Consider the following 142347-nt stretch of genomic DNA (forward strand, 5'->3'; position numbering starts at 1 on the left):
TGTTACAAATTTAACAACTGTGACATATTAAAAAGCACATTTAAGGAAGAAATTAAGCATTGAGAGGATGTGACCAAATGTTTCCATGGTGTTTTGCCAAAATGTCACTTAAATGCCAGGGCAATTTTCATCAGTTGCTCTTTCCAAACTCATCTTGCCCACCAAAAAAGTAAAATAAATCTTGTCCACATCAGTAGCAGGCAGGCCTTCAATACACTTGCCAGAAAATCATTTCAAGCTCCTTTTCAGCTCCTGGATGATGCACGAGTCTGCTCTGTGCTTTGCACAGCTGATGGGCGAGGAGGAAGTTGATGGCTCAGAGTGTGTAAGCAAAAATGTTCAAATGAGTTGCCTCATGCAGGCACCTGCATCTCTAATTAACAACTGGCCCATAATGTCAGGAACTGATTTTCAGGAAGTTCTTTGTTCTTTGAAAGTCAGGCCCCAAAGTGGGCAATGAAAAATGGAAACCTGAAACATCGATGATTACTTCAGGGAAACTCAAGCCTGATGTCAAAGCAAACTGTGAATGTGCATGTGCAAGTCTGGGGAATGCTGTCTGTGTTGGTTTTTTCTATAATTCTTATTGCTTTTGTGAAGTTACTGAAGTCAGATTGGTGTAAGGAGTTGTTTCTCATGGATTATTTTCTATGATGTTTTTTGGGAAAAGTTGAAGTAGTGATAGAATTCATTCCTGGGATATATATCCCCCAAATTTAATCTGTATTTTAAGTTTTAACCCAGAATAAGTTTTCTAGCTCTATTTTTCTACCTGTGTGGAAAACGCCACAGTATAAAAGCTCCATATGTGATTTTCTTCTCCCTGAGGTCTGGTGCTCCATGGAGGGGGGTGAGCTGGATTGCCACCTGAGCACCTTCCTCTCATCACCTTCCTCCAGCTGCCTGCTCCAGGGGTGCCACTTGCTGTGATGCTCAGGCCGCTGGCATGAGGAACAAGGCAGGCTGCTCCTGGTTAGGATGCCTTGAACCTGCAGGCTCAGCTCGGCCTGGGACTGATGGCCTGAGGCTGAGCTCCTGGGCAGGGGTGTGGAAAGAAACCCAATGGGGCCATGAGAGCCTTCAGGGCCCTGACACAGAGGCACAATGCTGATACAGATCTAGAGAGCAATTTAGGGAACAAAGTGATGCTGTGGACCTCACACAGGTGACTCACTTGGAGATGGTTCAGATACTCAAGTGCAAACCAGGGAGCAGAGCTCGCTGACTTTTTCCTCTCTCACAAGCAGGACTGAGTGCTCTCCTTTCTACAGGAGATTTTGTTCATTTAGTGATCCCACAAGGCTGTGATTCTATATGTTCAAGAAAATCTAATTTCTTTCCTTTTTATCATAATTGTTTCAGTTGTAATTAAAAACCGTAAATGTAGGAAGCACATTCCTGAGAATTACTACTGCCAGAGCCTCTCTGTTTTTTTTAGTTTTCCCAAGAAGAGCCTAGTCCTGCCACTTGCTGGAATGTGTTTATCAAAATATGGATCAGTTGTGGGGATACGTGAAGAGGCCTGGGATGCCTGAGGCAGGCACAGTGAGGCAGCAGCTCCTTGGGACAGCTCAAGGGCACTCTGGTAATTTGGATGCACTTATTTAGCTGTAACTCATTATGGAGACATTACCTCCCTTGCCTTGGCAGCAGCTGTGACATTAAAATGTATAAGGTGTTACCAAAGGAAGTACTTGGCAAAGCGTTTCTTCAGCTTCCCCTGACAAACAACAAATTCTCTCAACAATGGTTGGTTCCGGCTGTGAGTCACTGATGTCTTTAGAGGGATGTGCTCTGCCTGCACGGGGCAGACCACAACCAGCTAAATTAAACCAAGACAGGGCAACTTTTGTGGTTGAGGGGCACAGTGGAGAATTCCCAGATGGTTTCCTGAAATCTGGATATTCTACACCACTGCAGGTCTGCGTGAGAGCTCTGCAGGAGCTCCTTGAATCTGGCAGGACAGATTCTCCAGTGCTACAAATTTCTGTTGCTCTTTGGTATCTGTACAGATAATCTGATTTATGCCAGCTGAAAGCTTCTCTTTAGAAGTTGGCCCTGGTTTCAAATGTTAATGAAAAGGTAATTTGGATGGGATTCTGATCAACCTGATCTAGTGAGTGGCATCCCTGCCCATGGCAGGGGTTTGGAACTAGATGATCTTTAATGTTCCTTCCAACACAAACCAGTCTATGGCAATTCTATGATTTAGTAATTTCTAATAATTCTAGTAGTTTAAGTGAGGTATCTGCCATGGAATTCAAAGGGGACTGTGAGCATCCTGTGGTTATCTGGAGATAAAATTTTATCTTTGTATCTGATAAGCCATTTATGAAACTTTGATTTCCACTTTTGAGCTAAGCTAGTTCTCAGGATCTTTTATATATGGCCCAAGCTGTAGAATAAGTTCTTATGCTACTTCCAAAGAGAAAGTATGGTGAGGATCATGATGGGTTCAGAACAATCCACAGAAAAGATCTGCATCTTGGAGAAGTGAACCTTCATTCCTGGGTGATGCAGTAAGAGCTTAGCTTGTACAGCCGGTTTTACAAAAATATTTATTTCAGTGAAATTAATTCCAGCTCACTTTTAGTTCCTTCTTTTAGTATTTTTCCTCGTTCCTTCATTTGGCTGGTGATGAGGTGAGAGCTGCAGCGATGGCATGTAGAAACTCCTTTTTGCAATAACATTACTCCAACAGTGCTGTAATGAGGAGCTCCGTGAGGCTCCGTGCAGCCATAGGCACTGACCCACCAGCACTGGGATGTCAAAATCCAACTGGGAACGGCTTCACATCTGCCTGGTAAGGTAACAAAGCAATATTAACATTTTCATAAAATGTTCTGAAGTCAGTTTGGCTTGGCTGGCTGTGCAGATACTCAAGCCAAGGAGACTGTCCTGAGCGTGGTGTCAGCAGAGAAGCAACTCAGAGTAGAAAGTGAAGTTGCAGCATCTTCAGTCACATTTTAATAAGGGAGTTAAAGTGACAAAGCTTTGAAAAATCCCTTGTTTTTCTGCCTGTGCCTACATGATAAAGGTGTGAGAAAACCCTGCACACACCACTGTATAGTGCAGGGACATTCTGATGTCTTTGTCCTGATGCCCAATAGAAATTCATAGGAAGTTCAACCTTTATTTGATATTTTTCCTGAAGTTCTCTAACTCTCCAGTGTTTAGAGAAAGGTGCTGGTTGAGTACTTTGAGACAGACTGTGAGTGTTAAAAGAGGTGAAGAGTGTACTTGACTGCAAAGTGTGCATCACAGAAAGGTATCAGTGGTGATCTGTAATCTAGCAGTGAAAGAAATAACATTAACTGATAGGTGGGAACATGACTAGGATCGTTTCTGAACAGAAAAACGTAAGCAAATAGCAACACCGAGTAATTAAGCATTGCTGCATTTTACTAGGGGATGCCTTGAATGCTTCATCTCTGAAAGCCTAAATAGCTGTGCAGGGAGGATACTGTAATTCAGCCACAGTTTAGCACTGTCAGTGCAGGAATTAGAAGTTTGAAATCCTGTTGCCATCGGGTCAGAAGTTTAATTAGAGTGGCTATAACCATCCCTTCCACGATGATTCTTTTTACTCCACCAGGGCTTGCCAGACTGAGGCTGACCGTGTCCTTGATAACTCCCTGTTTATGCCTGGACAGATTTTTATTTCCATGCTAGTTTGGGAATTGGTTGTTCTTTGTATCTGTACTTGCATTTACATGTGAATAAGTATATTTGTTCTTCATCAGCCTTTGTTCTCCTATTTTTAAAAGGCTTACTCATCCCCTCAAAGATTAGCATCAGTACCATCTGATTTAGGTGACAGTTCTCACCCCATGAGCAGCAAGAAATTGAAATGAACTGTTTCTGGAATGAGCCATTGTTGATCCAAGCTGTCCAACAAGTACTTGAATAACAAATATCTCTTACCAAACCAATGTTGGTTCATGAACACAGAAACAGAAACAGAATGAAGTTCATTGCGTTGCTTGTTTGCAAAACACAGTTCAGCTCTTTCTTTGCCAAAGCTGAGCTGTCAGGAACTGGATCCTGAACTGCTATAAACCAGCTCAAGTCAATGACTTGGGTGCCGATGACAATTTACATTAAGTGATCATCCAGCCTCAAAGTGCAGCGGGACAGCAGTGTGAAAAAAACAAATGATGGGGAACGACATCAAAACATTTCAGAATAGCCAGAGACATTTCTGGGATAAATTGCAAGTTTGGTCTGGGTTTTTTTTTTTGCAAAGATAAAGTTTGGGGGGGTGTGTGGGGGGGTGTGATGTGTATAGGGTGTTCTTGTCTCTTAACACTTGTTTCACTTAGTGCTTGCAGACATCAAATCTGAAGCCAAATTTATAAGGAGGAGTAATATTAGCACAAGTGATGCAGATGTGCAGGAGGGAGGATGGACAAGCTTAGGAACAGAAGCTCTTCCTCTTGACAAGGTTCTTCTCCCAGAGGTGGTGGGGCACTGAACAGTTCCCCAGGGAATGGTCACAGCACCAAACCTGCCGGAGCTCAAGGAGCATTTGGACAATGCCTCAGACACAGCGTGGGATTCTTGGGGATGGTCCTGTGCAGGGCCAGGGGTTGGGCTGGATGATCCTTGTGTGTCCTTTCCAGCTCAGGATATTCTGTGATTAATTTTTACTCTTTTTACCAATTGGTTCAATAAGGATTTGCACTTGTAGCTAGAAAAATTGCTGTGCTCATGTTGCTGCCTCATCACTGTTACAGCAACACCGTCTGACCAAGCACATCATATTTTCCACTGCAGTTGTGTTTATGGGCTCAGCTGGGCAACTGGCTCGAGTAAAAAAACCCAGAGATTTCAAACGTTAGAAATTGAATCATTTGCCTGATCTTGTCTTCCGTGGTTTGGTCATGAGACAGTTTTACAAGGAGGCGTCATGCCCAGGATGCAGGAACGCTGAAATGTTAATTTTTATCACACCAGGGGAGCAGTGTGTGGTATTCTGCACCTGTAATGTTTGTCATGTTTTTCTTTGGATTAATTTTATGGGGAAATTTTGCCACCTTGAACTCAAAACAGATCTGAAATGAACCACTCTGGGGTTGGCTGCTGCATGTACTGATGGGTGTTGAGTTAGTGCAAAATCAAACAACTGTCTAACATAGAATCACAGAATCATTTAGGTTGGAAAAGACCTTTAAGATCATCTAGTCCAACCATAAATAAAACATTCCTACGAGTAAAACAATTAAAATGTTCTGGATTTAAAGTGAAAAATGGTCTCTGGGTGTGTAGAGGTGTGAGGGTCTAAAAACTGAATGGGTGATGTGTGGATTCAATTGGGCTGGAGAGGAATCTTAATGGAGGAGTTCCCCTCCTGCCAGAAGGGCAAAAAACAGCCTTCAGCACTAAGCAACTTTCCATTAACATTTTTAAAGCTAATTTGCTATCATTTAGCACATTCATTTAGCTACATTCATGGCACTTGGAAACAGGAATTAAATAAGGCCCGTAATTAAGGGTTATTAGCATTATTTACTGCCGGTGTTGGTTTAGAGGCTCTTCTCAGGCTGCTTTTTGGTCTAGCTTGTACAAATACATCAGAAGAGGCAGTTTTCCAAAATATTTCCACTTAGGAACTGGTAACATTAACAGAAATACCCCCAAAAGTAAAGCAAGATCTCTTTTTTAATGCACAGATGATACCAGCTATGCCAGCAGCTTCACTTTTTGCTCACTTGCTCACTCTTGTTTTATGGATGAAAAAAAGTAAGTATGAGATTTTTAAATTACTTGTGCAGCAGGTGATGCCTGTGGAAATGTTTTGAAATAATTAATCTGCAAAATCGTGTAAACGCCTGGGCAGGTGATGCCTACTTTAATCTTTAGTGCCTTGGTGAATTCTGTAGCTGTTATCTTGTCCCACATGCAGGAGGCATTTCTAATAAATTTCTGTGGAAAACAGGAAAAACCTGGAAACTGGCCATTGAGTTTTGAGCCATCTGAAAACCAGAATATTAGTGAATAGCTTCTCTGGCATCCTGTTAAATTTCAGGAGTCCTTCAACGTCTGTAATTGCGAATAACCTGCCTCACTCTAACCAAGCCACAGAAGTTGAAGATTTGGCCCACGAGATGTATCCAAAATACTGCAAATTCCTCCAAAAAGGAATTCTTTGTCTCCATTAGCATTTCAACACACACTCACTACAGAGATCTCACTGGGGGTAAAGCATTAAAACCCTTTCAGAAGTGGTTTAGTTGGCTAATTAGACAATAAGCATAAACCTGATGCATCCAGCTGTATAAATAAAACGTGACTTTAAAGTTTAATGTCCTGAGCACAGAGTAGTCGTGAACTTGGAGCCAAGAGGGGCTGAGAGGAAGGTGGCTGGCTTACAGCTCGGTAGTGGTGTGTCTGAAGGCTGAAACCTTTGGAGAACTCAAAGAGAGTTTATTTTAAGTGTAACTAAAAGGAACTAAGTACCAGTTACCACAAATAGGGTGATCTTTATCTTCCTTTGTTGGCTTATGCAGAGGGAAAAAGAATCTTAAAAGACTTCTGGCAGCCGCAGGCTTCCCAAAGAGGAGATCTCGCTCACATTGCTGACATGTCTCTCATTTTTTGGGTGCTACCTTAGCGCTGAAGGAAATTAAGAGGTCATTTTAATGCCCCCTTACGCCCTTGGCTCCTGGGTAGGTGTGATCAAGTAGCTAAACACATAACTAACATTTCTCCCCTCCTCCTAATGCATCCATCCTGGAATTGTGGAAGGAAAATTAGGCTGCTCTTGTGCAGCTTTCCACTTTGGCTATCGGGGAGCGGCACCTGTAAGCGCTCACTTTGAGGGATGGTTAATGTGCTAATTACCCAGGACCCAAAAATGCAAGCTGTAAACAAATGAGGACTGTATTTATAATCAATCAATTTTATGACCTTCTGATGGTGATGATATCAGTGGAGTTTACATTGAGAGCCCTTTTACTCCTCCAGGGCAGCTGTGCCCTTATGTTTTAGTTACTGCTCGAAGAAGATTTTGCTAATTTACTTTATGGTAGGCGTACTTAAGAAAAATATTACCTTCCCTAAACAGCTGAGCCCGTTACCAAGTCTCATTTTTAAATAATGAAAACACATGGACTGTCAGTACCTTCAGGGTGTATTGTCAGGTGACGAGCTGTTTTCCAAACATCCACGGCAGAAAGTAATGACTTCAGAGCAAAATATTGTTCTCATTGGTATAAGTTGCTGTGAGACAAATCCCACACCCTCTGATGTCAATGGAAAGACTCCATTTGACTTCAAAGAAGGCTGGATCAGGCCCTAAAAGAAATGTTGCCATCATAAAACACCAAAAATGCTTTATGGTTTTTATACATTTTCAAAATGCTCTGCTCGCTGGTGATCTTCCGTGCAGTTTACCTGGCTACGCGTAACATGTAATTTCTGTGTTTGCTTTGCAGTGGATTTATGAGAGAAGAATGTCCATAAAGCCTGATTTGTGAAGTGTTAAAATGATGTCCTGGAAAGCCACACAATGCCAAGGTATACAAGATGCCCTGTAATACCTCAGCCCCAAGAAGGCTCTCCAACTTTTCTGATGTTACTAAGTTCTCACAAAGAAAAACAATGTTGTTTAACTGTAGACAGATGTGTTAAAAATAGTTTGATTTTGTGTCCCTGTTCTTTTATTGGAATTGCTGGCTTTTTAGTAAAAATTCAGGTCAGATTTCAAGGACAGAACTGCTTCCTGCATTTCTCAGAGCTTCGCTGTGGTGATTGCTGGTTTGAGAAACTTATAAAAATGGGGCAGGATGGGGGTACATTGTGTCCCCCTAAGCTGGAAGTGCAGAGATAAGCTCCAAACCAGTACCAGATGCAAGTTATTCAGTGTAACTCCTTTCTCTCAACATTGTACGCTTATTTAAGCACGGGGTTATAAAAGATTTGTTCCTTAGGGTTGTGAGGAATGTGTCTCTGCAGAAAGGGTGAGAGTCCCATTTTTTTCCTGGATCACAGCTGCTGTGATCAGATGCCTGAGAGGACTATGCTGGACCATGGATGAAATCAGTCATCCAACAGTTTATAGAACCACAGAATCACTGAGGTTGGAAAAGCCCTCTAAGATCATTGAGCCCAACTGCTAAGCCAGCACTGCCAAGCCCACCACTAACCCATGTCCCCAAGTGCCACATCCACACACCTTTTGGACATTTCCAGGGACTGTGACTACCTCTTCCCTGAGCAGCCTGTTCCACATCAGCTTTTGCTGCAGAGCTGGTGAACGGCTCTGCCTCCCTGAGATTTCTGCTGAGGGGGCTGAGCTGCTCCTGCCCATGGGCTGCCCCTGACAAGGACAGGACACAGCAGCCCCTGGGGACATCCCACTGGGCTGCAGGGAAGCAGAGGGCAAGTGGCAGTGCCAGGCAGAGGGTACAGGAGCCCCTGGGAGAGGGCTGCCCTCACCTGCCAAAGCTGAGCTCTTGTGGTCCTGCCTGCAGGGCAGGCAGCTGGCCAGACAGCTGGATTGCTGTGGCAGAGACAGTGTCTGGCCTTTTTAAAAGAGAAACTTGCTGGATTTATGTGCGGGAATGGACATGGTCCTCCTGGAGCTGACACGCTGTAATGAATGAGATGGGGAGTAAAATACTTTATACTTGCTATCAGGGGTTAACAACTCCTGCCCTCTTGGTTTTCCCCTGCTCATGTTTTCCCTCTCTCCCCCTCCTCCATGCCCAGGCCCCCGCTGTGTCTGTATTTTCCAAGCAGTGGCACCACCTGGTTTGTTTTCTGTGTCAGGTATATTACAGACTGTCTGTCAGAGGTTAACTGCCCCAGCCAGCTCGGCCTTTTCTCTTCTTGGACCTGGTCTAAACTCCCTCCCTGCCTGCGTGCCTTTGGTTAGGTTTCTCAGAATGTAATGACACCTGGGGAAAGAAGATGTTTTGATCATTTTAGTTTCTCAGTGGTTAAACAGTCTGGTGAGGATGGTGGCTCTGCCTGCCCATGGTTTTGGGAACCCACTAGGGGTGCCTCCATAGCTCTCTCCCTGTGTGCTAGAGGCCTGAAGTTACACATCACAGATTATTTTGCCTGTTCTGCTTTCTAAAAACCTCTGATGTGAATTTTCCTCTGTTCATGCCGACTCTGGCTGTGTCCCCAGTCCATATCAAAAAGGTCAATAACCTTCCCCAGCTGTCTACATGGAAGAGAAACTTCAGCCTGTGCCTCAGATGGAGCCCTGGGGTGGTTGTACAGGTGCTTGGCCTTAACCCTGAAAGAAGCAGGGCCCCCTGTTCTGGGCCAAGAGTGTATCTGGGCCCCAGACAAAGGACAGAAATCCTGGCTTCTTTCAGGACTGAGGCCAAGCAAAGAGGAAATTTAATACAACTGTTCGAAGTTCAGCTGCAAAGATGATGGGATCAAACTTTTCTTGGTAGTGGCAGGTGACACCGTAAGGGGGCAAAGGCCATGGATTGCAGTGTGGGAGCTTCATGTTGGACATCAGGGAAACCTTTTTTCCTGGCAAGTGCAAGACTGAAACAAGCTGCTAGTGGAGGAGGGAAGGAGGGAAATCTTTATCCCTGGAAGTTTTTAAGACAGCTAGAAACAGATCAGCTCATACATGGCTCTTCCTCAATGGGCATTGGCACAAGCCCAGGCACAGAGTTGCTCAGCAGCCTCAGGACTGTGCCTGTCTTAACAGTCTCAAACTACACACAAATTCATCCCCTTGGAAAACTGAACGTTTTGCTACAAATCTGAAGAACCCAAAACTTTCATTGTACCAGCTCTCCAGACTGTGAAGGAAATACCAGCATAAAGCTGCCCTCGATGCAGCTCCCCTGTGACAGAGACCTTTCATTGTATCTCCACAAACTATTCTGCTCTGGGACCACCATCTTTTTTGTGGGACAAATGTCTGGATGAACAATTTTCATTCTCCTACTAATGTGGTTATTGTCTGCAAGATTCCTTTCTCTGCTGGTGCAGCAACAGGAAATGATGAATGAGCAGCTGGATAGTCCCAAAATCAAGGTGTTGTCATACTGGCCTGGGAAAACAGGGTTTGTGTGTCCCTAGGTGGGACCATCCATCCTTAACTGGGATGGATTTCCTGGGGATCACTGTTTGGTGCTCACCTTCTACTGCTCACCTTCTGACTTAAAATCCTACAAATTTGGTATGAAGTGCACGGTACCACCAGCAGCCAGGTTACTCAACAAGAGCAGGGTGTTGGATGCATAAAGCAGTATTTAATGCTAAGCATCATGAATAATCATGCCCAAGGCATAGCAAATCGGCCTCTGGAAATTAATGAGCACTTATGACCTCCTTTCTGTGCCTCAGCTCCTTACCTATAAAATGGGAAATGTACCACTTCTCCATTTTGCAGGATGAATGGGAATTGATTACTATTGGGCAAGCTCTCATATATTCCATTGAAATGCTCTTTAGGAAAACCTATGGAGAAATTATTAATCCTGCCTTCAGATCAGGGTTGAGGTTGCCAAAGAAGTTATAGAGAGATAGTGTAATGAAGGTGGAGCAAAATACTGAGTAGCTGCTCATTGATTCAGGACTGTTCACTCTGTGAATTAAGTTATGTAAAAATGGTCTGAAATGATGCTGTAATTGAAGACCCCATCATGAAATATAAGCACAAGAGAGTTGTAGTGAGATACCTGCTTTCCTTAATTGGCATTGCTTGATTTTGAGGCCTAAATGCAGATTTTTTGAAAATTTCATTTTAAATATGGTTCCTTAGGACAGAAAGCTTATGTTCGAACAAATGTTTTTAACTTGATTAGCCAGGAATTAAATTCCTTTTCTCTTTTCAGTGTTTTAAGTGAATGAATTCATGGAATCATAGAATGCCCTGAGTTGGAAGGGAACTCTAGCATGAGTTTTAGAAGACAGTGCCCAAGAATGAGGTGCTTAACTACACATATCCTAATGTGACTTCAGAAAAAGAATCAAACTGTAATTTTGGAAAGAGCCTTCTATTTATATAGCTTCAGTCACTGAATTAACACCACATCAGGTGTTTCAGAGTTCAGAGTAAATACAAATATTTGGATTAACAGACACAGGAATCAGCTCAAATCAAATCTATAATTCAATGTATTTATGCAGTACTCTATGAAATGTCATTAAACACCAAAATCTGAGTGCAAGTTATTAAGACTGATTGAAGGTGAGTGGAGAATCCCACATACTGTGGGTTGAATGTGAAATACTAGAGTTAAGTTTCCTCACTGGAGCAGGAGACAGAAGGATGCAGGTTTGTGATGCAGAACAGATGAAATGTGAATCAGAACCAGTTCTCAGCTCAAAAGGACCAGCAGGACTATAGCTGGCAGTAATAAACAATGCTGTTGTTGACAGGAATTTTACAAAGGTTAGGACTGATCATCATGGCCAAAAATATCTTATCTTGGCCTTGCATTTGCTGCATTTTTCCAAGTATTTCAAGTGGAACACCAGAGCATCTCCAGCATCTCTGAGTGTCCCTTTGCCAAGTTCCAGGAATAGAAGAACAGCCACCAAGAAAGGTCTTTGCTGGTATTCCAGCTTGCACATTGAAATGCAAGGCATTTGAGAAATAGGTCTGGGAACTTGGCTGGTGCTCCTTGGGGATTACCCACCCATTCCCTGTTTCACAGACCAAATGGCAGGACTGAAATGAGAAGGTTTCCTGAGAAGAATAGGTTCCCTGGCTGGTTTCATACTTCTCTGTGGAAGAGTAAGACCTCCCTGAAATGTTCATTGTACCAGATCATCTTCTGCCATCTCTGTCCCAGCATCTGGCTGACAGATCCTCCCTTCCACACATGGACAGGGAGCCGTTTCCCATCTCGTGGGGTTGTGGTGATGTCAGTCCCCAAAGCACAAAGCAAGACACTGCTGAGCAAGGCTCCTGAGCTGCTGCTGCCTCAGCCATGCTGGGCTGCTGAAGGGCAGAACGTGAGACCATCTTTCAGGTCTAACTGCTACCCAGAGATCAAGAACTGCAGTCTTATATTTGCTGGAATTTGGTAGGAATTACAGCAGTTTTTGGGGTGGAATATTTCTGCCCTGCATTTTACTGTAACTTATAAGGGGAAGAGTTGTACATACCTCTTATAGTAGGTTCAGATCTCTTCTGTCTTTCTTTTGAGGACTTGGCAGGCTGGGAGCTTCAAATTTGTCTTGACAACTGAGTGTATAAATTTTACTTCCAACCAAGTTTATCACCGTGAGCTAAACCTGATGCCAGTCTGAGCAAAGATGTGAACCTGGGGGATGGGTGAGCTCTGCCTGTTTTTCTCTGCCCTGCTTAGACTCCTGTGGATGGATCATGGTAATTCCTTGGGTCACAGGTAATGCAGAAGTGCCTCCAGCCTGGATGGGAAGACAGCATATGCCATAAAGGGGGAAAACAAACTGATGAGCTGACTGCAGGCAGTCTGTTCAAATCACTGCTCTCTGTGTTCCTGGAGGAGTATCTCTGAGGCATTCAGTATGCACAGCATTGGCAGGAAAAATCTCTTTTCCAGACTTTTTCTTGCTAACTTGTTCCAGAGTCCTTGCAGGGAAAGACTCCTACTTATCTCAGTCGTCCTGCTGCCCTTTCAACTTGAATAACAACAGAGGCATTTCCAGGCACCCCTAAATAACAAAAAGGTGACCCATGGACTGAACTAATAAACATGCCCAGTCCTGTCTGAAGGATCAGACTTCAAGTCTCAGCTTCAGCATCACTTTTGGTTACTCCAGGCACTTAGAATCTGAATCCTAAATTTTTCTTCCTTACTGTTATTTCTCTGCTACATTTAACCAGCCTCTCATTAGTCTTCATTTAGATATTAATTTTTCATGGGAGCTGATTTTTTTGACCCACACAAGCAATTAATGGTTATTCTTGGAGCTTGAGTGTAATGTCTTGCATGCAGCTGCCTTTGATTACCAGGTTTCTGAGGCCCCCCTATTATTTTTCCTCCTCAGTAAAGCCTTAAAGGATGCTAAAGTCACTGATAGCACAGCAAAAGCTTTGAAAGTCTGGAAAAACAGAGTAGAAATAATTGTCAGGAGCTGGAGGTTTTGTTTCTGTGGCATGGTCAGTGCCTGCAGGAACTGGAGTTCAGTGACAATGAAGTGCTGAGGTTCTGCTGATAAATCTGACGTCCTGGTCCCCACCACCATTGCTCCTGAGCATAAATCATTCAGGTTTTCCTTTTTCCACATTTACCAGATGGTTGGGTAGGGTTGTGGGTCTAACACATCAAACCAAGTGGCTGGAGAAGGGCATAGCTCACCTGCATTTGTTTGATACCTGGGAGATCGGGGCATTATTTTGGAGCAATCATTTGGACTTCCTCATGCAGGAGTCTGGAGGAGCCTCGCTGTCTTGCAAAGCTGACATGAAATTAATTTGCTTGAATTTTTCTCTTTCGATTTGTTCATTAGTTTTTCCTTAAAGCTCCTCATCTTTAATAAACCCCTTTAGTCAACAAGGAGTAGCTGGGACTTTGCTCAGTCCTGAGGCGATGGTCTTAAATTGTCCTAAACTCCTTTTTCCTAAGTGAAGAAGCAGAAATAAATAGGAGAATGGCCCTGCATTATCTGGGGGTTGAATGAAGGAGGAGCAAACACTGCTGGGGGCGATGTCTGGCTCAGGTCAAGTGGTGCAGAGCCACAGATCCTGTGCAGTGGTACCAGTAATCCCACAGCTGCTTCTTTTGCTGTATAAAACAACTTTCTGAGAAGTTAAAATAAGTCTATTTCATTACTAAAGCAAGGTTTTTAAGTTTTCTTTGGATATGTTACATGTAGTTTTTCAACTATAACATGACTGAATTCTGCAGAGAAAGCTGCCTTGGTGGGTTACATCAAAATAAGCAAGTACTCCAGTTTTCACAGATGTGGTGCTCTGCAAAGAGCTGGGTGGATCATTTGCTCCTGAAACTATTCTCAAATTGTCCAATGGCTGCCAAAACCCAACAAAACCAGTTGAAGGAAAGATACTTTTTGATTTTAAAACAAAAAGTAGGAAAATGTTAAAGTAAAGAATTTTTTGTTTTTAATTTTCCTCTGAATTTTTCATGGGAAACAAATAATTTCCTGAGTAGTTCCAGCTTTAGAAGTGTCTTGTTTGGTGAGTCAAGAATACAGCAAGCAAAGGATTTTGGTTGGGTTGGGTTTTTTCCAAGCAGGCCCATGCTGAAAGAGGTGAACACTGGATAGAGATGACCAGAGATTCTGTAATCCATGCACAGATTTGGCAGATAAAACATCCCTGCCCATAGGAGGAGAGTTGGAACTAGGTGGTCTTTAAGGTCCCTCCCAACCCAAACCATTCTGTGATTCCATATGACTTTACCAAAGAGCTTAAAACACCCAAGGACTTTTGTCAGCTATAGAAAGCCAAATGTATTTTTTAAAACCCAGATATTTTAAGTGCCTATAAGCCAGCACACAGCTGTTGATTTTAACTTCAAGGGTGTATCCTAGTGTTTAAAATGGTCATGTTTCAGTCCCCAGTTGCACATAGGAGCAGCTTTGCCTGGTGCAGGCTCTTTGGTAGTACCCACTCAAAGTAGAATCAAAGGTTCCTGCTCTCCACTCACTGCACACGTGGGGCACATCCCAGGGGAAGCAGAAGGGCCACCTGCAGTGTGTCCCTCCCAGATGAGCTTTCTGCAAATACTTGCATGTTTTGAGTCATCCTGCCCAGGGGGTTGAATATTTTTATTCTGCCTATACCATATTTTCTGTGTTTCAGAACAGGGGCAGTTTCTTGCTCTGCAGCAGGCTCAGCATCACAGATCTTAGCAGGGCCTCTAGGTGCTACCAAACTGCAGATATTAAGAGCAGTTTGCAGGCCTGGGCAGCAAAAGTTTGTTACAACACTTATTTATTACCACTCTCATATAACTCATTCATGGTAAACAATGCAGGTTTTATTATGTGTAAGTAACAGGAGACCTTTGCTTTTTCCACTAACAAACATGCCATGGGTAATTATTCCTGTATTAAAACTACATGTGGACATATTTGTGACATGCAACAGTTCCCTGGCTTTGAAGAGAAGTATTATTCCAAACAAGGTTAGCCACCATTTATTTTGAGGGGCTCTTGCATTTCTGTGTTGGAAGCGCTTTGCGGCTTTCCTTGTCTATTTGATAATCATTAACATGTTCTGTTGTTAACCTTCAAGCAGCTTTGCTTGAAACTTTATATGCAGCTTCTCAAACATTTGCCTCACATTGCAGACTGTGGTTTGCTGGGGCTGTTTTTATGATCGCTCGTGGTAAAATCAGGAAGATGAAAAATGGGTGTGTATTTGAAGAGCAGCGTATCCAGCTTTCTAGGTCTTAAATTAGAGTGATGAGCATAAACACTGCAAACAGAGCTTTTTCAACTCGATTGCAATTATATTTGAAATTACCTACAATTACCAGTAACCATCTCAAAGCTAGAAATTAACTTTGTAGGCTTTGCTCCAGATGGATCAGCTGTTAAACGTGCTGTCCCGTGCAGCTGAATGGAGGTAAGAGGGTGAGGAGGCATCAGAATGGCAACCGTGCTGTCTTCCAGCTGAAGCAGAGCTTGTGCACACTTTTCCTTTGAAACAAGCCTATATGCCACTTCTTGAGACATGGTTTGGGAAGCTGTGGCTTTGCTGACCCTTTGCTTGGGTCTAGCAAAGAGTTCTCCCTTCCCACGTGGAGCGTGGTGGGCTGTGCTGGTGGAGAGCAGGCTCTCCATGTCTCCTTCCCTCAGTCAAGCCATGAGCAAAAGGTTACATTTACTGCCTGACCAGCTAGCAAATAGTACTTTCTAATTCTTTCTCTGCCTGATGGTTTCCTGCTGTTATTCCTTCAACTGATCTCTTCATAACTTATTTGGATAACTCTATTCCAGTTTGTTCTGCGGCCACTGTGACCAGAGAAGTTCAGACTCTTCTCCCTCTTTTTCCAGAATCATGGCACAAAGATGTTGCCATGGCTCAGTAGCCACAGCCAAACTCACTGATTTTCAGCTGGTGGAGCTGAGGGAGGTATTTTGCCCAAAGCATCTCAGAAATGCTTGTGATTTCAGTTTCCAACATGACTCTGAGCTGGGGAATGAGAACGTGCCAGGACTGTCAGTGACAGCTTTAGAAATGGATTGTTTGCATAAACTTGAAAACAGTACAAGCATAAATGTATTTCCTTTGTTTAACTTTTCACTCTTGTTTACTCATCTCTGCCTCTAAAAGGCTCTGCAAGTAAACTCTGCAAATCTTTAAGTTCTGCAGGCATTAATGGGGGCTGGGAGTTCTGGGATGGCTCGTTGGCCCTGGGAGCTGAGGTGCAGAGCAGGGACATAAAGCTCTCATCCATGAGCCATCAGAACTAGCAGGGTGATTTTCCAACATCTGAAAAGCTCAGGGACTCTCCATGTGCTTCAGGGTCGTGTGGGCAATGCAGAAAGTGACCTGGAAAATCAGGCAGGGTCAGGATTGCCTCAGTACAGCTGAGAAAAATAGAGGCTTCTATGGACTGGAATGTTCCTTGCTACAGAAAAACTCCTTAGGCTGGGAGTATTTGAGGGAGATAACTGGGTTTTAGTCCTGTGTTTTTCAGTATTACTGCAGTGGAGTCCTGGTCTACAAGCATTGGAGAGAGGGGAGAGGAGCCCCAACTATACAGTGATGAAAATCCAGGTCTCTTGTTGCCTTCCATAATAAAATTGCTCCCCCCTCTATTTATCTAGTTTATCTAGATTATTATTATCTATATTACTATTATGTAATCTTTTAAAAGCCATGCATGTAGCTTTGTACTCCCCTTGTTCTGCATGGATTTAAATTGGATGTCCAGAGAAGGGAATGGAGCTGGGGAAGTGTCTGGAGCCCCAGGAGAGGCTGAGGGAGCTGGGAAAGGGGCTCAGCCTGGAGAAAAGGAGGCTCAGGAGGACCTTGTGGCTCTGCACAACTCCTGACAGGAGGGGACAGCCAGGTGGTTATTAGGAAAAATTTCACCCCTAAAACAGTGACACGGCATTGGAACAGGCTGTGCAGGGCAGTGGTGGAGTCCCCATCCCTGGAGGAATTTAAAAGCTGTGTGGATGGGGCACTTGGGGACACAGATCAGTGGTGGCTTTGGGAGTGCTGAGGAATGACTGAACTCGGTGATCCTAGAGGGCTGTTCCAATCTTACTCATTCTATGGATGCAGGTGTTGGTGGATGACATTTTACAGCCCACTGGAAGCACCAGCTTTCTCCTTGACTCTTACAGCAGCTGTGGAAAAATATAAACTCTTTGTCTTTCCACAAGGAAAGGCAGGATCACGACAGCACACAAAACTCTCACTTTGGAGCTCCCAAGAAAGGGCTGACATCCCCTCCCACAGTTACACACATCACTGGTCCTGGGGAATTTCTCTCCTGTGGTTGGTGCTCACCTGTGGGAGGAAGGCTCAAAGCTCAGGCAGGGTGTGGGGTACCTTGAGCAGCCTCCACGTCTTGCAGGGCTTTCAGAGCCAGGGCAGACCCAAGGCAGCTGTAAATGAGCTCTGGAGCACAGAGAACAGTGCTTTATAGCTGGTGCCTCTTTTGGGGACCTGCAGATTGCTCCTGAGGGGTCTCTGAAAGTTAACAGGGAAAATTGTCAGAAGGCTGAGATGGGCTCCACGGGGGTCCAGGCTGGCTCTGGAATGTTCACAGGGTTTCTGCAGGTCTGGCATGCTGGCTGTGGCTCGCTCAGAAAAAGGGTCTGCTCCTGCAGTGCAGGCTCTGAACCAATGTGTGGACATAAAAAGCTGGTTTTTGGTGCAGGTGAATGAAGCCTGGCATGAACTTTGGCTTGACCAAGTCCTCCAACCACGTGTCTGATATGTCACAGAGTCTTGTGTTAAATGAGCAAGAAGCTGCACTGTGACAACGTGAGGTCGTTGTTTTCAGTCTTATTTCCTAAAGGGAGAGATTAATGCAGCCATGCTCTGTGTGAGTGTTTGGGTATGTGCTCTGTGTCCCTGATTTTTGCCCCCATCACTCTCTATCCATAGCCTAGTTTCAGTCACATCTGAGAGAATCTCAAAAATATTAAGTTTTAACAATTTTTATGCAAATAGATGCTCAGGCTTTAGAGAGAGTTTTAATTCCTCCTCCCAGCACAGGGAAAGCTAAGCTCAACTTTAACTAGACTAGAAGATGGCAGAGAGCAGGAAAGTGCTTAGAACATGCTGTAACCTAAATGGACACCAGGGAATCCACCCTTCAATTAGAGATAATTATCTGTGGCTTCTCTGGTTCAGCACTGTGGGTGATAATTTATGAAAATAATCCCCGCCCTCTTCTGACTGGCACATTTTGATACCACACTCCTTATAAAATAACAAATACAATTTTTACTTTTCCTTTCTCTTTTAAAGATGGCAGAGGTGCTAACAGTCCCTTTTCCAGACAGAAACCCAGGAGTAGGATATTAACCCAGTGCCTTCAACAAGGCAAGAAGGATTTAACACATCTGTTATGGCTATGGTCACCCTGGATCTTTTCCTTGTCTCCTGAGCTGTGGACCTGGGGTACATGGCACAGACTTTGGTGGGCCTCTAACCTTGTTAGATGTGTATTAGCACTCTCAGATACATAAAATTATTTAGTGTGGTTGTTGTAGCTTTGCCTAATCCTGCATCCTTTTCGTTCCTGTATGTCACTACCACCACCTGCTCCAGAAGCTGCACACTGGGTGTAGCCTCTCCAGAGCTCCATGCTGGATCACCCAGTGGTCATATGGGACATCCTAAGAAATCAGAAAAATTCTTCTTGCTCCCCAGGGTTGCTTTGTTCCCAATTATATTCCATCTGCAAAGGGAAGAGCTGCTTCTGAGCTTGGATTTTGCCTATCATGGCAAAAAGCTGGGTTGCTATTACTGCTCTTGCAGGATGACTGATGTGAAAGTGCTTTTCTTGAGCTGCCTGGTGGGTCCACATTTCAGCTTTGTTCAGTAAAGCACTTAAGCATGTGCTTAACATTAAGTGTGCTGCTGACTGGAGGGCTTGGACAATAAATATGCTACTGGAAAAGTCTCTGGACCATACATTTATTAGTCTGTCTAAAAGCCCTGTTATTTCTTCTTCACTTCTGAAGTAAATCACGTCTTTCAAAAGCCACAGTTGTGGGTAAATGTCTGATTTTGATAGGCGTTGCATATTGCAGCTATTGCTGATTTTAAATCAACTTATAGATGCTCAGTGCATCCGCAAATGAGACCCAGCTTGGCTCCTTTCAGTGGTTTGGTGTTTTTTGAGAAATCTGTCTTTGAACTACCCATCTGCAGGCTTTTTCTTTTTACTGTCTGTGTGGCCATCCTGCAATTACCTGTGGGTTTATGATCCTTCTCTAGAGAACAAGTTGGTGGAACGATAAAGATGGGGGTGATAAAGTGGGGCAGGGTATGATATCAGTTACAAGTGTCACGTGAGTGTCCCTCCAGATTTACACTGCTGCAGCTTTGCTCTGGATTGGGCTCCAAGATTTGCCATAAATGACCTTTTCAACAATTTTGGAGCTATGTCTGTTGAACAAAAATGTGCTATCGAGGCTTGAGGGCCTTTGTGACTGTGGTGAAGACAGACTGGAGTGAGCAACTCATTGGCAAAGTCAGTGTAAGGTAAATCTGTGGGAGTGGGAGGAAGAAACTAAACCATGTTTTTAAAGGGTTTATGGCTGGCAATTTATTTTCTTAACCCCTTGTTCAGAGCTGGGCAACAGTAAACAGTGAAATTTAGTCTCATAGTTGCCTCTGAAATGAATTGACCATGCAAAGAAAGGCTGTAACTCCCCAAGGCAGCAAGATTTTGGGAATGTGCTTGAAATGCTCTGAAATCGTTGGGGAAGTTGAGGTGTGTCCTTAAGCCTTTTTAGAAAACTGAATTTCTATGAGGTGGAGGAAGAGCAGATCTTGAAATCGTTGTTTGCTTGTTCATAAATCCCATCGCTGATTATTCCCGTGTGGGGTCACGTGTTCAGTTCTGTGAAACCCCTGGAAAATAAACAAGTAGAGATGAATTCAGGAGCTGAAGTGAGCACAGGCAAGTCAATGATGCTGCTCAAATCTAAAGTCAGTGCAGAGCTGGGCCTTACATCTGCTATTTTTAGCAGTCAGCAAGAGCACAATCAGTCTATATTTACATCAGATAATATTTGTGTTTACTATGTAATTACATCAACCCTTTTTACACATATAATTAACAGTTTGCAATCGTATCCCGCTGGGTTGACATCTGTAGGATTCAAAAAGGGTTCAGGATCTCCAAAGAGTGTTTTTGTTTCAGGTTAGACGTGGTCTGATTGTCTAAATTAAAGACATGTCAAACCACATGAAAAGTTCAGGACAGAAGGTAACCACACAGGACGTGGCATGTGGGCCAGGTAATCATAGTGGTGGAAAGAACGGCCACACTTGTGAGGAGCCTCTCCTCTACAGGCTTTGGAAAAAAGAAAGGAAAAAAAAAAAAAAAAAAGCAGCTCCTTTTTTGTTTTTAGTAGGAAATAAAAATTAGTAAATGCAACCCCTGGCTGCAAGGAAGCCCAAATAAAGCAAACCAGATGTTCATTAGCTAATCACTTGCAATTTTTCCCCCCTCTTGTTCTTCATGGAGGGAAAGAAAATTGAGCATGTGGGAACTCGCCTGTTGAGAAAACATTTGGATCTTCAGTCATTTATCTGTTTCACCTCTGACTCGGTTCAGGCCCCCGTTAAAAGGCAGGCAGGGTGCTATCAGAGGGAAAGGTCAGCGGGGATCACTGCAGATGCTTTTCAGCTGGGGCGACCCTCGAGGCGATCCCGGCTTTCGCGGGCGCGGAGAGCCGGCTCAAAACAAAACAGCAAACCAAACACGAGCCCAGCGAGCACGGCGGGGCTTTGAACTCCATCACTTATGTTTGTCTTATTCCTAAATTGCAGTGCCATTTCTGTACAGTGCTCGTTATAATCGCGGCCATCCATCAGGAAGTGTGTTTATTACACCGAATACCAACGAATCCTGAATGGCGAGCTGCTTATTTCCCAGTGTTATCAAGGGAAAGCAACATAACCTTTATTCCCTTTGGATTGATGTCATTTTGTTTTCCCAGCATAATATGAGACAGAAATAGGCACGAGTTTGTACTGCAGTTGGTGGATTTTATCAATAATAGATTACTAATACATAAAGCCATCCATGTGCATAGGAATCATAGAATCATTAAGGTTGGAAAAACCCTCTGAGATCACCAATCCCAACTCAACCCAGCACCACCACCATGTTCACCACTAAACCATGGCCCCCAGCCTCTCTGGAACAGTGTTATTCCATTAGGAAAGATTATAATAACTCAGTACTTGCTTCATGCTTTAAGAACATTAATTTAACAGAGTTAATTTTAATGCATAATGGCCTAACAGCTTTTAGAAACCTGACTCTGCCCAGTAAGTTGGGCAGGTGTAAGATCTCACCTGCCAGAAAGCAGAGCCATCCTCATTGTATCTTGGTTGTGAAATGACAACTTGCTCACTACAGAATCCTAGAATGGTTTGGCTTTCACCTTCCACTAGACCAGGTTGCTCAGCTTTGAGCTGTTTTACTTGGGAGAGTTGGTCTGGGAGAGTTCCAACAATCTTTCTCTGCAAAGGCGAGGCTTTATTCGGATAAAGAACTTTTTCCTAATGGTTTGATCTTGTACTGTTTACATGATTAACACATAAAATGGAGATTGAACAAGTATTGCTCAGATGAACTCACTGAGTGACAAGTAGCATTGGAAAGTGTCTGGCTGGGTATGAGTGGAGCTCTACAAGGATTTTTCTGGGGGATGGATCCTATTTAATATTTTCACGAATGACCTTGGCACAAAAGATAGCATGTTGCTGAATTCTGCTGATGACACGGACTTGGGAGACATACCATGCAAAGAGAACTGGATGACCTTGGAGCCTGGAATAATAGCAAAGAGATGAAATACAGTACTCAAAAATGCAAAGTCATGAGTTTAGGGAGTAATAAGAATTTCCACTGTAGAGACTCGCCATGTGTAGATGACAAAGGAGAAAAATGTGTGGATAATTCATGGGACAGGCTCTGAAAAATGTATGCACACCTTCATATATCCCAGGAGGAGTTTCTTTCAGGAGAAAAATATGCCAGGAACTGTGGCATCCTATGGATCATTCTGGTTCCCATGTTTCTGAGGTGTGAGTTTGACCTGAGCTGCTTGCAGAAAAAATGGTGGAGATGTACGAAGGGAAGAGCTTGTCTTTTGGGAGAGGAATGTAAGAGAGAAAATTTTAACCTAGATAGTGAAAGCTGAGGAGTGATGGCTGTACATCTAAACATCAGGATGGTAAACATCAGAGAGGAAAATAAGCCATGTAAGGTAAAGGACTTGAGGCTAAATGAGTTCAAATTTTAGACTGGATGTCAGGAAAGATTTCTTTATAGAGAGGGTAATCAGAAATCAGACACTGGCACAGGCTACCCAGGGCAGTGGTGGAGTCCCCATCTCTGGAGGGATTTAACAGCCATGTGGATGTGGCACATGGGCCATGGGTTAGTGTTGGCCTTTGCAGTGCTTTGCAGTGGTTGGATTTGATGGTCTTAGAAGGCTTTTCCAACCCAGCTGATTCTATTCTATGATTTTATGATTACATTGGTCTGACTACACTGGGTTCAGATCAGAGGAAGGTTTGTGACTTAAGGTAAGCTTATAAGAACAAGCTTTACATGTTTGTGGAAAGGATTATAACACTTAGGCTTCAAAAATATGGACTTTGGAGGTGGTTTCCTGAGGAGTGGTCATATCAGAAGTCTTCTTGTGGCTAATGATTTCCTTACCTGGACCTTGTTTCCAAGGGGGCTTAACAGCATATGTGGTAGGGGCAGGAGGCCAGTCATGCCTCTGGGTACTTTAGTATTTACTCGGGTTTGTATAGTTAGAGGTTGGTGGGAATCAGATGTTTTATGTTTGGCCTCCCTTAGTGTGTATGTGATTAATCTGGTTCTGTTAATGGACACTGCACTCCATCCTGTGGTTTCTGTGTGTTGATTCTGAGTGTGGTGTGTATCTTTTGGGTGTTTGAATTGGTTTATGTTCCTGGATGTCTACATGACCTGATTAATACTCCTAGGTTAATGCAAATGCAAACAGAGACCACAAAGGAAAGCCTGGCCAAAAACTGCATATTGAACAACATATGACTGGCTATCAGTTCATCAGATATATAGGATATGGAATATATTAACCCACTGTTGTTATCCTTGTCATTGGTGGTTAAAAATTAAGTATTTAGGGCTGGAGTAGCAGTAATGGATAAATAACAGCACTGTTATTCTCAGCTGCTAGGTAAAACCAGCTCCTTATCTTTGCTGTATCCCTCGTTGTACTCCCATAACAAACTTTCCACAGGGCTCACAGATGGATCTTCCTTCCTTTCTTTACATGTAGCCATTTCTAGTCCAGAGCTGAGAACTCCACCTTAAACAAACCCATCTATCCTCAAAACTGTTTCTCAAGACAGGTCAAAAAAACCCCATGTGCTGTTCCAAAAACAAACTGAAAGAGAAGCAGAGAGGGATGTCAGTGAAATCCAGACTCCGGAGGAGCCAGCAGGAATGTCTCCAACCACTCCTACAGAATTTCACAGGTGGTTTTGAAGAGTTGGCTGTTGACTTCAAAAGAGAGGAAAATAAATGAGAAGTTAGAAATGGTTTTGGAATAGGAGATTTCTGTCCCTGCAGGTAGCCTGATGCACTGACCCCACGCAGCCTGAGCAGGTGCTGGACACCGAAACCTCTGCCTGGCAAGGGGGGCTCGTTTCTGTGCTGTGACCACACAAATGGTGGTGAATGCCTGTGAGACACAGGGTGCTGATGTTTCCATTGATTCCAGTGGCTCCTTCACGGTTAAAGTTAAGCGCGTGCTTAAGGGCATGGCTGGATCAAAGCCAAATCTGCCTTGCTAGATGCTGGCCCAAAGCAATTCCCAAAACTCTTTTCTTCCCGTCAGCCAACCCCTTGATTTGCAAACTCTCGACTCCCCCAGAGGTGCTTAGGCTGGATGTTATTTTCTGGTACCCGCAACGCTGTGATTGGGAATTTGTGTAAATTCTGTTCCAATATTTCACTTTTGGAGTCTTCCCCTGTGAAGATTTCTTTAGCATAGCCCAGCACATCTGGCCACTTTTAATAACCCTTGGGAGAGCGTGTCAGTTTAACACTCCAGTCTCTCTTCCTTTGCTTTGCTCACTGAGTGTTCAACGCCACAAAAAAAAAAAAAAAAAAAAAAAAAAAAAAAAAAAAAAAAAGGATCTGAAGGGATAGTTGATATAAAAAGCAAAATTTGCATAATGGGAAGTAAGGAAGAAGCCAGAGAAAAGATAAAAAAGGCTTTTTAGCCTGCAGCTTTCCTCTAGCTGGATCTGACCTAAAAGACAATGACTACTTAGCATCGCTGGAGGGTGGCAAGCACTTTCTTCTGTCAATGACAATTGTCATGATTTAAGGGGCACTCTACACCGTGTAGCTGACAATTAACAACAAACCTGGATTTCCCAGTCATCTGGCATCACCGTCCCTGCAAGGAAGTGAATCTAATCTGCCTGTGAGTGGAGAGTAAGACTTTTTCAACCCTTCCTTTGCAATCTTGCATGAGTGAAGAAGCACCTATGTCATCCTCTAGATGCTCCAGAAGCTGCTATTTAAAAAATGGTGCTAATCAAGGAGATGACTGTGGGTCCCTGCTGAGGGAGAGCTCAGAAAGACCAGGTGACTCCACAGGATCAGCTCCTTATTAAGAAGTGGCAGATTTAGTCTGTAAAGACCCTCTCCATTGTTGAGAGGTCACCACTTACCTCCAAGAGATTCAGCAGAGGGAAAGCTGTGGTGCTGATTCCCTGGCTGAAAAAAGGATGTTTTCTACGCTTTCTGGGAGGCTTTTGCTGTGCTAAAGAGACCAGAATTTACTAGGCAGGAGAGAGGGGCAGTGTATCTCCTGCTCCGTTTGCCCAGGGCATATTGGCTTTTCGTACAGGTTTTGATTGCACCCTTCATTAAAAGAGCCATTCCTCCCTCCAAATTAGGTGGAATCCAGCACTGAAAGAATCCAGCCCAAGTCCCAGTTTATTTCTCCATAAAACATCTGTATTGTTCTTCCAGGATGGCTCTGCCAAATGAGTCCTCAATAAACCAAAAACCTGGCAATAGACAAAACGCTAAAAAGCGCCTTTTTAATATGGAAAAGTATCCTGCAGTGTTGCAATCTTCCAGTGGAGACCACCCCCTGCCCCTGAGAAATGCAGAATAGCACCAGGCCCACAATTTGCCTGGGGTAAAGCAACAGAGCTGGGTCTGTGCTGATTTACTCCAGCCAAAGGATCTACCCTATAGTTTCTTGGAGTTTTTTCCCTTTTGTTTTTTTCCTTAAAGTTCCTTAACTTCCTTTTCCTCTTTTTTTTTTTTCACTACTTTTTTTCTTGTGGATAGAAGCTTTTTAAGTTCCTTCTTTTATTGTTAACTCATTTGGCAGGAGCAGCCAAGCAACAAAAGTGTTTTATTTGGAAATAGTTGAGGGGGGAAGTCGACAATGTCCGAGCTCTATTCTGATTGCATGAGCTCTGGGAGGTTTTCACCTCTGCTTCCAGCCTGCACCAGGCTGGGATTATCTCATTTGATTTCATTGGATCTGTGTGCTGTTAAGAAGTGGGGAAAATTAAAGGTTAGTGAAGTTTGCCTTTGTGTCACACTAGAAGCTTTTAGTTATTTAAGTGCAAAGTGTTCGCTCTTTCCTCCTTCTCTGTAGACTGAAATATCACACAATGTTCTACTTTGCTGATTTGAAAGTGAAATGTGACTTCTACAGCTTATATATCCCGTTGCAGAAGAGATCCTGAGGAGGAAGCACAGGGGAGATGCCTTTATTGGCTAAAGTGGGAAAACTGTAGTGTGTGAAAGGCACTGAGAGCTGAATCCCCTCCATCTGAACATTGCACTCAGAAATGCTCTCTCTTTTATGGCCAGCTATAATACCTGCTATGATTTTGATCTGTGATGTTGTCCATTGATTTCTTTCCAAATCTTCCCCTCCACAAAAATTCCACTCTGCAGAGATTAAAGGCTGCACTCAGGAAAAACTCAAACCAAATGAGGAACAGTGCATGAATGTGGGCAGATCTTTCCTCTTTTCTTCCACGCTTGAGGCTGCTGTGGATCTTTGGGGATCTGCCCCCTCTTGTGCAGCACTAAATGCACAAGAGAGCTGAGGTGGGGCTGTCTCTGTGCTCTGCAGGGCCAATCCAAAATAGCTCAGGGCCAGATTTCTAAGAATTCACCACCCACAGTCAGGGCCAAGTTGAGAAGTCAAGAGTGATCTGAATGTCACAAGTAGGACACAGGACACGTCTTGTGGCATGGGGAGGAACTGTGTATGTTTGTGTGGGTGTGAAGTGATTCACCCAAGTCCAAAGAGTCCCTCAGTGTCAGCACCAAGGGCAGCCTTTTGTGGCCTGGATGCAGATTTTCAGCCCCTCATTTTCCACCAGGACAGTGGTGATGAGATTCTGGTGCACATGGGCACGCTGAGCTCTTCGGAAATGCTGGCTGCATTTTGTGGTGTGTCAGTGGGAATGGGGTTACTGGGGCAGCTCATCCACTGCTGAAGTGCTGAGCTGTTAAAAGGCCAGCCCTGACCCTGATAGCCTCCCTGGGCTGGGGTTGGGATATGGAGCCTCTCTGCACCTTCACACCTTCCCCAGCCTGAGAAAACATTTCCTACTTGGCTGGTGAGTTAAAGTTAATTAATTGATGCTTCTAAGACAGTGTGATGATAGACAAGGCTATTTGCCAGATCAATATTATTAGTGCCCTGTGGGTGTGTGCATTCCCTGCAGGGACTGACTCATGTCATCCCCACAGAGCTGATTAGGGAGCTGTCACATGCCTTCCACCACCATCAACCAATACCTGTTATCACAGTGCACTTGCCCAATCAATTGTTGGGTTCTCCAGAACCTGTGGCTCCCCAGATCACAGGTCAGGCCCTCAGAACTGCAAAAACGAGATGGTTTTATTCTGTGAATGCTGCTTTTAGCCTTTAGCATGTGTTCAGGCCACCTCCTGGAAAGTGTTTTCTCTTAGACCAGAAAGACCACAGATTTTTTTTTTCCCCTTAAAGTGGAAGTGCTGGATGGAGGGGGCACATCAAGAGCTCAGGTTTCACAAAACATCAGGGAAGATTTGCAGTAAAATCACAAGAGTTGGCAACAGAGGCTTTTTTTCTCTGAAAGGGCTGGCACAGTTTGGTGTTCCAGAGCGCAGCTTCTTGGCTGGTGCAGCTCCAGCTCCACAGATGCCAGGGGAAGGATGCAAATTGATGGTTGCTGAGGACCTGCCACCATTGGGCTTGGTGCTGGTCAGTGTTTTAAGGAAGAGAAGCACCAGTGGATGTGGTGCCTTGCTGGAGACAGTGCCAGCAAGGGAGAACAGCATCCCTGGAGGGCTGTGTGATGGAGAGTAGGGAAAGCTGAACCCCCCTTCCTTCTGCTCTTCGCTTTGGGGGTGGCTGGTGCACCAAGTCCCATGGCTTCTGTTCAACACCCCGCTCCAAAAAGGGAGGGAAAGATTTCAGCATGGAAAGCTGTGCCTTTGCACGAGGTTTTGCCTTCAAACAAGCACAGCCTGTTCCTGCTCTATGGAGTCAGGCTTTCAGGGCATCTGGAAAAGAAGGCTGGATTTGGAGAAAGAATATCAACGTTTACTTTTAGGAGGGGATCTTGAGAGCCTGGGCTTGAGGGATTGTCTCTGTATTTTGGGACAGGATGGCTGCTGTGCTGCAGAACTGCCTCCTGTCCTTTCCCTGCTGAAATCCCCCATCTCACCGGGGTCAGCCTTCCAGCGCCCATCCTGCCGGCACACACAAAGTGCAGCTCTTGGAAAAGCGAATATAATTTTAAAGTTGGCCTGAGAAGCCTCCATCTAGTTTTCAGGGTTCCAGAATGTTGTTTTATTAGGATTACAGTCTTGTTCTTCTTAGGTTTCAGCAGGCGTTTATGACTGTTACAACAGGAATGAAAAGCTGGGGCTGGAATCGGCATCGCGTTCTCCTGCCAGGCGCAGGGTTCACGGTGGAGGCCAGACATATGTCTTTCTCCCACAGATGCTACTTTTTTTTTTTTTTCTGGATGGGGAGGTGAGCTCTATCCTCTCCCTGGAAGAGAGGGCTGGCAGCAGCTCTGAGCACAGACACGGTGGGGGCTGCACGGGAGGGGCTCATCTGCTGAAGGTAATTGCCCTGCTGCTTCACATCGTTCCTCCCTGCCCTTTGTGATGAGGAGAGAGCAGGCCTGGCGGGTCTGCAGGGAAGGTCGTGTTTGTGTAGGATGCTGTGTTCTTCCCGTCCCCGTTCTCTCATGCCCTGTGGACACATTTCCTTGGAGGCTCTGAGGTAAGCAGAGGGGATTGGTGGGGGGAGAAGAGCGCTCCAGGGTCAAAACCATCTGTGGCTACAGATATTTCTCTCTCCTTTTTTTCCAGTCTGCTTTCTCCAGGCCCAATACCATTCATCTATCTCTGTTTCTCTCTGTTAGGGTCAAAATATCTCCTCAAGGACTCCTGAGCCAGAGAGGGGTTCCCTGTCTCTGCAGAGCCCACACTGTGTACAAGTAAGAGGCACAAGCACGAAGGTGAGGGTAAAGGCAGTCCTCAACATCCCTCACAAGTGCCCTGCTATCAGAGAATCCCAGAATGGTTTGGATTGAAGGGACTTTAAATCCCATCCATTTCCCACCCTCTGCCTTGGGCAGGGACACCTTCCACTATCCCAGACTGCTCCAAGCCCTGTCCAGCCTGGCCTTAGACACTTCCAGGGCTCCACAACTTCTCTGGGCAACCTGTGCCAGGGCCTCACCACCCTCACAGGGAAGAATTTCTGCCCAATATCTAATCTAAATGTAGCCTTTTAGGTCTTGTGGCTGGGTTGATTTGGGCAGCCAAATCCCACACATTATCCCCAGAAATGAGGGAGTTCAGTGTGTCCAAACAGCCCAGCCTGGGGGAAGAACTCAGGCCTCTTCTTGGGTAATTTCTGGCTACAGGATGGTCAGGCCCTCTGTACTGTAATAATTAGCAGGCAGATCCTGCTGACTTGGGAAACTCATCTGAGGTTTTGTTTGTGTGTTTGTTGTTTTTATGAGAAGGTCCATATGCCTTTCACATTTTGTTATTTTCAGAGAGTTGATGATCTGAGGAACAGAATGAAGAGTTGACATTGCCTGTTGTTTTCCTGGCCTGCTGTAAGTAGCAGATGTAGGTTGGTCGAAGGGCTACAGCTCATTACTTTATACTGGGGAAATTTGATGAGTTTTATTGCAAAGGCATTAGGGCAGCTCATGACAGCCCTCGACCCAGGGAGAAAAGAGAAGGCTTTGTACCTGGCAGGTACTGATCATCCTCCAGCACCCCTTCATGAGCTGGAGCCTATCCAAGAGGCAATATGGGAATTTCTGTATGTAGTTAAACTTTATGAGACTGCCTGCCTGAATATATGTGTGTGTGTGTGGACTGGAACGAGAATCTCCAGCACAATACTTAGTAAAAATCCAGTTTCACCAGTGGGATAAGGGAGATCAAGCACAAACTGAATATGATCCTCGGGTCTGCCCCTACAGCTCAGCCGTTGTGTTTATGGCAGGCACAGTAACTGCTCACACACCTGGTTTATGATTTACCCTGCAACCCTCAAGCTGACCTGGATTTTCCGAATCAGAACATTGTTTTAAATCTAAAGATAACAATGCCTAGTAATCCAAGTGTTTGCTGGTCTCTGAGGCACTTCTAGTGTGGTGCTGCCTTCTTTCTAGGGGATGGATATCCTTTCTAACAAGCAGTGCCTTTTGCATCTGATGGTTCCTCTGAAATGTGTGCTCACTTAGGATGTTTAGGAAATGGGGAATAGAGCTTGAGCCACCACTTTATCAGCAGAGAACACACTACTCAGCTCTAAGTGCTTGCTAAGTCCGTCCTGTCTTTCAGCACTTTCCTCCTCCTGCTGAATAATCCATATTTAGTGTTGTTTTTATCAGGTTTTTGAGATTACGTCTCCCTCCCCTTTGAGAGCTGAGCTTCCCATAAGTGAGAACAAGCACAAGCCTCATTTTATATCTGTTTTTAACCTAAAGAGGCTGCAGCTTCAGAGTTTTGGGAGTCCTCTTGGGATCCTATTTATGAACCCCACTGACATGATCCTTAGAAATCTTCCCTTTCTTATTTCTGGCCACACTTGCCAGTGTTGACCTTCCATTTACTCCATCCCTCTACTGTCATGATGTCTCCTGGATCTTGCTCAGCCTTTGCACCTGTTTTCCACACTTATCCCACTTTGAACTAATCTGCTTCAAACACAATTGAGCAGAGAATTCATCAGAAAGAACCACAAATACCCCACGCAGCATCAATGACTGTAATAGATGTTTGTATTGGTCCCTGAGTCATCTTGTGGTTTGTAGGTCATTTCCTCAGGTATGATATTCTGGTCTTCCTGGTACTGATGATGCCTTTTATCTCTGTGCCTCAGGCAGTTTGGACAGAAATGATTCCATGTTTAGCAGCAGCATGGTAGAGGCAGTGTTAACTGCAGCCATCCCACGGCTGATACTGAGAATTCCTCCAGTAACCTCCCTTCAGTTCGCTTGTTCCATCAGTACAACATGCTCTCATCTCCATTTTAGACAATTTATTATCCTCCTTACAGCACTTGTCTCATCCCTCTGTTCTCCAGTTTCACCAGAAATGTTGGATGGCAACATATCAAGGGTTTACCTAATATTTGGATAAAGCAGCCTGGTACAAGAGCCTGACACTTCTATCCAGACTGAAGTTTGTTCCCTGTGTCACACTTTGCCACAGCTGTCTCTACTTTACCCAGTGTTTCTGCAGAAATTTGTATAATATTGATAATGCTGTTATGAGCCTATGAGTGCTCAAGTTGTTTTTTTCTCATTAAATAAAGCCACTACATTTTGCTTTTCCCCAAAGTATCAGTTTCAGTGCAATAAATCTTATCAGCAGATTTGCAGTTCCATGTGCTACTTCTTTCAGCATTCAGCGCTGGACTGACATTGCTCCTTCTCTGCTCAAGCACATTCACTATTTCAGTTTTAATTGGGTTGGTGAAATGAATATTTCTCCTTGAGGGACCACTGCAAATTCTGTGTTCTGGGTGTTGGTCTCTTTGCCCAGGGAACAAGGGACAGGACAAGAGGAAATGGCCTCAAGTTGCACCAGGGGAGGTTCAGATTGGATATTGGGAAAAATTTCTTCATGGGAAGGTTTGTCCAGCCCTGGCACAGCTGCCCAGGGCAGTGGTGGAGTCCTGATCCCTGGAGGGATTGAAAAGCTTGGTGCATGTGGCACTTGGGGACATGGGGCAGTGGTGGCCTTGGCAATGCTGGGGGAATGGTTGGACTTGATGATCTCAGAGGACTTTTCCAGTCTTAATAATTCTGTGACTCTCTGTACTAAATGCATCTAAAAAGATGAAACTTTACCTTTTTACTCACTCTGTATTCAACTTCTATCTTGACCATACAGAGCTGCCTTCGATTTCTGCAGTCAGGAGCATCTCTGCAGCACGTCTGCTGTCACTGAACTTGTGTGGGGAGATTTTCCTGGAACAGGCTCAGGTATACACAGAATGGGCTTAGAATTCCAGACTGGTTTGAGTTGGACTGTACCTTAAATCCCATCCAGTTCCACCTCCTGCCATGGACAGGACACCTTCCACCATCCCAGGCTGCTCCAAGCCCTGTCCAGTCTGGACTTGGACACTTCCAGGGATCCAGGGGCAGCCACAGCTTCTCTGGGCACCCTGTGCCAGGGCATCCCCACCCTCACAGCCAGGAATTCCTTCCCTTTATCTACCCTGAATTTTACCTGGTGTTGGTTTATTTCTTCCCAGCAGAGGAAAGCTCAAGGAGCTGCTTCTGAACCTTCCCAGCTGAAGGAGGGAGGACTTTCTAGAAAGGATGAAAACCATTTAAACTTTTGCCAGGTTAGTAGCATTTTCCAAGCTAATTTCACATGGCAGTGTCAGGCTCAGAGCATGTCACAGGCATCAGGGCTGGAGTCTTAAAGATGCTTCAGGATGCTGGCACCACCCAGACCCTGCACCTCTGCCAACAAACCCAGTGTGTCCTCAGATTTTGGGGGTGCCTTCTGTGAGGATGGGATTTCCCCCACTGTCATTTCTTTCCCACACAATACTAAAAAAGGGGAATTCTCTAAGCATGGAAAACAGCTTCAAACTGGAAGTGAAATTCAAATTTCTTTCTCCATTTAATTTATGCCTGAGTGCAAACAGCATTTTACAAACACACAGAATTTGGTTGCATTTGGGGACAGTTTCACATGGCCAGTGAAAAATCTGTCCTTTATCCAGAGATTCCCTTGCTAGGAATTTTTAAGCCTTCCCTACAAAGAATTAGGACACCAGAACATTTCAAAGCACAGGGCTCAGGGATTGTTTGAGAAACCCCTGGAGCAGTGTTTGTTCCCCTCTGAAACAGGTGAGTCATTCTGCTTGATATTAAAAATATATTAAAAAATCCTCCCCACACACAAACCAACCCCGAGGCCCACGATTAACATGAGGTATTTCACCCATGTGGCTGGAGTAAGGCAATGTTTTAACCAAATAAAACCATATTCTTGCAATAGGAAGTATTTAATTATCTTTGTAAGGGACAGTAGTGTTACTTCTACCTTTAACAAAGGGTTTGTTCTGCAAAAACTTTTTCCCAGGCTTTGTTCTGAGAATATATATAAGTGTTGGCAGGACCAGTGACCCATGGAGCTGTAATGCAGTGGGTTGCTATAAAACAGGGGAGAGAAATCCAAAGTTTTATTCTGGCAGCCTTAGTGGAGGTGAAACCAGGGAGTCTGAGAGTGGGAGCTATGGGGATTTTGTAGGAAAAAAATCCCCACTTGTAATTTTCCCATTAGGAAATATGCTGTAAAAAGGTAATTTTTAAAAGATCTGGAGGAAACCCTTATTTTTGCCCAATTTATTAAGGTTTTCCCTGCTTCACTTCAAAAGAGGAAAATGAGTTATTTCGCATATTTCTTTTAAATGTTTTTTCCCTGGAAAACATTTAAAATATAGAGAATTACTTGTGTTCCTTTCTCAGGGAGAAGGTTAAAAAGTGAAAGGTTTGCATTTAAATATGAAAAGCAAAACTTTTAAAAGCAAGATTGAAGCAATTTAAAAAATACAAGGCCTTTAAAAAGCAAAGCACTCTCTCATATATGTAGTTTTTAAACATCACTCACTCTTGGGGAGAAGTCACTTCTTTAAAAAGAGAAAGAGAAATGTTTCTAGCAATCTTATATTTAGATGCTCAATTTTTTAAATAAAGCCTTTCATTTTGAATTAAAATATCCCTTTTAGCTGAAAAAAAATTACTTTCAGATAAAACTTGCCTTCGATAAACCTCAGATTTTCAATTAAGTAACTTCAAAGTTTGTTCAGTTTAACTATTCAGGGTATAAAATACAGAGTAGTGAAATTGAGGGTGGCAAATTTGACCTCAAAAATTTGCTAAAACCTCTGCACTTTTCCTTCCAGGCTATTTAAATAAATTTAAAAAGCAAAAACAAAAGAGTTTTTCTCAGAGAAATGTGAGTGAAATGTGAATGGTGACAGGGAGAGATGTTGTAGGAGGTGCTGAACCTGCTTAATCATCTTTGGTTCAGATTTTCACAGGTTTCACGAGGTTTTATTTAATGTTTTTGCCTGTTGTTTCAAAAGCAAACCAATGAGACTGAGATGGAGGGGGCCTAAATCAGGAGGCTTTATCAAAGAGATGATTTTGCAGTGCTGTGTTTCTCTCTCCCCTGATGTGTCTCTGACATCTCTCCATCACCAGAAGAGAGGGGGCTGCACCTCTGAGCCTCCAAGGAAAAGGTGAGTGCCCACTTTGCACATCCTATTTTGTGCTAAATGGTATCCTAAACACAACTACGGTGGCAATTAAAATAATGAGATACATAAAAGACACCTGCTTTAAATAAATACAGTAATCTGCCCAAAGCTCCCTGAGTGGGCTGGTATTCAGCAAGAACCTGCAACAAACCTACCCTTAACAACATAATCATTAAAGAGCAGAAACCTTCCCTTCTAATCCCCCTCATACAGGACAACATGTGGATGTTAGCATATTTGGACTGCTTTGCATTCCTTCTTGCCTGCTTTTGAGAACATACTACATTTTAAAACTTGTTGGGTTCTTTCATGTTTTATTTGACCCTATGTAATTGCATTCCTGAAGGAATAACAGGCTCCCACAGTGATTTATACCCTGTATTAAATGTCAGTTTTGAAGAGACACAGTTAGCAGTTTGGTTTAACCTCCTGCCTTCCTATGGAAGTTCAAAACTGAAGTGGAGCTCAGGATCCAAGGGGAAAAGAAAAAAAAAGATTAAAAAAAAGGCAAAAAAAGAGATGAAAATGGTCTCAGAGCTTAGAGGCAGCGTGGAAAGAGATGTATGTGTTCCTGGCCCCGCACCTTTGGAAGCCACCGGAATGAGATTCCACAAAGCCATCTCTATTTTTAACTGTAATTTGTGTACTTCATGGCTGCCCTTGACCACTGGGGAAGGCTGTAAATTAGCCCTGTGAAAGGCTCTGCTCTCTCCAGGCAGGAACTGCAGCCTCTCCAAAAACAGGCCAGGACATTTTCCCTGCAAAGTCAACCGGAGCAACCACCAAACCAACCCCCGGTGGGTTTGGCTTGTGTCCCAAAAAGAAGGTCAGCAAAATAAATTGTCCTTGTAATTAAGAGTTGCTCCTTTGTTTTTATGTGTTTAACTGTGCATAAATAGCAAAGCAGGATAGGTATGTTATTGCTGTTTTAAATATTTCATTCCCTTTGTAGACTTCCTTACGACACTGTTAGCAACTGCTTAATCATACCTTATGACCTAATTAGGGGAGATCCAGTTAAATAAATCTTGATGTAATCGTATATTCTTGATGTAATGGTGCTCTGATGGCTGCATTTTATGTGCATGTGGCCATTTAAATGTAAAAGTAAATGCAGCCTGTGTAGAATCTGACACAGGACTTTAATGATCATCATCTTTAAAATCACTGGTGAAACAAGTCACAAGGAGGCTTCTTCTAATTGAGAATACACTACATAAAAAACCTATTTCCTATTCCCAGGAACTGAATATCTTGGTGAGCACTGTCCTTGGCAAAGGTATTTAAATTTTGTAGGATCAGGCCAGGGTGGTTGTTCTGACACAGGCAGACAACTGTAGTTTTCAGCTGAAGTAATTCAGAGCATTTCCATTGCCTTTGGAGCTTCACTTGCCATCAGATGAATGTTGAGTCCAGCTCTGATCTGCTGTTTGCCAGGTAGGAAGGCTGACAGAGATCTTTTATTTTGAAGTGAAAAAAAAATATAGGTGACCATGTTTTCTTGGGATTGGATTTATCTTGCCAAAGACAGGTGTCTTAAAGTCATGGAATAAGTTGCCCTCTGGAAATGCATCTCTCTGCTGGGTATTCAGGGAGCTAAAATGACTGGCTCAGACCCGAGGCTGCCTCTCAGGCGGATAGAGTTAGGTAAGATGAATCCTGCCATGTGAAGTGCACAAGGTATTGTGTATCAGCTCCCTGACTCCTGGCTGTGCTGCCAGATCACTGTAAATGTTTGTGCCTGGCTGGGAGAGACCTGGGATAGGCTCTTCACCAGCTAAATCCAGCTGGAAGACAAGAATTTCATGTTAATGGGAGGGAACAAGCTCTTGGGATGCAGTTAACATCTGGAGTATAGGATGAGATATGGCTGTCATGGCTTTAGATGGCAGAATGAGAGATATGTGTTCCTGCACTTGGAATCCCAGACTGGTTTGGGTTGGAAAGGACCTCAGAGACCATCCCATTCCACCCCCTGCCATGGGCAGGCACCTTCCACTCTTCCAGGTTGCTCCAAGCCCCATCCAACCTGGCCTGGAACACTTCCAGGGATCCAGGGGCAGTGGTCACATTTTGGCATCAATAGAGGGAAGCAGCCCTATGTAATGGGATTATTCCTGATGATTTTGTCATTCCAAAGTCAAAGGATCAAGTCTCACAGGTGGACATCTGTGCTTCATGGTTGGTGACTTTTGTGGTGATGATGTAGGGTTTTACCCTGGGTGAAAATCTGCCACCCTCCCTGGTTGGTCGATTCAAGCAGGAGGTTACCCAATATCAGAAAAAAAAAGGGATTTTAAATCAGTGTGAGTAGAGAAAATAAAACCCTAATCAGCATCAATATATCAACATGACTTTACTTGAAGGCATCCAGCCCTACAGACAAGACTTGGTCTCAGTAGTAATAATTAGGAGTTAGAGAACCTACTGATGATTATCTCCTGAATTTCTCAAATCTTTTGAAAAATATTACTATTTTTCAGACATTTGAGACTCTAAAAGCTGAAACACCAGCAGATGGAGACAAACCCTGTTATCAGACCAGCCCAGTGGAGCAGGACCTGTAGGATTTGCAGCTTTTCCATGGGGAGCTGAGGTGGAAACCAAAAGGAAGAATATCTTTTATGAAATGCTGAGTGCTATTGTTGTATGCTCATGTTTAATCACATGAACTTAAGGAGAAAAGAAGTTCTCTTAAAAATATCTCTTTGTACTAAATGCATTTTTGGCCTGAAATAAAATGTTCCATTTGTTTTTGGTGGGTTACATATGCATGGGGATGTGTGTATGCATAAATCCCTTTAGAAATGTAATAATGCAAACAGTTTCAAAAATTCATTTCAGGTGAACAATGAGAACATCTTTAAAAAGGTTCATACAAATATTCTTGCCTTTTTCTGATTTTGTTTTTTTTTCTTCTATGGAAGGTAAATAGCAGCTGGGCTTGACACAATAAACCTTTAGGCCTGACCACCCTAAAACTGTGTTTTCTGATGACTGGGATAGCTACTTGAAACATTTTAATCAGATTGGATTACAATGGCTGTTCTCAAGTACAATGGTAACCCAGACCTTCACAGGCAAGGTAATTTATTGCCATTTGAAAATAAATTAAAATAATGAAGACATTGCATCATAAAACTTTATCAAATATAAATGGCAGAAGATATTGTGCCTCACGTTGACTAACTTTGCTTTGCAGATGAAGCACAAAAAAGTCGTAAGTTGGTCCAGAACCATTTTGCTTCCATGAAATGCCAAAAGAAGATGTTTCCTTGCTGTCTGTATCATCTTTTCTTCACTGGCCAGAGAGGTTGGTTTATTCCTCCATTGTCCTTTGCATTGGAGGTGAACTGGAGGGGTTGACACAACTGGTATGAGCAGAGCTGAGATTCAACATCCAAACCCACCGCGTGCTGTGGGGTTGTGGGGTTGTTGTCTTACCTGGAGAAAAGGTTTTGAACAGAGTGCAAACACATCATTTTTACAGCATAAACCACAACAGAAAGCATGTGCAGGGGCATAGGACTGTAAAAATCGTCCTTTCCTTAATTGTCTAAAAATGAATGAAAGTGGATGCCTTCAAATGCACTGCAGCCATAGATAAAACCAGCAGTAATAATCTCAAGGAGGGCTCAAGGAAAACTTTCTCTTTCCTTCCTTTGGAACAAACATATTTTTGATCATTTTGACCAGTATAAATATAGACCACCAGAAAAAGGAGCAAAGAGGACCTTGAGAGATGATCTATCCCTCTACCCCAAGGCAAGATTTGCCAGGTCTGAGCCATTCCTGGTGTCAGTTGAGGCTGTAGCTCCTTGACTAATTTACTCCAGTTCTCACCTGTCCTTCCTCTTAGGAAACGTGTCTAATGCTTGACCTATATCCTCCTTGCTGCAATTTAAACCCATTATTTCTTGTCTTATACCCAGTGGACACGGAGAACAATTTATTACCTTCCTATCTGCAACAACCTTTTACATAGTTGAAGGCTGTTATCATGTCTCCCCCTCAGTCTTTTCTTCTCTAGACTAAACAAACCCAATTCTTTCAATCTTTCCTCATAGGTCATGTTTTCTAGACCCCTGATCATTTTTGTTATGGAAATAAACATCCTTTAAATCAAGTTCTGTGAATCAATCTTGTGTGGAAAGGAAGGGAAACAGAGAGGTTAGAGTTAGCATTGGGAACAGGAATCTGGTGGTGAAAGAAGTGAATTTTCTGAGGTCTTCAGAGAGTACAGCCTTCCATTCTTCTTTGGGTTTAGGAAGTATATTGAACACAATTTTGTTTCCCCAACTTTCTTGGGAAACACTTTTACCTATTTGCCACCAGAAGGAAGACAGTATTTTATTCCCACAGGCTGTGGGGACAGTGGTTTCTGGAAAAGCAGAGAACAAATTACCAGAGAGTAATTTGAAATTGTATGGTATGTCCTTCATGCAGACTTTCTAAAATCAGCTTCCCTGCAGTGATATCAACCCTTGTTCTCCAATAAGTGACATAGATCATCCCCAAAAAGTGGTTTAAAAGTGCTTCATAACTCCAGGACATTTAACGCAATCAGAGATTCAGCACAGAAGATGCTGATGAGTTTTTGATTGTAAATTATCCTTTTTTACATGGGCTGCTCAGAGAACATTGGAAATAACCAGTTCAACTGTTTCAGCTGCAAAAACCATCCAAGGCATTATCATTGGATGGGCATCCTGGGCCTTTTTGCTTTGCATCTACTGTTTTGAGGTTGAGAGAAGGTGGATCTGATGCCTCCTACAAAAGTTTCATCTGTTCTGTACAGTCACTGTAAGCTGGATCCTGAGCACTCAAGAATTAGGGAGTTTAGGAGATAACCAACTTAAAAACTGGGGCTGCAGAGGGATCCAGAAGCTCCCTGTGTTTAACCTCCTTTCCATCCTTAAAACATCAAGGGCTAAGCTGAGGTTATTTTAGGTGTTTAACTAAGCCTGGGATTGGGGAGGACTGTGCTGCTGGTGCTTCTAGGCAAGCACAGCCTGCAGCAGCTTTTTGTTTGTGCTGGTTCTGATGGTTGATGCTTTGACTCACAACTTCCCTGTTCCTCAGAGGTAAGTGTGAAGCTGTGGTAAATCTAGTTTCAGATCAAAGACACTGCAGCCATGTGATGTAAAACATTCAAACAATCACTTTTCTTTAAAAAAAAAAAAAAGTTCTTCTGAAGGCTTTATGCTGGGTTCAGATATCACCTGTCTTCCCACAGGCTGTATAAATAGGAAAGCCAGCAGGAGCACCAGGCTGCGTGCTTTGGCAGTTGAGAGAAATGCTGTGTGCTCACATCTGATCCAGATTCCTCACGAATGGACATGCCCTTATTGTTCAGCTTGCAGAACAAGGAATCTATAAACAGGGGATATCATAAAATTTTAGAGAGAGCTGAAAGTCCAAGAGCATCTGAAGCTGGGTGCACTGATGCACCTTGAAAAGAGTTCAGGTAAAGAGACAGAGCGCAAGAGCCACAGAAAGACAAATTTCAGTCCTTGTGGAGGAGATGCTGACAAGGTGAGAAGCTTCCTGCTAGCTAGCATGTGTTTTGTGAAGAAACTTCCCAATGTTCTCTCACTGGGAACAACACTGATTTGACCTGTCAGACACGTTACATGTCTGATCAAGATAGCTGAGAGTTCTAACACTACAGCAGAGATCTAAAATAAACATAGTGCAGTGAGAAAAATGCTTTTTGCTCTGCACAGTTTACTGGGAATGTTCTTCCATTTGCTGCCCAAAAGTAAAGGCTCTCTTGTCTTCCAGAGCCAGACTCATCCTCTGAGCAAAGTGCAGGATGTCAGGGACAAAACTCTGGCTCAAGTGAGACAGTTTTGGTCTTGAGATGCCAGTAAGCACATCCATTCCAAAAAGGAGTTTTGGTTTGGTTAGACTGGTCATCCTGATGGGATGGTATTGTAGAATGAGCCAAGGAAAGGTTCTGGTTTTAAATATACTTATTTTTACAAATTTCTGAGAAACTCTTACCTCAGCTAGTTGTAAGTGGTGTTGTAACAGAACCAGTCTGAAATCCACTGGAGACAGGCTTCCAGCATCAGATCCAGTACTAAAAGTTACACTTGTGAGATGGTCTCCATGTAATTTCTCCCATATGGGCCCTAAAACCCCAGATGCTCTAAGAAGTGTTTAGGACCCTGTAAGACACAAGGCCATCACTAATTAGCAAAGACCCCAAGCACGTGTTTAACTTTAGGCATGTGCTTTTCTTTCCCAGGAGTCCATAGAATTAAGGACTTTAAGTGAGTGGGTTTAGGGATATGCTTAAAGCTAAGCATGTGTTTAGTTGCTTTCTTGTGCTCTGGCTTTATTTGTTTTTACAGGAATAAGAGAAATGAAAGATCTTATTACAGATCAAACACAAATAAATGTCCAAGACACAGCAGGGAGGCTTTAGGTCTTGGTTTGGAGCCCAGTGAAGTCAATGGAAAAACACCCCAACACCTCAGCGGGCTTTGGAGCAGAGTCCTCAGAGGATCCACGAAGAACCCACAGCAGAAACCTGTTGAATGCCTCATGTTTCCTTGCAAGGTTCCCTTATCTTGTATCCAGATGTTGCTAACAAGGGTTTTTATTAGCTGCTGAGAAGTACAAGGGCAGCGATTTTTCAAGTCCTAAAATCATGCACGTATAGATGAAATAGAAACAGTTTGTTCTGCAGCAGTAATTGTGGTCTGTGGAGCTGTGAGTGTATTTCAAAAGTTCCCCAGTTCTTATTATAGAATCCTAGAATGGTTTGGGTTGGAAGGAACCTTAAAGAGCATCTTGTTCTATCCCCTGCCATGGGCAGGGACACCTTCCACTAGCCCAGGTTTCTCCGAGCTCTGTCTAATCTTGCCTGGCACACTTCCAGGGATGGGGCAGCCTCAGGTTCTCTGGGCATCCTGTGCCAGGGCCTCCCCACCCTCACAGGGAAGATTTTCTTACTAATCTCTAATCAGACCCTGCCTTCTGTCAGTTTAAAGCCATTCTCCCTTGTCCTGTCGTTCCATGCCCTTGTAAAAAAAACATGTGTTGGTCCCACTGATCTCAAAGTGTTTGTTCTGTCTTTCATGAAGTGCAGTGAGGCAAGTGTTGTCACACAGTTCCTAGGGAAAATGTTGCCTCTTTGTAGAGGGAGAGGTTTACACAACAGGAAGAGCAGGTTCCTTTGAATAGCACTTCTCTTTGCTGCCTTTAGATCTCTGCAGTGTGCACAGCAACACCTGACTTACTCATTTGGATTCTCCTTTTAGGTGTGCAGGGAAATAGCCACTGCTTGAGAACAATCTGATCTATTTTTGATGTTCATTTCAGGATGATGCTGAAGGCGTCTCTTGATCAATTGAAATTCCACCCATACAGCTGGATTTTGATCCTTTGGTTGAGGTTGGAGCTTTTTTTACTTCTTCAGAGACTGCCCTAACCAAGGTCAGCAGAACTGCCTGAGCCACCAGCCATCACCCAGCAGGGAAAATGATCATGTGCTGTCTTGCCAGGCTTGTTATGAAGGCAGGTGTCATTAGAAGGTGTTTCTGCCTCCTCCTTCTCCTCCTCACAAGTCATTTGGGTCACAGCACCAGAGCCATGGGACAAGCCTTGTCCGAGCTGGGGAGCAGAGTGCCCACCACGAGTCTCTGCAGAACGGGTAAGCAGTTAACCCTTGCTAAGCTGCTGTTGCTTCTGCTGCTTTTACTACCTGTGTTTACCAGGTCAGACTGACACTGGTGTGCAGGGATGTGCCATGGCCACGTCAGATCACCCAGCCAGAGTCTCAGGAGGGTGCTTTGGCTGCCGGGACACGCTGATGTCACTGCACTGCCTGTGTTTGCCTGTCTTTGCTGGGTCAAAGTGACACTGATCCACCACGATGAGTTATGGTCACAACTTCATTTGGCTCTGTCACTCCAGGACTTGCTTTCCCATCAACAAAAAACTTCTGGTGGCATCCACTGGGAGTAGCTCTGGGATTTGGTGTGCTGGGAAAGGCTCCTGTACCAACTGCTAGCACAAGGGAGTTGTACTGTTTGAAATTTAATAAAGGAGAATAAAATTATATTTGCAGTTTGGATGCCCACTGGGCGAGCCCCACAAAATCCCTTTGATGTTTTACTCATGTTTGGTATCTTGATCTTTAACTGAGATCTCATTTTAAGAAAAACTACCAATATTCACCAAATTCTGGTGCAAAAAATGCAAACCTAAAACGTTGGACCTGCTCTTTCTCCTCCTCTAAGACTCAGAGATTGCAGTGAAAAGGATTTAAAGCAATTTTTTCCAATAGCACTAAAAAAGAGTGTGGCTTTTAAATATGGATTTCTGTTGAGTGCCAAGAGCTGTCCTTTTCTTTCCAGCCATTTCACAGAACTGGAAGACACAAATCCATAGGTAAATGTTCAGTACTAGTAGTCTAACTATTATTTCTACTTTTCTCATGGTTATAAGGATAAGAAACATTTTTTACTTGCTCCCTGGAAGAATTATTTCTCCTACCTAGTCCCTGTCTTCAATTTTTGTAGCCCCTGAACAGAATCTGCAATCCTTAGGAGCATTAAAAAAACCCCAAATCACCCACTGGCTTGAAAGGAAAATGTGAACTTCTTCAACGAGGGCAAAAATACTTCTGTTGCTTAAACGTAGGTAATTAGACTGAGGACTTTCTCCAAAGTAAACCCTGACAATCTAACAATAATCTTTGGCTTTTGCACTGCATGGAGTTTCTCTTACATTGTTAAATGCATTCCATGTTTCAGTAAATGACACCAGGCTCACCAGCAGTGAGTGAGTGATTAGTTTATCATCCTCTTAGTGCAGCCATCTAGATCTTTAACTCTTTAAGCAGTGGCATTTAAGTCTTGAGAACACCCAGGATCATGCCTGAGGCTTTAGACATTCTCAGTTCAAGCAAATCTTGGATATCTTGTGAAAATGAAGAGAAGAAAGTAGGTGCTTGCATTCTGATAACACTTCAAACAAGTCAGGTAAGGTAAATTGCAAATAAACACCTTTTTATTTATTTATTTATTTATTATTTAGAGGACGCCAATTCCTCTCTCCTGGGACCACTTAGGTCATTAGGTGCCTGAGCAGCATAAAATTACAGGGAGAAAATCTAACAGCATACAAGGAGACTGAAAGGTGACAAATCTACATTTCTTAAGATCTAGGGATGTGGGGGGTAGAGATTTTTTGGCTGGATTTACAATCCATCTCTCATGGGGCAGTAGAATGAATAATTTTACAAAAGATTTTATTATAACAAAAAAAAAAATTCTGTGAGCTGTAACATACTGTGCCAATTCTCTTGTGCTGAAATCTTGCTCTAGCAGGGATGTGTAAGTACATAAAGCTTGGTAGCAACAAAAGCTTTTGGAGAATGAAGGGCTTCTACTTTGGAAAAGAAAGAGGCAGGAGGATTTTCAGACAGAAGGGAAAGATGTTGACCTGTGAGCTGCTGCTCAGCATCATGGATCTTCATCTATCATCTGATCCTGCTCAGTAACGCGAGCCAGATCACTGTGTGTGCCCTCTGCCATGGGAGACACGGAGCTGCTCACCCCACAGACACAAAGTGCTGTGGGAGCTCTGTTGCTGGGAAGAGTTTGAAATGTATGAACAGAGCATTTACATGCCTCAAGCAACAGATCAGAGCCCAGCCTTTAGTTAGTTTTTGTTTTAAAAATGCCTTTTGTACACTGCTGTGTTTTGGGGTTTCATTTTGGGTTTGAGCTTGGGATATTTTTTTTTTCAGACTAGACTTAGAGTTTTACTGGTTTGGGTGAAAGCAGTTTTTGCCCAGCAGGACAAGGGTGATCCTGTGTGGAAAGGGAAGGGATGATGCTGGGTGAGGTAAATTCTCTGTATTCTGGAAAGGGTTGAGAGTGGATTGGGAGTTACTCTGAGACACTGGAGCTGTGCACCTCCCACTGCCACAGGCACTGTGCTTGGGTCTCCAAAATTCTGGTGACTCTTGCTCAGCCCCCAGGCTGTAGCCATTCTCAGCCCCATAAATACATTTGGGAATCTGCTTCCAGTCCCTCTCCTCCATCAGAAAACACAATGGAAGTGATCCAGTTGTGCCATCCATGTCAAGGCACCTCCTGTGGTGGGCTCATCCTGGACTCCTGGTGGCTTAACCCTTGGAGAACCTGTGAAAAGGGAATGGTGGCTGTTCTGGGGGCAGCCAGAGGTCCCAAGAGAGGGAAACAAATCACACAACAGACTTGCAAGTCCAAGCTCTCCTTGTGGCACCATTCTGAGAGAGATTCTGTCAATCCCACCTTGCTATTTTGTGCTTCGGGTCTGTGGTTTGTCTCCACTGTTCCTGAGTCAAGTCAATATTCACAGACTCTAAGTCCTCTTTGACCTTCTCATTTTATCCTCTGCTCTTGAAACATCTGTAATAACCCACTTCATTTTTATCCTGCAATCCCTGAAGCCTCAACACCACTCAGCTTCTCCCCAGCCTGGGCTGCAGGGGACAGGCAGCAGGATTCCTGCCCCACTTTGTACCTAAGAGCATGTAGAAAAAGAGTGATGGGAGATGAAATGATTTGCTGAGGCCTCTGGAGACAGGACAGGTGAGTTTTTGGCAGCCATGGAGTAACCTCAGTGTTGGGGTTTTGTGAGAAACATTTGTGAGCTGATGCCAGTTTTACAAATGACGTTTCACATTTGTTTTTTGCAATATTTCTTCGAATTGGGGTGTGGTGCTGCATACAATACCTGGTTCTGAGGCTTGCTGCTCTCTCAGGTATGTGTACAGAGGGTGGGAAAAGGCAGCAGAGTCAGCAGGACAGAGGTGGAACAAGCAGGAATGCAGGGTGAAACCAGGGGAACAAACAGGTCCTCAGGGAAACTTCTAGCTTAGTCCTGCTTTCCCTGACTCAGAGTGTAACTCCAGTGTGCCCAGGGGGCTGGAACAGCGAGATACCAGCCTTATGCTAACTCCAGAGCCTGCACAAGTAGAAACTGCTGGTCCAGACCCTCCATCCTGAAACTTTTGTTCAAAAATCTACTTTTAAGCTTATTTCTCCTCAGGTCTGGATGATGCTGTGCTCCTGGCAGGTGCATCATTCTGGCTTGTCACTGTAGGCCAGTGGAGGCCTGTCATGACACCTTGGTGCCTCTGGCTCCAGTCCTGTTTTCTAGAATTGCACTTGGCCTTGCCTTGGCCCTTTGCCCAGACTGAATTTGCCTTCTTGGTTTTCACTTCTTTCCCATATCAATTTTCTCTCCTGTTCTGTCTTCCTGCTGATGCTCTGGGCTCTGGCTCTGTAAACCCTCTGCCCAGGTGGACCTCTCTGGAGGTGAGCACCCCCTTACTTCCAAGGCCCCCTCATATGCAAGAAAGAGATACAAGATATCTCCAGACTCGTTCATTTTTTGCCACGTCACTCTTTTTCCTCTTCAAACTGACTATTAGATATTCCTTTTCTGAAAGTCCCTCTTCTCCCCCCCTTTTTTTTTTTTTTTCCTTTGAGGCAGTTCCTCAGTTTTATCCCTCTGTGAGCTATTTGGTGGCTGGTATTTTAGGAAATAGAAAGGCTGGTTTGCCTGTGGGATCAGACACGCACGGAACGCACGTACGACGCTGGTTTGCCCACATTGTTTGGATAAGGTATCAGAGAGGACAGACTGTCTTTGCATTGAAACCTGCAGGTCAAGAAATTGGCCTCCCTTCAGTTCACAGGCCTCGTGGCTGCCATCCAGTAATGTAAAGCCCTGATGAGTATTTCTGGAAAACTCTGGAAACCCACCTCCGACTACAATGTGTTTAATCTCTCATTTCTAGGCATATTGAGTTTTGCTTCTTCTTCTCTTCTTCCTCCTATTCTTCTCATTCTTCCTTTTCTTCTCATCCTTCTTCTCCTTCTTCTTCTTCCTCCTCTTCTTCTGCCATGGGTGGCAGGTGAATCACCAGGAGTCTCTCCAGTGATGGACAGGGCAGCACCACTTCTGTTCCATGTGCTGTAAATCACAGATCATACAGAGTCTCTATGTCCTGTTACTCCTCCAGGATTTTCCCAGGACTTGGAGTCCCATTCAAAGGGTTTGAAAGACTTTTGTTTGTTGGGTTGGAATTTGAGGACCTGTTCAGAAGTAATGTTTATTTTTTAATTTATTTCTGACAATGGTGCAAAATGCTCTTGTTCTTCCGGAATGGAGGCTCTGACCTGCTTTTAATTCTAATTGCCTCCTTTCCCATGTTTTTAATTACTCTTCACTGTTTAATATACCCTTAACCACTTGGATAAAGTAGATTCCTGATGATTCAGTCACTGCCACAGAAGCACAAAGCTGAACCTAGACCTTCTGAAGTCCAAATCAGATCCTTCATCACTAGGACAACCTTCCTTGAGGCATCCCAGTACTTGCAGCTCTGCACCAGATCTCTGGCCTTTGAAATTCCCAGGTTGCTAAAGGCCTCCTTTTGGGCTGCTGAGTCAGTGTCTGTACATGATGGAAGCAGGGAAGAGGAAAATAGATACTTGCTTATGCAGAAAAGAGCCAAAAATGAATTCAGGTTTCACTGCTGTTGACACAAACTGTGCTCCCACACAAGTATTTTTTGGTCGTGGCTGTTTGGGAGAAAGGTGGAGTTTGATTCTCCTTATAAGTGGGTTTTTTCGTTGTTCCACAAAGAAGCAGAGCAGGTAACAGTAAGTAAGAATGTCTCTAATTGGAAATAATCCCAGCTAACACCTCACTCATTAGCTTGCTTAATCAATAATAGAACAGAGAGCCTTGCCACACTAGGCTGGAGTAGATCCTGCTGAAATCTTTGTCAGGAAGGACTGCACTGTGTCAGGTTCAGGTGGATATCAGGAAAGGTTCTTCCCCCAGAGGGTGCCCAGGCTCCCCAGAGAATGGGTATGGGTCCAAGGCTGCCAGAGCTCCAGGAGTGTTTGGACAACTCTCTCAGGCACAGGTGGGATTGTTGGGGTGTCTGGGCAGAGCCAGGAGTTGAACTCTGATCCTTGTGGGTCCCTTCCAACTCTTCTATGACAGAATGAGCAGGAGCCTTTCCATCAGAAACCATCTTCTCAGTGTCACGTGTCTGTGGGAGCCTCGTGCTCTGCTCACACACACCCTGTGTAAGTTTATTCAGTGAGCACTTTCTAAGAATGATGATTAATTGTGAGTATGAACCTTGTCACCAGGCAACTGGTACAAACGAGCCCCACCAGTTTGTGATTGCTGGAGATGGAGGGCACAGGGCATAGCCATGTTTCCCAAGAGGGACTCCTGGGCAGGATCCTCCCTCTTTGCTTTCAGGTGAGGATGGTCACATGAATGAACTCAAAATTCATCCATGTGCTGACATTTCCCCTATAGCACCTACCTGTGAAGTCCTTTGCTATTGCTAAAAATCCAATAGAGCTCACGTGAATTATTTCTGCAGCAGTGGTCCTGCTCTGCTTATTTACACCTTGTAGTAGTGATTGAGATCATTAAGTCTTCTGCTGGCAGCAGGTCTCAAGCTGCAATTAAAGGACAAATGTCAGCATCCTGGAGGTGCTACGTGGTTGTGTGGAATTGCAGATTTTGGCAGCAAGGGAGGGCAAAATGTCAGTAACAGAACTCAGGCAAAGCCACGTCTCAGGGCTAGAGACACAGAGTGGTTTGTAAGGGCAGGGAGCTGCCAGCCCTGTCTGCTCTCCAAAAGCCTTCATGATTCCTCAGATCCCAAAGGAATCTGCTTATCTCCAGTAGCCACATGGTTGGACGGCGCTCGTTAGGAGAACGATGGTCTTTATTAGTACCAACCACAACTCCAGAGCAGGAGGAATGAGTTCTTCATCTTAAAGTCCTCCTTGCTTCTCAGGGATGAGGCTTTGATGGAGTGGGGAGCAACAAAGTGTGGAAGCAAACGTGGGCTAAAGGCAGAGATTCTTCCCAAAAGCTGGATGAGATCAGTGCATGTTCTTCTGTAACATCCCCGAGGAAACCCATTGATGTGGAGCTGATTTTACAACAGATGTGTTTCTAACACAGCTCAGGGGAATTTTAACAACAGACCATTAAAATGGCTTTGTTTTATGAGTCGTGTTGCTGAAGCACTTCCCTGATCATGGAATCATAGAAACACTAAGGTTGAAAAAACCTCCAAGATCGTTGGTCCAACCTTTGGCCATTCACCACCTTCCCAAGCAGACCAGAGCACTGAGCTGTTTTTTGAACACCTCCAGGGATGCTGACTTCATTCCCTTCCCGGGCAGCCCATTCCAATGCCTAACCACCCTTTCTGTGAAGAAATTCTCCCTGATGTCCAGCCTGAAAGACCCAGACCTCTGAGTTTTGAGGCCCAGCATCTCTAGATGAACAGTATTTAGCAGCAGAGACCTCACACTCTCACAGCAGAAGGCAGACAGTGTCTGTATGAACAGCGAGGGGTAACTTTTCTAGCCTTGCTCACTCTTGGGCATTTCTGAAAAGTGACAAAGGGAATGAGTCAAGTAACAGCAACTTAAGATTCACCCTGCGTGGGACAGCCAACCTTTTAATAGCAGTCTCAAAACAATAAAAATCATCCTTAAAAACTTAAAAATAGAAAAGAGCAGACAATCCTACTGTTTCGACTGCCTTGTGTCTGATTACCAAAGACTGCCTTTTTAGAACTGCATTATTTTAATGTTCCCACACAATGTTTTTGTAGGGATTTGTAAAAAAAAAAAGCCTGTTTGGAGTAAAAGAGCAGTGCTGAACTTGATTCTTCTCTTAGCTCAGGAGTGGTTCTAGACGTGGTCCTGACACCTTGGCAGAGACACTTTAATGTAAAGCAGAAATAAAGTCCAAGCTGGGCCCAGTTCTGTGTTTTAGGAGAAGTATGAATTTATTTATTCAGGAGGAGGTAGAATATTCTGGTAGAACAGGCCAGCTCTGAAGCACTCAGAGAAATCATGAAAATCTCAGACTGGTTGTTAAAAAGGTTCCTTCTGCCATTCAAGCAGCTGCACTTGTTTTTACCTCTCAGCTCTTTAGTGAAGAGCTACTTTGGAAAAGGTAATCCCTTTGGAGTTGTTTGCTCAGTTCCCTTTGTTTTAACTGACAAGCTTAGACAGTTGAAAGGAAAGGGTAGGAGAGAATTGATCTTAGCACACTTACAGGCATCTCCTCCTGTAATTCATGTCATTAAAATGTCTCTGACATAGGCATTTATTTGTTTGTTTGTTTGTTTATGGGTTTAGGCTTGTTTCTGCTCAAGCACAAATCTGGTGAGGCAAGTTATTTTGCAGTTGTTGTTATTGTTTTCTTTCTTTTTTCCTTTCTTTTTGTTTTGTCCCGAGGCGGGTTGTTTGCTGACTTTAGAGCCTAAAAAGGTGCAGCTGCTCTAAAAATAACAGAGGATGCAAGAACTGGTTTGGGAAGGTCTGAGTCCAGAGGCATCTCCTGAAATGCTGCCATTAGAGAAGTTTCCCTTGTAAACAGAGCTGGCCTAATTTCTAGAGGTGCTGAACATCGACCTGGAGTGCTTGCTGGTAGGTCCTGAGCACACAAAACCTGGAAATGGGTCAGACGTGAGTGCCTGGGATTTTATCACGAACGTGTCTGGGCAAACCCACAGTCAGCAGGTTGAAACAGAAGTGAGCAAATGTTAGCTCCTCAGATCCTGACCCCTGTGAGCAGAGCTGGGCACTGGGGCTCCAGGACACCTGCCAGCTCCTGGGCTTCTCACTGGCACCAGCACAGTCAGCCAAGGTCTGCACATGAGGGATCACTCCTTGGTCTGGCCAGTCTTTGCAGGGTGACATCCCCAATACCCCAATGCTTTTTTTTCTGGAAGGGACCAATGATTTTGCCATCCAGGTGCAGAGATTCCCAGGTTTTCCACAAAAGAGAGAGAGAAAAAACCTGGCAGCAGATTCCTTAGGCTGGGACTGGGTCACAGGCAAGACCACCTTTGCTCCCCCATTGCCCATGTGAGGTGTGATCGCTGAGTTGAGTTGAGTGGAGACACAATGTTCTCTGTTTTTGATGGGCTGGATCTTTAATGTTGCATCTACCGCTGAATTAAGCACTGTTTGCTTTTCAAACCTTCCACATTTGTATTTTTAGCTCCGTTTTGGCATCACTTTTTTGGTTGGAATATATAACACACTGGGTTGTTTAGTGTGCCTGGACCGAGTTCAGCCGATGTGTAACTCCATGGGCTGGAGCAGAAGCTCCCTTCAAGGTGAATTACGCTCTATGGGGCCAAGGAAATACAGCTTCTGTAGAAAGGCAGCCCAGCTCCTTCAGTAAACGCTACACTATTTCCATCCATGGTTATTCCTTTGTGGTTTGGGTTATGTATTTACATTTTACGGAATAAATACTACAGCTTTCCCCATGACTAACACTTCTTAGTAACCAGGGAGCTACTCAAATACGCTCTTGCCTCCTACGAGAGCCCAAACCACACTGCTGTGCCCTGGCTCTCTGGCCCCAGCTGGCCACCTCCTCGCACAGGGGCACGGTTAACCAGCGTTACATAAGCAATTTTTGGGATCTCAGCTTAACAGGATGGCTTGGGAGAGCAGGCTGGATGCTGTGAGACTGAATTCCACCAGGACAAACATTTCCAGCACGGCCACTCTCTGATCTCTACAAAACCCGAGTGAGGTCTTCAGACAAAGAGAGGAACATATCCCACAAAGAGGGAGCCGGTTGCTTTTCCCAGTCCAGAGGTCTGTTTTAGGAGCAGCGCTATACAGGCCCTCATGTAAACTTTGTTTATAGACTGGAGTATTTTCAATGAAAATGTTATTTAACTTAAAAAAAAAGTTGCACAGCAGCTACTCCCCAAATTGTTTTTCCTTGTTAAGAATAACACACAGTGTGATACATTTGAAATGGCGATAGCAATATTTCACAAATTTTGATGGATTCATAGTCCAAATACCTTGCTAACAGATGTTTCTTTTAAACTCAGAGTGGTATAGGAATAACTCAGAGATATTACAGTGTCAGCACTGCCTTTTATCTGTGCGTGTCCTTTCAGTGACATCCCTGAGCTTTTCTAATGCATGGGTCAGGTCTGAGCTTAAAAAAAAAAAGAAAAAAAAAAGTGAAATATGAAAGGAAGGCGTCTGTGATGGTGTGTGAGCTCTGGGGCAGTGCTGGGAGGACACCGAGGTGCTGGTGTGGGTTTGCTGTGCTCAGGCACAGCAGCCCCGTGGTTTGTGGCCACAGTCATCATTTCTGAGCTGGTTTTTGGTTGTGGTTAATTGATGAACTGAGGAGTTCCCATGGCCACGCCAGGACCACATCGTTTGGTCTCATAAATTAACTGCATTCTCACTGTGGGTGAGAGTTTGCACAACACAAAGGGATACCCCAGCTGGGTAAAGGGACAGATTTTAATGTCCTGGTGGAGCTGGCTTTATTTACCATGGGGTCGCCCAGTCTACTCCGTGTCTCCAAAGTATGGTGCATCCATCACATTTCATTCAGAAGGTCTTTCGCCAGAGCTGCCTTCTCCACACCGTGTTCATACATCACCCCCAGTAGGTCAGAGAATCACAGAATATCCTGAGCTGGAAGGGATCCACAAGGATCTCCGAGTCCAAATCCTGGTGCTGCACAGGACAGCCCCCAGAATCGCACCCTGTGTCTGAGAACATTGTGTCCAGTTACTGTGCTAAACCAGTTTGTCCCAAACCCCAACCTGGGAGGGGGAAGCCTGGTTCCTATTCCCAGCCCAAAGCTGGCCCAGAGCAATCCTGGAGTTGAACAGGGAGCATCCTTCCTCCGGGAGATCCCTGTGCGTCCCTGCCTGGAGCCGCCAGCTGTGGCCGTGCGCAGCCCGTGCGGGCCTGGGAAGGCGCCTGCTGCACACCTCGCTGGGGGTCTGGGAACCCGGCCTGGTGGGGAACGGGAGGGGGCTATTCAGGCAGCCAGGGAGAAGGATGAGAAACCTGGAGGATGAGCGGGAATCCAGGGCAGGCACCGGGGATAACCCGCGCTGCTGGCAACGGGCTCCCGGCCCCCGGGAGGGGACCCTCGGGGCTGGCGGGTGGTGGGAGCGCAGGAGCAACCCGCGCTCTGCCGCCCTGCCTTCCCCCGCGCGGCTGCTTCTCGTTCCTGAGCTCTCCCTCCCTTCTCATCGGGGACCGCCGCTTCCCGAGTTTCCCGTCCCGAATCTCCCTTCCCAGCCCGGTCCCTCGGGGAGCCCCGCGGTGCCCGCTCCCCGCCGTGCTGCGACCTCCCCGGGGACCCCGCCCCGGCCGTGCGGGGACAGGGCGGGGCGGGAGGGTCCCCCGGGGATGCACCTGAGCGGCGCGGGGGATCCCGGGGCACCGCCCGACCCCGTCCCGCGCCCCGAGGCTGCGAGCGCGGCCGCTCCGCCGGGGGTCCCCGCGCTCCCCCCGCTCCCCGGGCGCGGGCGGCGGGGCGGGCAGGGCCGTCCCCCGCGGGGCCGGGCCGGGCCGGGGGCGGGCCGGGGGCGGCGGGCCGGGCCGGGCCGGGCCGGGCTGGCGGCGAGCGCGGCTCCACGTGACTGCGGGGCCGGCAGAAAACCGGGGCCGGCGGCGGCGGCGGCCGCACTGCGCCGGGCGGCGATCGCGGGAGGCGCTCGGCAGCCGCTGCCCCGGGGCTTTCGGCGCGCTGGGTCCGGGCTGGCTCTCCAGAATCATGGACTGTGCTGATATGCCTTGCTTGCTGTCAGTGAGTACAGCCCTCTTCTTCCTCCGCCTCGCTCCTCGCTTTTTGTTTTCATCGCAGGGCTTTATTTTTTTAATTTATTTTTTTCAAAGAAAAACTTTATGTTGTTGTTATCCCGGTTTTCCCTCCCGGGGTTTGGCGGCGGGATTCGAACCGGAGGCTCCGGAGCGCGCCGAGCCGCGCGCCCCTTCCTTCCCCGCCGGGCGCCGCCGCCGCCGGTCCCGCTCCCGTCCCGCTCCCGTCCTGTCCCGGCGGGGCAGCGGGGCCGGGATGCGCCGGGAGCCCGCCTGCCCGAGGGGGCAGCGGGGCCGGGATGCGCCGGGAGCCCGCCTGCCCGAGGGGGCAGCGGGGCCGGGATGCGCCGGGAGCCCGCCTGCCCGAGGGGGCAGCGGGGCCGGGATGCGCCGGGAGCCCGCCTGCCCGAGGGGGCAGCGGGGCCGGGATGCGCCGGGAGCCCGCCTGCCCGAGGGGGCAGCGGGGCCGGGATGCGCCGGGAGCCCGCCTGCCCGAGGGGGCAGCGGGGCCGGGATGCGCCGGGAGCCCGCCTGCCCGAGGGGATTGCGGGGCTGCGGACAGCCCGGGGACCGCGGCCGGTCCCTGCCCGCCGGGGCGCTCCGGCTGCCGCTCGAATGGGGGCTGCTCCCCGTGTCCTTTTGCCATTTATTACTACTACTATTATTATTTTTAAGTTTATTCGGAAGAGGAGGGGGGTTTCGCTTCTCATCCTGACTTTCCTTCTTGTTTGTTGTCGTATTTTTTGCACCCCAGAGACACCATGATTCCTGGTAACCGAATGCTGATGGTCATCCTACTATGCCAAGTCCTTCTAGGAGGTACTAACCATGCTAGCCTAATCCCTGAGACCGGCAGGAAGAAAGTGGCAGAGCTTCAGGGACAAGCCGGATCCGGACGCCGCTCTGCCCAAAGCCATGAACTCTTGCGGGGTTTCGAAACAACTCTGCTGCAGATGTTTGGGCTTCGAAGGCGGCCTCAGCCCAGCAAGTCAGCCGTCATTCCTAGTTACATGCTGGATCTCTATCGACTCCAGTCCGGAGAAGAGGAGGAAAGCCTCCAGGAAATTAGCCTGCAGTACCCTGAGCGATCGACCAGCCGGGCAAACACCGTGAGGAGTTTCCACCATGAAGGTCAGTGATGGGAGGCGGTAAATTCCCAGCCCCGGTAGCGATCGGGATTTCCTTGCGTTTGGAAGTTCACAAATGCCTTTAGAAGCGGGACGTGCCCGGCCCTAAATTTATGGGAGGAAAACCACCCCCCCAGCCTGCCGTGTGTGGGTGACGGGCGTGCTGCTCGGTATTTTTTCCAGCATCCTGTGCTTAACCCGAGCTTGACTATATTTTGAAGTGCTTTTGCTTCTGTTGACAACAGTGAGTTTCCTTCGGTGCCTCTGCCTCGGGGTCACTCCCTGGGCTCGCGTGGATTTAATGGCTCTGGATCGGATGCGGGAGTAAAGCGAGGGCGGGATCTCGCCCCTGGAGTGTTTCTTTTGAACTATCAAAGCAATTGCTGCCTGCTTTTACTCTTAAAAAAAAAAAAATCCCCCCAAACCTCGACTCGAATTTAATACTTACAGCTGTGTGTTTATAAGGTTTATTCAATAGACCCTTGTAATCTGATCCAAATGTTTCCTAGCGGATGTTTCTTTTCCAAAGTAAATCTGAATTATTAATCCAGCCGCATCATTACTGCCTTGGAATTTGCTTCTCTTTCTCCCCCTGCCCCCCGTAACAAGGCACCTCTGTGCTCCGTGGCGCCGCATCTCGCCGGGGAGATGACTTTGGAGAGACTGGGGGAGGAAAAGCTAAAGGGGAAAAGTCTCCCCGAACGGGGAGGCGAGATGGGAAGGGCTGGGCTGCTCGAGGTGCGGGTGAGCCGGCGGTGCCGGGACAGGAGCCGCTCCCGGTGCGGCCGGGAGGGATGCGCGGGGGAGCGGAGAGGAGCCGCTGGCTGCCGCGCAGGTGAAGCGTGGGTGTGAGCCGTGGCTGTACCGGGCCGTGGCCGGGTGCCCCGAGGCTGACGTGCTCTCCTTTGCTTGTCTTACCACTTCCCCCCCTCCCTGCTCTCCTCTAGAGCACCTGGAGACCGTCCCGGGTCCCAGCGAGGCGCCCCGCGTCCGCTTCGTCTTCAACCTCAGCAGCGTGCCGGAGAACGAGGTGATCTCCTCGGCGGAGCTGCGGCTGTACCGGGAGCAGGTGGAGGAGCCGAGCGCGGCGTGGGAGAGGGGCTTCCACCGGATAAACATTTACGAAGTGATGAAGCCGCTGTCGGAGCGCGCCCAGGCCATTACGCGCCTGCTGGACACGCGGCTGGTGCACCACAACGTGACGCGCTGGGAGACCTTTGATGTGAGCCCGGCCGTGATCCGGTGGACCAAGGACAAGCAGCCGAACCACGGGCTGGTGATCGAGGTCACCCACCTCCACCACACACAGACTCATCAGGGCAAACACGTCAGGATTAGCCGATCTTTACCTCAAGGGCGCGGGGACTGGGCGCAGCTCCGGCCGCTCCTGGTCACTTTTGGGCACGACGGGCGAGGCCACGCTCTGACCCGCAGGGCCCGCCGGAGCCCCAAACACCAGCGTTCCCGCAAGAACAAAAAAAACTGCCGCCGCCATGCCCTCTATGTGGATTTCAGCGACGTGGGCTGGAACGACTGGATCGTGGCACCCCCGGGCTACCAGGCGTTTTACTGCCACGGGGACTGCCCCTTCCCTCTGGCTGACCACCTCAACTCCACCAACCACGCCATCGTGCAGACGCTGGTGAACTCCGTGAACTCCAGCATTCCCAAGGCCTGCTGCGTGCCCACGGAGCTCAGCGCCATCTCCATGCTCTACCTGGATGAGTATGACAAGGTGGTCCTGAAAAACTACCAGGAGATGGTGGTGGAGGGGTGCGGGTGCCGCTGACCCCCTTCCCCGCCGCCCTCTCCTCCCCTTCTCTCTCCCTCCCGTCCCACCCCAGAACTGCTTGCTATAGCTGGACTCTTCTCTAAACTAAACGTTCACCTTGACCTTATTTATGACTTTATGTGCAAATGTTTTTGACAATAATGATCATATATTTTGACAAAATATATTTATAACTACGTATTAAAAGAAAAAAATAAAATGAGTCATTATTTTAAAGGTAAACGCATTTTGTGTCTCGCCTCTCAGGGTGCTGCTGAGGCTGTGCTGGCTGGGAGTGCAGCCGGGAGTTTATTTTGTCTCCTTATCTTCTTACCCCTCTCCCTCCTTCTCCACTCCTTTTCCCGCCCCCCCCCCCCCCCCCCACCCTTTTTTCACTTAAAGGCTTTGCAAATTTTAGTCTTTCTATTTCTCGCCGAGGTTCCGCGGATCCCCTGGTGCCAGGGTTGTGCCACGTGGGAGATGAGGGTCCCTGGAGATTTAAGAGCCGCTGGGAATAGAGCCGACCTTGCTAACCTGGCCCAAGCCTTTCCAAAGCAACCCGCCAAAAATGCATTTGAAAAGAAGGTGAAGATTTACCTGAGGGCTTTATGCTAAACTCGCTGGGTTTTATACCCTCTCTCTGACTTCAGGGTTCCCCAGGTTTTAAAACTATTAACATTTCCCCCCCCCTCCTCCCCTCCCCACTGAAGATTGGGAAGCTTCAAAGGTTTCCACGAGTCCTTTGAAGATCAAATCACTCCATTACAATGCCAAAAAAAAAGGAAAAAAAAAAGATATCTGGAGCAGTTAAATATGTGTTAGCTAATAGCTACCTGTGCTGTGTCCTTTCTAAATTGCTTCCGAGCAGGAAGGTGATTGGAGCAGGTACAGTTGGAGGTATCCAGGGCCTGGAAAACCCTGCCTCAAATGCATTGGAGGGGCTCTGTTTGGCTTGGAAAATCGGGAGCTGTGCCTGGGATGGGTGGTGTGGGGCCATCGTGGGAGTGGGGAAGGGACAGCAGGGTGAAGGGTGCATGATGCTTTCTTTTTCTTCCTTTTTTTAAATCCTTTTCCTTTAACGATTGAAGCTTTCCAACCCTCCGAAAGGGGCAGCTTCGTTGAAACCAATAAAAAGTGGAGCGGAGAGCTTGCCAAGAGCCTTGGCTCCCTGAAGAGTGCAGGTGGAGAGAGGAGATGGGAGCTGCGGGGGGGAGGAGAGCGTGGCCCCGTGGTTCTCTTGGAAAGAAAAATCCCTCGCCCTCGACCTCCTCTGTGCCACTGAGGCTTTCCCACCCCTCCATCCCAGCCGTGTTGAGGCCACAGGGTCCCGTGTGCTGCTGGAGAGCCCTCGGGTGTCTGCGGGTGCTGGGGGGTCCTCCCAGGCTCCCAGCACCCCACGGAGGAGCGATGGGTGTTGGTTCTCCGGGGCCCCCTCGGCCCCGAGCTGACACTCTCATTCCTGCCTTTAGAAGGGAAATGTGTGGCCTGGGGCATCGGCGACCTGCTGCCTCCCCTTTGATGCCTGCATATCAGACATAGCCATGCCAAAGAAAGAATTTCATTTTGAAGTGGCATCAGCTAAAGGCGAGCGCCTTTCAGCTGCCTGACAGGGCAATTACACACATCTCCCTCGATAACCCCGGCTGCTGCGGGGTCGGGTGGGAAAAGGGGTCCCCGGGCCCCCAGGCAGCCTTGGATGTGGGGCAGCCACTGCGGGAGGGTACCTTGGGAAAACAAAATTTTTTAAAAATTGCTGTGACTTTACTAAAAACAAAGAGGCTTCTCCCAGGTTGGCCGGTGCATCCCGGGCTGTCCCGGCGGCTGTGAGGGTGCTGTGGAGCTGAGCAGCTCGGCACAAATGCCTCTTGGATTTAGGTCACTCTCTCTGGAGGAGCCTCCAACTGCTTTGCTGCGTTCCTGCTGCTTTATGGAGCTGTTTATTTTGGTGCTTCTTTTTGCATTGCGTTTCAATGATGAAATCAAAGCTTTCTCCCTGTGGAGGCACAGGCACTTGCTTTTCTCTAGGTGCTGCTCTTGTCCTGAAGCCTTTGGGAGATTCTCCTTTGCCTGGATTGCTGAGATCCTACACAGGCTGCTCTGCTCTGAAAGTGTAGGAGAGCAGTCAACTGTTTTAAAAAAAGTATTTTAATTATGTGAAATTTATAGGAATCTAAACTGTGGCTGTAAACCTGCTGACAGTAAATGTGATCTCAGGGACAAAATACTCAGGGATGCATTAAGGAATTTATTCATCACAGCTGAACTTCTGCATTTTCCACAGAACACGGGCTGAAAGTTCCCCTCCCTGTGTGTGTCCTTTGCCACGGGTGGCAAACTCCTGCACAACCTTGTGTGATTGGAGAGGCACTTAGTGAAATTCTCAAACTGCTAAATCATTTAAAAATAGGAAAACACACTAAAACTGTAGTGAAGCCAGAATCAGTCCCTTTCTAGTTTCCATCTGACAGTTTTTGCATCCAGTTTCTCTCCCCACCACCTCAGTTTGTGCTGGGTTTTGATGGTGTTGACCTGAGCTCTCTTCACCATCCTGGCCAGGAGGAGCAGGGCTGATTTTGGGAAGCTGGCACTGAAGTGCTGAGGTGGAGAGACCCTGGAATCCCACACAGTGTTTCTGGCTGTTGTTTTGTACATTTCTTGCAGCAGTTTTGGAGTTTAATCCCGTGCTGGAATTAAGGTGGTGACCGATCCTGTCTGTTTGGTGAGGGCTCTGTTGCCGTAGAAGCGCTGGTTTGGTTTCAACAGGGCAGACCTGGAGTGAGGCTCAGTCTCAGGCAACCAGGGCTTATCTTTGCTTACAAATATGACAAATGTGTTGTGCCATCATCCCCCTGAGCACAGAACTTACTCTTTGCAGATGTGCCTCATTTCAGAGCCAGAGCCGTGTTTGTGTTGGCCGGTGCAGGGATCCCTGGGAGGTCTGAGATAAGGCATATCAGTTTAATCCCCCCCTTATTCAGCCCAAGCTGTGAACAAAAGGGGAGCAGGTTGAAGGTGGGTGTGCAGCCACTTGTCACCATCTGGTGTCCTTGTGGTGTCCATGGGCCAGCCTGCCCAGAGGTGTGAGCTGGATGGGAGATGCTCTGCAGCTCACCACGACGAGACCTCTCAGTGCTTTCCCCAGGAAGGCTGTGACTTTGGATACCTGAAAAGCACTGTCAGTGTGGCTTATGGATACAGGAAATGAGGAGAAGGTCTCAGCGGGGTTCACCAGCTCCCTGCACTCCAGTGGTCACAGTGTGGTGGTGGTGAGAGCCACTGGATGCTCTGGAATTGTGTTTTTGCTGAGCACAGGTGAGAGTTGGGGTCAGGTGTGCTGGAAAATGGGATCCCAGGCTTTGCCACGGGTCAGGAGCTCCCCCCAGAGACCTCTGGTTAAAGTGACCCCATCCCCAACCCTTTCCCTGTTGGTTTTAGGATCCCAGGAGTCTTCAGGCAGGATTTTCTCCTCCCAGGTGTAAATCCACCCCCAGTCCATGTTTCCAGCATTGCGCTGAGCAAAGCTGCTGCCGCAGAGATGCTGTGGCTGAGGAGGCTGCACAGACAGAAGGCTTTGCTTGTAGCCACAGTGGCAGAGGCTTTGCAAATTAGTTTCTAAAAATGCAAATGGGTTTGGAAGAGAAGCACCGAGGTTTGCACGTTGCTATTCTGGGAGGAGCACAGAGGCTTTGCTGCAGAGCCAGCAAAGGAGGACTGGGCCCTTCCCTGCTGCAGTGCTTGGACACCTCTGGAAAACTCACCTATCCCAAAATGATGAGCACAGTCAGGCTGGGATGACCTGGAAATCTTGGCATCAACAGAGGCTTTGTTCTCTTTATCCTGAGGTTGCATAGGATGAAAGCAGCTCTGAAGATCCTCTGCTGTGCAGTTTGTATCTGAAATCACAGGACTGACACAGGTAAGAGGAGACATCACTGACCCCTATAGATAGAGGTCTTGAGCACAGAGAGATGAAGAGGCTTGGGCAGAGTCACGTGTGAAGAGCAGGCAGAGCCAGAAGAGGTATCTGACACCTCAGCCTCTGTCCTGTGGCGTGGCACAAAACTCTTCTCTGGTCTAGAGTCTGACCTCCTGAAGATCCATCCCTTCACCTCAAACCAGAGGTGGATTCCTGTATAATATAATGGAGAGGAAGCTACAAAGTCCATGTTGTTTTCTAGGCAGCAGTGATACTGACAGGGAGCATCAGAAATGGCCCAGACAATGCTCATCCACTACATGGATGCTGCACTCAAGTCTGAAAGTGTAAAAAAAGGACTTTCCATACCTTATTTTCACCTGGCTTCCTAAAGAAGTGCCCCAAACTTGCTCCTTAGTTGACTGCAGAGTAATCCACTAAGACACAATCACTGAAGGAAAAATCCCATCACTTGCACCTTAGCAGAATTCAAGGAGGTCTGAAGGTTCCATGGGGCTCTCCAGCTCTTCTGGATCAGTTGTGAGTAATTTATTCCACCCAGCAGATGAAAAAAAAGTGCTGGGACTTTGGTTCTGAGTGGTCCATCTAGAACTTGCCCCAGTCTGGAGCCCTGTGTTGTTTTTCATACAGTCAGCATTTTTCATCCACTGCCTCCTGCTCACGCCTTGATTCCATATTTTACACAAGAACAGCAGGATCCCACTGATCCCTTGTGCTCTCCCAGAGCTCTGGTTTGCCTTGTGGAGAGCTGCTCTGATCCCTTGTGCTGAGCAGTGACAGTGGAGTTCATGAGATCCATGTCCACGAGAGGCATCACAGAATCACAGAATTCTTTGGAATGGAAGGGGCCTTTAAAGGTCTTGTAGTCCAACCCCCCCGCAATGAGCAGGGTCATAAAATCTCAGAATGGTTTGGCTTGGAAGAGACCTTAAAGCCCATCTCATTCCAGACCTGCCATGGCAGGGACACCTTCCACTATCCCAGGGTGCTCCAAGCCCTGTCCAACCTGGCCCTGGACACTTCCAGGGATGGGGCATCACTCCCAGCCCCAGAGTTGTGTTACAGACCACAAGGGCTGCCTGAGCCTTGTGCTCAAGCCAGGCCATCACCAGGAGGATTTCATCCTAGGAAGGACCTGTGGTGAGCTGCCCATTACAAAACATCAGGGGGCCAAGGAAATCCTTATCCAAACCCAGCTTTGGATCTGTCTGTGTGCTCCAGGTGTGGCTGCACCTCGAGGTGTTTATACCATCAGTATTTCTTCCAGTCTTCATTCAAGTGCTGGACAGAATGTATTTATGGATGCAGATTTTCCTTTCCACTTTAGCTCTGTTTCTCCCTTTTCCTGGAGATCACAGATGTGCAGATCCAGGGAGACCACACCGTTCCCAGATGAGACCTTGGCTTCCAGTTCCAGCAGAGTATGGATGGAAAATGTTGAAGTTATTCTATATTCATATTGAAAAAAGGAAAAAAGGCTGTGCTAGTTCTCTCCAAAAGTCCACCTGGTCCTGTGGGAGAAGGCAGGAACACAGCAGGCCCATAACAATTTTTTTTTTCTGCAGGACCCATCAATCTCCAGGTATTTACAGGTCAGAGTTTCCAGATCCAAAATCAGGGTCACTATATTTAATAGACGACTGTGAACTTCACTTCCAGTAACTGATAGAATTACTTTAGAAGTCTTATAACTTTGTTTTTTCTCAATGTAATCCTGTGCAAGAGATTCCCTCACTTCATTTATCCATTCCTTTTGAACTGTTGCCTTTTATTTGTTTTGAAACCAGCACCCAGAAGTTCATCTTCATGCCCCACAGTCCTTATGTTTTTGGGCACAGTGGAGTCCCACAGGCAAAGAACAAGTGGTGTTCCAAGAAATCCACCCACCCCTCACCTGCTCCTTCACTAATATGAGATTATGTGTTACGAAATGTCCTCCTGACACAGACTGGGCTGTTTCAGTATCGGATTTGAGGGAAGATGGTGACAATCTGCATTGCTGCTCTTGGCTCTGTGGGTTTTGTCTGGGCTGTTATGCACACCTGCTGCTCAGTGCTGGAATCAGTGAAATCCTTCATGCCAAGATTAGCTCAGAAATGCCAAATTGATTTCACACCTCACCGCGGGAGCCCTGGACAGGATGTGCAGGTTGAAGGATGTTTAACAGGGAATTAAATAAATAGAAGCAAACACTCTGCTTGAATGCCACACTAAGCAGTTATCTCCAAAGGAGGAGGACTGGGGAGCTCAGTGAAGAGCCAACCATGTCCCTGATTTTTGGAGCAACCTGCTCTGGTGGAAGGTGTCCCTGCATGGGGTAGAACGAGATGAGCTTTCAGGTCCCTTCCAACCCAAACCAGTCTGTGACTCTCTGCAAATGCTTCTCCAGGCTGATAAAAGCTCTTTGGGGAGCAGGGAGTAAAGGGATGAAGTTGTGGGGTGGAGCTGGTGGAAGCAGCACAGCCCCATGGTGCTGGTGGCTGGGCCCTGGGGCTGAGCTCTGGGGCTGCTCTGAGGGCACCCCACGCTGCTGGGCTGGCCCTGGGGGAGTTTCTTGCTGTTGTCCTACATCAAAGAGGAAACCCAGGGCCTTATTCCACCACTGACTCCTTCCTGGGTGTCGGAGGAGAGGCTCCAGCCCCACAAGGCTCCTCCTGTTCTTCCCCACAGGAACCCTCATCCAAGGGCCTTCACATCATGAATGCCTCTGGCAGAGGCACCAAGCAAGACATCCTGTGGAACATCCTGATCCTTCTGGGCTCATCAGGAACAGGTATTTCTAGGTGTCCCTTGAAGAGATTCAACACATACAGCTCAAGGAGTCACTATTTGTTTTGGTGTTTAAAAGGATTAAAAATAATCATGGCAGCATTCCTTGAAAGATGGTTTGTAGAGCTGGACAGTTTCCCAGTAAGAGGCAGTCCCCAAGGATCATTTGCAAAGATAATATTTTTAATTTGATTAACCAATGGTAGCACTGGGCAGGACTCACATGTGCCTCAGTAGCAGGATGGAATCTGGGGGGAAAAATTTGGTGGTACAAGCAGTGAAATGTAGTGAGAAAAGTTCTACGGAGAGCTGAGCCGTTCTCTTGGATGTGGCAGAAAACAAAGACCTGGGGGCTTTGCTGGTCAGAAAACAACTTGAGAGAGCCCAGATTGCACTTGGGATGGATGAAGTAAGGATTTTCCCCTAGAGCTGCCAGGGGCAGGGCTAAATGCTGAGTGGTTTTCTGATCCCTGCGTTCATGGGGAGTTGTTTCAGACTTTACTGCACTGGTATCAGGATCAAACAACCTTAGGGAACAGCCTGCTCAGGTTCTGCCAGGAAAACAGGAGGCTGGAGGGGAATTTTGTGCGTGTCTTGGGGTAAATACTGGTGAGAGGGAAGGGTTGCTCATCTCTGAGTAGGAACATTTGGGGAACAGGGGAAAAAACCCATCCAGTTATCAGAAATGAGATCCCAGATGGGCCCCTTCAACAGGGCTACCCAGGTCAAAAATCTGTCCTTGTTTGGAGGTGACTCCTCTTTACCAATGGGAAAATAAAATGTTCTCAGGAGAGCAGAGAGCAGCTCTCCCCTGCTGGGATCTCTGCAGCTTTGGGCACAGGATGCCAGGTGAGCACCTGGACCCAAAGGACCCCTCAGGGACCACCTGCAATCCCAGGCTTCACTGTTGATGTCACCAGCCACAGTCAGAAGAGAAGAAACCTCAGACAGAATCATTTCTCATCATCAGAATGGGGTCAAAATTCCCTTTCCTGGTTTGATGGGCAGTGGGGGGGGACACGGGAAGGGGCATTTGCTGTCCCCAGCCCGTCAGACATTTGAAGTGGCTTATGGAGGGAAAAAGGCTGGGGTGCCCTGCTGTGACTCTCTTGGGTGCTGGAAACACAGCACTGCTCAGAGATTCCCCTTCCCGTGGGATGAATGGCTGGCTCGTTGTAACAACATGGATTCTGTGGCCTTGGGGCAGCACGGCCTCAGGATGGGAGAGAGGAGGGCTGGATTTTCTTCCCACCTCCATCTGTGTGGTCCAGGGTGGGTCAGTGGATGGCCTCGTGCCTCAGTTTCCCCCCTCACAAGCCAGCAATGCACTCATCGTGCTGACAGCCCTGGCCATAAATATTATCTCACAAGCAGCTGCTCTTGAAAAAAAAAATCTTTTATTGCTTCCCGTTAAGCTGATGACTGTTAATGAGGAGAATTAAATTCACTGCCCTGTTGCCATTAGACAAATATGTGCTCCATCTCCATCCCAAAACCCCATTGTAAATAGCTGTGGAGGAGTGGGATAAACATCGTCCCTCCCAGGGCAGGGCCCAGCAGCAGCAGTGAGCAAACACAGGTGTGGAAGATTTGTAAGCTTTGAGGGAGATTGGGGATATTTGGGAATCAAATCTGGTTTTGGTTAGGAGCATCTTCTGTGGGAAAGGAGTCCCAAACCACCATGGCCAGACCCCACAGCCGGGGCGGTGACGGCTGTCTGCAGCTGCAGGCTGGACGTGGTACTGGGAAAGGGGTGGTGGCTTCATCCCAGCATCCCGGGGACAACCAGGGACAACGATCCTGACACTGCTCCCCCACCCCATCATTTTGCCACGTGGCATCCCCAGAGCCCTGCTTGACCCGAAGCCCCGTGTGGAGAAACCCTTCTGCACCAGGTCAGCTCCTCTTGGGTTGGTGTTGTTCAGTTTGTACCTGGGGCTAAGCTGGTTGCTTTGTGTGGTTTTCCTTTCTCTCTCTCCCCTTTCCTTTTGAAGGTGAAGGGTTTCTGTGCCTGGAAGGTGTTAATGCTCCCAGAAAAGCGAGTGAAACACAGGTGGATGTTTTCTGGTTTTGGGGGCAGATGTGACCGGTTTGGGTGGGCCTGATCCAGAGGCCACCTGAGTGAAGACTGGAACTGTTCTCTTGGAACGTGTCATTTGTGGAGCAAAACGTGACAACAGGACAGCCACCTGTGCTTTGGGGGCCGGGTGCTGCCCTCCCTTCTCTCAGCCCTGCTCTGACACCGTGGTAGGAGGTTTGTCTCTACTGCAGTTAATTTTTCCTGAAGGATGCTTGACACCAAGCTCAGCCCATCCAGCAGTTAAGGCCACCCAAACGAGATTGCAGGACAGAGAAGTTTCCCATCCTAAAGGAGATCCCTGGTGCAGAGATGGGACAGTTTGCCCTGTGTCCACCCTGATGGGCCCTGTTTGTCCCTGCCACTTTGCAATGCAGAGGACAACAGGATGTTTTGCACAGAGCCCATGGCATCCTGCACACATCCGCTGCTCTCCGTTTATCTTGTTCTGGACAACTCATTTCAGACTCAGCAGAACCAGGAGCTGGGATGGACAAAGTATTTCCTGACCTTGTTCTTTTGTGAGGACACAGGGCTCTTCCCTTTGCTCCCTGGAAGAGGCACAGCCAGGCCAAGCAAGTGCAAGAATCTGCCACAAAAATGCTGCTGAATTTTCTTCCATCCCCGCCTTGGAGGAGCCAGCACTCAGTGGACAGATTTGCCATGAAAAGCTGGTGGGACTCCATCATTCCCATGTTCCCTGAGGCTTGTGGATGACATTTCCCATCTGCTGGGAACTCAGGGTGAGAAGCATCTCCAAATGCTGTGTCCCCTCAGTTTAAGAAGGACATTGAGTTCTGTGTCCAGCTCTGTCCCCTCAGTTCAGGAAGGACACTGAGTGCTGTGTCCAGCTCTGTCCCCTCAGTTTAGGATGAACATTGAGGGCTGTGTCCAGCTGTGTCCCCTCAGTTTAGGAAGGACATTGAGTGCTGTGTCCAGCTCTGTCCCCTCAGTTCAGGAAGGACATTGAGGCGCTTGAGCTCACCCAGAGGAGACAGCAAGGCTGGAGAGGGGCTGGGAGCACAAACCCTGTGAGGAAGGGCTGAGGGAGCTGGGGGTGTTTATCCTGGAGAAAAGGAGACTCAGGGGTGCCCTCATCACTCTCTATAACCCCCTGAAAGGTGCCTGTGCTCAGGTGGGGTCGGTCTCTCTCTTCAGGCAGCACTGACAGAACAAGAGGACACAGTCTTCAGCTGCACCAAGGGAAATATAGGCTGGATATTAGGAAAAAGTTTTTTACAGAAAGGGTCATAAATTATTGGAATGGTTTACCTGGGGAGGTGGTGGAGTCACCATCCCTGGATGTGTTTAATAAAACAGTGGATGTGGCACTGGTGCCATGGTTTAGTTGAGGTGTTAGGACTGGGTTGGACTCGATGATCTTGGAGGTCTCTTCCAGCCTGGTGATTCTGTGATTCTGCCCTGGAGTTCACCATCTCTGTGGCAGGCACAGAAGAGGGAGGTCAAGGAGAGGATGTCCCACAGAGCTGGGCCCTGTCTCCAGGACTGTGTGTCTGAAATCTGTCCCTCAATATTCCAGCCTCCAAACTCTCTGCTTTCCTGGCAGGGAGGGACTTGCCTCATGAGCAAGGAGAAATTGCATGGCCTTGTGTCACCTCAACGCCACAAAGCTCCAGTGATGCCCAAGGCTCCAAGCCCTGTTTGCAGCCTGGGGCCGAACCTCTCCAAAACTACTGGCAAGGTCTCCACCCACAGCTCCTGCACCTGCAGGGGAAAGGCTGTGTCCCCTCAGGGCTGCACCAGCTCCCAAAATCCCCACTGCGGCTCCTGGGATCACACCAGCTTCGGCTCAGGTGTCCCAAGGAGATTGTGGCTGCCTGGGAGGAGATGTGGAATCTCCTGGATCAGTGGTGGGGCTGCTCTCCATGGTGAACACCTGCATGTCTTGGCAAAGCGGGCCCTGCGGCCTGGCACAACCTTCTGCTGAATATTTTGGCTGGATCCACGGACTTGTGCGGCTTTTGTGGCACGGAAACTGCCTGTAATTTATGCTGAATACAGCCCCATATATTAAGCTGACAGTTCCAGAGCATTATAACATCATTTAGTCCTCTGAAAACAATTTCAAGCCACAGGGTAATTGTTTAATGATCAGTAGAAAAGTCCCACATTAAGCCCACAAATAAGGGAAAAAAAACACCTAAAAGATACCCCCAGCCTCCAGCAACTTGAAACCCAAGACCTGCCACACCTGTGACACACCAGTGGCTTGGAATTACAAAGGAAGTGCTGGCTCCTGGGAAAACTGCAGGGGGAGGTCCCAGCAGCCCAACCCAGGGATGAGGCTGGGTGCAAGTTGAGGAAGATGCATTTAGAGGTGAGATTTAGGAGTGAACAGCCTGGGTGGCTTCAGCTGTCTCAATCTCTCCCTTCCCCTTGTGCTATGAGGAGTATCCATGTGGCATTCACCCTGCCCCAGTGCCCAAAGTGCTCTTCAGCTTCCAGAAATCCAGAGAAAATGTTGTCAGTGTAGCAGCAGCCTAAGGATGCCCCAGGAAGCCAACAGGGATCCAGGTTTTTTCTCTCAGAGCCCTCTTGGATACATCTGGGGAGATGGCATTTTTCCCCAGGGGAAGATCCCAAGTTTCCTGAGGCAGTTTCCTGTGCAAGGAGAAGACTCAGGTGTATGGATAACCCATAGGGACTTGCTGGATATCCATCTATTTGGTGTGGGTATCTTTCTGCTGCTCTGGATCTCCTCCTTGCAAGATCTGGGTTAAATTTTGGGCCCCTCATGACTGAGGGGCTGGAATGCGTCCAGAGAAGGGAATGGAGCTGGGGAAGAGCCTGGAGCACTAGGAGGGAGCTGGGAAGGGGCTCAGCCTGGAGCAAAGGAGGCTCAGGGGGACCCTGTGGCTCTGCACAGCTCCTGACAGGAGGGGACAGCCGGGGGGGTCGGGCTCTGCTCCAGGAACAGGGACAGGAGGAGAGGGAACGGCCTCAGGCTGGGCCAGGGGAGGTTTAGACTGGATATTGGGAAAAATTTCTTCCTGAACTGTTGTCCAGCCCTGGCACAGCTGCCCAGGAGTCCCCTTCTCTGGAGGGATCTAAAAGCCTTGTGGATGTGGGGAATTGGGGACACAGGCTAGTGGTGGCTTTGGCGGTGCTGGGGGAATGGTGGGAATTGATCTTGAGGGTCTTTTCCAGCCTGAATGATTCTGAATTCCCCCCAGAGCTGTGCCCAAGCTCTGAGAATCCCGAGGGTGTCACCCCCAGCCCACGGCTCAGCCCCACCGTCCCTCCCTCCCTCCCTGCCTCCCGTGCTTTGCTCTCGTTCCCTTTTCCAGAGCCGGCTGCAGGTTGTGCTGTCCCTGCTCTGCTTTTATCTGCGCTGGTAGCAGCCATCCCCGCCACGCAGGATTTATTTACACTGAAGGGGAAGTGGGAGGCTGTAATTGGGATGGGATTTGGAGAGGTCAGGAGGAGCCCGTGCGGGAAAAGCGCAAATGAGGGAGGGCTGGGAGTTTGCTCAGTCATTAGGCACAGATCATTCCAGCTTCCACTCACTGCCATTAGCTGGGGGTAAACGTGCTGTCCAGGGACATGTGTGTATACATTAATGGGGTTTTTTAAACAGACCATCAGTAACGAGCTGTTAATGTTTTCCAAGTGCTCCTTCAATGCCGTGCTCTGATTTCCTTCGACTGCGCGGCGTGTTCGGGGCTTTCGGATCTCCCGGTGCCTGTTCAGGAGTGCGGATCCTTCTCAAGCACCGGGTCCGTGCTCACCTCGGATCTCCTGGGCTCTGTCCCTGCTCACCTCGGATCTCCTGGGGTCTGTCCCTGTGCAGGGGTGCGGATCCTTCCCAAGCACCGGGTCCTTACTCCCCTCGGATCTCCCGGTGCCTGTGCAGGGGTGCGGATCCCTTCCCGTGCTCCGGGTCCGTGCTCACCTCGGATCTCCCGGTGCCTGTGCAGGGGTGCGGATCCCTTCCCGTGCTCCGGGTCCGTGCTCACCTCGGATCTCCTGGGCTCTGTCCCTGCTCCCCTCGGCCCCCCGAGCTCTGTCCCTGCTCCCCTCGCCCCCCCGGGCTCCGTCCCCGCCTGTCCCGGGTGCCCCCGGCACCGCCACAAACCCCAGCTCGGTGTCACACACGCGGGATGGCCGCGCTGGTGTCACCGCTGTGAGCTCAGCCAGGAGGAAGGTGCAGGATGAAAATCCAAGGAATCGCCTTTCCAGGAACCCCGGTTAGGTCACAAGCCGAGAGCCCGCGGCTGGTGGCCTCAGGCGCCCTCAGGAAAACAAGAGCGGGGTCAGTGCAGCCCCTCCGCTCCCACCCCCGGCTCGTCCCCCTGGGAGCCGCCCGAAGAACCGCACCGGTGATGGGATCAGTAATTGAGGAAACTGATGCAAACGTGATGTCCCAAAAGGTTGTGTGGGAAGCAGATTTGGGAGGGATGCTCAGATAAGTGGAATTTTTGCTGTTGTGCCTTTCTCGAGCGACGTCGTCAGACCCGAGGGTTTCCTGTTTGTTTATTCAGCGCTCACTGCTGTGTTACACACGCAGGGAATCACAAACCCCATCGTTCTGGGGACAGGTGAGGTGCAAACCAAGGCTGCGCTTTGGGCTGGGGCATTTTGGCTGGTGCTGAGCATCTCGTCTTGTGACTGTTCTCACGCATCAGCGGAGGGAGCACAAACACACCCTGCAAACATCTGGAAGGAAGATGCCTCAGCTGTGCTGAGCAGCACCAACAACAACAACAACACGGAGCAGCCCCAGAGCTGCTCTGCTCCGGGCCAGGTAGCAGAGGGGCCCCTCTGGGTGGCTCTGGGGCAGAAGGCAGATGTGGAAGTGGCTTTGTACCACCCCTGCTCTGGGTGTGGAGTGTCTGCAGTGAAGCTGGGGAGCCCGAGTGGACGGTGCTGTAGGAAACCAGCCGGGCTCCAGCGTGTCATCCCATCTGTTCCCCCCGGGGAGGCTTGGATCCAACTGTTCTCCCCAGCCAGCCCACCACACGGCCTCCTCTCGCTGCAAAAATGTGCTCAGATGACTTAACTTGATGACTTTGCTGAGTTGAACGGTGTCCAGTGGCTCAGGCACGTGTTTGGAGAGGGAAGATCTTTCCAGAGGAAGCTGTTTGCCCATGGAACCCAAACACCTTCCCTTTGCTGATGGGGCACAGGAAAGCCTGAGTGCCCTGTGCAGGGTACCCACGGCTCCATTCCTGCAGAGCTGGGCAAGGGCAGCAGCATCCAGCAATTCAGCTCTGTCCCACAGCAGTGGGGAGCTGTGGCAGGTCAAGAGGGGCTTGCAGGAAATCCCTGCAGGGGCTGCACAGGGCTGCTCTTGCTTGGCTGTCACTCGGTGATGCCACCAGGGCTGGGCTCAGGGAATCTGGGAATTCTTCCCTTTCCCAGCAGTGAGGATTCCCCTGTCCCTCCCTGGTGATGCTTGCTAGGACAAGAGGCAATGGTTCTAAATTGAAAATGGATTCAGGCTGGATATAAGGAAGAAAATGTTTAGGATGAGGGTGGGGAGGCCCTGGCACAGGGTGCCAAGGAAGCTGTGGCTGCCCCTGGATCCCTGGCAGTGTCCAAGGCCAGGCTGGAAGGAGCTTGGAGCAGCCTGGAACAGTGGAAGATGTCCCTGCCCATGGCAGGGGGTGGAAAAATCTGTCCTTTAAATGTCCCTTCCAACCCCAACCACCCCATGAGCCTGTTGTTTGTCTGAGGAAATAAGGAATGGATGGGCTGGCTCAGTGTCCTGGGACTGGGAAGGATGAAATCCTTTAGGATCTGAAAATATGTAACTACAAATGCTGTTCCAGCCTCACGTAATTGCTGTGAGCTCCGTGGGATTGTGGACAAGGATATTGTTTCACCTATGCTCACGTGGGGCCCAAAAATCACAGTTTAACAGATTGAATTACGGTTTTGGTATCTATTATTTTTTTCCAGTAGAAGACGGGATTTGGTCAAAGAAAAAGGACAAAATCCTCATTTCTTCATCTCCTGAAATTCAAGGAAGCCTGATTTGTTTCAGTGCAAAATTTAAAAATGGCATTTTCTGAAACAGACCTTCTGAAATTTATTTTAACTTTATTATTTTTCATTTTATTTTATTAGTTTGGTTTCACTTTGGTTTCATCACACTGTTGATTCTGATATAGAAATTACCCCAAACTTTTCATTTTACATTCATTAAATGTAAATAAATGATTCATATTTATCTCTTAATTTTAATGAAATATCTAAACAGGTGTCATGATATTAGAGATGACCAATGGCTAAAATTCTGAATTTTATTCAACACCACCTGATTGTCTGAGCTTCTTTTAAATAGTCAGCAACTGCAAAACTGTGACAAGACTCCAGGTAAGAACAGACAGTTCAGTTGCTCTTTTTGGCATTTTCTTCTGATCAAAGCTTTAAGCCTGCTTATTAAAAAAACAAATTTAAACATGGCGGGTTTTTTCCATCTTCTTTTTTTATTTTTCTGTGTCTTGCCATAGGTGCTACTTTTTAAGAACGGAAGTAATTACATACAGCATAAAATAGTAACAGCACCAACAACAATGACAAGAAATTAATACTACTTCTACTACTAACAATAATAATATCCCCCACAACTGCAGCACTAAAGAACTCATTATTTTTACTTCTGGCATAGTCTTACCTAAACTATTTTATTCTGGGAACATATTTGTATGTTTGTATTTATTATCTTTATTTATATTGCTATTGTAAATGCATAATATAGATGTATTTATTTACATTATATATTTGTTTTTATATTGTGCTGATTTTTTAACCTAATTTGTTTTACCTAATACCCACCCATGGGTCCCAGCAGCAGTGCAGGTTTCCCAATCACTGCATTGCAGTCAAGCTCTGCTGAAGGATCATCCTGGACAATCCCAGCTCTTTCCATCTTGTCGTTCCACCAGGTCTATGTGTTGGAAAGAGAGGGAAAAAAAGGAATAAAAAGATCCCATCATGACACCCTGATGTTGTTTTATCTCACGGGGAGGTTGAATGAGGCCTTGTAACTTCTGGGAGATTTATGGGTCTGGAATTCTGCTCAGCTCTTGCTGGGTGATGTTTCTGTGGTGTGGAGGGTGTGAAAGCACCTTGGGAGGTGAGGAAGCTTCAGAGGGTGTGTGTGATCTCCAGGGGCAAATGAAAAACCCCACGTCCCACAGGAGAGGGGTTTGTCCGTGGGGTTGACAGGGGAGCCAAATGTCCCCACCTGGCCAAAATAAAATCCCTGGAGTGACACTCCTGTGCTGCATCACACAAACAGTGCTGGGGACACTTCGTGTTCCAGGCTGCCCCTGATTCTCCAGGGTCCTCGCCCTCAGAAGGTTGGGAATTAGTGACTCCCAGACCTCCTTCCAAGCAGGAGGTGCTGGAACAGCCTCGTGCTTCCCTCCTTCCCACAGGCTCCTTTGGGAGGGGCTGCTGCTCGGGGTCCAGGTTCCTTCAGGGTGGAAAGGCAGGACAGGGACAAGGTGGGACAATCCAGAGCCACCCTGGGGCCTGGGGAGGCACCGTGGGATGCAGCTGGCTCAGAAAATGCCTCTTTGTCCCTGTGCCATCAGGGTGAGCTCACTGCCAGCCGGGCATGGACCCCATGGCTCAGCTGCACTGTCACTGGGGGCATTGGAGCTGTCATTTACCCAACCCAGGCCAGGGGATGCCCTTTAATATTTAATGCCAAAACCATCCCTGTAAGAGAATGGATGCTGTGTTGAGCCCTGACCCCTTTGCTGTATATTTGCAGCACTAATTTAACCAGCCTAACCTAACCACAAGCCTGCAGCACTCATCAAATTTAAGAATTGAGTCTTCCAGTTACTTCTTAACTTTGCACTTTTCTAAATCCCTTTTTTCTTTGCCTTTTTTTTCCACCTTAGATTTGTGCAGCTCTGCCTAAGAGGGAGGCAATGCCAGCTGCCTCACAGTGTGCACAGGAAGGTGCTCATCATTCCTGCCAAACTTTTCCTTGGTTCTCCCGTGCCTTCCACTGCACCCAGCTGCTGCCTTGGATTTGGTGCCTCGCAAGGTCAGAGAGTTCTCTTTTGCAACACGGTGGAATTGGCATTCCAGTAAATATTTGTGAAACAGGGTGACTCTGTTTGAGCAGTGGGGCGAGGAGAGCCAGCAGAAGGGTGTGAGGATGCCAGAGCGAGCCCTGCTAGATGTGGGTTCAGGCAGAAACCTCACCTGCTGTGAGGGAACTCAGTGCTCTGCCCAGCCCTGCCTGAAATAACCCGTGTGCCTGCTGACCACAGAGACTGACAAGTGGCACAATCACATTTGTGTTTAGGCAACAGCTGTTCCAAAACCCCACGGTGAAAAGTCCTGCTGAACCCTTTCCTGAGGCTCTGCATCCCTGGGGGCTCTGTGTGCTGGTGCAGAGCATCCCTGCAGTGCTCATGGTTCTGCTCCTGCCTGGGGGCTGTGGATGGGCAGTGCCCACCCTGTGCCAGGTGTGTGGTGCCCTGCCCACCCTAAAGGGCTGCACGGTTTGTGTTGGTCTGGAGCAGCTGGGGATGCCCTGGGGACTGGATTGAAGGAGCTGCATCCATGAATCCACTGTGACAGCGAGGGAACAGCTGGAGCTGTGCCAGGGCAGGTTTAGGTTGGATATCAGGGAAAGGTTCCTCTTCCAGACAGTGTTGGGCACTGCCCAGGCTCCCCAGGGAATGGTGACATTCCCAAGGCTGCCAGAGCTCCAGGAGGGTTTGGACAGTGCTGCCAGGGATGGCAGGGTGGGATTGTTATGTCTGTGCAGGGAGAGGGGCTGGATGATCCCTGTGGGTCCCTCCAGCTCGGGGTATTCTGTGAAAAAAGCTGAGGGTCTGTAACACCGAGAGGAAGCTGTTGGTTGTGTTTTTATAAAAGCTTTAAAGAGCTGTAGGATTTTGTGGAGCACAGCGCTCTGCAGTCCCTGTGATCCTGCTTGCAGCAGCTGAGAGCCAGTGATGATGTTTTCACCTCATTCAGAGGAGCTGTTCCCGGGGGAGGCACTGCCAAGCCTTGCCTGAGGGCTCTGACATCTCAGCTCCCAGTTGCCTCTTCTACCTCCAAACACCTTCAGACCTCCCCAGCCATCATTCTCTCATTCCTAAATTCTTGATAAATGGACTCTTTCAACCAAGCAATTCCCAAGCACTCCCCTGCAAGCCAAGACAATTATAGATGTAAATGTAATATGCACCAGGTTTGGCACCCCTGAGAAATCCAGAGGTGCAGGTTTTTGTGTTGTGTTTTTTGTTGTTGTGTTTGTTTGGTTTTTGTTTGTTTTTTTTTTTTTCTTCTTCTTCTTCTTTTTTTTTTTTTTTTCCTGGTCTTTAAAAAAACCCTCCAGATGTTTCCCCATGATGTCTTGGTGGAGCTTCAGTGAGTGGAGACGTGCCTTTCTCTGAGGAAAGCAGCGAGTTTCTGGTTTGGCTGGTTACCCCAGGACTTCACACCTTGTTTGTGAGATGCTGCTGGAGGCACTTGGTTTGGGGCTGGGTGAGGTTATTAGAAATGCCTGAAATACATATTTGAGTAGATGCATAGCCAGGAGCAGGAGATGAGATAAGCCCTAAGGTTTTGCATAACACAGGTGAAACCTTTGTTGCCTGGAAGATGGGAATGCCACTGCAAACCTGGCGAGATGGAGAACAACAAAACCTCGGAGCTGATCCCTTTTGTATTTTTGTCTTATGAACTTTGAATTGAACTTCTGCACCGGATCTGATCTGGATGAAATATCATATCTGGGGCCGATCCTTATCTCTTAAACCTTTCCTTTGTCTCTCTGATTCTTTGGGCTTTACCCTCTTGTTTTGTTGTGAGTGGCCCAGGGCTTTGATCTCGCGCTGAGCCCCGGCGGGCAGCGCAGCCTTTGCTTTGGTGTGACACACACAGGGACATCGGGGGCTGCAGAGACAAGAGGTTTCTTCTTCTGTGGCAAAGTCCAGAGGCAAACGGGGTAACTTCAGAATTCACTGTCTCCCCTTACATGATGGGAAACTGGAAATTCACACGGGTATTTCCCCAGTAAAGAAAATGCACCTGTGGGAACTCGCTTGTTGTATATCTGTTTCCAATTTTATTTACAATCCCTTTTATTTTTATAAAGAGTCCGAGCAATTTAAGCTTACCTATCCTTTAATATAAAATAATTGAAACCAAAGCTCTTAAATGCTTTATAATGTCTTTTTCTCTGCTTTTTACAGTCACGAGAGGAGGTTTTTATTCTTCCAAAGTATCTAGGCTGCTAAGCTTGAATTATACTTTACCTTTTTGGGAAATTCCTTTACTAGAAACCAACAGCTGGTCTTAATCTAATCCGATGATACCTGCTGATCTATACAGTAAGAGCAAAGTGAGGCCAACTGTGTTGGAAAGCATCAGGGGCTAAGCTGAAATATTCATTCATTGTTTTGAACTTTTTTTTTTTTAAGGAATGATGTAGAGAGACACTTCAGCCTTACTCCCCACGTTTTCCATTAGTGGTAATTTAAAACTTTGAAAAATGTACAGTAACTTGCCTAGGTCAGCTGAGTATCAGCATGTAGCTTTTCATTCACATTTTTCATTTAATCCGGTGGCTTTGAATTCCTTGCCTTGTAAGTTCCTATATATGAAGATTAGAAACTGCTCCTGGCTATGGAGAATTACATGCTTTTAGATGAAATTTAATCCCTTGTAAAAGGTTTTGTTCGTGGTGATCTTTCCTGTTCACAGCACTGGGCTGCCTGGCTGAGAGCAGATGACACAGGTGAAGATATCAGCAGACAACAGACAAAAATATAAAAAGAATAAAAATGAAATAATCGCAGCCTGCATTTAGGATTAAATCTTTATCAGAGGGTTTGGCGATCTGGCAGCTTGGAGATCTCTGCCTTTGGTTCCAGGAAAGCAGCCCAGCAAAGCAAAAGTCTGCAAAACCTATTGAGAATAAATTGGATGCATCCGCATCGTCTGTGTTTCGACAGAGTTTGAAGTGGGAAGTCTTGGCTTGGGAAGGGTTTGGTGTGTGATCCAAGCACACCCCATCCCACGGTCTGGCTGGGGCTTCTGTCTTCCTAGCAGGATCAAGACCTTTCCCCAGACTTCACCCCCTGAGAACTTTCCTTGGAGGGAAGAGCCAGGGCTCGTCTCCTGCTCAGAGGCCGCTGAGAGTTTCTTCTCCGAGCAATTTGTTATTTACACACGTCAGGATGAAGAATTCCCCAGCAGGGGCTGGGCATGAACGGGGAATCACCTCAGTGTTGATTTGCCAGGAGCTCCTCAGACTATCCAGAAAAACAAAGGAGAAGCAGAGATGGAAGTTTCTGGAGTTCTGTGTCCAGCTCTGGGGCTCCCAACATCCAGAAGGACGTGGAGCTGCCGGAGAGAGTCCAGAGAGTCCATGGAGATGCTCCAAGGGCTGGATCCAGGCTGGGAGGGCTGGGGGTGCTCACCTGGAGAGGAGAAGGCTCCAGGGAGACCTCAGAGCCCCTGGCAGGGCCTGAAGGGGCTCCAGGAGAGCTGGAGAGGGACTGGGGACAAGGGCTGGAGGGACAGGACACAGGGAATGGCTCCCAGTGCCAGAGGGCAGGGATGGATGGGAGACTGGGAACTGGGAATTCCTGCCTGGGAGGGTGGGCAGGCCCTGGCACAGGGTGCCCAGAGAAGCTGTGGCTGTCCCTGGATCCCTGGCAGTGTCCAAGGCCAGGTTGGACAGGGCTTGGAGCAGCCTGGGACAGTGGAAGGTGTCTCTGCCATGGCAGGGGTGGGACTGGATGATCTCTAAGATTCTTTCCAACCCAAACCATTCTCTGATTGAAAAGCTCTGCTCAGTGTGAGTTCTTTCGGCCTGGGAATTTATTACAGTCCGAGAAGAAACTAACTTTCCCCTTCTTCTAAACTCTGTATCCAACCATGCCATTCCAGCCTGACATGAAAATGAACCCTGCAAAATCCAGCTGCTTCCCTGGCGCCGTGGCTCTGCCTCAGCCACCTGTGAAATCAGGTGACAGGATCCCATGAGGGACCCCGGAGCATCTCTGGCACATGCCAGGAGAGCAGGTGTGGAGAAAATATCTTTGAAAGCTTATTGATATTATTATTATTATTATTGGGGTTTTTGTTTTTTGGGGTTTTGTTTTGTTTGGTTTGGTTTGCTTGGTTGGTTGGGTTTTTTTGTTTTGTTTTGGTTTGGTTTGGTTTTTTTTGTCTTATGGCATGTGGATTTAGAGGGTGGCTGTGTGTTCGTGGAGGTATCACTGGGACCTCTTGAATCCTCCAGTGGAGAACAAGGAGAAAAAGCCAGGTGACTTAGGTGACAAATTGAATAGATTAAATCACAAATATTTCAGTGGATTCTGGCTGCTGGTGAATGGCAGGCTCCTGGCTGGGATGTGCATACAACCTTGATGGAGAAAAATTGGTGAGCCCTGCTATTTTCTGGCAATTTTTAGTAAAAATAAGGACAGAGCTGTTCATTTCAAGTCGCTCTCCTGGCTCCAGCAGAGTTAAGAGCAGCTGGAGCCAAACAAAATTCAGAAAATTTCACTTCTGAATAAAGCATGTGAGCCTGGCCCAGAAGTGGGCTGCTCTCTTCCTTTTATGAATCAGTCTCCAAGATATGCTCACATTCCTGAGGAACAAGCCTGGAATAACACGGCTGGCTTTGGGTGCAACACTCTGATTGTGAGGAAGCAACAGTCTCCCGTGTATGAATAGCTTTTATGTTGCAATAGGTCAGAGCTATAGCATCCAGTGAAAAATGGCTTTTTAATGTGCTTTACGGGCTGTCAGGGCAGGATGAATGTAAACCACGGACCTGGCTGCGTCAGAATGATATTTTATTTTTTTGCTTTATCACCCAGACACAATGAATCTCAGATCAATTAGTTTTGCTTTGAAGTTTGCTCTTGATCCAGATCTTCAATAAAAAGGAAGTTTCCAAATCACTGGTCTGTGAACACTGTTTGTGATTAATTACCCTCTTATAATCTGAGGAATTCTGGTCGTCGCTGTATTTTGAATACCTCAGACTGCACGGGGAGTTTTATTTTGGCTGGTATATTTGGAAACTGCTAATAAACACCTACTTCCTGTTTTTCTTGCTACTGTGTATAACAAATTGTTAAAAAAAACTTGCTTTCCCATTTCAGCCTGCTGCCTGTTAGACCAGACCTGAATTGTATATGGGTTAATCAGCACCCTGTATCATTTCCCAGCGAATTTTCTCTGGATGTTGTCTCTGGCTGTAACAAAAAAAAAATGAGTAACTTGAAGAGATCTTACACGAAGCCTCTGCCAGAGACAAATAACGACTGATCCGGTTTTAAATCCGAGAGGAAGCCTTCTGCAAAGCTTCCTAAAATAACAGCGTGCCTTCCTGTGGCTGCCTGGGTGAACTGGGGATGGTCATGGATGTGGAGGCTTCGGGGGGCGATGCCGAGCCGTGCCCGTGGTGGGAACATCTGTCTGGGCAGAGATTCCGAGGCCAACACTCCATGGAGGATGTTTGTTTAGACAGGATGAATGCTTTTGTGAAATCTAATATTAGGCTCTATCTAGGTATGTCCGCTTGGCACCGGCCTCCGCGCTCTGTGCGCGAACAAACGTTAATTAGCAGGGAGAGAAAAAAAAAAAAACAAAACAATAATTCTCGGCTTTGTGGCCGGAGTAACGCGGCGTGACGGCGGGAATGGATTGGTTCAGCTGCTGGAAGGTCCTGTGGCTGTTGCCTGGTGCGAGTGTTATCAGTGTTTGTGTGCTGCTCCGGGGTTTGTTTGCTGGCCGTGCCCGCACGGAGCGGGTGACTCACGGCAGAGCCCGAGCCTCCAGCACGTCCAAGTTCCCTAAATCCATCGCCTTCGTGGCACTGGCGGTAACAAACACTCTCAGAAATTTCCCTGAAATGGTGTGTTGAGGTTGTTTTGAAGCCCAAGCCTTTGTTTTCACAGTCTGTGCAGCTTTTAACCTTTTATATTTCCAGTACTCTTCTCTCCCAACTCTCTCTCTGGGGTAGTTGGCTCTGGGGGATCAGCTCAGGGTTTGGGTTTGGCAGGGTGGAGGGAAGGGTGGATTTGCAAAGTGATGGTGGTTTCAGAGCGTGTTTCAGGTGGTTTCAGCAGCAGTGTGTGACTCACCTGGAGAGGACACTCTCTCTCCAGGTTTTGGTCCTGGTTCCTGCTGATGGGGTCTGGCGCATCCCTCTGGCTGCTGGTGTGCAGAGACCTGTGGGCTTCACCTCAGCTGGGGGCACTGGGTCTGTCCAGCCTTGAGAAGAGAAAAGAAAGAGGAGACTGAGGGGAGGCCTCATGGCAGTCCACAGCTTCCTCCTGGAGGGAAGAGGAGGAGCAGAGTTTGATCTCTTCTCTCTGGTGACCTGGACTGTCAGGGGAGGTCGAGGCTGGGTATTAGGGACAGCTTCTTCCCCCAGAGGGTGCTCGGGCACTGCCCAGGCTCCCCAGAGAAGTGGTCACAGCCACAGCCTGACAGAGCTCCAGGAGTGTTTGAATAAAGCTCTCAGGCACAGGGAGTGACTCCTGGGGATGTCCTTTGCAGGGCCAGGAGCTGGACTTGATGATCCTTGTGGGTCCCTTCCAGCTCAGCTCACTCTGAGATTCTGTGATTCCTCCAAGTTCCCTTTGCTGCAGGAGGAGGAAACCTCTCCCCAAGCCAAGCGTGGTTTGCTCATCTCTGTTTGGCCCTCAGGTGTCCCTGTGGTGGTACCAGACCTTCAGGCTCACCAAACTATCAAAGCAAAGCACAGCCCTGAGGATTGAGGCCAATGCTGGGGTTCAAACCACCTCCAAATCCTGGTTTCTGGTGGATTTGGGTCCTCAGTGCTCAAGATCTCCACAGCCCCAGGCTGCTTCTGCTCTGGTGACACTGGGGTGCTGTGACAGCACAGACTTCAGTGGTACCAGCTGCCTGGCCAGGTGCCATGGTCAGGACAGCTCAAATCATCTCTGTTCCTCTGCTTCCTCATTTTCAAAACTCCAGTACCTCTTCCACATCCAAGCTTTTGTCAGTCCTCCTGCTTGTTCCTTTATCAGTTGCTTATTTGGAAGCATCTTTAAAGATGTCATTTGTAAATGACAGAGGCTGAAGGGTCACTGTGGAGTAAAAAAGCTCCAGGTGTGTGGGAGTGGAAGGTTCTCCCTGCCTCCCCAAAGGCTGGAACATCTCATGGCTGCTTCACCCAGCCAAATATCAGTGACCTGCATCTGCCAGGGGAGGAGTTCCAGCCTGGTGGCACTGCCACTTCCCCCTCTGCCACTTCTCACAGGAATAGCCACTGCCAGGTCCCTGCACAGCATCCTCTTGTCAGCTGCCTGCAGCCACAAGCCTTTAAAAGCAACAAAAAAGGAGAGAGAACAGGGAGGAGGTGGAAACACTCATGACCAAGGGCTGGAAAATCCACCTGTAATTTTGGGCCATCTCAGCGTGATCCCTCGGGTTCAGCACCTTCAAACATGACTCAAACATCACTGCCTGAGTCACCTTGAAATGGGGCAGGATGTGGGAAGTAAAACCAGCAGAGATCACGGAAACCTCTGAGTCAAACAGGTCTCCAGCAGCACTGGGGGGGAGTTTGGGATGGAGGAGGACCCTGGGGTGCAGAACCTCTCCAGTGGAAATGTCCTGGAGGGGCTGTGGATGCTGCAGGAAAATGGGGCACCCTTCCCTTTGCTCAGGTGGCCAGCAGGTAGCTGCAGGTGGCCACCCAGTACCTCCAGCAGCATCAGAAGTGCTGAGCTTTGCCAAAACATCCCTTTTTTTTTGTGCCAAAAAATATCCTTTTGGCTGTGCTGGCAGTTTTCCTCTTGACTTGCAGCACATTCAGCGGGCCAGGGCAGTCTACAGCTGTGCTGCCCCCTCTCCCACGCACCCTTCCGAGGCACAGCTCACCTTAACAGGCACTGTTTGCTTTCCACCTCCCCTGGTTTTGTTATATTTAGCCTATTTTTTGGCTGAGCTGCCCCCGTGTTGGGGCTGGCTGCTGCTCTCTCCTGGGAGCTGGCTCAGGGTTTTACGCCCTGCCCAGGTGGGTGGGAGCTGCCCAGATGTGCCAGCCTGGGTTTGGGCAGGGGAAAGGAGAAGGCAGTGGGTGGAAGATGCCTGTCCTTCCTGCCAGCTCCCCTGTGGTGAGCTCAGATCATCCTGGGACCGTCAAAAAAGCAGTTTTGTCCTCAGGTTCCAGGTCTGAAGTGTTCGAGATGCAGTCCCAGTGGATGGAAATGAAATCCCCCAAGGAAGGAGACTTTTTAATTAATTCTGCTGGGCACAGGGAGGTTAAATGAGCTGCCTGCAGTCGAACAGAGCTCTGGACCAGGGATCTTGCTGCTAGCCCCAGATTTCTGTATCACAACTCCATTCCCATCACTTTTTGTCACTGTAAAAGCCCACGGGATCAGGGACAGGCTGCCCACAGCACTGGGCATCACAGAGAGCTTTGCAGCAATTGCAGCTCAGTCCTGACCCTGTGGTTTCTTTCTGCCTCTCCAGAAGGATGCGATTAATTCCTCACTGGGGGAACAAAGCACCTCGCTCGAGTATGCTGAACTGTATTAATGCCCACAAAATTATAAAGGAAAAGAGAAAAGAGGAGGTAATCTGAAGAATGTTTGACCGTGAGCCCATTCGTGTTTTGAAATGACACAATGTGTGTGTTTTATGATAGCTGCAACCACTTTGCGTGGAGATAAGAGATTTAACATAATGTTTTTTTTCTTCGCCGTCATTTAGGAAAAAAAAAAAGCCAACATACCATTGCTAAAAAACATAAACAAAGTGGCCTTTTATATCTCTTACTTAAAACTCGGACTGTTCCAAATGTGTTTTTACTGAATGGCTGGTGGGTTTGGTTTTTTCTTTTTAAGTAGCAGAAACGTTGGTCAATTTTAAAACAGCTCCCTGCAGCTTCCCAGGTAAATAAATTAGAAGTTAGAGCTGGTTTAGTAGCCACTTCCTGCCATGAAGGCCAAACAGGATTCGTTCCCTGTTTTCTCTGTCACGCAAGGAGCGGGCAGGGAGCACACAGGTTATGACTAGGAGAGTGTTTCAACCTCCTCTCCATTTAATTAGTCATATAATTAACACTTTCTAAAAGGAGGTAATTTTTTCCAAGCCCTTGTAAACTCCTAACCACTTCATTGAGCTGTTGCTACCTTCAAAAAGGCTGCTGCAGAAAATGCTGGTGTTTCCCACCCTTGGACACTTTTCTCCCAACCACAACACAGGGATTGCACAGTTGTGGACAAAATCTGTACCAAAAAAAGCCAATTTATTCACCGTGTCTCTCCTAAGGCTGTGGTTGCCTTATAACAGGTGAAAGACATAAACTTTGAGAAATAAATAGAAAAAATAATGAGGTAAAACTGATCTTAAGGTAGCAGGGAGGAAAATATGAGAATTCTGGAAAACCTGATGTGAAAAATGACTACTTGTGAGACTTCTTGTTGGCACACAGGCAGGGGATGTCCCTGCAGCTGTAACTACACCCCCTCCCTCCCTCAGGGCTCAGACCCAGGGGCTGGGGGCTGGCCAGGATCAGCCTGGATGGGGCAGCCCCTCCTGGCAGGGTGAGAAGCAGCTGGGTGGGACGTGGGGTGAGATGTGATGTCCCCACTTGCTGGGAGAGAAGCCATCCCCAGGCCATGGGCCCCATCCCTGGGGTGATCCAGGCCTGTAGAAAGTGCTTCACTCCCCAAATTCCTATTTTTTGTAACCTGGATGGTTTCACCAGGCTGGGTGAAGTGATCTAGGGGGAAAAGGCTCAGCATGAGCAGGAAGATCTTACCCCAGCTCCCTGGCTCTGCTGGTGGACAAAAGCCATAAGTGAGCTACACTTGAGCTCAAGTGCCCACAAAATCCCCTAAACCCAAGGCACCATTTTCCCCCTGGGAACTCTCTCAGGTCCAAAATCAGGGAATAATTGTCCCCCAGCTGCTGGTGGGGAATAACCTGAATCATTCCTTCCGCATCCCAAAATTGCCGGTGTGAGAGGCAAAGCCAGGAGAGCTTCTCTTCTCTGCCAGCAGAAGGACGAGGTCCCTTCAGGGACAGGGAGGGCAGGGAGCAGGAGCGTGGCCGTGGGGAGGGTCTGGCTCTGATCAAAGCCTGGCAGTGCTCGGGGTCCTGTCCCTGTTTACATTGCCCGGCAGCGCAGGGGCTCGCGTGGCGTTTCCGAACCTGGTTCCTGCTTCCATCTGCCCGGGAAGTGTCGCTGCCCCTGGAGTGGGGGAGGATGGGGAAGGGCAGCCAGCCCCTTCCCAGTGCTGCTGGGCACAGAGGAGGGATGGGCTCCCCTCGTGGGTCCAGCCCCGTGGAGTGTGGCCGCTCTGCAGGGCAGATGTGCTGTCCTGGCAAAGGGAGACGCTCACATCAGACTGATGGGAAACTCCCTCCCCGTGGAGTTCTTGGCTCTTCTGCTGTCTGACTCCAGAGTGGTGGAGTCACAATAGGAATGCTTCTGTTCAGAGGGTATTCTCTGTGAATTCTCAGAGTTTTCCTTTTTTCTTCTTCACAGAATCATAAAATCCTAGGATGGTTAAGGTAAGGGACCTTAAAGATCCACTCACCTGCCATGGGCAGAGACACCTTCTATAAACCAGATTGTTCCAAGCCCCATCCAACCTCTCCCTGAACCCTTCCAGGGACCCAGGGCCAGCCACAGCTTCTCTGGGCACCCTGTGCCAGGGTCTCACCTCCCTCACAGGGAAGAATTTCTCCCAATATCCCGTCTAACCCTGTCTTCTGGCAGTGGGAAGGCATTCCCCCTTGTCCTGTCACTACAGGCCCTTGTCCAAAATCCCTCTCAATGTACCCTTCAGGTACTGAAGGGCCACAAAAAGAACTTTCTTTGGTCCTGGCTGAACAATCTCAATTCCCTGAGCTTTTCCTCGTACCAGAGCTGTTCATCCCTCTGATCATCCTTGTGGCCTCCTCTGGACTCACTTCTCCACTGTGTACAGGAGAGTCGGGTGATTGTGGCACTGGGAGGCTGCTGAGCACCAGGGCCTCTGTCCATGGACATTTGCTGAGTTTTTGGACACTCCAGGACACCACCAGCACCTAAGAGCAGCCTGTGGGATATGAATTCCACCAGCACTGTCCCAAAGCACCTGCAGGTCCTTAGGAGGAGAAAGAAGTTGCAGTGTTTTCTTCTCTGGTCAGGAGTTTTGGGGAGTTACAACAAAGCACAGAGCTGGATCTGCTAGTGGTGGGGCAGTCTGGTCTCATGGAGATGAAAGAAAGTTGTCCATCCTGTGGGGATCCAGGGAATGGTGTGGGATTATGTGGGCTCTGGAGTGGTGGGGAAAGGGGTGCAAGAGGGGTCTTGGGGCTGTTCTGGTGCAGCTTGAGAGTGTCCAGCAGGAGTTTTGCAGGAGCACACCTCTGCCCCTGTTTGGTGCTTTTTGACACTTGTTTTACTCTTTTTGCTGGAAGTTATTTTGTGTTATTCTGGTTCTAGAAGAACTCCAAGCCTCTGTAAAAGACCAGTTTGGAATATTATGATGGGAAGTGATCCCTTGGTCACTCATCTCAGGGTGAAAATTAAGTAATGTTATGTGGTTAAACTCTCTCCACTTCAATTTTAGAGGGAAAAACTATGGCCTGCCATGGTGGCTGGTTGGTCTCGTGTCCTGAATTTTCTGGGTGTAGGTGACTCCCTCATTAGTGGGTGACAGACTGCCTCAGGGCAGGGCAGAATGTCCCTGCACATCCCTAGGAGGGGAATCTGCCACTGCTTCTCACTCCTGAAAACTGTCACCTTTACTTGGCAGGACGTCATCCGTCGAATTTCCTCGCACTCCTTGGAATGTGCTAAGTAATCAAAAGGAGCAGCTGACAAAATAAATGAGGAAAGTGTGTTTTTTATGGAGACATGGCCCAAAGGGCAGGACGGGCCGTTTGGGATGTGCAGCTCCTGCCCTTCAGGAGTGTTGGTGTTCAGGTCCATGGGGCAGAAAGGGTCACTCCCAGCCCCTGTGCACCCACGATGATCCCTCTGTCCTTGGCTTTGCTCGGTGCTATCTGTCTGCTTTCCTAATTAGCCATAGTCCTGCTCCCTCTCCTCGCAGACTTGATGCAAAATAAATGACCTAAGAATTCCCCCCAGAGCACGGCTCATTTGAGATGGACCAAACACCAGGAAACACATGAGAAGGGCTGGTCAGAGCCCCTCGTGGGGTGAGCTAAATGATCTACCAGCCCCTTTCCCTTCACAGGGTGAAGGGATCTGGGTCACACACCAAAGGTTCCCTGGCTCACACCCTACAGCCCTGCAGGTCTGAGTGTGGTCGGGCTCGCTCCGAGTCCACACACCCTTCCCAGTTATTCCACAGTCCTCATGAACATATGGCTCTAGCAGTTGTCAAAAACTGTTGGACAGAGGCTTTGTGGTCAGCTTGATCTGTCCCATCTGGTCATCTGATCTCTTTGTTCTCTGGACTCCCATCCCTCCACTCGCTGTGGAGATAATTTGAGTAATGCTTCCCTTGTTTTTCTCGTTTTGCTGTGTCGTTATTTTCCCTGCTAGGAAGTGCAATCTTCTCCTCCTTGGCTTCGGGGATAAAAATGGTATGGCTTGACCCTGGCTGCCTGGAGAGATTTGTTTAGTCTTTTCCTGTGTTGCAGAGCACAGAGTGTGTGCAGCACAGCAAACCTGTCCAAGTTCAGCTGGACAGTTTGCGTTGGGGATGCCAGAAGAGATGAGAAACATCATGCTCTGACCTGGGGATTTTGATTTTCACCCAGGTGAGGTGTGGTGGTGGCTCTGTACCTTCATTTCTTCAAACCACTCTTAGCTATGGGCATCTTGGAGCTGCACTCTTCGTTCTTGATGTGTCCAGCACCTTGCACTGACTGGAGAAGGGATGAGGAGTCCCTGGGGGTCATGTCCATTGCAATTCCTCTCTCCTTTTTATCAGGCCTCTGTTATTCCTGGCCCAGCTTTGGCTGAACCCCTGTGAACTTCCCCTCCATCCCCGTGCTCTTCCCCGCCAGCGCCTTTGCCGCCGTGAACTTCCCGTGCCCGACCCCAGAGTGTCTCCGAGAGGTGTGATCCAAGCCGTGGCAGCAGTGGCTGCAGCCACAGGAAGGAGGTGGCTGACCCACCCCTGGCTCCATCCCAGCCTTCCTAATCAGGGGAGGAATGTCCCTGGATGAGCCTGTGGCCACTCGGCTCTGCTGTGCGGGTGCTTCCTCCGTGAGCCATCTGTGCGGGTCACGCCGGGCAAAGCACACGCCGTGCCCTCGTGGATCAGCACGTTCTGCTCCACTGGCACCAGCTGGGAGGAGGAAGAGGAGGGTGATACACAGAGTGTAAGGAAGGGTGCAAGGAGGGTCAGCCACTGCTGTTCCTACTTTGCTGGACGGAAATGGGATTCTTCTGGGAAGGGCAACTCCTGCGTCTGTGCTGAGGGTGTTTTGGGGTGTTTTGGGGTGTCCACCATGCCAGCCAGGGCTTGTTTCTTGGTTTGGATGTGGAGATTTGTGGTCAGATGGCAGCTCTCCTCTGCTCTCCTCTGCTTGGTGTTGCATGATCAATAAGGAGGCAAGACCTGACCCTGCAAACAGGGGTGTCTCATGAAGACACACAGGACAAGCAGGAATGGCCTGGTGACTGTGAGGGTGGGGAGGTCCTGGCACAGAGAAGTTGGGGCTGCCCCGGGATCCCTGGAAGTGTCCAAGGCCAGGCTGGACAGGTCTTGGAGCAGCCTGGGATATTGGAAGGTGTCCCTGCCCATGGCAGGGGGTGGAATGAGATGGGATTTAAGGTCCAAACCCAAACCATTCTGTGATTTTGTGATCTCCTTTCTCACTGAGATCCCCACCCCAGCTCCCACAGCTGTGTGGAGAAGGCTCAGATGGATGTTCCTGAGTGGTGTGGCAGCAAAGGCTCTCCTCAATGGTCACAAACCCCCTCAGGGGGGTTCAGCCCCTTGTCGTGGTGGGCCTTGCTGCTGTGCCTGGAGGGTCCAGCACAGTGCCCATGAGTGGCTCGGGGCTCCCTGCAAACCTGGGGGCAGGTTCTGGTGCCAAAGCCAGCTGCCCTCCCAAAGCCAGCGGCGCGGCCGGTGGGACTCCAGGCTGGAATAAGGCAAACAGGATTTAACCTTTGCTACGGCGTGTCCCAGCCAAGAGCTATTGTTAACAAGCTTGGCCCCCGTCCATCTGGCCTGGGTGGCTCGAAGAGCAGAGAGTAAATAATCTGACATTCGAAAGAAGTTAATATTTACAAACCTGGGGGCCTGCTCCTGCTGCCATTGTTGTTGGGGAAAAGGGCTTCACCTTCGGAGGAGCACGGCCCTGCCACAGAAAGGATTGCAAAGCAGAGCAGCTAAAAATCCTGTAAGCAGATTTGACACCCTGCCCTGCAAATACAATGGCAGGTACTGTTAGAGCAGGGCCTGGAAAAAAGCCCCACCGAAAATATCCCCTTTACACCTCCATGCAGGTCTGTGGAATGCCATTTCTTTATTTGCCTTAGTATTTTCCCCTAATAATTTAAGTTGACACCTCCATGGTGGCATTTCTTAAATATGAAAAAAAAAAAAAAATTAAAAAGTGGCTCCCATACTTTTCCTCTTCTTGAGTGGACTTTTACCCTCCGCTTATATTCCATGATCTTTCCAGTGCTTCCACTCCCACAAAGACAGGGGCACGTGCTCTCCTGTGAGCATCCAACAATCCTATTCACTCCATGAATGCTTGAACGCTTCCAGTTCAGTATGGATGTAGGTTTGGCAGCCCTGGGGCCTGGGCTCACAAGAAGGAACTTCATTGATGGACCCAGCCAATGCCTGAGGATAACTCTGAGCTAGCACGGAAGTCGGAGCTGGAAAAGACCGGCAGGTTCTTCCAGCCTGTCTCCCTGCCAGTGCAGTGCTCTCCATTATTCCTCATCACAAAGGAGATCCAGTTCCCTGGATATTTGGTTTAGCTTGGACACATCTGCTAAGGTCTGCAGATTTCAGTCCAAAAACGAGAATTATTTATTCAGTTACATTTTCAAGAATTTTGGGAACTTTCTGCCAGAGTGTCCTTTGTTTTTATTTCCTGTGCTTCCAAGATGTCTATTTAAGCAATTCTGCATGCACCTGTAATGCAGAGCCCTGCATATTTATTTTAAGGAAGAAGGTGCAGGGGATGAATGTCTCATTAGCACTGTTTTAATCACTTAATTTTGGGAGGCAGCTGCCAAGCTCTGAGCCGGAGCATTGTGAGCAAGATTTTCAGGGGATTTTATTTCTCCTAGAGTGTTCTTGGCAGGGATAGGTTGCAAGAATTGGTAGCTGAGCGGGGAGTGGAATTATAATCCAAAAATTGTCCACTGGAATGTCCAGGTAACCACAGGCACAGATAGCAGAGCTGTTTCCACATGCAGACACAGCAAATTTCAGCTACTTCTGCGAGCATGATGTTCCAAAGAGGCCACACAAAAAGCATCCTAATGCTGTTTTTATACACATGAAGGGGGTTGGCTCAAGGGAAACCCAGGACAGGAATTTGTGGCATCAAAAATGGTGCCTCTATGCTGAGATAGATATCTTTTATTATATATATTATATATTATCATATATAATATATAGTAGATAATATATAAAATGTAACATGTATTAGGTAGTATATTATAGATATCATTATAATATATCTATATTATATTTATCTATTATAATTATAATTAAAATCTATCTGAACCAAAATATAATTATATTTATAACCATCGCTTAGAAACCTCTTTAAAACTTTTTACTTGAGGTTTTAGAGCAGAGTTCCAGATACCACTAAATTAATATTGCTGCTGTGCCTCTTGGGTGGTGTTAGCAGGGTTAATGGATGAACTATAACCTTTAAATTAGGTACAGGTGCAAAAGCAGATTTGATAAGCGCCACCCACATGAGGTGGAAAGTGAAGGTGAAAAGCAAAAATAATAATGCACTGAGTGTGTTGCTTTGCCTCTGCCAGAGCAGGGAGGGGAAGGCAGGGAGGACAGGGAAGGGCTGATGGCACCGAGCCAGTTGTATCCAAACCTGCTCCAACAAGATGAAGCCTGAGCAAGGAATTATCAGCTGGGGACAGCCAAGACCTGCAGGCAGCTTCTGGCTAGAATTTGTGTCCTGACTGACCAAATACTAAGGGAGTCTCCACAGATGTAAGAATTATTTAGGTCTTGTTTCCAGAAGTTTTGAAGGCATCCATCTCTGTGTAGCCGAGTCACTGGTTGGTTTTTGGGAGACATAACTGGTATTTTAGGTAAGAACAAAATGAAGTTCAGGATTCCAGGGTATCTCTGGGAAAAGTAGATACAGAGTTCATCTTGTTGTACTGTAAACTATTGATTACTCTTTGAGTGAGCTGACAAATAAAACATTATTTATGGGACATGAAATCTGTATTTATTAGCTGTTTATGCCTGTGAAGAAAAAAACACCCAAAGAAAGTAACAACTTTGCAGGTGCCCTGCAATGGCGTTGGCACATGGAATCAGCTTTATTCTTCTTTTATTCTTCTCTCCTTTGCTCATCCTCCCTTTTATTTGATATATCTTTAATCCATCCTGGGAAGGAGAAAGTGGAGCTGCACACACTTGATCAAAGAGCATGAAAATGCAGTCCACAAAAAAATAAGCAGCTGGAAGAAATGGTGGAAAGCCCTTGCTAGAGCAGCCTATACTGTGTCCAAGCTGTGTAATGGGTGTCCCTTAAAATTAAAATTAAAAGTAGTGGTTGACCCAAGAGCCAGGAAATGCATTTCCAATGGCAGCCACTTCTGCATTTGCATGATTTGGTGCAACCATTTCAGAGCGAGGTGTTTCAGCTCCCCGGGGTGCTCTTGCACTGTCTCCTTTTTTGTGCTGGATTCTGAGTCAAGACACAAATTCTCCTTTGCAGGGCAGATGTTCCCCAAAAATGCTGTGTGGAAGGGATTGATGAGTGCAGACCTTTCCCATTCTGCACTTTCTGGGGTACCTCTCTGGTGATCTTTTGAGGGTGTCAATGCCCCTGTGTCCCTGGCACTGCTCCCATGCCCAGGGAAAAGCACTAATTTGTGTTTTTCCTTCCTCAGGGGTTTGGTAGAGGCAACAGACAGAGCTGTTCATGTGCCATAACTTCTCTGCCTGCTGCCAGCATGGTCATGGATGTGCAAAGGCCATTGCAGGAAGATGGTGGAGGGGCTAATTACAAGAAATGATACCTCCCCTTTCTAGATCTCTCCTGAAAACCCCTCCAAGGTATTATTATTTATTTTATTTTATTTTATTTTATTTTATTTTATTTTATTTTATTTTATTTTATTTTATTTTATTTTATTTTATTTTATTTTATTTTATTTTATTTTATTTTATTTTATTTTATGTTATTTTATATTTTATTTTATTTTATTTTATTTTATTCATTGTGTTTAATTTCATTTTATTGTATTTCATTTTTTTTATATTTTATATTTTATATTTTATATTTTATATCTTATATTTTATATTTTATATTTTATATTTTATATCTTATATTTTATATTTCATATTTTATATTTTATATCTTATATCTTATCATAATGGCTGCAGAAACAAAGACTGAGGAATCAGCCCTAAGAGCAATGACATCTCCATGGGCACTGTAATGGGACTGTAGCTATGATGGTCTCCAGAATGAAGCAAAGCAAAGTTAGGGAGAGGTGATATGTAGAAAAAATTCCATATTTTTTCAAATAGGTGTTAAAAAACCAGCTGAGGTTTGAGAAGACAAACCTTTCCTTGTCACCTATATGTGTGATTATGTGCTTTGCCATCTAAATGTGCAAACACCATAATGCTTTTAAATTTTACCAAAATAATTCTAAGTCTTATCTGAGGCAACTGCATTTGAAAGCAGTGAAAATGTTAATGCTAACAACATTTTTTTTTTGTTCTCTAAATTCCAATCCTTAATTTAATATAATACACTGCTGTTTTAAGGGGATATTAATATTCCTTTCAAAGTGTTTGGGACTTTTACATAATTTAAAAAATATTTGCAGCTGTTTTGAATGTATCTGCAAGTACTGATAGACAAAAGGCATGGATATCCATAAGAACATTGTCATAATACATTCCATATTAACGTAAGCAAAAAAGAATGTTTGCTCAGGAATACCAAAAAAGGTGATTGGAAGACCCACTTCTGTGGCCTTAACATCTTCCTGCTAAACAAGTTACACTCATTTTTTTTTCTGCATTCTTAATTGGTTACTTGCATCTGCCTTTTAGAATTAGCAGCTTTTTTGCATTTGGATCATCCATAGAGCTGAGCTTGGGCCATTTGTTTTAGATTTCCAGAAATGATTTATTTCTACTGTAATGGGATGGAATCATACAGTGTTTCCCATTTGTTTTCAGCCTTAGTTCAGAGTGTAGCTTAAGCTCTCAGAGTATATCTGGGAGTGCTGATTCCACTCTCATGTCCAAGGACCACAAATCTTTTCTTCCACACTGTTTGCACTTTTCTCTCACTGCATAAAAATTGAGGTCCCAGGGTCAATATTACATTAGGGGGAAAAGATTATCTCGGAGGCTGAAAAATTTTGCTCCTGGCTAAACCACTAAAGGATGGGGTGTGAATGTGTGTTGTGGTAATGAACAGGGCAAAAAATCATCTCAAATAAATTTCTTTTTCCCTCCGTGCCCTGCATTACATTAGAACTCCTGACAGAGGATGGGATCTTCCTTAGGCTGTGTGCTGGGTGCAGGCACAGCATTGGAACCTCCCTGGAAGGGGATATCCACTAAAGTTAATTTATTTTCCTTCTTTTGGAGTCACTGGGGTGCTCCATATCTGTAGAAGATAGCAGTCTTTTCTTATAATAACTGACAATTGTGGAAACCTAAAAAAAAGAGGGTAGATGAGACCTCATGGAGCTGTCTTGTCAACCCGTCTTCCCACAGTAGGATTGGCTATAAAAAGAGACTTCTGCTGCTTTTCATCTCCTTTTCTTTCAGCCTTTACATTAAAAACAAACAAACAAACAAACAAAAACCCCACAGCAGCAGACCAACAACGAGTAATAGAGGGGGAAAAGGGAAGCAACAATTTTTATGACATACCCAAGGGTTGCTTGTGGCTGTGTTTGAGGGCAATTCTGTGTCCACGGTGCTTTATGGCCATTTTTGATCAGTTGTTGCACAGATCCGGGCTTGTAATGAATGGACTGTCCCCTCTCACCGTGATAATGGAACATGAGAGTATAAAAACTTTGAAGTGCAGGAGGCAGCTGAAAAGAAAACAATAAACTATGTATATGAGACTGGCTTGTTGCTTGGTGATTAAGAGATGAAGACCCCGTAGGTCAGCTCCCTATAGGTACAAACAGATGTTTGCACTGTTTCACAGCTGCTAAATATGATATAAATCCAAAGAATTTCTCATGTTTTTATAAAGTTAAAAAAAAAAAAATACCCAGACAGCAAATTTTTGGTCATTCAGATACTCTTACCAAATGACATCTGGTTTCTGTACTGCTTATTTAAGCAATCCTTAAAAAAATGTTTGCCAAGGGGAATAACTCAAACCTTTTAGTTCTTCACCATATATAACTGTACAGTTTAGATTACAATGTAGCATGCAGAGTTTATTATAAGCAATGCAGTTCTTCATTTCTTAGCTAGCGAGTATTACTTTAAAGAAAATAGGATAAATATTATGTAATTAGTTCAGGGAAATTCATGTATAGTTACATTTCAGAGTACCCGAGTTTCAGATCCAAACGATGACAAAGAAAATGAATTGTTTCCATATGTTAGGAGATAGCCCCAGTTATGAGCAGAGAGCTGAGGCATAAAAATGCAACAGGGCTCCCATTAAATGGCAAGACACAGTGAGTGGAGAATTGGGATGTGAAAGTGCTCTGAAGGCACCAGAGCTGCTGTTGGGACCAAAGGAGAAGGAGAAATGGGTGGTTTCAACAGCAGGAGATCCTCAGGTCTTGCCCTCTGACCTGCTGATGCCTAATGAGATGTGAATTTTTTCACACACCCCTATTTGAAGATTTGTGAGGTGTCTCTGTGGTCTCTGAGGTCTCAGAAAGGGTGGTGGTGTCCACACTGGTGCCACTCCTTCAAGGCACTTGCCAACGAGCCTGCCTCTCCTACCTGGCCACCTACAAGCACAGAGCATATATGGGAACTTAATACCCTCAAGACCCCGATCCCTCTGCCAAAATTGGTTGAAATTGGCTAATGGGCCCCAAAGTTATTTTCTTTGGGACTGAGAGGGGACAGACGGACTCACTCTTAAGGGAACATAATTGCCTGCATCTCGTGTCTGTTGGAAGCCAAGCTAAAAATCTCAGTATTAAGCTTATCATATAAATTATATATTGCATGTATTTTGCAGAGGAAGATTTATGGCCTTCAATATCTAAGCATTTTATGCTTTTGAAGTAATGTATACTTTGATCCAACAAATACTTACACTTTCAAGTTGCCCAGTGGACTGAGGGTTCAATAAAGCTGCTTATTTTGAGAAAGATAAATCCCAAAGAGCTGAAGGACCATAGCTAGGCTGTGATCTATGTGTGTTCTTTGTGGTCCTCTCTGCCATTTGCTGATTCAAAGGATTAAGGCCAGAAAGGGTGTATTGCTCATTAGGACATTTGAGTGCTGCATATTGACTCAGTGACTCCCACCCTTCCTGAACTGGTGGATGTGCAACTTTCCCCAGTTATTTTGGATCTGAGGAGCATGTTTTTCCTCATTTCTTTTCACAGGCCTGTCTGGTAGTCCTCAGACAGAAATTTGCACGTCCACAGTGTCTATAACATTAAATTTATCTGTATCTGTGGTCTTTCTTGAGGTGCCTGGCAATCAACAGCTTTCTTCCCTCTCTTTGTCGAGCAACTCCAGTGTCACAACTCTCATGAATCATCCATTTTGTATATATCTCAATGACTGGTTGGGTTTATTTTCACATGAATACACACATCCCATAGTACTGCTTGGTGGCTAGAAGCAAAATGTGGTCATACGTTCTGCTGTAATGACATGATTGCATTTTTGTCTGTACTTTTTTTCTCCTCTTGATTTGGTCTGTTGCCACCATTGTGAGATGCACTGGACTAATTGCCCGTCAGATGACAGGGAAACGTGCAAGTCCTTGAGAGTGGAAGCTGGTTTATACGGACAAGAATGGAACCAGCAGTGAGTTTATTCTCCTTTTTAAGCTCCTGCAAAAGAACGTGCTGTATTAGAACCCTTCTTTTGGGGCTTGGGGCTATTAATTTTGTTCCATGTTTGAGCAACATGCGGAGATCCTGCTCCAGGGCAGAAAAAGCCAAATGCTGCTGTAGTGCAAGTATTGCTGTAGTTGTAATTAGTGGTAATAACAACTACTGTGGGAGCAGTCCTAAAAAATATTAATAGCAGGATTGATTTAGTTACAGTGGTTCTCATGCCTGTGGTGGCTTCACCCTTCCTTTTTCTGATGCTCAGCTTTCATTTTATTGCCAGTCTTATCAGACTGGATATTGCCCAAACTGGTACATTTGAAGGGTATTTTCCTGTCAAATAAACAACAAACCCCAGTGGTTAATTTGTATTATTCTTCTCCACTCTTTCTCCAGCCAAAACGCAGATTTGCTCCTCCTGCCACAGTCCCACAACTTCCTGTTTAGTAGGAAACTTGATTAACTTGTTGGCTCCATCAATCTTGAAGGTCTTGCTTTTATTAGGAAGAAAATTGTTTGTTCTGCTTGCGCAGGATTTTGCTGCAAACAATTGTTCACAGTCAGGTGTTTCATGCACAGATTTTATTTAACTGGAGTGAACTGGGAGCAAACCACCACAGGGGCAGCTCCTGGTGAAGACACCGTGCTCCAACATTGCCTGAGGTGTCACCAAGCTGAGATAAACTGGGTTTGTAACTGGATGTGCCCACCTGTGAGCACCAGGCTTGCCCAGGTTTTTAAAAAGATTTGAACATGTTGCAATATGTGACCATTGACAGGTTTTTAAAGATTGGTCTTTTTTTTTTGGTCTGATTTAAATAAACAGACTAATTCTTGCAGGTGGGGAGAAATCAATCTTACCGTTGTGTCTTGGCCTCTGTTGACCCTGTGAAGCTCTAGCCAAGGGCCCAGAGGGGTTGACAAGTTTGTTTTCACTCCTGGTTTTCTTTCCTGCTTGGTGTGTAGCAATGTGCTCTGGCAAGGGGCTGGGGGTACTGACAGTGCTTGGCACAGAGTAGGAAATCAATAACTTCACACTTCTTGAGAGCAGGTCTGGTTTCCCAGGCTTCAAACCAGAGACCTGCACTTGATGGAGGAGCTATTTCTAAGCTTTGTATGTCTTGAGAACATTTTACCTTAGAGTCACATGTCATCATATAAGAAAAAGTTGGATTTTGAAGAATTCCTGGAAGGTTCTTCTTAATTTTTTTTTCGGCCTTTTGATGTTGGGATATGCAAGAGAAAAATACTACAGAAAAAACCCCAAAAAACAAAAAACCAAACCAAACCAAGCCAAACAACAACAACAAAAAACCCCCCACAAACAAACAAACAAACAAAATAAAAACCACCCCCAAAGTAGGAAGGAGGATTTTCAGGTGAGGATTATGTCCATGTGTAGTAATAGACCCAGTAAGAACATCATAAATCCTTAAAATGTTCTTCCTGTGAGAATTGCAGTGCATTTGTGATGGTATAAAATGCTACTGTTCATTGAGCTCCATAGTCTTTGTAACTCCTGGGTATCTGTAGGTAAATACCATTTCTGTGTACATTACAGGAAGGTCTAAAGCCTTTAAAATAAAATCAGGCAGAGGTATTATTTTGGCAGAAAGCTTCTACACTGAATTTCCTGATGTTTGCAAATATTTCCGCAAGGATAAACATCTCTGGAGAAGTCAGCTCTAAATAAATAAATGCTGCAGCAAACGAGGAATACCCTGAGTGGGTGTGCTCCAGCTGTTGGGGTTCACTGGATGAAATGTGTTACACATCTTCCCAAAGCTGAGCGATGACAGGCGTTAACTAGAAACGCTCCTTTCCCAATCATCGTCACAGCAGTCTGGAAAGGTGGAGAGGGGAACCTCCCAGGCTCTTCTGGGTTTGAACCCAAATTAGCACGAGCGTCGTCAGGGCTCGTCAAGCAGCGTGCTCCGCAGCCAGGCTGCCGTGTGCTGCAGACAGGGAATGTGATGCAATGTGTCTGCTGCTCGCAGGCTGAGCTTGGCATTCTTGCTTAATTCACCATGGCCATGCGAGTGCAGCGCACGCTTCAGACGAATTCCGCTGTTGTTATTGCTCTGCACTGCTGCAGAGGCAACACTTCTAATTAGAGACTATCTCCACGTTCAGCTTGGCAGCCAAAATAAACTTCTAGGAGTCGCACGCTGCACGGCTTTTATCTCCACACTGGTGGTGGGCTCTTTCCAGCAAGTGCAATAGCAAACACACGTGGGGACCAAAGGCATAAACATTTGGGGGGAGGTTCAGCTGAAGTCCCTCAGCACTGCTTTGGAAAGCCCCATCCAGCAAGGTTTCTTTTTATGTGACTCTCCAGTAATATTGAGAAGAAAAACATTTCGGCTGGAGGTTGAGAGCTGGAGTGTGTAAGAGCACGAGGAAAAGCAGGATATTGGTGAAAAGCTGTGGAGGACTGACATACGGGGGCCTTGTGTGTAGCTCTTGGAGGCCTGTGCCCCAAAACAACAGCCCAGCTTGTTCCAGGACATGTCATCTCACCTGGACCAAAGTGACATCCGACAGAGGCAGGGGGGATGCCCACATTTCTGGGCACAGCAAACACTACCTGTCTTCGGCCAAAGGTGGTCTCTGTACCGGGGCTTGCAGGGGACAGCTTCATGTGGGATGGTTTTTCAGGAGTGCCTCAGCAGGAACTTCAATGAAATCAAGTGGCAGAGTTCATCGCCTACATCTGCCTTGGTTTTTGGTAGTGCATTGAGTTAGACATCAAGGGCAACACAAGTTTTCAAAGTCTTGCGTAGCAGGAGAGCAAAATGTAGCTTTGGATGATAAAACCCAAGACCAGCACGGTTCCTTGGGCCTCCTAACTCCTGTCAGAAGAAACAAAACCTCAGTGCAGCCCAGCACAGGTTGAAATGTGCTGCCTGATGTGGGTTTTCATTATTTCCCTGTCCCCAGACCCCACTGCAGTGACACCTCTGGAGCTGGGCAGACCTCACCCCACGCCGAATTCCTTTCCGCTGAGGCGTGCCAGCAGCCCACCCCGCACTCCAGATGTTGCTGCTCCCTGAGAAACAAGAGCTTAACAAGCCAGGCTCACCCTTCCTCCTGGGGTGAGCCCAAAGACAGTCAGAGATGGAAAATTGCTGCTCAGTACCATGAACAATGTGCTCGGTCAAAGAGCAGTGCCAGCACTTTGTCTTAATGGAAGAGAAAGCCGAGACGCGCAGTGCGAAAATCTGAGCTGGCAGAGGCAGCGACTTTAACATACATTGAAAACCATCCATGAAAGAGCACACTTAAACCAAGAGAAAAAGCCCTGAGGTATATTTAGACAAACTGAAAAAGAGCAATAATCAGGGGGCAGGGGGAAGATTCTGTGTGGTTTCATAGGTTACATTTTTCCCAGTCTGTATTTCACTCAGGTTTCTTTTATTGGCTTATCGTGAGCACATGCACCACAGAAACACACGTGTGCACAGGACTGCACAAAAATAAATCTCCTGTTTTGCACACACAGGACCCAGCTTTGCCATTGCCCAGAGGTGTTGGAGCTCTGCTCCTATAGGATTTGGACAGACCCTGGATATTTTTATGCTCAACCCTGTGTGTTCACATGGTCACTGCTTTTGCTGAGCTGAGTGGCCCTACTGCTGGCTGACTCGCTGTCTTGTTCCCTGCTTTGTTTTCCTGGCCTCTTCCTCCAACCTTTCTCAAAGAGGAGACTTTTTTTCCTTACAAGAGCCTGAAGATTCAGGAAATGCAGGATTCCACCTTTGCTGGGGTAAATGTGGCTCAGAACTGAAGTTGTAACCTACCCAAAACCACATTGGGAAGGTGTTTAAGCCAAGATGTTCACCTGGGATCCCATGTCCTGCTCTTGCACAACCACCTTCCAAACCCTCCAAGCCCTTTCCCCACTGGGATCCACTCGGCTCAGTCCCACCTCAGGTCCCAGCAGAGCTGGAGGCACTGAAACGCAGCTCCTGGCCAGGCTGGCGAGTGCTCCTGGAACACTTTGTTGCAGGGAAGTCATCTGACGTTGGAACAAACGGGCTGCTCCGTGCTGGGACGGCGACCAAGAGCGGAAGGGAGCGCGGGGGACATCGCGCCGGATCCAGGCATTGTGTCCTCGGGTGCGACACCCCGCCGACACCGAGCGACAGCGTTTCTCCACAAGGAGCCTCATCAGCTACCAGGGACGGGGTTTCGGTGAGCTGTTGCTCAGTGGAAGGCGCTGGAATCTGGCCCGGAATAACCTCCCTGCGATTTCTCCCCGCCCGGAGCTGCAGGAGCCTTTCTGCACCCCCGTTCTGCATGGCCAAGCCCAGGTCCCCAGAGACGGGTCCTGTGCACATCCCGAGCTCAGCACCAGCCCATAAATCTTGCTGCTGGATGCAGGCAGTGAAATATGAACAAAGGAAACCACCATGCGGTGCGGGGGTAGGGTGGGGAATCGCTCTGGCACCCTCCTTGCTCGGAAAGAAGTGAGAAAACATGGCTTTGTGTTGCTGTTGTTGTAGTTGTTGTTTTATGGTTTCTACAGATGCTTCCAATAAAAGAATTATGAAACTATTCCCATCGGTGGCCCGTCCTCTACCCACAGTAGTGACGGAGAAGTTTGCTGGATTTCCGTCAGCAGAACAATTTGAGTGTGGACTCTGCTGTTGCAAATTTAGGAAAGCTCTCCACTTGCTGCCTGCCAAGGAGACAGGTGATCTTTTATTTATTGTTTTTGGACACTGGCTGGTGATGATGACGATCGATTTCAGTTCAAATGTGTGTGTCTTAATACTTCTGTTATTACAACTTTTTCCTTCCTGGTCTATGATTTGCTGATTTGTGTTTAAAAATCAGTGTTAAAAATCAGTGTTCTGGGGCTTCAACCATGATCTCTGCACTAATATTTGCAGACTCCTGGTGTGCTCCAGGGAAAGGGATAAGAGCATGGCAGAGCAGTCACTGGGGAAGGTGTTGAGTGTGGATGTTGAGGGGCTGGATGTTGAGACTTTCTCAGGAATGAAGCAAAAGTGCTGTGATTTGAAGACAGATCCTCATCCAGAGTGAAGGGATTGCATCTTATTTAGGAAGTAACTTCTTAAGCAAAGTGGACAACCATCTAACAAATGCTGGATGATGCATTTAATCCATAAAATGCCATTTCTGGACATGACTCTTAGGAAACCTGTCCTGAGTTTGCTTGTTTTCAAATGGAGTTTGGGCTTGTAAAACCAACATTTAGGCATGCAATAGCTTTTCTGAGAAACATGACATTTTCCCCCCAGTATATTCTGCTCTAAATACACTCTTTTATAAGTGAAATGATGTTTTCCTTCCTGCTCCCCCTGCCCATGCCTGGCTCTGAGGCTTCCAGTCCTCAATTCTGCTGCTGCAGCTCCTTTAGTGAAGTTGCAGAGATGTCACCAGCACGGCAATGACTTGGGTGGTGTGGAGCTCTGGAAGAGCTTGAGCAGCAAGGGCTGTGTCTGCAAAGGAGGGAAAACATCCTGGAAACATCCCAGCTCTGGCTCTGGGGCTGGACTGTTGCGTGCAGAGCCAGAAATGAGACCTGATCTCTGCTCGCCGGGAGAGAGGCAAACGTGTGGAGCCTGGAGTTTGTCCCTCCCCGTGAGTGCACGTGTGGTCTCCTGCCCTGGCTCAGCAGACACGTGGCATCTGCTCAGCTCGTCGAAGGGATGAGTCCTAAAATATTAAAAGAGGAGGTAAATAATGAAAAGAAAACAACTTTTTTTTAAAAAAGGGAGGAAGACGAAAGTCCGGTTGCAGCAGGATCTGAGAGGTTCATGCTGGAGTGGACACTGAGCAAATGGCTGTTCTTTACATCACAGGGCAGAAATATGAAAAATATGAAATATGTAGCAGGGCTGGATAAAAAGGAAAATGTAATAAGAGTAGGACAAAGAATGTCCCATGCTCCAACCGCATCTGAACTTGGCAGCAGCAGCCCAGGGAAGCCCACGTAAATCCTAGGAGCATGCTAAAAGCATTTTCACCCTGCAAAGACTGACACGCAGGAAAAGTACCTTTTCAACAATGTCAGTCAAGAGCCTGGAGAAATAATTTACTAATACACTGCCTTGCAGGGACACATGGCTGATGGGAACGGTGTTCACATCTTGGAATGGGAAATAATTGGGGGTGGGTTTGTGACAGGGGCACAGAGGTGTGGAGTTGTGTGAACAAGCCTGTGTGCCACTGCTGAATTTAAATACGGTGAGCAAAGAGAGAGGTTTCATCAAGGGACAAAAGGAAAACACAACAGCAGAAAGAAAGTGCAGGAAAATGAAGCAGAGACAATAAAATGTAACCCCAGACCGAAGGGTGCTGTGGAGAAAGCCTAAATGGAAAATGCTCTGGGTATTGTCTAAGTCACATGGAAAGGAAATTATTATCCAGGCAAAAAACCCAGTGCTGGTGTCTGCAAAGGGAAGTAGCTCAGTGCTGCAGCAGGAGTGGGGTAGGATTGGATTCAGGATTGTCCACGGCCTGCCCTGGCTCAGCTCTGCCCAGGAGGGGCAAATCTTCCTCCCAGAGAGATTCCTCCTGACTTCTGGAGGCAGCGTGGCCATTGGATGTCTCTCCTTGGCCTGTCCTCTGTGTATTGGAGACAGGCCAAGATCTGCAAAGACTTAGCTACACTGGTATTCTTTCCCCTTGAAAAAATATACTTTCTAATTTATTGAATTAAGGGATACATGTTATTTTGCATTAAAGGGGATATGGGGAAACCGTAGCATGTTCATTTATTGGCATTTAATCTGGCTGTTGCAGAAGGAAATACTACAATATCTTCCTGAAAAAAAAAAAATAATGTACTGTAGGATACTCACGGACAGGGCAAGGATTTTTAATCTTTTTTTTTTTCCATGTTGGTCCCTACCAGCTCCTGCAGGAAGAAAAACTTTGGTTTAGAAATAGTTTATGGAACCAATTCCCTCAAAGTTCTGTGGGGTATAACTTGACAACAGCCAGGGTGTGATCATGCCTAGGAATGAGATCAATGCTGCAGGCAGGGTAGGTGGGAACTGTCTGTAGGGGGAGAAATCAAGAGGAAGAGTTGCTCCATCTTTATGATCACTCCTTTGGCTTATGTGGAGTTCTGATAACCCTTAATAATAAGAGTAACTTGTGGCTGTTTTCTCTTGTCCTGTCCCTTGTTCCCTCAGAGCAGAGCCCAACCTGGATGCACCCTCCTGTCAGGAGTTGTGCAGAGCCACAAGGTCCCCCTGAGCCTCCTTTTCTCCAGGCTGAGCCCTGTCCCAGCTCCCTCAGCCTCTCCTGGGGCTCCAGACCCTTCCCCAGCTCCGTTCCCTTCTCTGGACATGCTCCAGCCCCTCAATGCCTGGTTGTGAGGAGCCCAGGACTGAACCCAGGATCTGAGGTGGGTGAAAGGGGAAGATCCTGCACCTTCCCCGGGTGATTTCCTCCTGTGTTTCCCCTGCCTGTTGAACCCATCCCTGCCCCAGAGAGCAGCCGTGCTGTGCCCCACTGCAGTGCCCGACCTGGAACCTGTTGGGACAGCTGCTCTCCCTCCCCACCACCCACCAAACAGCTGAATTCCCCTGCAAAGACAAAGACTTATTTATGCTAGCTCCTCTTAAAGTACATATATTTTAGTCCAGGAGGATTTGCCGGCAGTAAAGCTCTCTTCTGAGATTCCTAAATCACGAGGTACTTAGGCTCTCCAGACCGTGATGCGCATGGACAATATTTGCACTGTAGCCTGACACATCTCCCTGCTTTAGAATAACAAAAAAACATGCAGCTGGGACCTGCTAGGCTGCGAGAACTTTAAATCACCTGCCTTTTTTCCTTTTTTTTTTTTTCCTTTCCAGAGGGGCAGGTGCAGTTCAGATTATCTGCAAACTATCTTCTATTGCTTAACAGCACGGGCTTTAATGCAGTTAGAGATGTCTTTATTCATTCTTACACTCCTGAGTATTTTTGTGTAAACATTTTTCATCTGTGGCAAGCCAGTTTGTTTGTTGTGTTTTGTCATGTCAGAGCAGACTGTGATTAGACACTGAGATGAGACTACTAAATATTTTCAGATGTTTTCTATTTCCCCAGCGAAGAGCTGGATTTGAACCAAAGCTCTGAGGTGAAAGGGTGATGTGTAATATATTGAGACATCTGAAATAAAATAATGTAATGTTTTTAATATTTAAGAAGAAAAAGGCAGCAGTAAAACATTGTGGAAGGAGGAGAACATGAATACCTATATATTTTAATTTTAAATGCATGCAGATGTTGAATTTTAATCAGAGCATGTCAGAATTGAACTGTAACAAAGGCAAAAATGTGAGATCTGTTTTCTTGGATTGCTTCCATATTTTGGGCTCCAGATTTTTATTACATATAGCACTGCATCATCATATATTTATGTAAAGTGCCAGCATCCATTGAGTTGGTGTATGCCTGATGGTTAGCATGTAAAACACTTTACAGTGAGAAGTATATTCTTTCTCTCAGTATGTAAAGTATATATCATATTATACAAGCCTGTGCCTTCTTGCACAGTGGCAGGGCTGGTTTTCACTGCTTGGTACATATGGTGTTTCTTTTGGACCCTTCTACCTCTTTTCTCAGTTCCAGAGGACTTTCCTGGTGAAGATCTCAGCCTGGGCTCATGAGAAGGGTCTGGGGCAGAGGAAAGCTGTGCTAAAGGGACAGATAAATGCTGGAGAGCTGGCACAGATGGAAGATGGAGAAGCCAGGCATCACTTTGTCCCTTTTGGTGCTGTGTGTGCAGCTGAGTGTCACTGGTGCCACCCAGGAGCCACAGAGCAGCAGAGGTTGGGCATGGAGGGGGTCTGGGAGTTCCCTGCTCTTCCCCAGCCAAACAGCAGGGCTGGCTGGGGATGTGGGTGAAAGGTGCCTCCACTCTGGGGCTGAGCACCCCTGCTTCCCCTCACCAGGTTTCTGTGGCTCTGGATTTGTTCTAAGCATGAATCCATGCTGTAAAATGTTCTTTTCCAGCACACCTGTCTCACCTGTCACTGTGCTGGGGAGTCTGCCTCTTGCAGAGGGTCAGTTTGAGTGCAGAAAACTAAAAATGCACAAGTCCAGGGAACGACAAGAGACTGCTTTAGGCAGAGGTACAGAAGGGGATGGAATGTGCTGCTCCATTCTGGCAGCAGGAAAAGCAGTGGCATTTCAGGAAATAATTGCACTGGTACCAGTGGAAGGCAGGGGTTCCTCGGCAGAGCTCTCTGTGCCTGCTGCAGAGGGCTGGGCATAGGTGCAGGAAAGTCATCGTGGGAACCCCTGGTCTCAAGAGACCCACCAGCCCCTCACACCCATCCCAGAGGTGGGCACTGGTGCCTGTGTGGGCCAGGGTGATGCTCCAAAGCCACTATTCTGCTCAGGATGCCCCACAGCTCTCTGAGGGGGTCTGCATTGGGTCTGCTTCCTTTTTTGGTTTCTTTTCTGGATTGCTTTTCTTCAATGAATAGACTTTTTTTTTTTTTTTTTTTTTTAAAGCCCTTCTCACGCCTTCAGCTCCTGGAGTGAAACACGTGACTGCTCCTTGCTGATGTTTTTCCTAAAACAGTGATGTTTGTGGAACGTGTCTCGAAAGCTGCAGCCCTGGCTGGTCCTGGCTGCCAGCTGCTCTGTCCTGGGAGCCTCCAGCCCTGGAGCTGAGGTCCAGCAGCACAGCCTGGGCTGGGAGAGGGGCAGGGCAGCCCTGAGACATGTTCAGGCTCCAGGTTTTGGCAGGGCAGTCTGTAGGTTTGTGGTAGCACAAATTCGTGCCTGAGGCTAAAAGTTAATCAGAGAAAACTGATTTTATTCCACCTGGCTTGCCTAAATGACACTCTGCAAACACCCTCCCAGGGTCATACACCTTTTCCCCTCCTATCTGTGGATATTCCCACTGGGTTGGAAACTCCCCCAGTTCAGCTGTGCTTGGTCATTCCCCCCATCCCTTGCAGGCAGCTCACTTAATGGGAGATGTCTTCAAAAAACTATTCCAGGTTGTTCCACGACAGCAGAGATGTACAGCACGTGAGGAGGGCTGTCCCTGGGAAGGTTTTGCATCTCCCACAGGGGAGTAATTTCCACCAAAGGCCTCACCCCACTGATGTAGCTGTGGGGAAATAGGATAGATCATTTTCAGGCTGGATGTTTTTTTTCTTTTCTGTCCCACTTCAGCTCTTAATGGGTCCTTTTTGTTCAGGGAGTTTCCTGACCCCTCTTACAGCATCATGAGCTGGATTCAGGAGGGTTTTATTCTCTTTAATGGATGCTGTTAGGATGACAGATGAGTGTGGGAGTTCTGACCTTTTATTAGGGACTGGTGATATTATTAGGGATTCAGAACAAACAAAGGGACTATTCCAAAGGCCAGATTAATAAAAGCCTCTATGTGCCTTACTCCTAACACCAGGGGAGGTGTTGGGAGTGGTTGAAGTGAGCACCCTTGTACCTTTGGGTTTCCTGCAGGGGAGGCTGATCCTCTGCTTTCACCTGGGTATTTGTGGTTGTTCCCTGTGCAGAGGAGGCAGGAACAGAGTATGACAGCCCTAAAAGGATGTCCCTGGCTTTGGGAGCTCTGGGTTTGTGCACCTGAACAATGAAGGAAGCCAGAATCAGGATCTGGCTCCTGTTTCTGACACCCCAGAAATACCCTCAGGGCTGGATGGTAGAATTGGGACCTTGGTGAGCCAATTCCTGCAGGGAGAAGGATCTGGCATTTCCTAACACACACAGGTGTCATCAAACTGTGTGTCCTATGATGCCAGGACCTTTCCCCATGAAGACAAAGCAGCACCCAGGCCCCTAGGTGATGCCAGCTTGCACACTGGGGGCCCTACCTCCCTCAGGAGCATTTGAATGCCCTCATTGTTTGGCAAAAGTGATCCTGTTCCTCACAGGTCTGTGTCTTTGCTCCTGAAGTTGGTGGGATTGCATTTTGGGGCCTCAGCAGGGAGGTCATTCCCACCGCAGAGGTGCAGATGGAGCAGTGATGCCGAAACACTGCAAGACACGGAGCTTCCTAAAGCCCTGAAGATGCTGGTGGACCTGGGCTGTTCAGAAAGCCTTGTCACAGGCTCAGCATTGGTTATTTTCTATTTTATCCACAATTTTCTAAGACCTTTGGAGCTGCAAACAGTTTGGCTCATACCCCACGATCTGAGCTCACACAAAACTCTCATTGACGCCAATAATTTTCCAGCCCGTCATTCCCAGTGACAGCAGCAGTTTTGTCTGGGCAAGAACTCTGCCATGAGGGCACACACATTTTCCAGGGTTTTCTCAGGTAAAGGTTTTATTTTCCTAATTCTTTCCCCCTGGTAGGTGCTGAGCTGTCAGAATCACAGCCATGCAGGATTCCAGCTTAGTTAAAACAATATCCTAAAGGTTGCAAAGCCGTGCTGCTTGCCAAGAGCGAAAGTTGAATGTTCCACTCTCCTCACTTGACTATATTTAGTCCGGGATCCTAATGAAGTCTTTCTTTGTGTGATTTCATGTCTACAGGGCAACTGTGAGAGAGGACTTCCTAATTCTGTCAGGATGCTGGCAGCCCCTGTGCTGGGACAGCGTGTCCTCTGGGCCTCTGCTGCATGGCTCTTGTACAGTGCTGGATTGTGCCCCGTGTGCTACTGGGGAGATCCTGTGGCATTATTCTTTCTTTTCCCTTTTCCTCTCTTTCTGCGTTTTTTTTCCCCCTCCATGAAAGAAACGTGTGTGTACTGCAGCAGGTTAATTGCTGGTTGTTTTCCTGCAGATATTTGATAATAAGGCTGCCTGGTGGTGGTGGGTTCAACCAGAGTATTTTGAAGGCTGGTCTGGGATGAAACACCTCTTCCTTTTCTGGTGTCCAAATGAACAAGCATGGGATGGTGAAACACAACACAAAGACACAGGAAATCCTCCCCATGCTCTTCAGCTACAGGACCAAGCCATGGATGACTATGGGGTGAAAGAGAAGCACAGAATCATTTAGGTCAGAAAAAACCTCCAAGATCTCCGAGTCCAACCTTTGATCGATCACCACCATATCAACTAAACCACTGAGTGCCACCTCCAGTCATTTCTGGACTCACCTCCAGAGATGGTGAGCTCACCACTTCCCTGGGCAGCCCTTTCAAATGCCTGACAACCCTCTGAGTGATGAAATTCTTCCTGATGCTCAACCTGACCCTCCCCTGGCCCAGCCTGAGGCCATTCCCTCTCCTCCTGTCCCTGTTCCTGGGAGCAGAGCCTGAACCCCCCGGCTGTTCCCTCCTGTCAGGAGCTGTGCAGAGTCACAAGATCCCCCCTGAGCCTCCTTTTCTCCAGGCTGAGCCCCTTCCCAGCTCCCTCAGTCTCTCCTGGTGCTCCAGACCCTTCCCCAGCCCCATCAAGTCTCACCTCACTGCCCCATCTTGCAGCACATTGGTGCCTTTCCCTGCCCTGCTCTGCACACAGCTGAGGATTTGAGGATTTGCATTCTTCCTCACATCCATGTTACATCACCACAACATGCCAAAAATGATATGGAGAAATGTAAAAAAAAAAAATCATATCTCTGGGATTCTGCTGAGGTTTCTCAGCATAAGAATGAGGCTGTGCTGGAAGGAGATCTGCCATGTGGGAATGTCCCAGGGAAACTCCAGCTCCACTCTGGAAATCCACAGAGGAAAAGGCCATGCACGAGCTGCTTTTGCACTTGTGTTCCAGCAGAAGAGCAGGGCTGGGCAGCCTGCTGTTCATCAGCCTCCTGGATATTCATCTCAGCCCCCAGCTGGCAGTGAATGCATTGTCAGACCTCCCTCTAAAGCTGTGTAAGTCACTGCTTTCTTGGAGGGCTTTTCATACCTGCGTGTGTTTTTCTCCTCATTACACCATCTCACAAAGCTCTCTTCAGAGACGCTCGGCATGGCTAAATATAGGTTTTTCTGCAAAATCCCAGGACACGTCTTCACCCAGCACATGAAAATTGGTTAACAGACCATCATGAGACCTCCCTGTGCTCTCCCACTGTTCTCACTCCCACGGCACCTGACGCGGGCTCGCCGGCAGCCTCGGCTTTGCTCCGTGACTCGCCATCACTCAGGGTGAGGAACAGCCCTCCCAGCTCATAAATCCAAGGCAAACCCCCTTCCCCACGTTTTCTGTCAAAGGGACATCAGCAGGCTGTTTGCCTTGCGCTGGGGGAGGTGAGATGTGGCTGTGGGGGGCCCTGGGGCACTGACAAACACGTTTCCACCTTCAGCCCCAGACCTGTTCTCCCTCCGTGGTCTCTGAGCTGCACACGTAGCCCTCGAGCACAGATTGTTCAGTCCCTGAAACCACAAACTAAATATTTGGGCTTCCAGCACATTAAGTAAACATGTCCTATCTACACCCCAGCTGCCAGGAGAGATGCTGAGTTTGGGGATGAGCTCGCTGCATTGAAAACTCCTAAATATCCATGATCACTTAACTAGGGATTGCTGTAAATAGCTGTAGCTGCTGAGCAGTGGTATAAAATTAAATCATAGGGAACAATAGTGATTTAAGAGGCATTTCTGGCTTTTTATGGGAAAGGGAGGGGAGGAGAGGGAATGTTTCACAGCAAAATTCATAAAGATGGTTAATTCTCCCTCTGTACCACCAGTGTCTTGGAAAAGATCACAGAAGATGAGCTGTTCTCCCTCAAAGGTTCAATGCACTGATGGAAAAACCCAGGGCAAAAGCAGAGTGAAAGCAATGTTGATAGAGGGAGTCAGCAGTAACTAGTAACTGTGGCTGTTGGGCAGGGTAGAAGCTCTTTGTTAGTTTGTTATCACAGAGGATTGATTAACACTTGGGATGGACAAACACTTCCAAAATGAGGTGGTGAACCCCAAATCTTTTCCTCTGCAGCAGCTGAGCATGGCATTGGTTCTCGCAGGATCTCTCTGCACTGTTATGTCACCTCTGCTTTTTTGGCATCCCAATCACTGAGATCTTTTTCCCACCCACCACTTTCCAGGTGGAGCTTTAGCTGGATTACTTTCAACATTTCTCTGAGTGCCTGGGGCTTTACCAAGTTACTCCCAGGGACTGTGTCCAGCCCTCATGGAAAATGTGTGGTGACTTTCCACCAGCAGTCAGGGAGGTCGGATGCTCTGCCTGTGCTCAGTGTCCATTGCACCACACACCTCATGCCTTGCCAAGGTGCACATGTGCCTTTCCCCACTCTGGATGAATCACCTTCAGGGTTTCTTTTAGAAGAGACCATTATTAGGGGTGAAGTGTTAAAAAAAAGAAAAATAAAAAAGGAGATAAATTCTGCACTCTACTATGCTTGGAGAGTTTGCAACATTGTCTGGATTTCTAGATATATCTGATTGTGGATATCACATAAGCCTGAGCCTCTCCTCTCCTCTCCTCTCCTCTCCTCTCCTCTCCTCTCCTCTCCTCTCCTCTCCTCTCCTCTCCTCTCCTCTCCTCTCCTCTCCTCTCCTCTCCTCTCCTCTCCTCTCCTCTCCTCTCCTCTCCTCTCCTCTCCTCTCCTCGAATCTCCTCTCCTCTCCTCTCCTCTCCTCTCCTCTCCTCTCCTCTCCTCTCCTCTCCTCTCCTCTCCTCTCCTCTCCTCTCCTCTCCTCTCCTCTCCTCTCCTCTCCTCTCCTCTCCTCGAATCTCCTCTCCTCTCCTCTCCTCGAATCTCCTCTCCTCGAATCTCCTCTCTTCGAATCTCCTCTCCTCTCCTCTCCTCTCCTCTCCTCTCCTCTCCTCTCCTCTCCTCTCCTCTCCTCTCCTCTCCTCTCCTCTCCTCTCCTCTCCTCTCCTCTCCTCTCCTCTCCTCTCCTCTCCTCTCCTCTCCTCTCCTCTCCTCTCCTCTCCTCTCCTCTCCTCTCCTCTCCTCTCCTCTCCTCTCCTCTCCTCTCCTCTCCTCTCCTCTCCTCTCCTCTCCTCTCCTCTCCTCTCCTCTCCTCTCCTCTCCTCTCCTCTCCTCTCCTCTCCTCGAATCTCCTCTCCTCTCCTCGAATCTCCTCTCCTCGAATCTCCTCTCCTCGAATCTCCTCTCCTCTCCTCGAATCTCCTCTCCTCTCCTCTCCTCGAATCTCCTCTCCTCTCCTCTCCTCTCCTCTCCTCTCCTCTCCTCTCCTCTCCTCTCCTCTCCTCTCCTCTCCTCTCCTCTCCTCTCCTCTCCTCTCCTCTCCTCTCCTCTCCTCTCCTCTCCTCTCCTCGAATCTCCTCGAATCTCCTCGAATCTCCTCGAATCTCCTCTCCTCGAATCTCCTCGAATCTCCTCTCCTCGAATCTCCTCGAATCTCCTCTCCTCGAATCTCCTCTCCTCTCCTCTCCTCTCCTCTCCTCTCCTCTCCTCTCCTCTCCTCTCCTCTCCTCTCCTCTCCTCTCCTCTCCTCGAATCTCCTCTCCTCGAATCTCCTCTCCTCTCCTCTCCTCTCCTCTCCTCTCCTCTCCTCTCCTCTCCTCTCCTCTCCTCTCCTCTCCTCTCCTCTCCTCTCCTCGAATCTCCTCGAATCTCCTCGAATCTCCTCTCCTCTCCTCTCCTCTCCTCTCCTCTCCTCTCCTCTCCTCTCCTCTCCTCTCCTCTCCTCTCCTCTCCTCTCCTCTCCTCTCCTCTCCTCTCCTCTCCTCTCCTCTCCTCTCCTCTCCTCTCCTCTCCTCTCCTCTCCTCTCCTCTCCTCTCCTCTCCTCTCCTCTCCTCTCCTCTCCTCTCCTCTCCTCTCCTCTCCTCTCCTCTCCGGCTAGATTTCAAAATCTGGCTGATATACACTCAATGGAGGGTTGTGAAGCTATTCACCAGCATTTTTTGGACCACAAAAGACTCCTGTCCTGGATACCTCTGCACTTCATGGGCTCCAGGTTGTGATGCAGAGCTGAGACCTAATTCAGTTGTTTTTCAAGTCACTGTTCTGGTCCATTTATCCCCCCGATCTGCAGGTCACAGGCTGCCATCACTTTGGCACCCATGAGACCCCAAAGAACAAGGAATCTGGGTTTGGAGGTTCAGCACTCCCCTCCCCTCAGCTGCAAAATGAAGTTCAAACAGAAGCACCTCTGCACAGCACATCCCTGAGATGGAGAAGGCAGTGGCAGCTCCAAAATTGCCTCTTGGACTCCAAACATTGAGAGAGGGAACAGTGAACACAGTAACCCACACTACCCTTCCCACAGAACAGTCCAGCTGGGCTCCAGAGCAGCACATCTGCATGCACACCATGGTATTTAATGCCTCAGCACTGAAATAAAGGAATTATTTTATTTATTAAGATGCTTTTTTCCATCATGCTGCAGTGTCTGGATGCTCTCCCCTGATACAGAATCATTTTAGAGTGCTAAAGGGGAAAGGCATCAAGAAAAGCACATCTTTGTAGGAAGATTTTAAAGCTATTTATCTCCTGGGAGGGTAAAAAAAGTGGAGATACTTTGTATCTGGGAACTCTTAAATTCATATTTATACGCATTTCCCCTGGGGCAGGATTTATTGTTAAATAACAATAGGGGAACAGCATGATTTCAGCAAAGACATTTGGGCTAGTGAATGTTGGAGTGAATTCCACTTCAGCGTCACTATTCAAAGTCAGAGCTGCCTTTAAATTGCTTTAAAAGTACATCCTGAGCAGAAATGTCCCAGCCCAGGCACTGCTTCTCAGTGCCACCAGTGCCAGCGTGTCTTGCTTTGCTCCAACCAAGGGCCTGCATCCTGTAACCCCTTGAAATCTTCATTTTAGTAATGAGAAAACCTGGCAGAGGAGGAAAACACAGTATCTGAGGGTTTAGAGCATTTCAAAATTGTATGAAACTGCTGGGTATTTGAAGACATCTCCTTTCTGCTTTTCCTGGGGGTTGCCTACTGACCTGGTGTGGGATGGTGCTGGTGATTCCCGTCTCCTGGAGCATGCTGTGTGCCTCTGGGGATGGAGGGTCCCTGTGGATCCCACCCTGCTGCCAGAGGGGCACAATGCCTGCAGGAATTGCTCCTGTGGTGAGCTGACAAAGCTGTCTGCCCTCACCACGGGGTGGGCATTTCATTAAAGATGAGGAATTCCCCTTGTTGTGACAGAGGACTTGTTTGATGTGTCCTCTTCCAACAGCTGCTCCTGCAGACGTGGCCTCCTCTCCTCCCTTTCCCTCTGCCTTCTCCCCAGTGCTGAGGTCCCCAAGAGCTCCCCACTACAGCAGGATTTGTACCCTCAATTCTCAGAGCTGTCCCCGTTCCCCTCTGTAAGGGATATTTGTGTCCCAGCCTGCAGCAAAGCCTTCTGTGCACATCCCTGATCCTGGGGATCCAGCCCCTTCCCACCAGAAAAATATCTGCCAGGTAGTCCCAGGGCTTATTTAAAGAGTTAAATCTCTGTGTGTCCCTAGAACTGGAAAAAGGACAGGGAAACCTGACCAGGCAGGTACCAGTTTATCCCAAGCTCTGTCCTTTCTGTGCCACACCTGCTCAAGGCACAGCAGTGTGGAGAACCAAATTTCCATCTCCCATGAAGAAGAGCTTTAGGGTCTCTGGGATCATGGTCATGCTCCAACACTCATGAGCTCTCTCAGGCAAGCAGCTGGGGACTTTTCTCCTGGAAAAGCCCACAGGAAAACCAGTGAAGAATCCCAAAGTGGGAGTTAGTCTCAGCTCTACTCCTTGCGCGCTGTCCTTCTGTCCCTCTCCTGTGAGCAGCATGTGGCCACGGCCTCCCGTCCCTACTGCGGCTGCTCCGGCACACGCGGCGGCCTGCGCTGCTGTCCGAGTGCCAAAGGGAACGTCTAACAGGGTATTGTTTGTGTGTGTTCCTGAGATGGAAGTGATTAACATAAAATACGTAAAAGGATCATGTCAGGAATTCTCTCCAGAGCTGCCCGGTTAGCGGGCCCGCTCTGGTTCGCATTACGGGATTACAGCGTGTTCCGTAACTGCTCCGTGCTGGACACAGACTCGGGGCTCTTTCTCCAGTGTTTACAAACACGGATGGGAGCTGAGGGGAAAATGCAGCCAACTGCTCATGGATTTATGGGCCTCTGTTCCATCAGCACAAACACACGTAAGGATATTTACGTTGTCTCCATATCACGGCAGATACCAGAGGGTCCTTAAGCAACCCCACAGGGCCGAGCAGCTCATCCACACTTCAGACACAGGCAAACAACCTTGGAAGAGCTTGGCAGCTCTTCTTGATCTCAACTGATAGACATGCTCCTCATCAAGGGCCTGGAAATGTTGCTCCTTTGAGCTCTGGACTAATTCAACACCTAAAATATGTGGAGAAGGGCTGCGCTGAGCTGGTGGGAAATAATTCAAGCAGTCTGAGGCGTTGGAGCCAATGGAGCTGCTAAAACATAAGGTAACATTCAGGCCCAGATCTCCAAAGCCTGATCTGTTTGTCAGCACGGCTACATTGACTCTTGCCTCATGATCCTTTCACACAAAGAGCCCAGGGACGTCTCCATCCCCTTCCATGCTGTGGAAATGGGTTTAGTGGAGAATCATTAAAATGAAGGAAGGGGGAGATAGGGAAGGAAAGGAAAGAGAAACAAATCTAAACCCCCAAAAGTTTCTATTGTGAAAGTATCAGAATAACTGTCCTGGGGTTGATTTTACCCTGGGTGTAGCTTTATTGATGTCAGTGCAGAAAGGAAAGGCCTGATTCAGCCTTGCACTGCAGCAGTTTTAAGCTGAGGCTGCTGGGAAAGCTACAGTGGCATTGAAGTGACATTGCAGAATGAGTTTTCAGCCTGGTGCATGACTCCACCAATGCCAGTGGCCTCATTGTTAACCTTCCCCACTGGAGGCTCTGAGGAACGGCAACCAAAGTGCACAGAGCACATCCCTTGCTGAGTGGTTTATTTTGCCCTGTTTGTGTCTGAAGGTCACTGTTCCCATCTAGCCAGGCCAGGACTTGGTGGTCCTGCAGATGACCCTCATGTCTGGATGAGGGGGACATTTTTGGAGCAAGCCCCATGCTCCCATTGTCCTTTACCTTGACCAGACTGGCACTTTCTCACCTGGAGAGAAAGTGATGATCTTCATCATGAAATCCCCTCTTGTGCTTGTCTTTGCTTCTACTTCTCTTAATCCTGCAAGTTTGCCTTCACTTTGTCCAGCTCTAACTTTTACACGGGACCTCCTCCTTTTCCAGTTCTATTGTTCCAGAAAAATCCAGCTGGAATCTCTCTGCTGCTGACTTCCCACCCACAGATGGCTCACAGGTCTCACTCCTCAACTGACCAACATCCATTTTTCTCTCTCTGTTGCATGCCAAGGACAATGTAGCCATGCCTCCACTCCTGTTTATATTGTGTATCATTGTTGTCCACTCCTGTTTGTATTGTGTATCATCTCCCCTGGTTATCTCAGTGCCCTCTCATCCACGGTCAATTCTTGTAGATTTTCTGCAGAACATCCCTAACACAGTGGGATTCCTCTATTCCCACAGTTAAGCTCTCATCCAGGATCTCATTTCTCTTCCTGGTTTCTGTAATACCCTTCTATCTGGCCTTCACAGGAAGTTCTCCATAGCTTAAAAAATTTATTGTCTGCTTCTTTTTAAACCTCTCCTTTTGTGGATGTGGCCAGTTTCACCCTGTTATTTACATGTCATCTTCTGTCACCTCTTGACTGGACAAGGTCAGTCCTCTTGATCAGCCTCTCTGCAGAGCCCAACACAACAGACCCAAAGACCAGCAGGACACAGGTAGCCAATGGCAATAGGAAAATCTGTAGTGGTTTCCGTGGCAAGATGTGAAGAAAAAAAATCTATTCCCCTGCAGCAAAGCGAAACACGAGGATGCAGGAAAGGATCCTGATTATGCCTAAACTCACAGCAAATCCCTGCCCAGCTTCCACAGTGATTTCATCCCTCTAAGTTAAAGGGCTCTGCATCTCATTTACTTTCCCTCTTTTTATTTATTTTATAATTGACTTTTTGAACTTCTGGCTGAAGTGGAGCCAAAGCTGAGAGTGATTTAATTCCAGCAGGATGCGAAGGCCTGGACCTTCCCAGTGCAGAGCCTCCCCACTGACTCCAGAGTGATGCTCAGACAGTTAAAGGGAGCCTGTGATCTGTCCAGAATAATATCCCCATCACTGGGAGAGTGGTACAGTGGGATGGGGATCTACTTCAGTGCTGGTGTCCACGAGACACAGTATTGCTCACCAGTCCCCACAGCAATGCCCTCAGTTGGGTAAATAACTGCATTTTCTCAGCTCTTCTTATTCAGAAACTTATCAAATAATTTCTTGGCCTTCTACTTTCTATTAAACTGAATTTTAGGGGAACAGGGTCACTGGTTGCTTTCTGGTCTGTGAGGGAAGCAGGGAAGAAGTCTGCATGTTGAGTTGAAGAAAAGATGGAGCTTTTGCTTGTGTGGATTTCAGGGTCACCTGGATTTTAAAATAGTTGCAATAGATGCTGAATCTTCTTCAATCCATCAATATGAATCACTCTGCCTTGGTAATCCATAATGGTTTCTCTGTTTTGGGAGCATTAGCAACAGTGAGAGTGAGCAGATAAAGACAGAGATTTTAGATAACCTAAATACAGTGTTCTTTCACAGAACTGTTGTTCATGGCCCCTCCAAGACTTACACAAAACAAGCAGAGCTGATGTGAGAGAGCTGGAGGGCATGTACCTGTTCGAAAAACCAAATGGGCTGAGAAGTACGTGCCAGCTTCTTTTGTAAGAAATTGTTCTAATGTGGGGGAAAAAAATGCAAAAGTGAAACCCTGCAGCACACAGTGCATTTTCCTCTGCCATGTTTCTTAATTAAGTGGAGATGAGCGAGTCTCCTGCAGGTGGAAATCAGGTCTGCAGAGAACTAGAGGGCACTACCTCAGGATAAATCCCCTGTAAATCAGAAGAGAGGAGATGCTGTGGTGCTATTGAAAGGGAAGGTTCTCGAGAGCTGCAGCCAGCCCACGGAAGTCAGTCATGATCATTTACAGCAGCTCCGGATGTGACCCAAAGCCATTTTTTGGCTCCTTTCTGAAATTAAACATTTCTGATGAGGCGGAGGAAAGCTCAGGCCAGATTTTATCTAATGTGGGATACAAAGGGTCTGATCCTCACCTGCTGGAAATGGGAGTAACGCCACTGACTCACACAGAGTCCCACTTCTGGGAACACGGCCCAAACTACTCATTTTAGTCCAGGACTGTTGGCAAAACACGGCATTTACCCCCAAATTACGAGGAGCTCCCAACCAGTCAGCGAGTTTCCAGCGCGGCTACTTTGGCCCCATCACACGCTGCTAATCTCTTCAATGATTTATGTGCTCTTTTAAGTTTTAATACTCCCTCTGTCATGAACCTTCCTCACTAGCAAGTTGACAGTTTAAATTAGTGTTTAGACATGGCTTTCATAATGTCAGCTTTTGTTTTGTCTCAGTCATCTGTTGGAATTCCTTCCATTGTATCTGAAGTGACTCATGACAATAAATGACTTCTTTCTTCTTTTGTTCTTAATCGGGGAAGAATGGAATGAACCATGCAATATTTGTAAAAGAGCAGTCTTAATTAGTCCTCAGCTGTAGCTAAAGATGCTTGTCTTGTCTCTTTAGCATATTAATGCAGGAAGCCATGCGTTCACGTGGGCAATTGCCATGTTCCTGAAAAGCCTCGTTACAAGCCAAATTCTCCAGCGTAAAAGTATTCCCGGCCCCGCTGCTGTGCTGAGCCCTGCCAAATGAGGAGCCTGTGCCCCGGGGCTTTGTGCGAGGCTGCTCAGGCCTGCGAGCAGAAAAACGGGCACACTTTGGAGTGATTCATCTCAGGGATTGGGTTTCTTTTTTTTTGTTTTGTGCCTCTTAAAGGTATAAACTCTGTGAGCTGAAAGCTGGAGCTTTGCCTCAAAGCATCACAGCTGCTGCCTGTGCCTTTCCCTGCTCCCAAAGGGGGTGATGCTCACTGATTATGGACCTCAAAACTTTCTCTGCAAGGTTGAATTACCTCAAATACCCAAGTGCTGTGAAAGGATTTGGGTGAGAATGTGTTAATATTTTGCACAGAATTAATTGTGGCTTCTTTTAGGGACAAAATATGGTTTTTGTGCAGAAATGCAAAAGGCTGTATCTTGTATTGCCAAAGCTGCTGTGACCATGTCGTATTTAATACATTCCTGGACACAGTGAATGGCAACAGCTTCTTCCCTCGTCTTCTGTTTTCTGTTTGTCATTTGGGAGAAGAGAATTGATTCTGTAAGGAAGTGTGGGAAAATTACATTCCCAGCTCGCCTCCCTGCTCTCCTAGTCCATGTAGGGCCATGCCCATGATGCCAAGTTATGCAGTAATTGTTGTGAAACGCAGCTAAATAAAGGTTTAGGTTGAGAGCTGGCTTCTCCCTGGTTGTGTTTTGAGGAAGGGCTGTAATGGGGGTTTGGGGATGTGCTTGCCACTGGATTTCAGGCACTAAGTCTCCTTTCCCAGTAAGTTTCCTTTTCCTAAAACCTGGCTTGCCTGATGGTCTGGGAGTGTGGCTTGCAGCCTTGTCTTACTGGTAGGGGGTTAGGCTCCCATTTGATGACATACTTCCCATCTATCCATATTTCTCTCCAGTTTTATGCTTAATTCCCACATAATGAAGCATCCTGGATACATCCCTTAGACCCTGCTGGGGCGCTTCCTGTTTTAGCTCATTAAAGAGGATCCTGCCACAGCAAGACACAACTGTAGAGGGTCAGCAGGAGATGCTTAAGAGGATGGAGAGCCAAAAGTGGTCACCAGGAACCCATTTCCTCAAATCATCCCTCCTAGAAAAGATAGTTTTGTTTTGCAGGTTCTGGCCCAAATCTGGTGCTTTTTGGAGAGGGAAAAATGAAGCACGGACAAACAAGGCTGTGATGAGAACACTGGTGAGCCTCACTGAGCCCAGAAACATATGAATAAAACCATGAATTCTTCTGTGCCAGTACACGGTGCTCTTTATTTTAATAGTCTGTTTAAATATACATACAGCTATTTTTCTCTTGCCCAGACCTTGTAACAAAACCAAATGTCTTAATGAACACAAGGAGAAAGCGAGCAGCTGGAGAAGGACATTAAAATGTACAAACCCAGCAAAGTCCTGGGGAAATCATTGCAACTTTACTCAAACGACTTTCAAAAGTAAGTTGCTCCTCTGGAACTGGACTGAAATAAATGCTGTGCTGCTTTCCCTCTGTGCTCCAAAGAAATCCGTGTTCCCTCTTGGGTCTGTGGTCTGGTACAGTCTCCAAAAATATTTGTACAATTCATGGTGAGCTCTGCTGGACTGTGCTGTCACCAGGTTCATGAAAACCATGGTCTCCTTTCCAGCCCTGTCCCTCACCTCTTGCTAAGGAAGATTTGGCAGAGCATTTTTAGGGAAGCAAAGGTTCACTGGGAGAAGTGGTACCATTTATTGGCCTAATTGGTAAAACTGAGGAAAACAGAACACGTCTGGGACACAAATCTTTCTGCAGGTGCAGTAAGGTTTTAGGCAAGTGCCCAAACCAGCCTTGGAAATCCAGGTTTTTGCAGGCACAGATATTGTGGAAGTATAATGTTATGCCTCAGAGCAGACTTTAGGCAACAGCTTTACTTCTAATACACAGAGATTGTCTGCTCTCTGTCCATCTAACATCTCACTGTGAATTTCTAAGAAAATTGCAGAATTGCAATGGCAAGGCCAGGGTGTGAGAGCCCAGGATGAGTTCTTTCCTTCTAGGACTGTCACGTCTTTATTGACACCAAAGAAATATGTTCTTCTTGCATAACCTTGCAAACCTCTGCTGTGGTGGTGTATGCCTTCTCTTCCCTAAAGCAGGAGTTGCCAAAGGGCAGAAATTCACTAATATTGCTTTTTCCTACAGCATCATCAACCGTGTTCCCAGCTTGTCATCAGCTGAGGTCAACTTTTCCTTCCATCTGTGTTTACACTGGATTGGGATGAGTGTGTCCTGACCATGATCAAAGCCTCAGGGTGATTGTAGCATAGAGGTGGCTTAGACTTCTTCTGGAAAAGCTATCCAAAGGGTTTATCAGCTTGGCACAGTGTTAACGTGGCTGGGATTTCACAGAAAAACTGGCAGATTTGGATGCCTTTGAAATGTAAAGGAAGATGGGGCTGATCATGGGGAAAGACTTCCAACTCTCCTGCAAAACCAGATACTTCTTAACCAGCACTTCATTACAACTTTCCCATTGGCCTCCAACTCAGTGTTAACCTTGGCCCTGGTGCAGAGAATATTGACTTTCAGGGTCAATAAATCTTAATATGGATCAAACTGGAACTTATGTTTACTTACTTTATAACTCCTTTCCAGTGCAATTACTCTTTACACAATGCAAGGACGTTCTGCACATTTTTCTCCCTCTTTTTTGCCATTTCGAGGCGCGTTACCCTTCCAACAAGAACCCAGGCTTTCCAAGGCTTGGATTTTCCTCCAAAGTCTTCTGTTGCGGCCACTTTGATTGGGGGTTTTTTGTGTTATTTATCTCCTCCTACAAAAGGCAAACACAATTTTTGGGGTTTTTTTTTGCGCCGGCCCCAGCGCAGATCCGTGTCGAACGGCTGCCTCCTGGCGTAGCGCGGGAGCGGCACGCGGGTGCGTGGGATGCCGGAACCACAGAAGGTTTTTAGGATTTCCTGGATTCTGCTCATTTTTCTTCCTCTTTTTCACCATTTCGAGGCGCATTACCCTTCCAACAAGAACCCGAGCTTTCCCAGGCTCAGATTTTCCTCCAAAGCTTTCTGTTGCTGCCGTTCTTTTGGTTTTGGTTTGGGGTTTTTTTTTTGTGTTATTTATCTCCTCCTACAAAAGGTAAACACAATTTTTGGGTTTTTTTTTTTTTTACAGCCCTAGCGTGTCGAACGGCTGCCTCCTGGCATAGCGTGGGAGCGGCACGCGGGTGCGTGGGATGCCGGAACCACAGAAGGTTTTCAGGATTTCCAGGATTCTGCACATTTTCCTTCCTCTTTTTCACCATTTTGAGGTGTGTTACCCTTCCAACAAGAACCCAGGCTTCCCAAGACTCGGATTTTCCTCCAAAGTCTTCTGTCATGGCCGCTTTGATTAGGGTTTTTTTGTGTTATTTATCTCCTCCTACAAAAGGCAAACTCAATTTTTGGGTTTTTTTTTGCGCCGGCCCCAGCGCAGATCCGTGTCGAACGGCTGCCTCCTGGCGTAGCACGGGAGCAGCACGCGGGTGCGTGGGATGCCGGAACCACAGAAAGTTTTTAGAATTTCCAGGATTCTGCTCATTTTTCTTCCTCTTTTTCACCATTTCGAGGTGCATTACCCTTCCAACAAGAACCCGAGCTTTCCAAGGCTCGGATTTTCCTCCAAAGCTTTCTGTTGCTGCCGTTCTTTTGTTTTTGGTTTTGGTTTTGGTTTGGGGTTTTTTTTTGTGTTATTTATCTCCTCCTACAAAAGGTAAACACAATTTTTGGGTTTTTTTTTTGTTACAGCCCTAGCGTGTCGAACGGCTGCCTCCTGGCATAGCGTGGGAGCGGCACGCGGGTGCGTGGGATGCCAGAACCACAGAAGGTTTTCAGGATTTCCAGGATTCTGCACATTTTCCTTCCTCTTTTTCACCATTTTGAGGCGCATTACCCTTCCAACAAGAACCCGGGCTTTCCAAGGCTCGGATTTTCCTCCAAAGCTTTCTGTTGCTGCCGTTCTTTTGGTTTTGGTTTTGGTTTTGGTTTGGGGGGTTTTTTTGTGTTATTTATCTCCTCCTACAAAAGGTAAACACAATTTTTGGGTTTTTTTTTTTTGTTACAGCCATAGCGTGTCGAACGGCTGCCTCCTGGCATAGCGTGGGAGCGGCACGCGGGTGCGTGGGATGCCAGAACCACAGAAGGTTTTCAGGATTTCCAGGATTCTGCACATTTTCCTTCCTCTTTTTCACCATTTTGAGGTGTGTTACCCTTCCAACAAGAACCCAGGCTTTCCAAGACTCGGATTTTCCTCCAAAGCCTTCTGTCGCAGCTGCTTTGATTTTTATTTTTTTAAATTTTTTTCGTTATTTATCTCTTCCTACAAAAGGCAAACACAATTTTTGGGGTGTTTTTTTTGCGCCGTCCCTAGCACGGATCCATGTTGAACGGCTGCCTCCTGGCGTAGTGTGGGACGCTGCAACCACAGAAGGTTTTTAGGATTTCCAGGATTCCCTGAACCACGCGACCTATCCCGCGGCCGTTCTCCACGCTCGGCTTTCGGGCGCTCTGGTGCGCTTTTCCTCTTTGTTTCTATCAGCCAATACCTACAGAATTTTAATGAGGGTACCTCGAGCTGCCTGTATGTGGCCGGGGTGTGTGCTGTTCCCGTAATGAGGCATGTATAGAGCCTGGGGCTATGGAGGCAAGGAGCCAAAGGATGTTGTTATCGCCCTTATAAATTGTTTTCAAAATAAATAAGATGCAGAATGGTTCACTTCGAAGGGAAGGGGGAAAAAAAAGAAAAAAAGGAAGATTTGTGCTCCGTGTGCTGACCCGGAGTGGGGGTGGGAGCAGGAAAGAGGAGGAAAAAGGGTGGGTTGATCTGTAGCCTTTTGATTCGAGTCACTGCTGTTGAGCACATGTGAACTCAGTGTACACGTGTTTCTGGGGCTACAGCCAGGCCCAGATGTGTCCAGAATCATGACGTGCTTTAGGCTGGACATTAAAAACCATCCATTTCCAGGCCCTCTGGTGTGCTCAGGGACACCTTCCCCTATCCCAGGTTGCTCCAAGCCCCATTCAGTCTGGCTTTGGACACTCTGAGGGATGGGGAGGCACAGGTTCTGTGGGCAACTTGTGCCAGGGCTTCACCACCCTCACAGGGGAGAATTTCTATCCAATATCCAATCCAAACCAACCCAATCCATCAGTTTAATGCCATTCCCCCTTGTCTTATCAAAGGCATGGAGAACTATTGATGCCTACCTGCAGCAGTGAGCAAAGATGACAGAGGAAGGGTCCTGCACACCTTTTGTTCCATTATTCCCATTAATCCATCCTGGACCATGCTCTATAATTGTGTACCCAGGAGCTGAAGTGGGGAAAGTGGTGCCCATCACTCAGAAGGATCTGCCTGGGCCCCCACTGCCCTGGGTGACTGAGGTGGATCCATCCTGTAGGGATCCTGTACAGGATTCCTGCCTTCTGCTCCTTCACTGCTGTGGTGTGAAGGTGACCAAGTCTGTCACTCATGTGATGGAGACAGAGAAAATCTTGTATCCTACTTGAAAAAATGAGGATGAAATAGCATGCCTTGGGAAGCAGAAAGGTCCTTTTTCCAGGATCAGTAAGAGACATCCAGTCAACCTGGCAGGAGGTGCTTGTAATGAAAGCAATTGCTCTCATAGGAGGAGTTGGACCCAGCTGCTGAAAACAGGTAATTTGAAGAGGAAATAAATAAATGGAAGGCTGTCCAGTGCATGGCTGCACTGGGGCTTTCAGGGTTGGGTCCACCAAAGACCAGGCAGATCCACGGCTCGGCCTTTGTGCAGCAGCTGATTTAGAGAGCGAGGCCTGACCCGTGCTACAGCTGACAAACTCCAGGAATGGCTCCCAGGCAAAAGCTGGTGAAGGAACCACATGCCAAGGGATGGTGTGGAGAATGCAGGAAGGCTGCAGAGCAAGGTGCAGAGGACATCTTTCCTTCAGTGTGGCAAAGGGACACAGCCGTGCAGAGGAACATCCGTGGAAGTGCAGCAACGCCGTGGGCCATCCTCAGGCAGAAGGTGAATTCCAAGTGTGTGTGTGTGATCAACATTGCATAAAGTGCACTGGAAAAGGGAAGGAAACACCATGAGCCAACTCTGTTTTGTGTCGGCCCCTTCAGAAACAGAAGGAAAAGATTAAAATCATTAGCAATTGGAAAAATCCAGTTTATTCTATGCATTAGTGGTGCTGGCATGCAAACACATCTTCAGAGAGCAGCTGCTGTCCTAGGGGGCTTTAATCCTTCCAAAAGTAGCATGAGGAGACCCAGTAGGTGCACCTCACATTTTGCTGGGAATTCCCTGGTGTTAATAAACCAGAACACGTTCCTGGGCAAGGATTAGCCCAGTTCTCCTACAGCATTGACTTTCTGCTCTCTTTTGGCTGCTGCTGAATACACGAGAGCACCCTCAGATACTTACAGAGTTTGGTGTATGATGGGAAGGTATCCAAATAAAGTTGGCAGAAGAAGACACCATAATAATAATAATAATAATAATAATAATAATAATAATAATAATAATAAAGTGCCATGTGGGAAGCAGAATGAGAAGAAGGAAAATAAAAGTGAAGAAAAATAAAAGCAAAGCAAAACAACCTGCTCCCAGCCCTTGACACCAGTGCTGACTCTCTCTTCCCTGTGATTTCTTGGCTGCTCTTGTGGCTTCCACCTAAAAAGGGAGAGGAAGAATCACCTTTATCCCTGGGGCTAAATTTGCAGTCAGCACAGCACGTGGAGGGTGGAGATGTGATGGAGTGACTCAGATCTGCCCAGAAACCATAGATGTGCACCTTTCCATGGCTCACTTCATCGAGACAGCCCTGGTTGTGTGACAAAGACCTCAGAGACACCAGTAAGTGTGGGCAGCTCTCCAGACAGCTCCCAGTGAGGAGCAGAGCTGTTGGAAGCAGAGGCCTTCCCATGGAGATCAGGTCTGGGCGGGGAAGTGGGAGAGAAGAGGATTGATCCAGTTTGTTGCTCCCTCAGGGCAGTGCAGAGGGAGCTGTGTGAAACCCAACATCCCATTCCCAATGTGTGGTTCAATTTGGTGACACAAGGGCTGCCTCCTGGAGCAAAAATGCTCATGTGGCACTGCTCTTGAAAAGTGTCCATGGAATAGGTTGGAAATGACCTTTAAGATCATCCAGCATGGCCTTTAACCTGACACTGCCAAGTCCACCACTAAAGCATGTCCCCAAGTGCCACCCCTGCTGGTCCAGCCCCCTCTGGCAAAGGCTGGTGACAGGACTGGAGCAGAGATGGGCACACATCCCACAAGTGTGGGGGAGCTGGCATTTATTATCACATTATCAGTTTAGGGACCTCCAGGGTGTGAACCAACCTACTTGACATCTGGATGGTGCTTTAGAGCTTGGCTTGACCTGGGAAGGCAGTTCATGCCTGTCCTTTCTGCTAAAAACACTGGGTGAGACACTTCACTGGGAGTCGGAGCCTCCAGTGAGGAGGTTTTCCATGAACCCATAGTTCCACAGATGAAGTTTCAGCAGCCCTGACCAACTGGCAAGTGTTTCTCTTGTCCAGTAAATATTTGGCATTTGTTGCTGGGTTTTATTAGTAGTTTAGGAGGTTTTTTCAAGTAGTTATGACTCTTGCCAGGGGACTAAAGGCATTCCAGTGCCTCACCAGGAGCCTGTCCCTAGGAAGATGGTCTAACCTGACAAGGAATGATCTGGAGTTTGGAAGCTGATTTCTGCTCTTGGTGCAGAGGCAGGACATAACTGGCACTCAGCAAGGAGCTAAAATTCTCCTGGGAGGCCTTTTAAAAGGTAAGAAACTACTGAGGAAAAGGGGTAGGCAACAGGGGTGTGGTGACAGGGCAGGAAGGAAGATGGGGGGACCCTGCACGGCTCAGGCTCCCTTTTTTTTTCCCCTTCCCAGTTTGGTTTGTGGTTTTGCATTTGCAGCTTGTAAAGCTGTATGGAAGGAATGTGCAGCTGGGGGCTTTCGCCAAGTTGGTGTCAATTTGGGTTAAACCAGAGGTCCTGGAAGGGAGCCTCACTGGGAGAGTGGGTGACTCGCGTTAAGAGCAGCGCTTTCATTATTCTCCCTTCAATTGTGGTGGCTCCTCGGGGACCCCATTCCAGGAGCAGGGCCCAAAGCCTCTCACAGCAGGCACGCTGCAGAGCAATAACCCGAGGGCAGGGCCTCCCCCTGCGGCCTGGCAGCCCTGGAGATGCTCGATGTCCTGCCATTGTCCTCCTCTGGCCTCCAGCAGCGCCGGCCTGGCCCGGCAGCAGCGCTCCACGTGCTTCTCAGCTGGACCCCACCAGAGCCTGGGATCCGCTCCACCCGGGATGTTGACCACATGTTTTGTGCCCAGCGTGCCTGAGGGATGGTACAATGAAGGCACTTTCTTTCCCCAGCCCCTGGGGGTTCTGCTGCGGGATCCTCTCTGCCGTGGGCTCACTGCAATCCCTGCGTGCAGCCAGCCTGGCAGGCCGTCCCTGCCAGCTCCCAGCACCAGCCAGAGCTCCTCTGCAGCCCAGTTTGCCTCCTGGGAGACTGTATTATTTATTTTTTCCCATGCACAGATAAAGAGGCAATCTCCCGACTTTCCTTCATTCTCAGGGTTAAACGGCTCACAAGGACAGGCTGATTTGTGCAGGGGGATGACTTACAGTTGGGGATTTCTCTTGTTCCCTCTGTCCTCACATATCAAAGAAGTGAGTTTATGTTGGTACACAGCTTTCCTTCCTCAGGTCACACAGACAAGGTCATCTCCAGGAGGGTTTGGGGTTTTTTTGGGGTTTTTTTTGGTTTTTTGAGCAAGAGTCTCCTGACTTTACTCCTTTAGTTTTTAGGTCAGAGGAATCTCAAAATTGTAAACATGGCTTGACTTTGGCTCCTACCCACAGTGCCAGGTTTACCTCCCTGGTATCTCAGCCAAGCTCATCTCCCTTCACCAAAGGCCACGAGGCATGAAAGAAATCTAAGGTAATGATTCATCTTTTAGAGCTAGAAAGGAAAAACTTGCACCTTGGAAATCCAGCCCATCCTGAATGGTTGAAGAGCTGTTCTCAGGCCTGCTCCCTCCCTGCTCACACAAGAGCCCAGCATGGTTGCAAAGCCCATGCTTGGGGCTGGGGGCTGTGGAGGAGGGAGCTGGGCTTGTGTGGTCTCTGTGCTTCATTTAGGTTTGGCCTCATGTGATGAGTTATACTCAGTTTTGGGGCAGGACAGCTCTGCCTTATTGCCCTTGTGCAAGTTTTGCCCACAGAGCTTGGCTGGACCTTTCTGGTAGGGGGAGGATTTTCTCCTCTCCAACCTTGCAGGTGTTTCTGCAGAACTCAAAAGCTGCTTTGACAGCTTGGCCCTCCTCGCTTGCTCCTCCAACTCAACTCAATTTTATAAACCACACAAGCCTTCATGTGTCTGTTATTCGGATTCCTGACTTAAACAAAGCAGTATGATTGCTGTGACTGCAGGGAAGCCACCGAGCCTTGTGGTTTATTTACAGAAGGCAAATGCAACCAGCAGGTCTCATAACTCACCATTGTTCCCCTATCAGCCCTTGAGCTGGCAAGGCTGAGCAGCAGCAAACACATCATAAGAGACCACCTTTAATTATTCATATGCTCTCAAGGGGAAATCAAGATCTCTGATGAAGAGGAAACAAACAGAATATCTTTGAACTGTAAATCATGGCTGCAATAGCTTTGTTCTTTGTTTCGCCAGAGTTTTGTTTTATCTGAGATCATAATTTGTTTTCAGTGAAGCACTAGATTAAATTAATTGAGGTTTAGAACACTATCCATTTCCTTTTGCAAGTGCTTTCACTGATGGTATGATCTTATCTGACTTGTTACCCCTGCTGGCTCTGTTTTCCTGACCTCCCCTTAGCATCGCATGTTTTAGAGCCATTTCTTTCTGTTCTCTCTCTTTTATTTTCTTTTTCTCTTTTCCTTTTTTTTTCCTCCTTTTTTTAATTGGGTTTTTTTTTTTCCTTTTTTTAAAGGCATTGTTTAGTTTTGAAAATCTCCATTCTTTCCCCAGCTATTACTTCTTTCCTTTGGATAACTGGTGAATTCCCTCTCTGGGGGTGGGAAGGTAAGAGAGACGTTACAGGAAAAGCCAAGTCCAGGTACTGCAGCACCTGGACCAAGCACCCACTTTTGTGGAAGGAAGTTGGTTGTTTGAGATCCCTGATGAAAAAGTTGAATACCAACACATTTTGCAGCCTCAGTGGAAAAGGACAGGGATGCTTCTCTGGAGAAAGTGTTGAGATCCATTGCGGGACAGAGCTCCAGAATATTTGCTCAGTTGTTAATTCCGTGAATAATTACTGCAGTTCTTTCCCACAGCCCATTCCTAGGACTGGTCACTGACAGACTCTGTCCAGACAAGCCTCTGCTCTGACCCAGTGCTGTCAGTGTCACATTCCTGGGACACAGCTCCTGCAGGACAGGGCAGCACTGCACAAGTGGGAAGGGACTGCAACCCTTCATGGAGGGTTTGGGTTGGAAGGGACCTAAGAGACCATCCAGTTCCACACCCTGCTGTAGGCAGGGACACTTTCCACTAGACCAACCAGTCTGGCCTTGGACACTGCCAGGGATCCAGGAGCAGCCACAGCTTCTCTGGGCACCCTGTGCCAGGGCCTCACCACCCTCACAGGAAGGAATTCCATCCCAATCTCCCATCCATCCCTGCCCTCTGGCAGTGGAAAGCTATTCCCTTTTGTCCTGTAACTCCATCCTTTGTCCCCAGTCCCTCTCGAGCTCTCCTGGAGCCCTTTTACACCCTGGAACAGGCTCTGCGCTCTCTCTGGAGCCTTCTCCTCTCCAGGTGAGCACCCCCAGCTCTCCCAGCCTGGCTCCAGAGCAGAGCAGCTCCAGCCCTTGGAGCATCTCCATGGTCTTTCTGGACTTGCTACAATAGCTCCACATCCTTCCTATGTTGGTGCTCCAGAGCTGGATACAGAACTCCAGTGGGATCTCAACAGCGGGGCAGAAGGTCAGAATCCTTCCCTTGCCTCCTGCCCATGCTGTGGGATCAGCCAGGACTGCATGTGCTCGTTGCTGTATCATGTCAAGCTTCTGGTGGCTACAAAAGACCAAATAATAAAGCAGTTCCCTGCCAAGGTTCCAGCTCATGCCTGAGGAAAACTGTGAAGTGACTGCTCAGGGTAAGGAGCAGATCTTGGGCACCACGTCCTCCTGGTGGCAATGATCACCCGGATTCTGCTGCTGTTCCTTCACATTGTCACTGGGCTGGATGACCTACAAAGGGTAGGGAGAGAAAATGGGGAGGGGAATCTCCACAAACCACCTGTCATCTGTGAATTATTTGCTGAGATCTGATAATTGAGTCTTCTCCTAGCCATTCACTGTATTAGCTAAAATGAAAGGAAGAAGCAAAAATCATGGTGTGTTTGCACCTCCTGCATATTTGAACAGCTATAATTAAAATCTTTAAGATTTAATTAGGAAAAAAAAAAGCCTATTAAGAACCTACGTAGCTTAGTTGAGCTGAAGTTTAATTTAATCATCCTGGTGTCACAGAAGTGCTATCCCAGAGACCAGGTTTCTGTCCTCAGAAATCTTTTCACAGCCACTGAAGACACCTGACATCACTCATGCCAGACCTCCAGGACCAGAGTTATCTTGGAGCATTAAGAGGGCTCTCAAGGACCTCACTTTCACCACAGCGCCAGGACACCCACCAAAGCCCTGCTTTCAGCAGGAGGCTGCAGATATCCCTAACAGTAAATCCTGGAAGGGAGCAGAGAAAGATTCACTTTTGAGGATCTTCTCTCTCTTTTTTTCCTTTGATGCTCATTTCTGAAGCAGATTTCCCCCCCTCCTCACCCCAGCTCCCCATATTTATTTTATTACAAGCATTTTCGCTAAAACGATTAACTCAATTTAAAATTTCAACTGTTTCCTTGCCAAGGATTTTAGGAATTTTCATTATTTCCTTTGGGAATTCTGAGACTGCGGTTAGCCAGTTTGGAGTTCAAGACACGAGAAATGCCAGCACAACTGAGGACTTGGCTGTAAAAGCATTTTCAACATGAAAGAATTCCAGCGTTTCATAAAAGGAAGTGTAGTACTTGAAGAGATATGTTGATATAAGGAAGGTCTTAGCAAAATGAAAGCCAATCTATTATTGCTTAAGTATCAAAGAAATCCCTTTGTAAAGGTGTTAAGCCCTCCTGGAGAAACACAGAACGTGTCTATTTATTTGTTGTGTATTTAAATGGTTTATGTACGATTAAGGAGCCAAGCCAGTATTACTGAGCTGGCCGGGGTTTTGGAGCTCTGTGGCTGTAGGCAAACATCACTAAAAAGGTGAAACTTCTCTGCTAGGATGTGTCTGCAGGGCTGGTATTTAGCAGAGATTTTACCAGCCATGGGAGAAAAGGTGCTTTTCTGAAAGGTGGTCTTAAAAAACCAGACCCTGCTGGTTCCAACCTGCAAATCTAAGGATCCAGCTCTGACCCCTCCGACTCCCGTGGGTGGAGGGTGATCTCAGTCTGTCACTGCAGCTAGAATTGCTTCACAGTGATTGTTTTAGCCTTATTTTGGGGGCTGAGTACAGTGACACTCTGTCTTTGTGCTCTGCTTGCAGGTGAGGAGGGAGTCCCAGGGCAGTAAATCACCCTTGGGACCGATGCTGGTGTGGGTAGGAGCAAAATGGCTTTGCTTTCATCTGCTCGCAGTGGGCAGAGTCCTCCAGGCACAGCCCTGGAGAGCTTCTCCTGCATGGCCAGGGCTGGGGGTGACCACACCAGCTCTGCACAGCTGCAGGAATCCCTCTCCAAGGGGAATCTGTCCCAAGGATCGGCCTGTCCATGCTGGAATGATCCCAGGATCTCTGCCAAGGTCACACATCTGACCCTGCATGGGGGGCTACTAAATAAATCCCCCCTTGGGGCCTACAGCAAATCCCCACCAAATGACCCTTTCCCATCCCATGGCTTGAGCAGCACAGCTCCCCAGGAGCTCTGCAGGCCTGGGATCCTGCCCTTCTCTTTTATGCAACAGGGAAACAAACAGCCAGGTTACCATGGGGTCCAAGTGGTGCTGCTGTAATTGCAACAGGCTGTGCCTCACCTCGTCCTTTGCTCCCCACACCACACTGGGGAGGTGGAAAGTGCAGGCTGTGTGTTGGCCAGGGGACACGGGAAAGGCACGGGAGCAGGAGGCAGGTATCATACCCAGGGTGGCTGAAGGGGTGCCGTGCCTCGGCCAGCATCTGCCGGCCAGGAGAGCAGCTTGGAAACCAGAGACACTTCCCTTGGGAACCTCTCTGGAGCGGGGATCATGCTGCTGAAAAGTGCCTTGATTGGTGACACTTCAGCAGAGGCCCCAGCTGCACCATTCTCCCGGCTTCCCTGCAGAAAGGGAGCGCAGATGCTTTAACACAAACAGGATGCCGGGCGCTGATCCGGCGCGGTTCCCGATGGAAGCGAATGCGCTCCCATGCTGTTCCAATGCTCCACACGCCGTGGGGCCTGTCAGCAGGATGACAGTCCTGAGAGACAGCTCATTTCCCTCTGCTCTGGGAGTGGCATCGCCCTCAACGAGCCCCCAGTACAGCCCAGCACAAAGGGAGAGTTTTGCCAGAGCTTTGCTGAGCGGTGCCGTGTCTATCCCAGCATCCCTGGCTCCTCTTTCTCATCATGATACTCCTCACCTTGGGAGAAGTGGGGCAGCACCTGTCAGAGATGGGAAAGGAAAAAAAAAACCAACAAAAAAACGGGGGATTGTCTGCAAGATTTCAGAGCAAGTGTGTCAGTTTGGACTCTCAGTCTTCAGGCTTCCATCTCACCACCAAAATGCCGGGTTTGCTGACCCCTCACCCCAACACCCTCTTTTTGCAAATCAACTCCATCTGCAGTGCCTAAAACTGGCCCCCTAAAAATGATCATTCAGAATCTTTCCTGGAAAAAAAAAAAAAAAAAAAAGCAACAAAACAACAAACCAAACACAACAGAGCCAACCCTGCAGCCTGGGCCCCCGCTCAGGAGGAGTTTGGCTGAGCCAGATGCCACCAGCAAGGGACACAAACAATAGGGACTTGGTGGGGGACAGAACAATGGGGTTGGCAGCAGGGGCTGAGCTCAGGAAAGTACACATGAGCTCTGGGAGATGGTGGCTGGGTGCATGTGCCTCTCCAGAGCTGGGAAAACTGCACTTTAACCGAGTCAGGCAGATGTCGAGGTGATTTTCTCTGACCAACCAAAGGGCACTAAATTATGTCCCAGCAAACACATCCTCAGCCCTCTGTGGGGACCCTGGGAGTGCTTCTGAAGGGTCTCTGAGCTGGTGGGAGAGAGGAGGGAGGCAATGCCCCATGGAGGCTCCTGGGGCTTGGAGCATGGGAGGGTTTGCCAAGTTCCCCACATATGTCTGCCGTGGGAGAAAACCACACGTGATGTCTCAGAGACAGCTTGGAGAGCCCCCAGTTAATGTGCCCCCATGCAAAAGGTCTCTCTGTTCTCCATTAAAAGTCTCCCCTCAGTGTCTCTAATTGTAAACAAAACTGAAGTGAGATCAGAATTTATAAAAAAAGAAGAGCCTAACTCAAAAACCCAGCCCCAAAGGAGGCCCCATCGTTTTCTCCCCTCCCCTCTCTTGGTGCTAAAAATGCAGGTAACCCTGGTTTTATTTTCCTGCTACTAAATTTGGTGTTGATGTCATGTGTGTGGCTGAGCAGAGAAGTTTTCTGAGTGGACAAGTAAGGCTCAAGGATGTATTTAGTAATAATTTATGCACAGCAAATAAAAGCTTTGATGCCAGAAGATGGGCAGCTGTGTACAGCAGATCAAGAGTCTGCAGGGCTCAGGCCTGCTCTGCTCTATCTAATCCTGAGGCTTTTTGCACAAAACAGAGGGGTTTTACCCCAAACCAAGGCTTTTGGCACCAAAAAGCCAAAGTACTGTCCATGCAGAAGTGGAAGTCCCCAGGGACCAACAGCTGCCACTTTGAGGGTTTGGGATACCCCTATTTAAGGTCTCTGAGTAATAGGGACACCTGGCCACCAGAAAGGGTAATTAGCCACTCAAAGGTAATTAACCACTCAGGGTCTGAGCCCTAACTGAGTGAGATTTGCATCTCAGGTCACGGCCACCAACAGCCAAGCTGAAATTTTGTTTTCACATCATAGGAAAAAATACCAAGTGCCAAGCCATGTGGTAAACCAAAATAGCTTATGAAGCATGCAGGTTTTAGAACACGGGGAAGGATGAACCAGGAAGAAAAAAAAAAAAAAGTAGCTTTATATATAGATGCTGAAAACCGAATAAATCACATGACCCAGCCCAAAAAAGGCTTCAGTGAGAAGTTTGTGTCTGGGATTAAGAGCACTAGTCATTACTTTAACTATGTATGGTATGTTCTCGTTTTGAGAAATGTGTACACCAAATATTTTAGCCTTTTCTCATGGAAGGATCCGAAAGGCAAAAAGCTTTTCAGTACTACACAAATATTGGCCTTTCCAGGACAGTGCTGGCTGGCTGGCTGTTTCCTGTGCTCCTATATTTCCCTGTCTGTGCCTGCATGTGTGCTCTCTGACTCTGTGTAGGGTTTCTGTGGTGTTTTTTGTTTCTTTTTGAAGAGGAACCTTCCTTTTCCTGTTAAAGATGGTGAAATGTAGGGCAGATCTGAGCTGTGCTTGGTTTCTCCCCTGACTTACACTAGTCCTGGTTGATAAACACTGAAATATTTGATGGGGTTTAATGTGTTTTGGGGCTACTGGACTTCAGCTGTTTTAGTTTAATACCCCACAATGGCTTTGGGAAGGTCATGGTGTGCTGAGAGCAGGATTTGACCCCTGATTTGTCAGGTTTTTGGACAAACTAGGCTCTTCCCATCTCCTGGATAATTCATATTTATGGAGTGGGATTTACGGCCCTTTGGGACTTGCCAGTGTCTCATCACAGCCACTAAAGTGAGCACCACACTGGAGATCCACGAACAAAACTTCCCTACTGAAATGAACCACAAAATTAGCCCAGCCAGCTCTCCTGGACATGCAAATCATGGAATTTTGGAGAAGCCCTCTAAGTTCATCGTGTCCAGTCGTTCCCTCAGCACTGCCATCCACAGTGCACTGCCCAAGGGTGTGGATGTGGAATGAAGCTCAAGAGATGTTCCTGCTCTTGCTGATGCTGCCATGAGCTGTCACGAGGCCTTTGGGAAGTCACAGAGTGTCCCTGCCAGTGAAATGGGGATAATGACACGGAGTGGCTTTGCCACGTGCTCTGAGCTTTGTTGACAAACAGAGCAGAGTAAAACCAAGGTATCCCTCTATTATTATGTATCTCAGTTTGAAAACTTCTCAAAGGAAATTTTGCCCATCTGTTGTTGATAGGATCCCAGAACAGTTTGTGTTGGAAGGGACCTTAAATACCCCTGCCATGGGCTGGGACACCTTCCACTATCCCAGGCTGCTCCATGCCCTGTCCAACCTGGCCTTGGACACTTCCAGGGATCCAGGGGCAGCCACAGCTGCTCTGGGCACCCTGTGCCAGGGCCTCACCACCCTCAAAGCCAAGAATTTCTTCCTTATGTCTAATCTAAACCTATTCTCTGTCAGTTTAAAGCCATATTATGTTTTCCATTAAAAATAAGCCTCTTTTAAAACCTGGGCTTATTGAACTGTGGTCAGAAGTTCTTCACATTTCTTCATTTACAACACCGTCCCCTCCAGAAGAAGCAAATTGTTAAAATACTTTAATTGATCAACAACTCTGTTGTGCTTGTAATGCTGCTCTGGGGCACTTTGATAATTTAAAAAAATAATAATAATAAAAAATAGTTTGGCTGTCCCCTGTCCGAGCAATTTGCATTGCCTAAGCTGGGACCTGGAGCGTGGACGGGACCTGGAGCTCCCTCACTCTGCGTGGTGGCTTTGCATCCCTGAGGCTCCTTTTGCTGCTGTGAGCAGCATTTGGGACTTGCACAGACTTTACTACACCACGGGAGCTACACCAGTGCCAGAGTCCTCCGTCTAGACAAGCCCTTAAACCTGATTGCTTCATTCCATTACTGATAAAAAGCACTAGACATGGGAATGAGTTTTCCTCTCCATCCTTTCTTCTTTTTTTTTTTCCCCTTATATCCCCGAGGAAGGAAGACTTGATTTTTTTCTGATCCACCCAAAAGAAACCACAGCAACCACAACTGCAATTATATATATATATCTTTTAGAAAAACCAAAAAACCTTTCTGGCAATTCTTTCACATTCTTTTTTAAGCTTCTTTGCTACATGTAGAACAATAAATGACTTAAAAATGAAACATAAAGGCATCTGTTTGCACTATATTTGAAATTAAATTGGATAAAGCTGAGAGGGAGAAGCTAGTGACTAATACCAAACAGTGCCCAAGTAATAGTATGACGAAGTTAACAGGACCCAAGTTAAGCTAAGTTTCTTCCTAAGGCAGGAAAGACTCCTTTTCTTAGCTCCCTCTAAATGTCACACTGACTTTTTGCAAGATGGGGCCAAAATATTTATTTTCTGAAGTTATTTTTGGTAGAGAACAGTTTTAGGTCTTTTTTTCCTTTGTCCTAAGAAGATGACAAAGCCAATGAACATCGACACCAAGGGATTATTGTCTGGTGGCTTGGCTGCTGCAAAACCATCACCAATATAAAACTCTCACATCAAAGTGTTTCAGTGACTTACTGGAGAAAACGGAGCGCAGACCAAAAGCGACGGAAAAGAAACATCTGGATGTTTTCCTTGGTTTTATCCCATTCCTTTAAATCGCTCGCGCTGTATTGCTGCTTCCAGCGAGGCCAGGCTCTGACTGGTTGATGGTTTGGGGGATGCAAGACTGAGGGAAAAGTTATCCCTTTATCCACAGGCTCCTGGAGGGAGAGCAGACGCCCAGGAGGGCAGCTGGCAGCTACGGTTACATCCACAGCCCTTCCACTGAGATACACGGTGTTGGATTTGATCTTATCAGCGCCACAATTAAAAAGAAGTATCAGTTCCACGAGGCCCATAACCACAGCTCTGGTGTAATTACAGCAGTCTCGCAGCACATTCACACTGTGGGATTATCCCTGGCCTGCCAGCTATAAATTATGCACTAAGTACAGCTCATAATGAAAAAAATGGCATCCTCAGAGCAGCTACCAAGAACATTTTAAGTGCTTGGTTATTGCAAAATGATGGAGCATTTGTAATGAGCCCATTGTTATGATTTGGTTCTCTCTTACACTTGGAGTGGTGGTGGTGGTGGTGGCAGGGAATTTATGTTCTTATTTTCATATGTTTCCATCTTTTTTAAGGCTTTTAGCACTCAATAAAGCTTAGGTTTTCATGACAATATTCAGACAAGCTAGTTAATGAATCTGAGTCTTTAGCAATCGCAAACTGACTTTAAATGAAATTTATATTCTGAATCTGAGACTATTTAGCCCTTTCTAATTTTAAATTCATTGCCTATCTGCCTCACAAATCAGGATTATGGTCAGAGTAAGTGCTCATAGCTGACTCTGGGGCTATTTGCTTACTTTAGTAGGTAAAAGAGAAAAATACAGATTATTCATCAGAATTGAAGGCCTCAGTATCCACGTAGCAAGCAGAGATTTGGGGTTATGTTACCTATTTCCATTCTCTCTAAGATACTCCTTGAATCAGCAACAGCCTTACTATTTCCCTTGACCTGCTGAAATGAGAAGACCTTTCCCAAATGTAGTTAGGGACAGGTTGTCCAAGGGTGGGCACTGATGGACATAGATGTGCTCAGTGGGGTGTTCAGTTTCCACTCTCCCAGGTAGTTTTGTTGTCATACTAAAAAGAAATTCAGTCTTCATGGGCACTTTTGCATATTTTGCCTATGATTATTTCCACTTTTCAAGATTCTATTGCTATTAAGCATAAAGATTTCTGTGACACATGGTTTTATGCCTCGGAGATGGGACAGGAGCTGGGCTGTGAAAAGTTAGATTAATGAGCTGAAAATGCTTCTCAGAGCTGACAGATGATGCTGGCCCTTTCTCTCCACTTTAAATTCAGTGCTAAGGACCAGCCTGTGGCAGGGAAAGTAGCAGGAACCTCATTTCTCTTGAACTAATAATTCTTTAGAGCTAACATGTGTGATGTGCTCAGCTCTTGGTTGCCACAAGTTGTGATGCTGTGAGCTCTGAACACACACTTAAAATGAAGCTGCGAAAACACTCAAATAGGATGAAGAACCAAAAAAACTGCAAGTGACATTCTTCACTATTGCGGCAAGGAAGGGCAGGTAGAAATTGGCCTCTGATGTCTTCTCTAGCCAAGGAACAGGTATTTTACAACCTGGAAAACCCAGTCACGGAGAATTTGTAGGTAGGGGAGGAGTTTTACTGAACCAATCCAAGACAATGTGTGTGACAAAGAGGATAACAAGTTAGATGTATTCCCAGAATCACAGAAATATTGGTGGCAAGGATTTTCTGAAGGTGTGTAGGTTCTGCTTGGAATGGGACCTGGTCAGTGATGGCTTTAGCTGAGCCTTTAAAACCTCCAAGGAGAGGGATTGTCATCACCTCCTGAGTGACCTGGCCCAGTGCTGCATCACCTTCAAATGAAGGCTTTTCTACCAATGTTTAATCAGAACACTTTGACCTTCAAAACCTGAGGGAATGCCCCAAACTGGACTCAACATCCCAGGTGTGGAATCATCTGTGCTGTACTATCAGACCAGTGGGATCTACCAGAAAAGCAGGATCAGTGTATAGGCAGGTTCCCCACAGAGGAATGACACCAAAAGTCAGAGCAGACTCAGACAGGATTTCCTTGCCCGTGTTACTTCTTATGGATCTCAGCTGGGATGGTTTGGATGTAGGTCTGGATGGAAGACTCCCAAATTCCTGAGTGTTTGTAGCCAGAACTGTGTTTGGGTTGGATCTGTGAAGTTCATAGTGCTCCACGAGAGTGAGCTATTTGTTCTAACAAATGTACAAACAAGCAGACAAACAAAAACAGAAATGGAAAGAAAATCTGAGCTGTTCCATCAGCAATGGGATTAATAAGCCCAGTTTCCTATGACTTTGTGATTTCAATGTGAATACCCATGTGGATTTGATGAGGTTTCATAAGAGTTGATCTCCTGCTTCAGCTTTTCTCTCTGGCCATCCTTTTATTTGTTCACTGACCTTGTAGGAACTTAACATCTTGAAGATCTCATCAAACCCAACCAGAAAATGGCAGGGAATTCCACAGTAATTGGTGAAGAGTGATGGGCAGATGGACATGTAATCTGATCAAACAGGGCCTTGTTCCTACAAGAATCTGGGCTAAAATCATGTAGATGGAGGTCATAAGACATCTTTATGAAGCCCGTGTTTATTATATATAGATGGGTCCTTGTCTGCCTCCCTGCAGTAGAATCTGTTGTTCTTTTTATCAGAGGTATTGCGATTTACAAGAAAAGGACCACTTGAGAAGGAAGAATATGTTAGACAGGAAAGAGTTTGTAGATTTGGGACCATATTTGTCCTTACTTTGAAATCGTTGGCCTCAAAGCTGAGAAGTAATTTGTTTGAGAGTCTCAGGGGGGAAAATACTTCTTAAAATAAAAATAAGGGGTTGGGGGAAAACTTCAGACCATCAGCAAGGAAGAAAAAGGGTTAATCCAGTCTGCACCCAGCAGCCATTTCCTTGCTTCCAGCTGAAAGGCAGAAATTGCAGGGAAAAGACACAAAATGAGAAGGGTGTTCACATTTTTGAGGGGCTGCTCCGACACTGAGAGCGGGAAGGTGGCGGGAAAAGCCGGCCTGAGTCCGATGGCAAACAAACAAACAAACAAACAGAAGGGCTTTGAAGGTGGGTGGCTTCCATGTCTGACTGTTTGCCATTGACTGAAACAAAGTCGTTCTGTGGTTTGTAATTGAGCGGATGCACTGGGAGCGTTGGGGCCTTTGATGATGGGTGTGGTTAGACGGCATTTAGCAATTTTGGCGTGTCCCGCTAAGTACGGAGCGGTCCCTATTGTGGCGCTCCAGCCTGGCCTGTGAGGTGGCCAGGGCGTGTGTTGGGGTGTCAGATCAGCGACAGCAAATCTCCTCCAAGCGAGAAGGAGCTACAGCCGGGCGACTGCTGAGGGGAAAAGAAAAAGCAGGGGAAAAAATCCCCACTTTTCGAGACCAAGGAAATAAACCCGGGGGTTAAATGTTCTGCCTGGCGCCTCTTGCTCTCCTCTCCTCAGGAGCTTCCCAAAGAAGTCATCGGCGAGGCGGTGCTTCCCAGCGTGGGGTGGCAGAGGAAACAATGAGTCAGGTGAAGAGTCCCAGAAGAGCGTTTCATAAGCCCTTGGAAGAGAAACCGAGCAGCGCTGCCTGAAATAACTCCGGGTTGAGAACCCGGGAGCTCGGAGAGCAGCAGCCAAAGCACACTGGCCTGGAGGAACACGGCCAGGCAAGGCGAGGGAAGCACGGGCCCGGGTGCTAGGCTTGCTCAGGAGGAGGACAGGAGATGCCAGGTCTGTCACAGGGCCAGGGTGTGGAGCAGTCACCCCAAATCCTTCATTTCCTGAGTCCTTGACCACAGTGATGGATGTGGGAGCAAGGACAGATGGATTGAGTTGCTTTAGGAATGTCCTGGCCTTGCAGACACAGTGTGGAAAGAGGAAGAACAAAAAGTGACCACTGGTGTTGGCTGGAGAGAACATTCCGATTTTACCTGCCAAGGACCTTCTGTCTCTGTGTGAGAGGGAGGGCAAAGAGAGAGGGATGAGAGGGAAGGGGGCAGATGGAGGGAAGGGAAGGCTTGCAGCAGCATTCCTCTTGCTGAAATCAACCCTTCATGGCTCCCAGGGGAAGAGGTGAAGAACCCCAGGATGCCATCCAAGAGGAACTGATCCACGACATTCATGTTCCCAGTTTTCCACCCCAGAATGTTATATTTATTTCATCTTTATGCACGTCACCTAAGTGGATCATCATCTATGGTGGCATTAATGGGTGTTTGATAATTTTTGGAGCCTGGAAATTTGCTTGGAGCATATTTTCAGCCTAAATTCTACAGGCTCCCTCCTCTGGTGTAATTAAAGTCTATCAAGGAACTGTGTATGTTACAATAAGCTCCATAATTCAACACAGGATAGAGCCATCTGCCATGTCAGGATGCATACATATCCATAGGCAATTTAGCCCTGGATCTTGCACTGACAGTGCAAGGATCAGTTAAAAGACTGAGGCTTTGCTCCCTCACACGATACTGTGACAGAAAAGAAATTAAGCTGTAGAATTCAAAGTCAATTCAATTTGTATAAATAGGCACTGCAAAAATCCAGAGCTGCAGCTAACCACACATGGACTTCTAACTTACACGCAGCTCCTTTCTGGCAGAGACAATTCCAAGCCAAAACACGGCATTGTTGGTCATGGAGAGCTCCAACTGTCCTTGCTGTAATTGCAGGGAAGGGATTGAGGATTAGGAGTTCTTTGAGTTCAAGATGGCTGGCAGCTTGATGGTGTCTGTACATACATCAAAGGCTGTGCTTCTCCACAACTCATTAATTTGGGTTGGAAATCTCACAAAAGCAAGTCTTCCAGAAATTCTGTGTTCTGGTTTTACCCAGACAGCAGCAGCTGTGACAGCAGACCTTGGTTTGAGCTGGCAAAAAGTACAGAGGCTGACAAATATGATATTGGTGTCCTGTAGTAACCAAAATAATGACTTTTGATCAAAATAGTGACTTCAGTAGATAGCACATGAAAAGGGCTCACAAGCAGAGTGTGAATCAGCCCCAAAGCAGAGGCCAAGGACTCCTGACAGCAGCGTCCCACCTACTCCTCCCCAGGATGCCTCAGCCCCAAACACAGACCTTCCATAATTGGAGATTTAAACCAGACATGGCACATTTTTAAGCAACGTGACACCTTCTGCCAGGTGACAGCCCAGGGATAGGGCCTAGCACAGGAAGCCATGGGCCAGAGCTTGGGTCATTCAAAGGCTGAGTCTACCACCTCCTGGGAACATCACACTGCCAGAGACAGTCAGCATTCAGCTCACCTTGGATCATTCCCAGCGTCATGGCAGGAGGCAATGCCAGTGACCAGACCTCCAGGGCTCAGGGGTATTCCAGCAGGACCTGGCTCTGATGTTATTTTCCCGGTATCTTTGGTCTATCCCCTTCCATTTCTCCAGGCCAAGGCAGAGATGAGCAATGCAGTCCCCAAGCAGAGGTGCCTTGAAGGGGGAAGTCTCACCTGTGTGAGGGCATCAGCTGGAAAATCAGAATTGGGCTCTTTCCCTTGGGAGGCAGCACTGCAAATTCCATTCAGATTATTTAAAAAACATAGCGATTTGGTTACATAACTAAATCCAAGGCAGAATGAACCGGCGTATTTTGCTTAAAAGGCCAACATGTAAACTAGCTGTTTTGCTTAAAATAAACAGGACTCTCCAGAGGACAGAATTTCTCACAGTCTCCTCTGGGCTGGCTGTGTTCCTGCAGGACTTTGCTCCAAAGCAAGAGGTTTAGATGCTCTGGGGCCTATGGCAATATGAACATGCATTGCCTCCAGCTGGTGAGAAATGCTGAAGGTTGTTGTGTTTCACAGGCAGGACGAGGCCTCCAGAGGGAAGGAGATTCCAACTGCACAGCAGCAAGTGCCACATTCAAAATTCCATGCTGAAATTCGTTATGAAATTGATGCCACGGGCAGAATCCCATGCTTTGTTTCAAATCTTTCTCAGGAAATTAATTAAAATAAAGTAAGGTGGCTGAAAATATTTTAATTTCTATAAAGTCCTTGGATTTATGGGATTTAGCATGGAGAAAAGAAGCCTGGGGAAAGACATTGTTTCTTTCTACAACTACATGAAAGGAGTTTGTAACCAGGTGAGGTTCAGTGTCTTCTCCCAAATCATAGGACAAGAGGAAATGGCCTCAATTTGCACCAGGGGAGGTTTAGATTGGATACTGGGAAAAATTTCTTCCTGCAAAGGGTTGTCAAGCACTGGAATAGGCTGCCCAGAGCAGTGGTAGAGTCTCCATCTGTGGAAGGATTTAAAAGCCATGTGGATGTGGTACTTGGGGATGTGTGTTAGCGGTGGCCTTGGCAGTGGGGAATGGTTGGACTTGATGACCTTAAGGATCTTTTCCAATCTCAATGATTCCATGATTCTAGGTTTGGGATTTTTTTCCCTTTCTCCCACCTCTTGTTTATTTGGCTTTTTTTCCTGAGGATTTCCCCTTAGAGACATTTCAGAAGTCACTTTTGACAATATTGGAGAGAGAATCACATCTCCTGATCCATGCATCCATCCATCCATCCATCCATCCATCCATCCATCCATCCATCCATCCATCCATCCATTGCTGATCTTAGACACATTTGTGTGCTGAGACAAGTTTGCTGGAGGAAGAGGTCTGTAGAGAGTAGTGGTTGCTTCACTGCAGCCTTTGGTTAAAACTGAGTGTTATTTTATTAAAGGAGGAAAATCTGTGCTACTATTTTTTGTAGCAGGTAGAGACAAGAATGAACTGTGGGCTGCAACTGCTCTTTGCTTTCACAGGATCTGGATGCTGAGAACAGCTTGATAGGAAGGAAGAACACCTCGCATGAGACAACACCAGATTAATTTACAGAAATGCCCTCCCATCACCACCAGTTCCTAATGAACATTAATGCCCCAAAGTTACGCCCTTGGATTGTTTTTATCTTTGTTGTTCTCCTTTCTAGCCTTCCCATGGATCCTTTGCTCCTCCCTGAGCTTTCTCCCAGAAGAGAACTTCTGACCTCAAGCATTACAAGGGCCTGAAGTGATGGAACAAAGGGGAATGGCTTTAAGCTGACAGAGGACAGGAATAGATGAGATACAAGGAAGAACTTCAGGGTGGTGAGGCCCTGCCACAGGGTGCCCAGAGAAGCTGTGGCTGCCTCATCCCTAGAAGTGTCCAAGGCCAGGTTGGACGTGGCTTGGGAGAGTGGAAGGTGTCCCTGCCCATAACAGGGGTTGTAACAAGATGAGTTTTCAGGTCCTTTCTAACCCAAACCAGTGTGTGAATCTATGATTCTCTGGAAAGAAGGAGACGAGGAACCAGCGACGACCACCATTCCATTCTGGAGTCTTCCTCAGCCCGCAGCACGTGGGCGATGTGATGGATGTCCAAGGGCACGAGCATTCCATTTCCCCCAGCACTGTGGCATTCCCTGGTCCGAGGGTAATTGTGAATATTCAGAATACTGCCATAAGCAGCGCTGTGCCTCGGCGCTAGCAGAAGATCCACCCTGGACTCCCGTGACTCAGCACTGCGGCAGATCACCCCCGCTCGGCTCCCCGCGAGCCATTGTCTCCCAAATTCGAAACAGAAGGCCGGGTAAACACACAGCCCTGACCTTTTGGGAAGGTTGGGTTTTACACCATGCAGAGGGGCTGGCAGGGGGAGGAAGCCTCCAATTCAGCTGAGCAGCGAGGAGCTGGAGCAGAGCAGCCAAAAGGATGTGGCGGAGGAAGCTGAGGGCAGCGTGGCTGTGGGCGATGAGTGGTGTGAGAGGGGTGTAGGTGAAGTGGCCAACTCAACAAAAATAAGGTTGGATCCTTCCCTGTTCAATGTGTCTGACATCAGGCTGAAACCCTCCAACAGACTGTGGGTCCCAGCTGCTGGGTGCTTAGGCAGTACCTGCACAAGAGCTTGGAAGCTGCAGAGCATTTGCTGTGGTAGTTTTCAGAGGGACAAAAAAAACACCAAAAACAAAAGGCCCCCCAAAACAAAGGCAAACTGTAAAATAACAATGTGTTGAATTAATTCCGCACTCTGGGAACGCTGAGCGGCTGGTGGTGAAGTCCCAGGAATGTGATGCTGCTGCTTCACAATTCACCCTGGCGGAGCTGGGGGTGGTTCATTGTCTTCCAGCTGCACGCTGAGGGCCCAGGAAGGAGGAAAATGCATCCACGGCTCCCAGGAAAGTCAAGATGTCTGTGTTTCTTGGTCACAGGCAGAGGATTAGTAAAGCACCATTAACCCTACTATAAAAACACACCAGTTAAGGCTTCTTTCATCCCAAACAAAGTTTATAAACACACCCTTATCACTCGGAGAATGTTTATCTTCATGTGCTATAAGCGGATTGCAAGAGAGCAACAGTAGCTAATGAAATTAAATATGATGCTTGGAGGTACATTTTCTTCACTTAACTAACTATGCATGCATGTGTGCGTGCCTGTGTATTTAAAGAAAAAGAAGAAAGCCTGGGTTTAGCCTCGTCCCATTCCAACATTAATTCAAAAGCATGACTGATACATGTGGAAGAGTAGGAAAGAGAAAGAAGGAAAACTCCTGTCCTGTCCTGTCCTGTCCTGTCCTGTCCTGTCCTGTCCTCTCCTCTCCTCTCCTCTCCTCTCCTCTCCTCGAATCTCCTCGAATCTCCTCTCCCTGAACCTCCTCTCCCTGAATCTCCTCAAATCTCCTCTCCCCGAATCTCCTCTCCCTTACCCAAGCCAGCTCAGAGGAGCTTTTCAGGCCATGCTCTGGGAGGATTCTGCACACATTTGTGATTTATGATCACTCACTTCAGGAGCGATTAACGGCAGCAGAAACCTAATTACAGCCTCCCCGGCTGAGCGCAGCATCCTTTGGGGCTGGGGTTTTAATTGTTTTCTATTTACATTCAGGTTTCCAGGGGCTAACAGCCCAGTAAAGACCCCCAACTAACCCCTTCTCCTAAAAGCTTCATTTATTCTTAATAACATGTTTATAGACCCAGCCTCATTTTTCACAGGAAGGTCACGTTTGTTATCCGTGGTTGTTAGGGAAATGATTAAGGAATCCCGGAAACAGTGGAAGTTCCTACTAAGGGACTGCACAAATGTCTGTTAGCAAAATGCTCTTTCCAGCCCGTGCACAGCCATTCATGGACATGGATAGGAGGATGCCTGTGGCATATGGGATCTGTACCCAGGAGAAGAGCAGGAACTGCCTGTACAGCTCAGCTTAATACGCTCTAATTAGTCCTCTTGGCCTTGACCAAAACATAAATTACTGCCATCAGTGTTGTTTTTTACTAAGGGGAAAGTGGAATAGGTTCAACCCACCTCACAGAGGTAGGAAAATATTATTGCAGACAATAAATTTGTCAGTACTTTATTTGGGGAACTCGAGTGCAGTCACTCTGTCGTGCCAGCATCCCGGCAAACACGGAAGCTTTCAGATAGAAAGATAAAGGTCTCTCAAAAGAAAATCTCCTTAAGCAAACTGGAAGCACAGCTTTCACTGAGGGAAGCTGGTGGATTAGTGTTTCAGGTTTACTTATTTGTGTTAAAACTGGAATGAGCATTCAAGGGTGAGGAGCTCAGTGTGGTAGGTCCTGCATCACT

General features: G+C 47.2%; 1 protein-coding gene and 2 long non-coding RNA genes across 6 annotated transcripts; all 3 read left to right on the plus strand.

The window, feature by feature from the left end:
* The first annotated feature begins 31933 nt into the window (after positions 1-31933).
* Positions 31934-37268, plus strand: LOC134550663 (uncharacterized). Its single transcript, XR_010080389.1, has 4 exons — positions 31934-32022; positions 33778-33933; positions 36435-37036; positions 37154-37268. It is a non-coding gene; the product is annotated as an uncharacterized LOC134550663 (long non-coding RNA).
* Positions 37269-52449: 15181 nt separating this feature from the next.
* BMP4 (bone morphogenetic protein 4) lies at positions 52450-55766 on the plus strand. 2 transcript variants are annotated; one of them, XM_063399662.1, is made up of 3 exons: positions 52450-52610; positions 53380-53756; positions 54700-55766. In XM_063399662.1, the coding sequence occupies exons 1-3, from the start codon at positions 52582-52584 to the stop codon at positions 55539-55541; spliced, it is 1248 nt and encodes a 415-aa protein (XP_063255732.1). In that variant the 5' UTR covers positions 52450-52581; the 3' UTR covers positions 55542-55766. The 2 variants fall into 2 exon arrangements, with proteins under 2 accessions (XP_063255732.1, XP_063255733.1); XM_063399663.1 differs by having other exon boundaries at positions 52481-52614.
* Positions 55767-77491: 21725 nt separating this feature from the next.
* On the plus strand, positions 77492-118376 carry LOC134551719 (uncharacterized). 3 transcript variants are annotated; one of them, XR_010080667.1, is made up of 3 exons: positions 77492-78185; positions 89349-89514; positions 96979-98330. It is a non-coding gene; the product is annotated as an uncharacterized LOC134551719 (long non-coding RNA). The 3 variants fall into 3 exon arrangements; XR_010080669.1 differs by lacking the exon at positions 96979-98330 and adding an exon at positions 118209-118376 and having other exon boundaries at positions 77501-78185; XR_010080668.1 differs by having other exon boundaries at positions 77504-78185; positions 97486-98330.
* The last annotated feature ends 23971 nt before the right edge of the window (positions 118377-142347 follow it).

The sequence above is a fragment of the Prinia subflava genome, chromosome 5, assembly GCF_021018805.1.
Source record: "Prinia subflava isolate CZ2003 ecotype Zambia chromosome 5, Cam_Psub_1.2, whole genome shotgun sequence".
Taxonomy (NCBI): domain Eukaryota; kingdom Metazoa; phylum Chordata; class Aves; order Passeriformes; family Cisticolidae; genus Prinia; species Prinia subflava.

Bases quoted from the DNA above. Each gene is read 5' to 3' on its own strand.
- BMP4 (XM_063399662.1), top strand. From the start codon at position 52,582: ATGGACTGTGCTGATATGCCTTGCTTGCT. The intron at 52,611-53,379 runs GTCAGTGAGTAC...TTTGCACCCCAG, and splicing joins GCTGATATGCCTTGCTTGCT to AGACACCATGATTCCTGGTA. The intron at 53,757-54,699 runs GTCAGTGATGGG...GCTCTCCTCTAG, and splicing joins GAGGAGTTTCCACCATGAAG to AGCACCTGGAGACCGTCCCG.